We start from the raw sequence: 129916 nt of genomic DNA, 5'->3' as shown, positions 1-129916 counted from the left end.
AAATTACAAAAATAACTAGCTTACTAATCATGACATGACTATGTTAGCTCCGTAAAATTGTTCTAATCAAAATACAGAAGAGAATAAATATGGTATTTTATTGGTCAATCCAGGCTTATATTGTCAAAATACAATTTCTATTCTTTCCTATAGTAGGAAGGAAGACCAAAATCCGGGAAGTGTGGTATCTGTCTAATTTAACACCTCCCACCCCACCCCACCCCAAATACTGGGGCTCAAATCTGAACACTTTTTTTCTGTTCCCACTATCCGTTATTTTTATAAAAATAATTGTGAAAATATTTTTTACAATTTTTTTTTTACTGTTGTGTACCTTATCCATATATATAACGAAAACTAAAACTAATTTCTGATATGTAATCATACATGAAAAAAATAGTTTTCGTCAAAACAACAACATATAAAAAACAAAACTAAACAGAGCTGAAAAGGAAATAATAGAGAAGAAAAAGGAATGTGAGAGGGTGAGGGGAGAGAGAAGCGGAGGGGGTGTGAGGATAAGGATAGTTTAAGTATTGTGTCAATTACTAAATTTCGAAAACAATTAGAAAGAGTGAAAAATATAAAGAGTGCAAATAGTAACCCAAAAAAACCGCGACTTCGACATGAAAAATAAAGGGCCCCAAACTTCACACTACAAATATGCATAGTGTAGCCCAACAGATGATGGTCTAAACGCATTTGAGCCCATTAGTAACTTTCATATTTAAACTATGGATCGGCCTTTATCAAAATAAAAAAAAACATTGGCGTACCTCTTGAAGAGTAAATGTTTTATGTTGAACTGAAGAGTAGAACCATAAGTACTTTAATATGTTTATTCATATTTATTAATTTTAATTTCATTTTCTTTCCAATTTTATAATTATTTAAATTAAAATTAAATTTATATCTTCATATATCACACGTGATATTGAAAAACAAAGTAAAATGTAAACTGTTGAAATCTCAAACTTTTAGGATAACTTTCAACTAAGGCCATTATTTTCATTATTTCTCATATATAAACATAATATAAACTTAATATTTTACATTTTCCCTTCTTCCTTCCTTTTTTTATCCATTAACTTTATTTAATTTATTTAAGTAAAAATAATAATATTTTAATTTCTCATTTTATTTCTAAAGTTACAATTTACATTTTTATAAATGAAAGATAATATTTTTTTAAAATTTCATTTTATTTTCCATCGTGATATGCTTTCCTTTTTCGTAATAGGATAAAATAAGTTGTACATTTTACAAGTCTCCGAGTTTAGATTTGTTGAACGAATGATTGAGTGTGAAAAAAGATTGTTGATCTAAGAAGCTACGAGGTAATCTTTACATTTTGAATAAACTTGTTTCCAATTGGGAGATATTCATGTCTAAGGAATTGATAAAGTACAACGTTAATTTAGGCAAGAAAGAAGTACGTGTTACCCTAACTCAGCCTGACCCTGTAGGGAATCAAAATATCCTACGCTTATCACTCAAGCTTGTCCAGTTAGTTAGCTGCCACTGTGGATTAATTGCTTCTTCCCGTGTCTCCCCAATTTGTTGTGCCTGTATTGACCCTCCTCCTTCACGCTTACTATAACCTCGGGCAATGAAATAATAATAAAAAATATTTTTTTTATCTTTTTCCACAAGAAATTAAAATATAAATGATTGAAAGCGTGTCCGTTTTACTTGGTGCAATTGCTTTTGTATTTTACGTGTAAATTTTGACAATATTACTAAAATAGTGAAAGTCAATTGCCATTTTTAGTTTAATTGGCTGAACAAAATGTGAGTTGTTGTAAATTTTTTTAGTATTTATTTTCAATTTTTACTATTAAGTTTCAGATCGAGAAAGATTAGTCTCATGATCAATTCAAAGGATAAAAGCAGAGTTTTGAAACTCAGACCAATCCAGTCGGTCTGACTAATCGAAGTGTGACCCGGTTTAAATTGGATCAGGTTGAGTCTTATGTTCGATCAAGTGTGCTTTCGATCCTGAGCGACTTGAACTAGGTTCGGTCACTTATCCCTTTCTTCTGGTTATAGCTCAGAACAACGTCGTTTCGATTTCAAACCATTTTAATCTTACAAACTCTATCCTTCCTCCCACAGACTTGCTTTACGTCGCTGCTCCGCTCACTAATTTTTCCTTCCTTCCTCTCATTGGGGCTTCGTGCTGCCGCCACCTTCTACGCCGGCACTTGCAGTCTCCTTCCTTCCTCTTCCTCACAGTCTCGTCCTCGATCTCTCACAACCTCACCTTCTATGCTGCCGCAACCTCACCTTCTACACTGTCGCTTACCAACAAGCAACCTCTCCTTCCTTCCTCTCGTTGTACCAAATATTGGTTTTCTTTCTCTCTTAAGGTTTATAAAATCCCAAGATTTCATATGAACAACCAAAACTTAATAAAAATATACTTCAAATCATGTGTCTTTTTCTTTTTAAACTTTTGTTATTTGAACAAGAATAATATTATTATAATTAAGATTTCTGCACGTATATAACAACTGAAATCATAGGAGAAGTTATCATACATAATTTCTATTAGGGGAAAATGAGGCTAAGATAAATTTTTTATCTACATAAGACAGATTGATATACCAAATATTGGGCAATTGTCAATATAATTAGATTTAGAATTTTTATATTTTAAGATTGGTATAAATTTTTTATATTTTTTTTAAAGACCGGGTCATGCAGGTCAACTAGTGACCCACTGGTTCAACCAGTGACCTAGTACCATGAGCGGGTCAATTACTGGGTTGGTTTTTAAAACTATGAATCATAGTTGTGAAACCTAGTTAGGCTCGACCGGTTAGACCAGTCCAACCTGAATTCAATGACATAACCGAACTGATTCTACTATTGGACCGATCATGCAATTGACCCAAGATGACCCAACCAAATCCAAGTGGTTAAGTACCAGATTCCGATTGGACCGGTCCAACCCGATCGATTTTACAAAAAAAAAAAATAGATCACGTCTATAACATTGTTTTGATGTCTCATTATTATCAATTATTATTTTGGATTGTAGAATATAGATAAATTTTTCTTACTCAAATAATGTTAGTTATATATTTATCTATAATAGATACATATATAATTTTAAATTTTTAATATATACTGAGTCAAACTGAATCAATTACTAGTCCATTAGTTGAACCATTGACCTACTGAGTCATTACCTTGACCAGGTCAATGATTGAGACGGATTTCACAAGATAAAAGCTTGTAGAGATATATTGGGATCCCACCTAAAAACCAAAATTTATGGTAGTTACAAAAATATTCATTTATATATCAAATTTTAAAATGACAAAGAAATACATTAAAAATCATAGTAATTAAAAAAAAGGTATAGATGGATATGTTGAGTCATGATAAAAAAAATAATGAATATAAAAAAAAAGAGGAACTATGATATATATGTTGAACACATCCGTAACTCAGCAAAACAATCGATGGACAAAACCTTCCCCCCATGCATGTATGCTTAAATGTTGCATTGATGCAGCAATGTTTGAAGAGGAAAAATTGTATGGCTTTGGTATATGTATATGAGATAACATAGGGAATTTTGTTGGTGCAAAAATTCAATGGCAACTGGGATATATGTCCGCCAGTTCATGAAGCTGAAGGCTAGCTTGGCACTATACTCAGCTCTATATATCCTGGATTAAAGACATGAGCCTAGCCAATGTAATTCTGGAGGTTGATTGTAAAATTAAAATGATTGTTGATGGTCTTCAAAGCAGCAAACCAAATTTCTGAGTTTGGAAGAATACTTGAAAAATACAGAAATATCCTTCATTCACTTCAAAAGCGAATCAAATTGTTTATTCTCTAGCAAGAGCGTCTAGATTATAAGCTAGTTACCAAGTTTTTAGTTACCCACTACCTATATTCATACTTTACTTATTCATGATATACCTTCGGGAAAAGATCAAATTAATCTTTTTATTGCATATTGTGTGAAGGCTTTGAGGAAAATTAGCGACAGTTTTGAATAAAAAGAATAAAAAGGCCAATAAGATGTTTCTAAACCTAGAATAGAGAGGTATTTAAAACATTTTTCCCGTAGAACAGGCCATGTGACTAGATCATTAATCGAATAAAACTTCAAACACTCTTGGGACATGCCAAGTTACGTGATCGTGCATAAAACCAACGTCAAATTTTGATAAATACGATGGTTTCACAAGATAGTGCACAATTTTGTCATCGAGAAGCCTGTGCAAAATATCCTGCAATATCGGTTATGTTGAGTTGGGAATGCATGCTTTAGCTTACATGGGCATGTTTTAGAATTTAGACTGTGCTTAAGCTTAACCAATAACTTCAAAATTAATCTCGCAGACTCTAACTGAAATTCTTTCTAAAAGCATGTATGTATGTAAGCCAAACTTTCATATCTGCTCCCAAGTCATTAGTTCTAACCATAAATTTACAAATTGAGTGAGGATCAAACTTTAATAAATAAAAAAACCGTAATAATTTTCAATCGAAAGACTAGAGATAAATTAATTAATAGATAGATGCAAATGATAACTTAACGATTAATTTTTAAACCTTTAAAACACAATATGAATTGAGAATAATTTTCAATTAAATAATGGAGAATGTTAATTGGTATTTCTAGTGCATATTGATTTGATTAAATTTTTCAAAAAAAAAAAGAAGAAAGAGACAACTATTAGTTTTTAGTGATTATCTGAAAAATATTTTAAAAGATTAATCTGAAATATACACTAAAAGTATATATATTAAAATATTAAAAATATTTTATAAAAATATAACGTATAATGTTTATAGTATATTTTCTAACGTAATTTTTAATAAAAGGATTTATTTATTAATTAATTATTTTACCAGTGTCACTAGGAAAAAGCAAGAGCATCCATCCACATCTCACGTGGCAGATAGGCACGTGGTTTCACGTTACGGTAGCCTCGTATAGGATATTTCAAATTCAGGGAAGATCATAGGAAAATAAAAGGTTATGGCGTAATAGATTCTTGGCACGTGTCATAGGCCACCGTCAGTTTTGGCTTTTGACACGAGCGGAGCACTCACATGCTCGCTGACAGAGTGACACAGTACCCATCCTTTCTCAATCACGTGCACTTGTGGGCCACACCATTTAAATAATCATATATTCATGTAAAATATAAATACCAACATTATAAATATACCATGATAGTCTGCTAGTAATGCAAGTACCATCTTGGTACATAAACGACAATTTATAATTTTACTCTTGTATATTGAAAGAGTTTTTAATTTTTAAAAATTAAAACTAAATATATATATCAAATCAAATTTATAAATATATAGACTACTACTAACATTGTTTTACTTCAGTTTTGACGCATTTGAAATAAGTTCGCCTCTTATTAATATTTTTTTTTAAAGACACAAGATGCGCCTTATATTAATACTTTCTCTCGTACTAATAAATCATTGATTCAATTCATATTAAACTCAATCATCTTAAATAAAATTTTGGATCATCGTGTGAAAAAAAGAATATGATTAAAAAAAATTATTAAAAATGATTAATCAAATTATTTGACGATAATTTATTATTAATAAAATTGATGAATACTCCACGTCAATGTGAAAGTGATAGAAAATATTACTATCTCAATTTATAATTCTTTTTTATTTTTTATTTTTTACACATGCAAACAACTGGGACTTTTTTTTCCTTGATTACAATCTTTTTTTTTACTGCAAACAATCTCCATCCTTATACTTCAACTTATATGTGATTTTCTTCCAATTTTTAATTGCTTACATTCAATTATATATATATATATATATGAAAAAAAATATTTAAATAAAAATAAAGAAATGCCAAAAGGGCATTTTTATTTTTAATTTATAATTTATACAAATTAATGAAATATCACATTTTTTATATTTTATTAATTATTTAATAAAAAGAAAGATGAACGTGAATAATTAAAAAGATAAAAGTTACACATATACTAAAATGTATGAGAACTAAAAAATACAATTAAATCCTTTTTATTTTAGAAATTTAACTCATAATAAGCCCGTCATTTCTCATGGTGACGTTAGACGTTTGATACAGACTTAGTGTCAATGGTCATGAGTTCTCATACATTTCTTACCTACATTATACAATTTTCCACACTTTTACATTATTTTGTAAATTTCTTATTTAAATTATGAACTTTAAAATGTCTTTTAATTTATGTGAAATGACCGTTTACTGATAATATTGTCGTTAATTATTTGCCTTATTTATTGAAATCTTCATATGTATAATCAAGCAAGATATACACGTGTGAAGAGTTTTTTTTTCATATTCATTTTGAGTGTTATTGTTAATCAAGTAAGTCTTGTCATAAGTTTATTACTCATTACATTTATAAATTTTTAAAATATATTGATTTAAATGTAAGAGAATAAATTTACTTAACACAAAAATTTGTGTTTAATTTTTATTATTTTTATCGAATCAATAATAATCATGTTCATGGATAACATTAATTTATGACTTAATAAACTCGTGATTTCTGACCTACAGGACAAAAATAAATTAAATATAACAATATTTCCCTTTGCATAGCACGAGCCATAGGAAATTAAGCGTTACTTAATAATTTGAGATTAAATCTTCATCCCTTAAGTTCTAAGGTCAAATTTTGTTGGTATAATTTTTTGTGTAACAAAAATAAAATTGTTAGCATAAACATTACATTCTATACTATATATGCTATTAAGATATCAAATGTTAGCATAACATATCCTATTATTAATGTAGACCTACAATATCTATACTAATATATTATCAGAAGCAATACTTATATATATATATATATATATATATATATATATATATATATATATATATATATATATATTAAACTGTTTCTGTCAATTTTTTTAAAAGCTTGGTAATTCTATTTATTATCTTTTGTATGATATGTATTTTTATTTTACTTTTAAGTCGTAGTTAAATTTATAATTTTAAATCATAAAAAATGTTATTTAAAAATGCATTCTAATTACAAATGAGTTGTGAGATACTTAAACGCAAACCAAAAAATATTCAATTTTATTTGACTATGTGGTAACCACTACTGTCTTGATAACATCGAAACAAAAATTTCAATAAAGCTATCAAAAACTATATAAATTAAGTAAGACGCGCTTATTTACAAATGATTCAAAATAAGTTTTGTGCTACCTTTAATTATGGAAAAAATATTAAAGAGAAACAATATTTATAAATAAAGGTTTACTTTTCTAGAACCAATAATTGTAAAAGATGATTATGATAATGATCCACAAAGGTGAATGAATTATTATGTTATTTACTTCATAAAAACAACCTATAGTGTAATTATATTGAACTGAAAAGTTGAAAAGATACACGGAAAGGAACATTAATTGTTAGAATTTTTTTCAAATTACATATATATATATATATGCTAATTCACAATTATATTATTTTTGTTATTTATTGTAATTGATAACATTTTTTTCGTATTTATACTTGAATTTCATCACTTCAAAAAAAAATATATATACAAGGAATGTGCAAGAGATGAAGTGGCGTAGAGGAAATGCAAATACTTTTCCTTCTGAAATGATCACAGGCTTTTCTTAGAATTGAAGCAATAAAGTAATTAAGAGAAACACCTTATCCATTCTTCATTAATTTCTACGAGGATTAGAATCAGTCGCTCGCATAGGGATTGTCATCATGCTACCAAAGAAAGCCACAGTTCTCAGCCTTCCACTTGTGGGTGCGTGCCACGTGGCAGAGTGCACTGAATGGATCCATGCGCTTGTCCACACTCACATCACCATCACATGCATGCCCTGCCCTCTTGTTTTCTTTTTTGTTAGAATCTGACAATTTTTTTGGCATACATTATACTGTTCAACACTTTAGTGCATTTTACGCTTGCTGAAGTTTTGTAACATAAAAATTAGCTGCGTAACACTGTGTTTGGTTCCAGCAGAAGAGAAATGCGTGAAAGTTGAGAGGGACGAAAAGTATTAAAGTAAAACTCGGAAGCATTTTGGTTATTTATTTTTTAAAAGTTGATTCCATTTATCATTTTATGTTTGTGAATGGACCTAAAATGGTCCTTCCATGATCTCTGTGACGTCCTTTGTTTTAAAATAAATCATTTTAACATACTTGGTAAATGACATTATTTTATGTAAGCCTTCTTCTGTAAACCAAACTGAATCTAACATCTTAATTTCTTCCTTATTTCACTTGTCTCCTCACTGAATCGAAGAAGCAATAGACACTAAAAATAAAAACCTCAATCATATAATGTAACTTCGAATTTTGCTTCCCAAAAAAGCCAACCTCTCATGGTACGAACCCTAGAAGGAGGAAAATCTCGCACTCCCAAAGCTCCGTTCTATCGCCAAAACCATTGCAAAACTCGATCGATCCCTCCTTGCCTTTCCTTCGCTGCAAGAATTTTGTGTCAAAGTGAGACACATAGTTTGCTCTCCATTCAACTAGGGGGAGGGTGCAAACCTCTTTTAGAATACGTCGACGAGGGAGAGCCCCTGCAACTAGGCAAGGTTTCAATGCGAGCACGACCATGTGGTGGAGCTGCACTACCTTGGCGTGGTTCTTTTTAGCGAAATCCACGTCAAAATATTCGAGAATCTGACCAAGCTCCACACCTCAGATCTAGCTTCCCATGTTTGAAGATTAGGGATTTCAGATGAGCTTTTTCTTTAATATAAATTGAAATTATTATAGTGATGATTTTTCATCATCATTATCTTAAAGTTAATTATTTTAAAATGAAAAAGTTAATAATGTTTGTGTTAATTATTTTAAAATGAAAAAGTTAATAATGTTTGTGTGGCATTGATGAATATATTATTTTAAGTTTATTTTTAAACATAAATGATGAAAATAAAAAAAATACAAAAATATAATCAACTAAAATGATTTTTTTTACTTCACATAATAAGAAAATTAATTAGTTAATAAACAAGATGATTGAATTAAAAGTGTTTAAGAAGATTGACTAATAAAGTCTATTAAACTTGTAAAATAACATAAAAGAATATATTTAGATATTTGGTTATATATATATATATATATATATATATATATATAAATTATAACTTTTAATATTTGAACTTATTTTATTAGCCTACCATATATCTTAACTTGTATATAAAGGATGGTGAAGATTTCATGATTTTAAGTGATAAAGAATGACTGTAATTGTTTTGGTTTTTGGTTTTTTATGTTTTTTTTCACGAAAAAAATGATAATGTGTTTAAATAGTAGTTTTAGTCGTTTCTATGAATTGATGATTTTATTGTTATTGGAAAAAAATGGTTTTACGAATATAGATTGTTTCTCTCTCATCTCGCACAAAAAGACTATTAATTATTATTTTTATGAATAAAAGGAGAAAAAACTCCGAAAACATTAAAAATTACATGGAAACACGATTGATCTAGCAACTGTCTATCAAAACAAATTATATACAAAAAAGACTATTAAAGTTAGTATTGAACTTAAATTGTATGAATAAATACATGATCTATAAAAAGAATAGGGATGTAAAGAAAAGTACTAGAGAATTGTGACCAAAAAGGTATAGGGATATGTATTATGAGAAAATGAGAAATTACAGAAAGATTAAATATAATTTACTCAAAAACTAACATAATGAAAAAGTAAACAACAACAACAACATAACTTATTGCAAATATAATGGTATAATAATATTATAAAAATTAAATTGAGTGAGAGCACATGTCCCTCTGCACTGTTACAGGTAGCTAGGTTTATATATTGGGATAAATTTTTTTAAGAAAATAAACATGTAAAATATTGTCTCTTCAACGGGAATGCTTAATTAATTACAAGATACGACAACTAATTTGGGGTTGTTAGGACTTAATTAAATGGTTTTTGTGTTTGGCCTATTTTTATCTTATCCCTGTATTTATATAAATAAATTATTTTACGCATCAAAAATACAAATAAATTGTTTTTGCAGCTTTAATACGAAGTTGTTTTCCACAGTAATACCTAGCTAAAACATATTTCTGGACTTGCTGAAATCTCAACAGAAAAACTTTGTTCCAAAATCCAAATTGAAAAACTTGAAAGGTTGAAGAGGGAACTCGCTTATATAATTGGAGAAGGGGGCAACGAAAATATTATATTTAATAAATTTCGATGAAATAGTCATGCACTAGTTAACTTGATTGATACTTTTCCATCTTAGAACCTAGAAAGCAGTCAAATGATTAAAAAGCTGTTTATGGCCCCATTAGGTTTCGTAAATTGTGTTAGTAAACTGATATACTTGACTTTTTAATCACTAAAGCTTGTCAAAGAGAATCATATCGTCATTTGCGTTTTCTTTATTATAATTTTTTCTCCGTGTCTCTTGTGCTCTAGTTTTTATTTTATTTCCTTCTTTTAGGGTTATATATTTTACCTGCGCTATTTGACTTAACATGATCCTCTAAAATGTTTCCTATGCCCACAAATTGATTTATGTTTAACAGCTAACTCGCTCATCAACTCTAGCAACGCAAGGTCAAAAGCATAAACCAAATTATTGACATATATATATGCATCCTAAACAAGAATTACTATATGATATGAAATTAACATGTAATTATGTCCATTTTTATATGATATGTAGTTATGTTTTATTAACTTAATTACTCTCATAAATTAAATAATACGATTACATGTAATTTCTTGCCTTGAAGAGACTGGCACGCTTGCCATATCCTTACATTAACCTCATTGATCAGTCAAGCTATATTCGTCGTCATTAATTTCTATTTGGTGCATGTTTGATTTTAATTATTTTTGTGTTAAAATAAAACTGCTCATCAGTGCCTATAAATATTGTTATCATATCAATATATTAACTAGTTAATTGGCAAAATATAATACTATTAAACAACAAAAGAAACCCGGGTCCCGAGAAGCAAAGGAAAAATCAAAAGAAAAGGCTGAAGAATCGGGTTGTATACTTGTACATTAATGTTCTAGTCTCAGCGATAAACCTGCTAGAGCACTCCCAAATGGGTTGAGTTTGACACAAATTAAAGTAACTATTATATCCCTTTACCATTTAATTAATCAACTACTCGTTGATAGGCAACTAGCTCTCCATTTTGAAAGGTAGCCCTGTGTTTAGAGTTTAACCGTTGTCCTTTATAGTTTATATAATGTCCAGGCTGTCCTCACCAGCAAAACTAATTAATATTTAGGGATATGACAATTAAGATTTAATGGATACCCACAAAAATTAATAATAAGAAAAATACGATTTTTATCTATAAAATATATTTGAATAATTATTCACAAATTTTTGTGAATATAAATATTATAAGGCCCATCTAATCTTTGACTTATACACAGATACATAATTATATATTTATTATATTTTATTTAAAATTGTAAGTTAAATTATCTTTTGATATTTTTTTCATCGATTACATGTTGCACAATATTTAATTAACATTTTTATTTCATAATTAATTTAATACTAAAACAGTACTTCTATTTAATTAATTAGTTTTTAAGAATACAAAAAATATTTATTTAAATAAATTGTAAGTAATACGTTTAACTATATATATGTGTGTATTTATAAAGTTTTGACACAGTACTAAAATTACTATACTTACAAAATAAAGATTCAGGTTATTAGTACGAGTCTTTTTTCTTTACATCTAAAACGGATGCTCTAGTGCTGTCTCCTTCAGCATATATTCCAAGCATTATTTTAAGTACTTAATGAGGTACATCTGAATAACAATTAACAATTAAACAAGCGCCTGCTACATCTCAATTCTCAAGATCATTTATGCCGTTTCTTCATATATATACAACTCGTACGTAATTGATTTTGATATAGAGAAACAAAATTTATCATGCGAATTATCAAAGAATACGAGACTCCATCTGCTCGTTTCTATTATTGAAGCTGACTTATCATCTGTAATCATGTAAAACGGTCACTATTGTATACTAAACCTTGGAACATAATATATACTCCAATATTGTAGCATTTTAAAGCATTCTTACATACTTATACGTTATACCTCGTATACCGAATAAAGTATCTAGTTAAGACAAACAGATACGTGATATGTTCAAATCGAATATATCATTCGATCATTATTCATATACGTCAAACAATACATCTCGACCTTTAACATGTATGAATGAGCACCATTCAATCATGATTATTATCATTAGATTTATTTAAGAATAATCATTCAATTAGAGGTACCAAAGCAAGATTGGGAGAAATATTACTCAACTGGTCATCACGATGTAATAAACCCTTAAACCTTGAACCCAACAAGGTTAATATAAAAAGGAATGAACACCATGCAAGAGGAGTTAATCATTCTTACATACTCATTACATATCATTGATACGAGTTGATTTCTTTCTTAAATATTAGAGTGTCTTTTGTAGATATTTTCTTTTTTTTTCTGTTGAATACTCATGCACCTGAGACATCCAGAAAAAAAACATCAAGCAGTCGATTATTTGATGAAGTAAGAGATTCTTTGAGAGAAAGACGAATACTCATTTCATCTGAACATCTATTCTTTTATTTAGGTTATGTTTGTGTAACGCGAGAAACTTGCAAAACCAAGTACAAAAGAAAAAGAAAAGGAGTACCAAATAATCAAAGTAACTTCACTCACAAATTCTTGCAGTTTCTTTTAACTCAATTAAAGTCTCTTATATATTATTTATATTTTACGCTTTATTATTTTGAGGACAGGAGAGTTTTTATTTTATTTTATCTTGGCCGATAGAAAGAGAGAGAATTATTCAATGCCTTAAAAAAAAAAAAAAGATAGTCCAGTACTCCAATATAGGTGTCCGCTTGTCCCCTTTAAACGTTAATAAACCCTCTTGAGCTTTTCTCTCTCACCACTGAAAACCACAACTTTGTCACACTTTGTGTCTCCAACTCCCTATACTTTCTCGCTTCACCCTCCCCGGTAACGTTTTCGCTTCAGCCCACAACGAGCCATGGAAGCACAAGAGTTTTTCCAGAACACCTTCTGTCCCCAATTCCCCTCAGACAGCAACATCACTCCCTCCAACGCCAACCCCTCCGCCGCCACCACCGACCACTTCCTCGTAGAAGACTTCTTCGACTTCTCCAACGACGACGACGCCACCTTCGACTCCCTCCCCACCGACGTCGACTCCCCCACCGTTACCCCTGTCGACACCACCACCAACTCCAATTTCCCCGCCTCCGCAGACGCCCATTTCCCCGGTGACCTCTCCGTCCCGGTACATACACACGTGTCTCTAATATCTATTCATGTCATGCCTATGTGTAACGTCCACACTCTCCCACCACCAAAATTTTAATTATTAATATTTCCTTCCTCAATTACCATGCCACGTCCAACACATACAAAAACAAATCCCTTGTCCTTTTTCTAACTTTTCTTCTTATGTTTTTTCCAACTGTCCGAATTTCATCTCATTTAGTATGAAGATAATAAATTAATTGTGTGTAATTTGTTGAGCAGTATGATGATCTTGCGGAATTGGAATGGCTGTCGAAATTTGCGGACGAATCGTTTTCGAGCGAGGATTTGCAGAAGCTGCAGCTGATAACGGGTGTGAGAGCGCAAAACGATGCTGCATCGTCTGAAACGCGTGACCCAAACCCGGTTATGTTCAACCCGCAAGTGTCGGTTCGGGGCAAGGCTCGGAGCAAGCGGACACGTGGACCCCCATGCAACTGGACCTCTCGCCTCGTTGTGCTCTCCCCGAACACGAAGTCGTCGTCGTCTTCTCACTCCGGCGCGGAAGGCGGCAGCGAGGGGCGGAAGTGCCTGCATTGCGCAACGGACAAGACCCCACAGTGGCGGACTGGGCCCATGGGCCCAAAAACGCTCTGCAACGCGTGCGGCGTGAGGTACAAGTCTGGGCGGCTGGTGCCAGAGTACAGGCCCGCCGCGAGCCCAACGTTTGTTCTGACGAAGCACTCGAATTCGCACCGCAAGGTGCTGGAGCTGCGGCGGCAGAAGGAAATGGTGAAGGTCCAGCACCAGCAGCATCAGTTTCTCCAATTGCAGCATCAGCAGAACATGATGTTCGATGTCCCATCATCCAACGGTGAGGATTTCCTCATCCATCAGCACGTGGGCCCAAATTTCACGCACCTCATCTAGAGTAGGAAACTTCCGCTACTTAATTTGTAGTTAGCTCAGTTATTTCTTCTCTTCTCTTTTCTTTTCTTGCCTAATTTTGTTAGGAATTTGTTTAATTTCTTTTTCAGTTTATGCTATATGTAGACTGGTCTCATGTTTCTTTCTTCAAGTCATTTTGACCGACTTGAAAACTCACAAACTCTAAATTTTCCTAATGCATTATTCTTTTCTTTTCACTTACTAGTAAATTATGGCATAGTAGTTGGGTAAATCAAGAGTATTGATATTAATTATGGTTGAAGTAACTTCAATATTACGTCATTTTTGTTATATTTAATTCATGAATAGAAGAGATTTTTTAATGACTAAAGTTACGTACAATGTCTATTTTCTATATTGTGGTGGATAAAATCCTTCAAAATTAACTAATTGAAGTGGTTAGTAGTTGTTAATAACAGTTGCTTTTGCATGGACCACTTCCACCAAGTCTTACCAATTTTACGGCACACACTGTTAACATGTTCAAGCAATTAAAGACTTGAGCTACCACACGGTACGGCCAGAAACCTCCTAAATTTGAAACAAACGGAAAAAAAAATGGCTGGAAATTAATATATTTGTATGTGTATATTTCATGTGATAAAAGATAAGCATTAGAACGAGGAAAAAGATTCAATAAAAATAAAAAAGTGAAGCAGAAGATATATCGCGACATTTTTAGTAACAGGTGACGGATAAAAATCGCATGCATAGGCATCCCACATCCATTCATGTCAAAGTATTATTGGTGGAAAATCTAGGTACCAGTCATGTTCCTGAGTAGTCAGCATAAATTTTTCAGTTTTAGGTAAATGTTCCTTTCTCTTCTTTTTCCTTGTCTTCTTTGGAATACACAACCTCAGTAAATTTATCATTGTTGGGAATTACTTTATTGTTTATGTATATATTTCTTCCCCTTTAAGATATGATACTGAAAGTTTTGTTGAGCATTTTATTTATTACTATCTATATTGTATAAAAATTAAATAATTATTTACTAATTCATATCCAATAAGTACTTATATATAACTTAATAAATATACATGTAACTTGAGAACAAGTACTATACCTATCACCACATCATACTAATTCCAAATAAAATTGGATTTTATACAGTGATAATATATTTTACTTGTTTTTACATACCAGATATTTTTAAGAAAATTTATTTTTCTGTATTTATAGATTATGTAAATGTTTCTTTAATTTCTTATGTTTTTTTATTTTCATCTTATATCTTCTTTATAACAAATTGTTTCATAAAAGTTTTATTAGAATTAATTCCATGGATATATATATATATATATATATATATATATATATATATATATATATATATATATATATATAGAATTTGACATGTGTGAAAGATTAAATAGTTTACCAATACTTAGAGTCTGTACCAAATAAGTGACCCTAATCGTCCAAATTCCTTGTCTCTAACCAATGGTTTTAGTGTGCTCACATAACAAGTAAGAATCAATTATGAGTCTATTTGTTTAAAATAAAATAAAAAACTTTAAGAAAAAGTGATTTTTTAAAGAAATAATTTTTTTAAGAAGTAGATAAGATTTATTTCTTAAAAAGTAAAAAATTATTATTTTTAAACAAAAACAGTTTAAACAAATACATAAAAAATAGAAAAATACCTATTTTATTTTTTAAATACTTTTTTCAAAAAATAAATTTAAAGAAACATACCATATATCTCATAAAATCATCGTGATATCGTTAAAAAAAGTATTTAGTGTCTTAAACGTCACCGTGATTTTTTTCTATTTCTCACTTAATCCAAACACACTATTTGTCATCTCCCAGTCAACCTAAATTTTTTATTTAATATCCTTAAACTAAATTTATTTAAACAAACGGAGAGTTGTACTTTTTGTCCATAAGTTTTGGTCTAGGTTATCAACTTACTCCGGCTAAAAATAAGGTGGGAATATGTTAATAATTCTCTAAAATAAAATATATCAAATATTATAGTTCAATAAAATAATTTATCAAGTATTTTCTTATAAACTATATATTTCATAATTGTTAACATTTAAATAAAAAAAATATAAAATATAAAATAATTAAATTAACTCTAAAATCATTAAAGATATAAGTTTAATTTTATAGCACATAAACATAGTAATTATTCTGGGAAAAATCATAATAGTTGTGTGAGTAATTTCACACTTATAAAATTTCTCACTCACATAATCAATATAAAATAAGGGGAAAAAATCATGATCAAACATTTATTTTCATTTTTAAGTTTATTTTTCTTATATGAAAAGTATAAATTCAAAAAGAATCCAAGAATAATAAATCAAACATGAATGTATAATACTATATGATTATTAAAATTTAACTGTTTATTTTATTTATTATTGATATAATATTGATATGTAGTAATTTTTAAATGCACTTATTATCAAGATTAAAATTTATTTAAAATTTGTTGAAATAGTATAATTTTCATTAAATAGATATAGTTCTTAATTATTTTAAAATAATATTTTCAATGATTTTAAATATATTAATTTTAATCATCTGATATTATTGAAGATTTAATTTTATTGCATCATAAATTAAACACTCACATATAGTATAATTAAAATTGTATATCATTATTATAATAATAATTATTATTATTATCATTGTTGTTGGTCAACTAAGTGAGAGAAATAGAACAAAACCAATGAAGAAGTAACAATGAATATTATTTTAGAGTAGTTACATGGTTATCAAACTCGAGAGTTTACACAGACTCGTGAGAGTTTTATAGACTCAACTCGTAGACTCGTAAGAGTCTACTTCATATAAAAATAATAACAAAATATCTATAAATAACATACTAATTAAACATTTCAACAATATAATAAAGTAAAATAGTAAATCATAAAGTTCAGAATATTTAATTAACCAAGCCTAGTAATAATACATCACCACTAAACAATAATTTGTAGAGGTTATAGTAGTGGTAGATTATTCTCATCGAGGATTTGATTTTATTAGAGAACAAGAATTTGATATTATTAAAGGTGAGAATTTTGTATTTGAGAATAACATGTTAAAAGGTATGTTGAATGCTAAACAGATAGAAAATAATAAAAAATGACTTACATTTTTGTCTAATTTTTTTAACTTGCTAACTTGTTAATTCAGTGGTAAACTCGAGAGTCTACCGAGTTTACTTAGAGTTTATAGAGTTTACCTAGAGTCTACTAAAAAAAGAGTTTACTCAAGAGTCAACTCGCAGGACAAGTGGACTCGTAAACTTGTAAGAGTTAACGAGTTAACTCGAGAGTTTGATAATCATGGTTACATTATCTTTTATTTTATTAGTTTTCTTTACTTTAATTTAATATAAATAGTAAATCAAAAGACATTCAATCATAATTATTTTTATAAAAAATATATAAAATATTAAGTTTTAAAAATTAATAAACTTCCATTAATGCTCCTGTTAAAAAAAACATTCCATTAAAATTATATCACATTCAATATATCTACAATTACTTAGATCGGTGATTATTATGAAATTAAATTTTTAATCCAACGACTTTCAAAAGTTGAAATAAAATTTATTTTTTTATATTATTATTATGGTTTTTTTATTTATTTTTTGAAGATTCATTTCAAAACTCAAAAGCTACGAGAGTATATGTGTAAGAGTAAACTTTCTTTGTTTCTTCAGGATAATAGCTTGATTTTTCATGCACGTGAAATAATTTGTTCTTGCTTCCTCCCAACCAAGTTTGCAATGCATGTGACATGAGAAGGAAAAGGGAAACTTCTCAGCCATTTCTCCACCCCATGTGATCCATCATCGATGTAATATTAATTTTGAACTAATTAGATGATTGGGTAAGTAATGCAATCAAGAAAGGGAGAGAGAAAAGGAATTTCATGCATACATATATTTAATATTATTGCGGGTGTGTATGTACGATCTCAGGCAACACAAATCCAGAGGACTATTATATTATACTACTATATCATTACTTAATGAATATAATATAACGTATTCCCAAGTTAATCGTATTATCATGTTATTAAATTACTCATTTGAGTAGCTAAATATGAATCCTCTCTCTTTTCTTCTTTTTCTTTAGCTTGAAATTGTATCTTGCGTGCCTTGCTCAGTCAATATATTATAAAAAGTCTCAAAAGAATATGCAGAGAATAAAGCAAAAAAGAAAAGGGGAGGGGGGTTATTTAATTTAACCAAATCTTATTTATAAACAAATGCTCAAGCATATTAAATTAATAATTAAGCTATGCATTATTAGACTGAGACGAAGCTAGGATTGCGGTGGTCACATGACACTCTTCCATGGCCTCATGCACTTCCCACTAGTGTGAATGTGTGATGAGTATATGAATGATATTGCTTATGTATGTTAACGTTATGTTATACCACCGTCCAATAGTGATAAGTAATTGCTATCATTACTTCACACTGAGCACAGTGTGTACATAAATAGCACATACTCACACGGCTCTACACAAAAAATCTTACAAAGTCATTCTATACTCACACTACCTTCATGCATTTATTTAAGGCCATCACCAATGTTATTTTCTATTATATCCCACTAGCCGGGACTGAATTCAGAATATTTTTTCTCCATGATGCATGCAATCTTGACATGCTTTCTCATGGATTGGTTATGGTGCATTTTAAAATTGAACAAGAGCGAAATTGCAATAACTGGCATAGCCACTTCTTGCCTTCGGGATGAGGGAGAATAAATTTATGAATTGAGATTACCTTATATAATTAATATAAGATAATATCAAGGTCAGCTAAAGATTCTTTGACAAAGCATTTTAATGAAAAATTAAGTCAGCAGTTGACAGGAAAACAATAAAATAACCATCAAAGTTTTTTCCCCCTACTAAACTTTGATTAAGATTTAGATTAGATGCTATGTTTGTTACTATTGTGGGATACTTTTATATTAATCGGCTCCATAAAAATATTTCATGTGTCTGGACCTACCCACAAAGGCCCGAACTAATGAAACTATAGGCCTTTAGTTTGGACCAACCCCAGGTTTAATTACCCTGGCTAATGTCATCAGAATAAAAGCACTAATAATGCTAAAGAAAAGATCCAATCCAAAGTGCACTTGAACTAAAGTTTAGGTTGGGTTCCGTAATTAAAATTGAACTCTTATCTTCCTAAATCCTAACCCTCTTCCTATTACATTTTCTTAATATTTATACTTAATAAATTAGAATACACAACTTATAAAATGATGATGATTTTATGCTCACTTTCTCAATTATGCATTCTTAGTATTATCTTATTTCTTTTTTTAGAGGTGTATTTTACATGCTAATATTAAGATTTATATTGGATAATAAGTCAGACCACATTATCATCAATTCGTTTTTTTCTATTAATTTGAGGGGAAAAAATTTAACAATCAGTTAGTCAAAATCGTGAAACTATTTATATGTTGTTGAATAGAAATGAATTCAAATTGAATCCTTTCTATTTTTCTATGAAGAATATACTTAATAATTTTTTCTAACTTGTTAATTTTCACTAACCTTAGTTACCTGCCCCTACAAAATGAATAAACTCAGGCTTCATAATATATTATTTATATCATCAACTTACATCATCAATTGTTTTCTCTCCCCAAAACAATGAGTTAACTAGTAAAAAGGTTTTGTTTTTATTTATATGAGTAAAGATCAATTTAGTAACTCTTTTAGAGTTATTTACTTTTCTTACTATTTATTTTCTTAAAATCTAATATTTATAATAAATAATTAATTTTAACCATTAAATTTCAAAAAAATAACTCTTTTAATCTTTTAATAAATTCGAGTCACCCCAATAAAACCTAAGATTTTGGTCTAAAAAATTGGTTCAATCAAAATATTAAATTGGGTATAAACCAAATTAAACTTAGTGACAGATGTAATTTTGAGTACATGATTAGCAAGATTCAGAACATAAAAATTACCGTGCTTAAACGTGATAATATAAATAAAGGAGAACGCCATATATGATATATGGAATTAAAAAGTAAGATTAGATATTCATGTCTCCTTAAGTAAGCCATTCACGTCTTTGACCAAGCCGCAGAAACAAGAAGTTGCTTGAACCCATTCCAATTTCCATAAATGAAATCACCAACCCTGTATATTTATAATATTACTGTTATGGCTACATGCCATAAATCGTAATGGTATTTAAATATGCAGGGCTCCACGTCGACGACCTTCTAACAAAATAATACAGTTCAACCGCATGGGGTAAGTGTTTGCCATGTTCATGAAATGTTTATTCTCGCTTTAGTAACCACAAGACCCTCCAAATGAACACAGAAATGCCAGTAATACACCCATATAAACAAATCATTTGCTATTAGCAAAAATTTATTATAAAAAATCGTATAATTCTATGGACCGATTTCATATTTAACGAGACAAACTAACAATTTTTGTAATTTTGAATAAATTTTAATTAATAATATTGTGTTTAAAAAAATATGTTAAAAAGTATATTGTCAACACTTAACAGAAAAAACCTTCGTAAAAGTTAAAATAGTAAAAAATAAATTTAATATCTTACACTAAGACATATTAGGTAACTTTTATGAATTTCAATAAGGAACAAATTATGCTGAACTCCTTTTTTTTTGTTTAGATATTTAGTATAATCTGAGTAATCCATTTAAATCATTTTCATTCCTAAGAATCAAACGTTACACCTTACTTAAAAAGAAATCAAGCTTCTTATAACTTAGACCAAGAAGCATTTACCCAAAAAAATGAAAAGAAAAAAAAACTAAAAAGAAGCTTATAAAAGTATAGATTATTATCATAGACTCAAACAAACTCTTTCAAACACCCATTTGTCTTATTAACAAGAATTCGTCTTCTTATTATAAAAAACTTTAAAGAGTATAGGAAAGCAAAGTGGCAACATTTGGCATCTATTATTAGGCATTTCGACAAAAATAGTAAAGGCTACGAGGTACCAAGGTGTGAGGGTCTCACATGCTCATGTATCGTTATCATGAGACATAGTCTCTTTCGTCAAGGCTGTTAACAGAGAACTTGGTGGAGACAATGTCATTGTTTGTCTTCACCCCACTTTATTTACCTGCACATCATGTCCCCAAAAAAGCATGTTCAACATAATTTGGTAACTACTGGATACTTAGCAAGGTGACCAGATACCTTTCCATTACTGAAGTTGGTTCTCATGTGTGTGTGTATATATATATATATACACATGTCTTACCTAAGGAAAATTCAACCCCAAACTACACTTATCAGATGCCAGAAGCAAATGCACTGATTCTACTGCTAACATATTGAGGAACATGCATCAACAGACATGATAGAGAGGTCAATCAGCAATTTTTTTGTTTTTTATTCACTAAATGATGTTGGCATAGGTTGATCTTTAAAACAATTAATACTGGATTGACCAAGCATTTTATAGGAACCATTGCAACAGACACCAGAAGATCAAAGGATTCTCCCAACTATATACCCGTTACAGTGAACTGTCAAGAAAAAACTTGAAAATAATTAACATTAGAGCGTCCCGGCAAAGCAAAAAAGACTCTAATCTGCCAATGAATGGTCTTCAAAATCTCTTATCGCGGTGTGCTGAGACCCATTTCTGAGGAAAATTGAAAACAGGAAAATTACATAAGCACCGATTTACAACAGGAAAAATTATCCTAAAATTGAATGACTAAGCAAATCAAGTGACATTCAACACAGATAATCAATAGCACAGCAAAACAACAGGGTAACATTTATTAGTGTACATGAAAAATGAGTATGAATATGTAAAAAGGCTAAATAAAATAAACATACAAGCTAGAAACAAGGGGCAATGAATTGAACTGGAATATTATACACTTTAGTGTTGCATCCGTTGGTTTTACTAGGAAATTGAAAAGGAGAGCTATAGATGAGTAATGAGTTTCTTAATCACATGGATGAAACTAATGAATTACAGGCATAATATTGATGTCATATAGGTCGTCTACTCTGAAAATGTGTAGGTAAATTGTGTACTAAAAAGTGTGGCTCATATTTCAATATTCTGAAGCAAAAGTAAATAAAACAAAACAAAAAAGTGAAAAATCACTATTTCTTTCCCCAACATCCCCTTTTTCCTGCATCCTTCTTTCTACTCCTGAAAAATGGATTGCAAAAGTAGTTTTTGATGGGGATTCACATTGACCAGTGATATATCAAAATAGAGCATATAAGCTAAAAGAGTGTATATATGCAGGAGGCAATTCTCATTTCATGAGCCAGCTCTTAGAATTGAGTTAGACCCAAACCCAAATTATAAAATGGTATCAAAGCCTATTCTAGTAGTTATTGTTGAGCCTAATAGGCCACCTGATCGGGAATGTTTAGTCTTGCAAACTTTATACTCTACATAATCCTCGGCATGAGAGGGTGTGCATGTTGAAGATTCCACATTGACTAGTAAAATGGTCAAAATAGTGTATAAAAGTGGGGGACAAGCCTCACCCCATGACCAACTTTCAGTAAGGCTCAAACTCAAATTATAAAACAATTGCATCCCTTATGCTATTCTGTCAGGCTAATAAAACTAGTTTAACCACAAAAATCATGCTGAAAATTGTAATATCAAAAACTTACTGAACCAATCTATCTCTTTATTAAATTTAGTACGTATCACAAGTCTAACAACAATACTACTCATAAGTCATAACCAGAGTAAATAATGGTCAATAGCATGCTATAGTGACACCAGAGCATGCCCTGGTTGGCTACAAGATTTTAATTTACATAGTGGACAGGTTTTTGGTTGCAGCAAAAAAAATCAGATCAGAAACTCATTTACCCCCCCCCCCCCCCCCTTTCAGAACTTCAGGAAAACCCTCAGTGTTCTCTGGCCAGGCCATGATCTCAGTGGCCAACTGTTCTGATCTGTCATCCTTCTTTCAGTCCTCAGTTTCTGTAGTATCTATTTGTTCTCTGACTTCTCTGTAATTTGATCAGCCTTCTATTGCAACAGATTCCACATTCTGAAACAGGTGTTTCAAGTTTCACTTTTCTCTAAAGTGTGTTCTCTTCTACCATTTTTTTAATTCTATAATTTGGGTTTAAATCTTTTAGCTTTTGAACACGTATAATATAATTTTTTATATCATACCTAATCTCAATGTAGCAGTCATCCCACTATGGCATTTTCAGGGCTTGCCTATTCAAGATTGATAACTATATCAGAGTAGTCTTTGTCAATGTATATCATGTAAGTTTTGATGATGCCAAAAGTTTACTTGATGAACACGGATTTAATCAAGTCGAAAAACAAGATCAAAAAGATCTAAGATAAGGACTTAATAAATTTGTTAAAAGAATCTCAATTTGATTGTTATAGTTTGGTCTCAAAATTTTTACTGTCAAAATTCTTTTATTAAAGTTAAATCAGTTCAAAAAAAAATTTTGAACTGGTACTCGATTACCAGGTTTGTGTAATCAATTATCAGAGAGTTTGTGAAAATGACATATTGAAAATTTTAAACTTTTTGAATTTTGATCTGTGTAATCGATTACAAGAGTCATGTAATCAATTACTAGCAAAGAAATTTCAGAAAAATTATTGAAAAATTACAACCCTTCAAAGATATGACTGTGTAATCGATTACCAGAGTCATATAATCGATTACTAGTAAAATAGTTTTAGAAATTTTTTTGAAAAGACACATCTCTTCAAACTGTTCTGAACAGGCAAAATGGGTCTATATATATATGTGTGTGTGTGTGTGTGTCCTTACTTCGAAAAGAAGGAATTTTCAGAAAACTTAACTTTCAAAACCTCTCTAAGCATCTTTGGCCAAACTCCTGCAAATTATTGAGAATTCCTCTAAGATCTTCAAGTTGTATCATATGCTCTAAAAGAGAGAAATCATTATGTTCATCTTATAAAACTCAATTGTAATTAAGAGATTGTTTATCTCTTGATGTGTAAGAAACTCTAACACAAGGGTAAGGGATCCCAAGGTATGTTCAAAGATTGTAAAGGATTTACAAGGATAATGGAAAATCTCAAGTAGGTTACTTGAGAACTGGATATAGGCACGTGAAGTGACTGAACCAGTATAAATCGAGTTTGTAATTCTCTCTTCCCTTGTCTCGTTTATTTTTATTGCAATTTACTTTTTCTTGCACATTTAAAGAACATTGTTAAATTGATTGTTGTTTCTTTTTCTACATTCTAAATCTATCACATATCATTTAAAAGGAAATTAAAAGTCGAAAAAATTTTAAAACTTAATTCACCCCTCTTAAATTATTGAGGTCACTTGTTCAATAATCTTTATATAGTGTGCACAATCAAAAAGTGAAATACATCATAAGTCTTCATAATGGCAGAAAGGCAAACATAGATTAAGATAAGTGCTACTCCTACAGAAGTTCTACCGTAGAATATGGATGATCAAAATATATACATTATTGATTTCTTAGATAGGAAAAATTAAATGCAATAATATTAATTATGGCTCTGATCTTGGTTTAAAAATTAATAATTTATTGCTTCAGATGTAGTCTATTGTGCCTTATCATTTAGGTACAGATCATGTTCTTATGCAAACTAAGTAATCAGTTCCGACTCAAATCTGAGAGCAACAATGAAGGTCTATGGAATGGCAAGTTGGCGGTAAGCACGTGTGAATGTTACAATGGATAAATCATTTAATGATCATGAAAAGGCTATTCGGGTTCCTATGCATGGCCTTCAAAAGCGAGGCACTCACAAGCACACACAAACAACTTAGGGAGTATTAAGTTGCAGGATGTGTTTTGCATTGAAAGTTGAGTGAGTATCATTTAACAAGTTTGGAACCCCTCCAACCTGAAAGCATCATTTTTCTGCTTTTGCATCGAGTAAATGTAAAATCACGGCACGCTTTATATTGATAAAAATATTCTCTTAATTTAATATTATACTGCTATTTTAATAAAATCAAATAAGAAGAGTCATATCGTTTTTAGCAATTATATATCTAAAGTGATTTTGATCAACACTATCCAAAGTCCAAACAACATTCATTATGCCAAAATCACTTTCCAAATAAATGTTTCCAAACATAGTGTGCTTGAATTCACGTTGAATCATCCCAAATCACATTAAATACCAGTTAACATGATTTTAAACAAATGTTTACATGTTTGGTCTCACATCAAAGAATTAATTGAGTCCATAGTTTATTTTTTAGTTGAAACAACTTTAGGTAGCTTTTGTATTAAATTAAAAAAATTATATTGAATTTTATTATTAACTTTCTTTTAGAATAAAAACATTCAAACATAAATCACTTTCACTTCAAAATCAATTTCATTTAAAATAATTTGTGCAAACGCTTCACTGTTTACACATAAATAAATTCACCCAAACCCACATTTTAACCAAAATCAAGTTTGCACACTCTAATCAAACACACACTAAGTGCTTCAACATATTTGGATTATACTGAAAATAATAATAAAAGAATATCACAAAAAATCACATGCCGCTAAATTTCATATTCTTTATTCTCCTCCCATTATCATCTGTTCACAATGGCTATGGATAACATAGTTGACAGGCCACTCCCTAAGCAAAACTATAATCTAAGAAAAGAGGGGGAAGTTGCAATGAATGCTTACGGAGAGTAAAAGGGTAAAAAAGAATTTGGAGAAATCAAACTCCGGAGTTGGCATTGCAGAGCATACCCTGAGACAGCGACCTCGACCTACTCGAATCGATGCCCAGACATGAGGTGAGGCGCGCTGATGAAACCGCCGAGTGCAGGGGAAGCAGCGACTGCAGGCAACCGAGCTCACCGCCCACCCACCTGAACGCAAAAACACAAAACGAAATGAAATTCAATTGGGTCCAAGAAAAGAGATCGCTTTACCCCTGAAGGGGACGAAAGGGACTTGCCTGGCCGTAACGGGAGAACGAGTTTTGAGGAGAAAAGACGACGGGAGGAGCTTCGAGGAAGGTTTGGTGATGGTGGATTTGATTATGGAGAATGCTGGTTGCGAAACAGATCTATAACGAGAAGCCATTGCAGGTTGCAGCTACCCTATTTCCACACAGATAGGGCTTTCACCAGTCGCAGTTGAGTTGAGGAATGGGTTTTGCGGGGGGGTTTTCTTTAAAGGAGTACTTTTTAATGCAGAAGAACAATTATGGAATTACAAGGGAGAAATGAAAAATAATGTGTCTTTAATTTAAATAGTTAAAATTAATAGTTTTATTCGTTTGTTATAAGGATATAATAACTAATTAATTGTTTTTTCAATTTAAATAATCTATTGATCTCTAAAAATCATATTTTTTATTTTAGTTTTTACTTTATATAGATTTTTATTTAATTTTAATTCCTAAAAGTTAAAAAAATTACATTGATAGTCTTTAGTACGAAATCAAAATTTAATGGTTCACTAAAAATGTAAAAACTATAATGGAATAATATTTTGAAGAATGTTAATAATATCTAACAAAGTTTTTTTTCTTTGTCAGAAATCACAGATGACGTAAAAAAATATCTAATATTAATTAAAACTTACCGCAAATCATAAAAGAAACTCATTATATATAAAATGAGACAAAAAAATACATTTTTAATAAATTTGAATCAATAGTAGAGACTTGAGAGTGCTTTACTAGCATTTTTTTTTAAAATAGATTTTATAAAAATAAAAAATGAAAATTTGATATTAAAAATACTAATAATTATTATCAAGCTCCTAAAAAAATACTACTAACATGACGTTGAATAAAATTAGAATTTATTTTCTTAAATAAAATCTAAGGTTCTAGTGACAAAAAAAATACTAATAATTAGACTTTATTTTCTTAAACAAAATCTAAGGTTCTAGTGACAAAAAAATACTAATAATTTGTTTAAATCCTGCTTTCTTTTTCTTGCAAACTAAACAATAAAGGATTATTTCTTTCCTTTTCGTCAAAACTAAGATTGTGAAATCAAGTTTAATCCCTTTAACAAGTAAAAATACATAGAGTAGGTTAATTGAATTGAATTTTAGTTGAGTTTAATTTAACCCAATTTCAAATTTTGCTACCCCAAAAATTTATTATCTTAATTTAAATTTACATATTTGGTTGGGCTTGAGTTTAAGTTTGACTTTAACAAAAAATTGTAAATGAAACAGAGATTCATGCATTAAGATCCTCCTTTGGAGGATTGCCAATCAAACGCTCATGACAAATGCCTCTAGAGTTTGGCACCACTGTGCTACTGATGCTATCTGGCATATGAGAAACAAGCTGGTTTTTCAGCAGGTCCAAACCCAGGCTGGTCTTAGGAGATAGTTGAGCTATATTTTAAGGAGTCTTCCTTGGCTCCTTGTATGACTATGAAGTCCAGTTTTATTATTAAATGGATCATGCCATCGGAGGAAGTGCTCAAACTTAACTGTGATGGTGATGTAACTGATGGAAGGAGAGCCTATTGTGGTGGTGTCCTGAAGGATCACTTTGGCTCGTTCCTTTTAGCTTATGCATGTAATATTGTTTCATGCTCGGTTATTCTGCCCGAGTTATGGGCTGAAACTTGTTCCAGAAATAGGTTAACTTGAATGGATTAAGTCAGTCTACTTTAATAACCATTGTCAAAATCTCTCCCCTTCTCTTATTTTGAATTTGAATCACACAACCAATTGGGACATTGATTAAAAAAAAAAGGATACTGAACTTATAAAGAATGCAGACATGCTTCTTGCGTTACAAGGAAGGATATTTTACTAACAGGCTTTCACCCAACATATCCAAATAAAATAAATAAAAGTTTTTTGTTCATCCCTGCTAGACAGGATGCTGAAATTCATACAATTAGAGGTATAAAAAGGAAAGGGCTCTGATTAAGAATTAGTCATATTGAACACTACGAACTATAAAACCACCATAGCCATGTTGCATATGCCACAGTGAGGATAACTACCGAATCAGCCAACGAATGCTAGATAATGCGTTAGAACACAGACCAAGTGGCAACAAGCTCAGGTGATTTTACCATATTAGCACATGCTTCTTGAATGCTGTCAAAGCAGGGGCAATCTCCCAGTCACCGAATCCACAGAAGATTTTGGTCCTGACATAAATCCAGTAACATGTAAAGCCATTCAATCAGAAAGTAGCATATTATTTGTCAAGGAAAAAGCTGTCAAGATAGGGAGCAACTTTGAAAAACATCAGCATCAAATCCATGAGTCTGTAGCATCCCATTGTTCAATTAATTGCAAAAGTATTTAGATTTTCTTGCTCGTGCTTTTGGTTATACATTACATACAACATACAAGCAACAGGGAAGCATACCAGGTCCAACAGCAAGAACAGTCTTTGATCCTGCCACACTGTTCCCATCTTCTCAAAAGATACCGATCAATGCAAAAGTAGGCAGTGGTGGTGGGGTTTATCACTCCAAAAAGGATACCAAACAAAGAATAATACATTGCCTGAATGAACATTATTTGAGCATGGCTATGGAGTATAGCAAAATCACCTGTATGGGACAATCCTCATTTTAATGCTCAAAATGAAACTTTCTAAAACTGAACATGTAAAGTTCACATTTGTCTTTGCTTTAGAGATAAAGAAAGTTATTTCCTTCTGCATAACCAACTCTACAATATGCATCTAAAACTGTGAACAATGTCTCCCCACCCCCCACCTACCCCCACACCCAATAATGGATTATGTAAAATCATAGCCAAAAAGGCCATCATACAAAGCCTACAAAAATTGGATTGAAACTTGAAAGTTTAACCACATGAAGCAATCTTTTAAACTATTATGTTAAGCTATTTGTGGTCTTGTTTTTTCACAAAGGATATGCTGGTGGGTGGATTAGCAGGAGGTCCACCAATACAGAACTAGAAGATATCTAAATGCTCTGAAATGGACATTTATCAGAACACAAGTACCTTTGCATTAATTCTGCGTAAATGCCAGTGGCAGCATCTGCAACAAAATGTGAATGAAAAGGCATAAACAATTGATAGTTTATAAATACTTATTATCTCCATATATTCATTATGTTGTTGAGCCATACCCAAGGCATTAAGCATTTCAGGATAACTTTGATACAAAATATCTACAGACCATAAGGATAACCCACCAATTGATACCAATTTTCGGCGTTCTGATACACAAGATCCTCCAAAGAGGCGAGTGTAGAGCATACTAGCTGGTGAGAGTTTCAAATGATAACCATTATACAACTCAGAGTTTGGAACTTAACTTAAAAGAGAGTCATTTAATAAGAAGGGAATATTATTCGATACAGTGTCTCTCAACATACAGACTCATCCTCGTCCTCCTCTTTATATCTTTATATAAGAGAGGAATGGAGTATTATCCAGGGAAGGATAAGATTATTACATAGAATCTACTCTGTTACAGATAAGACAAAGCTGAGTAGACTTAAGATAAGACAACCTCTAAACGACTGACACGCGACACACAATGACGAGAATAGGATTAGGGCCTTATCCAGAAGAGATTACTCTCTTTACAGCACACCCATATACAAGATTTCTTCCGCCGTCACTAGTCTAATCTGGTGGATAATGACAAGTTGTAATGTTGTACCTCTGATCGGGTGAGACTTCCGTACCCTGGTGTTGATAAGGATATAAGATATCTCTCTTTTTGTGTAACAATTCCTCCATCAATTCAGCGCATGCCCTTCCGGATAGAAAAGAAAGCCACGAATCATATGTCTTCTTTCAAAGACTACTTGCGGGGAATATCCGTCCGCCACAAGTGCGGCCTCTATGTGCCTGTCGATTGCAAGTTGACTCCGGACGAAGGAGTCGAGGATTCGCTCGTTATAAGCGATCCCCCACCAATTCGCCCTCAATCGAACAGCGAGCTCTGCTCGCCGGGTGTTGTCATCGAGAAGCGGAGGTTCAAGTTCGGGAATCACAGGCTGCTGATTCACGCTCGCTTCGCTGGATTCGTTTGAAGATTCTAACAAAACACCTTCTTCGAAACTTCTCCAGCCCGAGGTCGATGCGCCTGAAGGCACGTTTGAGTATTGTAGTCTTCCCAGTCTTGTTCTAATGCGGAATGGTCATCAACCAAATCTTCCACCTTGCCCATATGGTTGGTTCACACAAATCTCACCCAATTTCACAGAACAGTTCAAATATACCTCCAAAGGATATCTTAAGGTCAAATATTTGTGTTGGGGTATATTTGAATCTCATGGTTTCATGCAGAAAATGGAAGTAATGAGACTTAACATATTCAAGGATATGTGCAGTATGAGTAATCAATCCTGGAGGAAAAACCTTAATAGTTTTGGCTGTTTCAGATAATGGTTTTGCCATGAATATCAATGGAAAGAAGCGAGTGAAAGTTATCACCTTAACGGTCTTGTTGTTGTTTGGTCTGGATAAGAAATCAGAAATCAAATTATTCTTCCATTTTTTATGTGTTTCACAGGAAAATCGTACCTGCAGAACCAATCCTTGAGCCTTAAAATTTGAGGATACGATGACATCTTATTTTTAAATTCCAAAATTGGTTGGAAATGATCAATTGTCCATGTGAACCTGAAACTGGTGTCCTCTCCAATGAAAATCAAATTTCTTGATTCCATTTTTTACCGTCAAGGCCTCTTTGAATGTAGTATGATAATGTTTCTCAGCTTCCTTGAATTATCCACTAGCATGGCCACAGTAATAATTTTTTTTCTCCTTCTCGTTCTATCATGATAGCTCCCCAATAATGATCACTTGGATCAGTTTGTAATATCCTCTCTCGCCTGTTCTAGGAATCTTCAAGGCTAGGATTTTGGGCAATCTTCTCGAGTTCTTTCACTGTTATCGTGTCTGTTCTTCTGACCATGAAGAAGAGTTTTTTTTCAAAAGTTTGGATAATGAACTGGTATATTGGGCTGCTCTGAGAATAAAATCTCTAATATAATTTACAATTCCCAAGGATTTTTGGATCTGTTTGACTATGAGATTTTCATCAGGAAAATCTAACAGCTCTTGAGAGCTATGTGAGACTGAGACGGGTAAGTACCCTGAAAAAAATAATGCATCCCTAAGAAATCAATCTGGGATTGAGCAAGTTGAATCTTTTTTTTGGGATTGAGCAAGTTGAATCTTTTTTTCTGAGGGCATGATCCCATGTTTGTATGAGAGGCAATATGGTTTGAGAAAAGGAGGATGTCATCTATGTAGACAAGAGTGTTCTTTGGAATAGGTTCAAAGATTTTGGTCATGGCTTTCTGAAAGAGAAAGAGTGCTACTTTTAGACCAAAAGGTAGGATCCATTGATACTGAACATTTGGAATACAATAAGCTGTTTTATACCTGTCTTTAGATTTTAGGCCAAATTGCAAAAAACCTGAATTTAAATCAAACTTTAAAAATAAGTTTCATTGTCTGATCAAGGTTGGGAAAGATGAAGCCTTTGTGGGATGAGAAACTTATCATCTCTAAGGAAATGATTGAGAGGCTTATAGTCAATGACTAACCTTTTCTTTCCCCTTAATTTTTAATGCTAGATCAACAAAGTATTCTTTGTTTTTCCATGAAGGATATGAATGGTTGAAATCTTCCTGACTGTCTGCGCATAGGGAGGAAATCTTTTGTTTAAACTCTCCAACTTCTGACGGGTCTCTTCTAAATAGAAGAGCCTTGTAATTTCTAAAAAAGGCTTGAATTCTCTTTTGAATTTGATCCCGGTAGAATGTATTTGGAGTTTATTGGCAGTAGTATAGACATTCATTCCTATGAAGAGGTCTCTACCAGGCAATTTGCTTCCAATGACTTCGATGATCCAGATATAATCAGGGAAAAATTTGATGTCTATCGTGTTAATAAGATAAGTCAGTTCTAAAAAAAAAATTTCCATCAGCTGCTACAAAATAGGCTACTTCATTTTTTCAATATTCTTGTAGAAGAATATATAGATCCATCATTGTACTTTGAGCTCCAGTGTCTATGAAGGCAATAACTTTGATAGGTTTTTCAAACTTTTTTGTCAACACTTGAATTTCAACACATGATTGAGGAATCAATGGCATGATAGATTGTTCTTCTTGTATAGAGAAGATGGGGATTGGAGGAGCTAGAGATTCTTCTTCAGAAGAATCTGTCTGATTTAAGGCAAATACACTCTCATCATCTAGTTCAATTTGTTCAGAGTACAGAGATCCTATATCATCATATTCACCGATTCGAAGATAAGAAATTAGTCTGATGGTCTTTTGTGACTTCTTAGGACAATTTTTTTTTTGCAAAATGTCATGCCTGGTTGCAGATGAAACATCTTTGTCTCCTGTCCTTTCCTCTGGCTTCTCCTGGAAAACTTCAATGGTCTTCTTTTTTCCTTGGTGTCAGCTTGTCGGGCTTTCTTCTTTGGTGAACAATGGCAAGTCTTTTCTCTGCATTTAATCTCCAAGTAAGGCTTTTTGGATGCTCTGCTATACTTGGCTTTTCTGTTCATGATATATGAGAAACAGCGGCCGCTACCATCTTGTTTAATCCATCTTGTTTAATCCTGGTTGTATTGTATTCTTCCTGATAATGAACAGAAAAGCTAACTATAACATAGCATGCAAAAAGGCTTACTTGGAGATCAACTGCAGAGAGTTGCTCACCAAAGAAAAAGAAAGTCTTACAAGCTGACACAAGGTGAAAAAAAGGTCATTGAAGTTTTTTAGGAGAAGTTAGAGGAAAGGAAAATCTAGGGGACAAAGATGTTTCATGTTTCATCTGCAACCAGACAGGACATTTTGCAAAAAATTGTCCTAAGAAGTCACAAAAGGTCATCAGACTAATCTCTCATCTTTAAATCGGTGAATATGATGATATAGAATACTCTGAACAACAGAATGAACTAGATGATGAGACTGAATTTGCCTTAAATCTGACAGATTCTTCTGACGAAGAATCTCCAGCTCCTCCAATTCCCATCTTCCCTATCCAAGAAGAACAGTAGCGATTCCTCAACCATGTAGTGAAAGCCAAGTGTTGGAAAATCAATCAAAGTTATTGTCTTTCATAGACACTGGAGCTCAGAGGACGATGATGGATCTAGATATTCTTCCACAAGAATATTGGAAAAAATGAAGTAGCCTATTTTGTAACAGCTAATGGAAAATTTGTTAGAACTGACTTAGTAACACGTACTCCGGTAGACATCAAGTTCTTCCCTGATTGTATCATCTGGATCGAAGTCATTGGAAGCAAATTGCCTGGTAGAGACCTCTTCATAGGAATGGATATGTCTATACTACCGCCAAAAAACTCTAAATACATTCTACCGGGATCAAATTCAAGAGAGAATGCAAGCCTTTTTCAAAAATGACAAGGCTCTTCTCTTTAGCAGAGGCCCCGCCAAAAAGTTGGAGAGTTTAAACAAAAGATTTCCTCACCTATGCTCAGAAAGTCATGAAGATTTCAACCATCCATATCCTCTATAGAACAACAAAGAATACTTTGTTGATCTACCATTCAGATTAGATGAAGATATCAATCCAACAAAAACAACTCATCCAGGGATGACACCTTCAGATCTACAAGCAATCAGATAAGAATGCCAAGATCTGCTGAGACAAGGATTGATTGAGCCAACCCAGTCAAACTGGGCATGCCAAGCTTTTTATGTAGAAAAAAAAAAAAAGCTGAAAAATGGGGAAAGAAAATGTTAGTCATTGACTATAAGCCTCATTCATTTTTTTTAAAGATGATAAGTTTCCAATCCCAAAGGCCATCTCTCCCAACCTTGACCAGAGAATCAAATTTATTTTTAAAGTTTGATTTAAAATCAGGTTTTTGGCAACTTGACCTAAAACCAAAAGACCAGTATAAAACAGCTTTTTTGTATTCCAAATGCTCCACTATCACTAAACAGGTCCTACCTTTTGGTCTAAACGCAACACCCTCCTTTTGGTCTAAACGCAACACCCTCTCTCTCCCAGAAAGTCATGACCAAAATCTTTGAACCTATTCTAGAGAACACTATTGTTTACATAGATGACATCCTCCTTTTCTCAAAAGATATTGTCTCTCATAAAAAATTGCTGAATCAATTCTTTTAGATAGCCTACCAATGCTCTCAGAACAAAAGATTCAACTTGCTCAATCCTAGATTGATTTTCTCAGGGTACTTACCAGCATCAGCCTCACATAGCTCAAGAGTTGTTAAATTTTCCTGATGAAAATCTCACAATAAAACAGATCCAACAATTCTTAGGAATTGTAAATTATATCAGAGATTTTATCCCGGATCAGCCCAATATACCAGTTCATTATCCAAACTTTTGAAAAAAAATTCTTCTCCATGGTGGTAGAAGAACAGACGATAACAGTGAAAGAACTCAAGAAGATCGCCCAAAACCCCAGCCTTGAAGATTCCTGGAACATGCGAGAAGATATTACAAATGCAAATGATCATTATTGGGGAGCTATCATGATAGAACAAGGAGGAGAAAAGAATTATTACTCTCACCATGCCAGTGGACAATTCAAGGAAGCTGAGAAACGTTATCATACTATATTCAAAGAGACCTTGACAGTAAAAAATGAAATCAAGAAATTTGATTTTCATTTGAGAGGACATCAGTTTCAGGTTCACATGGACAATTCATCATTTCCACAAATTTTGAAATTTAAAAATAAGATGCCACCCGATCCTCAAATTTTAAGGTTCAAGGATTGGTTCTCAAATGTATGATTTTTCTGTGAAACACGTGAAAGGGAAGAATAATCTGATTCCTGATTTCTTATCCAGACCAAACAACAAGATCGTTAAGGTGATAACTTACACTCACTCCTTCCCATTGATATTCATGATAAAACCATTATCTGAAACAGCTAAAACTATTAAGGTTTTTCCTTCCGGATTGATTACTCATATCCCGCACAAATATTTGACCCTGAGATATCCTTTGGAGGTATATTTGAACTGTTCTGAGAAATTGGGTGGAATATGTGTGAACCAATCATATGCACCATTTGGTGTAATACAGTACAATATTCAATCCTCATCGTCATAAAACCTTTGATGACATACAACATGTTGACAGATCCATATAAATATGAATATCTTTAATGGAGTATTAGAGTGGTTTTCTCCTCTAGCATGGTGGTATGAAGCTGAAACAAATTCTAGACATTGAGAGACAAAGAGGAATCTCAGAAGATCACATAGGAAGACTAATTTCTATTGTGATTATTCACCGTCCTTACTTTATGGAGCAAGGACAACTTTGGTCTAGAAACGAAGTTCAAATTTGGGGAACTTTTGAAGCATATCCCTTGGAAGAAAGTTATCGCAACTAGCTGGCGAGACATCTTTGTGAAGTCAACAATTACTCATACCTGTGGATTCAAATCTACCAAGTTCATCTCAAAGTCCAAAAGATAGTTATCCTAATGATAGGATAATACTTCAAGATACTGGTCAAATTCAAACCCAGAACCTGAGTTTTAGAAAGGTGGAAGATTTGGTTGATGACCATTCCGCATCAGAACAAGACTGGGAAGACTACAATACTCAATTGATGGAGGAATTGTTACACAAGAAGAGATATCCTTATCACCACCACCCAGTGTACGAAAGTCTCACTAGATCAGAGGTACAACATTACAACTTGTCATTATCCACCAGATCAGACTAATGACTGCTGCAGAAATCTTGTATATGGGTCTACGATAAAGAGAGTAATATTCAGGCTAAGGATAATCGTAATCCTATTGTGTGCCACGTGTCAGTCGTTTAGAGGTTGTCTTATCTTTAAGTCTACCCAGCCTTATCTTGTAATAAAGTAGATTCTATGTTATATGTTGTTGTAATAATTTTATCCTTCCCCGGACAAGACTTTGTACGTTAGTGTCCATTCCTCTCTTATCTATAGAGGATGAGTCTGTATGTCGAGACACACTGAATTGAATAATACTCTCTTTTTACTAAATGACTCTCTTCTAAATTTCTTCTTCTCTTAAATTTTGAGTTGTATGATGGTTATCATTTGAAACTCTCACAAGCTAGTATGCTCTACACTCGCCTCTTTGAAGGATCTTGTGTATCAGAATGCCGATCATTTGGTGGGTTATCCTTGTGGTATGTAGATATCTTGCATCAAAGTTATCCTGAAATGTTTAATGTCTTGGGTATGGCTCAACAGCCTAATGGATGGATATACGGAGATAATAGGTATTTATACACTATTAAGGAGGCAATCCCAACCGAGTGGTATCAGAGCCTCGTTTTTTCAAAAAGAGGGTATCAAAGGGTAATTATTACATGAGGACGAGGAATAAGAGAACAAATTTGAGATAAAGAACAACTTAAAAATTAACAATAATTGCATATCTTATGAGCACATTGAGATGCAATCTTTCTGGATTTCATCTTTAGGTCTTGCCGAACAACCGGAACCTGACACAAAACACTTAAATATAGAAATCAGAAATTTCAATACATATAATGGAAGATGTTCCTCACAATTAAAATGAATGCATATTATCTATTTACACTGCCAGTAAAATTTTGGAAACAGGAGAGCAGTTCAATTAAACTAATTATTGAATAATTACAAGCAAGATTACAGAAAGTTTTTGTGTATTGACTGCTTCAGATTACTTTTAGAAAAGAAAAAAAATAACAGAAGTTATAAACTCATTCGTGGGTTTTGTTCAGTGATTCCTATTCTAACTTTCTAAGCATCAAATAGCATTTTGTTTCCTTAGCAGTTCATTTGATTAAAACAATGCAGAGAAGACTGTTGAGATGTGTATTGCATAAACTTAATCATCATTCATTAGGAAAACTTTCTTTCTAATTGAGAAATTACAGATTGACAGTAAAAGCACCACTTCTATCCTGTATACCTTCCGTCAAACTAGAATGACTTGTTCACATAGTGCATCTTTAGTTTCACATTGAGTTATCCAAAATCAAGTTGAAATACCAAATATCACGATTTTGAGTAAATGTTCACATGTTGGTCTCGTGCTAAAGAATTTATTTTGAACCCATAATGGATTCTGAGTTTAAACAAATTTAGGCAGCTTTTACATTGGATAAAAATTTGAAACCGAGTTTTAAAACAAAAACACTCAACATAAATCACTTCACTTCAGCATTAAATTTAACTAGAATCAATTTTGCAAAATCAATTTCATTCAAATCACTTTTGCAAACGTTCAACCAAACAATTGTACAAATAGTCAACTACATCAGAATTACAGGCATGGAATAACCATTGACAGGTAAAGCTTCCATTATATGAAAGACTGATAAATATTATGAAATGAACAAACCATTTTAAGTTCTTGATCACCATTGCTTGAGACTGCGAGTTGCTGTTGTTGAGGTTTGGCAGATGAGAACATTTTCTTGGACAAGTGATTTCTACTGGGCTTTGATAAATCCAACAACAGACCAAAAATGAAACCTATAACAAGCCCTGGAATGAAGTTCTCAGCCTTGAAACTTCCTGCTAACCATTCTCCTTTTTGCTTTTGTTGTTGCTGCGTTTACATACAAAGTTACAAACAATACCAATAATACTTGGGTACACAAATAGCGTGTATAAGGGAATTGACATGGCTCCCAATATAAGGGGTTAAAGAGAATAACTTAAAAGATATGAATTTTGGACTACCCCTTTTCTGGGAGAGGTGCTTGGTTATAGGAGAGGATGGTGAAACATTTTGTATATCAAATATGCGTTAAAAAAATGATTTTTTCTAAATATTAAATAATGTGGATATAGTGAAAGAGGGCAATAACTGTTTTGCTTAGTTGTTGGAACAAAAAACACAAAAGAAGAGAGATATGGGAAGTGAAAGACATGAAACCAACCTGGTCGCGAGATTGATTAGTATTTAGGACGGAAAGGAACATTGGGTGTTTGCAGTGAAGGATGAAGGGACATGAATGAGCAAAGGTTGAAAATTTGAGGTTGAAGTGCTGTTTTGTTAGTGGCAGCACAAAAGGGTAAGTGGATATTGAGAAGATAGAACAGGAATCAAGATTACCCGTGGCAGCTTTGGACAGAGCATGCCGCAGTACTTAAATATATATTTTTTTTACATACTGTAATTTAGTGTTTATTATTTTATTTTGTTTTTATAAAAAAAATCTTATAAAAAATATTCATTTTATTTTTTGTCGAAAAGCACTTTAAATAAAAAAAATTACTATTTAAAGTATTTTTTTTATGATTCAAAGCTTTATATAAAATATTTTGAAGATAAAAATAAAACAAACATATTTTAAAAAGTTTAAAATAAAAAAATTACAATGATAAAAATGAAAAAAATACTAAATTAAATAAAAAAATGTATTTAAATCTTTTATTAATTTAGGATTTATTGCACTTTTTTTCCCATTTTTTATAATTTTTTCAAAATTTATCATAAATTATAAATTTTGGATATTTTACTAACTTATTTTTAAATTTTGTGCCTTTTATAAAAAAAATTCCACATTTTGACACCAAACTTTTAATAGTTATCTGTCACTTGATTTTTGAAACAAAAATTCTTAAATAACATAGTAACAAAAATGCACAGAATCTTAAAAATTGGATGACAAAGTATGTGAAAATTTCAAAGTTGGTGGCAAACTACTTGAAATTTCAAAATTGAATGGAAAATGTGAAAATTTCTTTATTTGATGGTAAATTTTACAAAAACATAAAACATATATCACAAAACATTTAAGTAATCCTTCCCTTTATGTGACACTTGAAATTTTTCCATTTAATCACTATTTTTTAACAAATATTTACATGAGTTTAATTTTGGAGACTCGTTAAATTCAAAACAGATTCAAGACTCAAAGAATATTTTATATATTATTTGTCAACTATTTTTAAAAAATATTTAGATGAGTTGAATATTGGAGACTTATTAAATTCAAAACAAATCAAAGATTCAAATAATATTTTATATATTATTGGCCAATAGGATTTAAACTCAAATATTTATGAGATATGAATTTTATCATTAGCAACTGAATTAGTTTTTTAACGATGATTTATTTTTATTTATAGCCTTCAATTTTTTTGTGAAAGTTAAAATTTTCCATATGTATTAGTCTTTATAATTTTCATATTTTTACTATATAATACTATATCACTTGTTGTTGATGGGAGAGGCGGTTAGGGGTGGAAATTCCAAGAAGAAATGAGAAAAATAGAGGAAAAAGAAAAAGAGTTCAAAGGCAAGGGGTCTAAAATAGAGATGTGAAAAAATTAAAATTAAAATTTTTATTTTATTTTAATATGTAATTTAAAACTTAAATATTTGTTTGTATTTATAGATATGTCATTTTTTATTTTAATTCTTATAAATTATTTTAGTTTGATTTATTTTTCTTATAAATTAATGATAATAAGACATTTTATGTTCATGTATGATTTGAATCCCACATGCCTTCCTTCATTTCAGATCAATTATAAGATGAAATTCGCACACCAATTGAGCCAGAAACATATTTTAACTTTTATTGGTTTCTCAACCTACAAAACTCATGGAATGATTCCAAAATGAGATGAAGGAAGACGTTTGGAAATGCAATTTAGGCATAAAAAAATCGAAAAAGGTTAAGTAAGATGAGAGATGTGTAAATAAAAAATTTGGACAAAATTATAAATTAACATGATGAAAATTAAATAAGAAAACAGAAAATGTAAAAGGAAGAATAAGATAGGTGCCACAAAGAATGATGTTTGGTTAGCTTGAGGATCGCCACAATAATTAAACAATTCTTGATAAGATCAAATGGTTCAAAAAAGAATCCTAACAGAGATAATTCTTACACTTTAATGATAAAATGAACAAAAGTCTATGTCCATTTACTTCACAATTGATTTATACAAACAAATTTTCATGTATTCGGTAGAAAATAAAAGAAACATAAAATCTCAACATTATAATATAACTAAAATGCCTTGATGGTTAAGTGTGACATAATTAAATTTGAGATCCAAGTCTCAAAATTAGCTACAAGCACTTTATTATTATTATTTTATTAAATCGTAACATCATTAATATGATGACATGGCATGATGATATATCGTTCTATTAATCACATCATTATATTTGTAATGGAACTAGAATGGAAAAACTAAAAGCAAATGACCTTGAATTTGTAGAGATTAAAAAAAATTGGTAGGATGAAAATAAAAAATGTTAAATTATAAGGAAAAAAATATTTAAGCATATATTTTTTATTTTTTTATGTATTATATTATATAATTCTTCGTTTATTAAATCTTTCTAATTTTAATAATTTATATAAATTTTATGTTTTAGATGACAAAATTCAGTAAAAAATCTGTAAGATGGGTAAAGTAGAGATATATTGATTTCTCAACACCAAAAGAAAATATTTCTATCTAATAAAACAAATAAAAAATCAATTATATAAAAACCATTTAGATTGAATCAATTAATCCAATAAAAATTGATTTTAATATCAAATTATTTAAATGGTAAGATTAAAAAATAGAATAGACGCATAAAAAAATTTCTCTTTAAAATCAAATAAATATTCCCATAAATATTATTAGTTCAACCTACATCATTAGACAATGTTATCATGGACTTTATTGTCATAGGTTGTTGTTTGGCTTCTTCACTTGCATTGGAATTTTCATATGTATGTGTTTGTTTAAGCGGTTTGATTATTAATTAATAGTGTCCAATTTACAGCGAAGGAAAAGTTATACGAGATGCTGTATATATATAAAAAAAGGTTATACGAGATTGTGAGTAAAAGATATACATTTGGAAATACTTGTTAAATTGAGAATTGTTAACATGAAAGTCAACTAATGTAACTTTTATATCTAGAGTTGGGCATCCATGCTTGGACTCTCGGGCTGCCTACATAAAGCAGCCCACAATGTTTGAATTTTAATTTTTTGAACTCATTTAAATAACTAGTTTTTAGTCTGATTCATTTATCCTGTGAATGAAATGAACTTGATAGTTGACTTCACAAATAATGTGAAATTTTTAGGTCTTAATTAAAAAAATACTAATATTTTTCTTGTCATTTATAAAAATAAAATAAAAATATTAAACTGATAGAATAAAAGTATCGTGATCATTTTACTTGAAATTAGATACATTCTAAAATAGCCAACATTAAATTAAAATCTATAAAGAATAATTTTCGGACATCCTGTGATTAATTGGATTATAAAATGATAATAAAATATTTTTTAAAAGTTTTTTAAGTCACTTTTTTAATTAATTTTTTAGATAATTATTTTTAAAATAGTTTAAAATATGGTTAAATTTCCATTTTTTCTTTTAATTTTTAAGGACCAGGCCGGCTGGCATTGTACGGTTGAAGACTCATTAAAACAAAACCCGTTTAAATTAAGGACTTTGTTAGACAAGTTATAAGAATTATGAGTTTTGCATTTACATATCTAAACAGGTAGATTTATCCGTATATTTAACTTTACTTTTATCCCAATACATTTTAATTTATAAACATTCAAAAACTTATTCAACATTTAGAGAAAAAAAAGAAAAAAAAAATACGTAAATGATAAAATTTATAATGTAATAAAAAAAAGCATATATGTGGTATTGTAATGTTTAAAATAAATAGTAATTTAGATATCATCTATATCAATAGATAAAGAAAATATCCTATTTGAAAATTGTTTTTCATCTTCACTTTTATATAAATATTTTTACACTTTAATTATTTTAAAATTTCTTATTATATCTTTCAAAGAACTCACTTTTATGTATAACAATTCATAACTAGATCTTTATTTTGAATTCTTTTCTCTCAAACTGTTTTCTTTATAACTATTATAAAGGGAATTATCCCAGTTAGTGTCATATTTCTTTCTTGAACATTTTTATCCTCAACTATTATAAATCATTATAATATTTTATTTTACTCCTAATCTAACTTTAAAGAACAACAGTAGACATTTAAAAATTTCTATTATTTTTTCTCCACCTTTTTTTGGAAAACTTTTTTTCTCACTTCTATTCACCCTCTCTTTATAGAAGTTATCCAATATTATTTTATTTTATTTTTTGAATTTTTTTTCATGTTTCACGATTTATTTAATCACTCACCCAACTGCTCACATTTCTTTTTGATTATGAACTACCCAAAATTTTGCTACCAATCATAAACACATGTTGTTTTTAACCTTGCACGTGGTTCTCTTTTCTTTTTCATCCATCTTTCACTTTTGTTATTTGTATTTCTCTTTCTTTTATTACATTTTTATGTTTTTACTTTCTTGTATAATAATTATTTTTTTGGTTGTAATAATTTGTTATCATCATTTACACTTTATTTTTTTTATAGGTCATATATATTATAATAACTACGCAATGAACTGCTATCTATAATTTCTCCATTTTTCATATAATATCCCAACCAAACAAAAACTCTCTATGGCGCCATTCCCTTCTACGTCCGAGTGAGTGACTCTGTTAAGCACTCCGTTCTTCCATGGCTACCTGTGAGTCGCTTTCTCAATCTTATTTTTATTTTCCTGTTTTGGTTCTATTGGCCAAGTTCTTCTTCAGTTTGTGGTGTGTGTATATTTTATGCAGTTTTTATAATCCTTTTTTTTCTTTTTCTTTTAATGGCGTGCAACCACTATTCATTTGGTATCGGTTACTCAGGAGGCAAAGTTCTTCATAAGTTAGGTTGCAAGAATACAACTAGGTTTCACGTTCAGCGAATATGAGAAAAATATGCAAAGCCACCTTCTTTGTTGCTGATAATGCTATTCTGTAATGCTTTTTTTTTTCCCTTTTGTTTCGTCTGTGGTCGAATAAAGGGTGTGTTTGATGTCTATTTCCAATGTTGTTTAAACAAGGCAAAAATAGAAGAAGAAAATGTGAAAACATCTCTCATTTGTTGCTCTGCTATTTTGGTTTCAAAACACTTGTTTTAGAACGGCAAAATTGTATTTTTGTCCCTAGTTAGTCTCTAATTTTGATTTTAGTCTTTCTTTAAATTTATTCATGAATTTAGTCCCCCAATTATATCAAATCATGTGAATGTGATCCACAAGTTCTGATTGGATATGAAAAGGTGCGCCGAAGAGTCAACTCTAACATTTTTTTGTTCATCATCTAATTCCTGACACTCAACGATTATTTTTAACGTTTAAATTTGAACTTGGAGACCACATTTACAGGATTTCACATTATTGAGTGACTAAATCCATGAATAAATTTAAAAAAGGACTAAAATCGAAATTGAAAACAACTAAGGGACCAAAAATGCAACTTTGTCTTCTAGAAATAATTTTCAAAACCTATGGATTTTGGATGAGAAATTGATTATTCACTGGTCTAAAATTATTTAGTAGACAGTTTTTAAAACTAAGAATAGAATAATGAAACATGTTCTAAATTATATTTTTATATAATTTTCTTGTTTTGTCCGTTGTTACCGGCTTTGTTTTTCAATTTTCATAGTTATATATATGTATATAAAAGGAGAAGTGCAGTGTTGCAATTTTTGGTAGCAAAGCTGAAGAATTGTTATGTCGAAATAATGTCCCTAGAGTAGGGGATTGGGGAACAAAGGGTCGTGATGATATTCTTGATTTTTGGTATCGGCATCTCGCCGATCCCTTTTATGTGTATTTTCTTTTTACTTGTGTAATTATATGTAATTGTGTTGAAGTTTATGAAACAATGACTGAGCCAGTGGATTGTTTATAAGTAATCTTATTACTTAAGTCTTCTAGAATAGTATTTGATACATGATAGTATCTGAGTAGAATCCAATCTTCGAGCTAAGTCAGAATTGTTAATCTGCAGTCTCGTAGTATTACATTTCGTTAACTGTTCTGCCTCATACTCAAGATGCTTTTGCCTTTTTAGGCTTATTTAAATATCTTGATCACCACTAGCAGCAGATTTGCTTTCGTGATCTTGCAACTTGGCAACTTTTTGCTTAAGATCCATGATATGCTCTCTGTTCTGTTCAGCTTCATGCATAATCTTTTCCTTCCAAAATATTACTGCTGTTTTTACAGTCTCACGCTCAGACAGCACTTGTGCATGATCAGCGACTTGGGCCTCTAATCTACGATTCTCAGACTGTAAGGTCTCAAGCCTTAAGACTGAAAATCTTTGCCTACATTACTTATCTTCAATTTATTTTGATCTCTATTCTTGATATTTGATGTATAATTCATTAAGCAATTTTATATGCTTGAGAACTAATAACTATCATGGTTTGAAATGGGTTCTTTGGTAGCTTTTGCATAAGCTAACTCTTCGATATCATTCATGTCATTTTTATTAGATTATTATGTTAGGATTAAGGAAGACTTCGTCATTGCAGTGATATCCACAAGAGAGTTTAGGGACGAGGAAGGAAAAATATTCTATCGTGAGGATATTAAGACGTTTTACTGTTGTGTTTATTTATTAGTGCGCAAGTATCTCAATCTGTTCGTATACTTTAACCCAAAGTGCATAAGAACTCCTCATAACAAGTCAATATTTATGGTAGAAATTTCCAATTTTAACTCCTAATCTCGAAACTATCCATAATTCCATATATTCATTTTACCATTGCATCCATAACGCATGGTACAGTACTTCCTAGTTTGTCATAAAAATATCTCATCCAAAATTCCTAGTGTATGTAGTATAAAACATAACCAAAAATAGATAATAAAGCCATGATTGGGACAGGATGCAGCAAAAAAGAAGGAAAATACTTAACATATACCTATTTTCTCCTCATTTTTTTTTATCATATCATGTGTCACTACTCACATTATTTTTTCTCTCTATCTCTCTTGTTCCAATTATATTTATCATTACTCAAATAACAAAGTGTGCAATGTAGGAATGACTTACAGGTTTTAGAGTCTATTGCTAAAGCGTGCTGCATGGTTTACCACCATTCCAGGGATAAAAGGGAAGTTGGCAAGTAAAGGTTTGGAATTGTACACCTTACAAAAGTTCCCTGGCCATCATTCATTCTTATTCCTTCACGTGTCCCCCAAAACTACACAAGGAATCACAGCCATATCCCTCAACCATCAACATATTCTCCTTTATCCTAAATTCTTATTCAACTACCAACTACCACCCCAACAACCTTAATTCCCTCCATTTCCATTTGGAACAATGGAATCCCGTGCCTCCAATTCCAATTCTCCATACCATTACCATCACCACCCTCGTTTCAAACCAAGCCAACCCATCTCAGACCGAATAGTTCGCGCCCTCCGCCACCGCCTGCGCCTCCTCCACCGTTCCGGCTCCACCTTCTTCATATTAGGCGCCACCGGAAACGTGTACACGGTGACCCTATCCTCCTCACCCTCATGCACCTGCCCTGACCGTACAACCCCATGCAAGCACATCCTCTTCGTCTTAATTCGAGTTTTAGGCGTGTCCCTCGATGATGTGTGTCTGAGGAGGAGGACCCCTCGTCCCTGCCAGCTCCAACGCCTCCTCGGAACACCCACATTGCCGGAGGCGGTGGCGGGGGCACCCTGAGGCAGAGGTTTCACCAGCTTTTCTTTAGTGGAGGGTCAACAGAGACAAAGATAGAGATGGAGGAGGGTGCCACGTGCCCGGTTTGCCTTGAGGAAATGGGGAAGGAGCAAAACCTGGTGGCATGTGGAACATGCCGTAACCCAATTCATGAAGAGTGCTTGATGAAGTGGAAGAGGACCAAGGGAAGAAGTGCTAGCTGTGTTATTTGTAGAGCAAGGTGGAGGGATAGGGTGGAGCAAGATGAGTATCTGAACCTGTCTGCTTATGTTGGCGAAGATGATGTGGAACAACCTGATGTCTGCACTTGTTAAGTTTCATGTGCTGAAGAATCAAAATCAAAGTTATAACTAAATGTTTCGTGTGTGTGTAAAGAAGGGGTCCAGAAACGGTTTACGTTGCAAATAGTCAGAAGACAATGAACATTTGTGCTGTGTCTGTAGTGGTGGTACTTGTTTTGTTGCCACATTTATTGTGGCATGGTTCCTTAAACCTTTTACTTTTAGCAAGTATAATTATCTCATATCTGCAGCATGAGCGGTGCAACGCAAACTTTGTTGCATCACTTGAATGGGCTATGCTTGAGCTAAATTTTTATAACGTGGATTTAACCGCGCGAATATGCTCATGATTAATCTGCAACAAGCAGAAAAGTTTCATTCGTGTCGTTTTCTACAAACAGAAAAGGTTTCAAAGTTAATTCTATGGCTGTTTCGAGGGAGCCGAAGATTTATACACTTTTTGAATAAATAGAATTGATTGAAAGATTAAGACTTGTAAAAATAAGTGCATATTATTTTAAAAAGGACTTTATTTCATAAATTTCTTTTTACGTTTTTGAACCATTTTTAATCATAAAATAAAATTTAAATATTACTTCTTTTTAAGTAGATCAAAATCTAAATTTTAAAAATAACTAAATGATGGCTTTTATTGAAAAATAAAGTTTATGTATCACAGGAACCAAAAATATCAACAATGTAAACTTACTTGAAATAAAAATATCTTACCAGAATTAATATTAAAAAAACACACATTTATAAAGATTAAAATTAGAAAAATAAACTTACAAGAATCAAAATAAAAATATATATTTAAGCCCTAAAAAATGTCATGTGATGCCAAGATAAAAAAGTATTGACTTTAAATTTTAGAAGTTAAAAATAAAATAAAAAATTCTACAAACATTAATTAAAATTAAAATCTATTCATTTTTGCAAGAACAAAAAAATTAACCAATAATAATAATAATATGTTTTAATTAAGCTCAATTAAACCCATACTTAATGACAAGAAAAAAAATGAAAAGTTTTTTCAAAATGCATTTACATGTTTTTTTTTAATAATTTTTTAATTTTAAAATTTAGATTAATTTTTTTAATTTTAAAATTTAAGTCAAATCATTATTCAATTTGTGAGACAATTTTCTAGTATATAATTTTTCATATATTCAACAAGCATTTGGTAAACTCTATAAGACTAAATGAAAAATAATTTAAATTATAAGATTATACGTGATTAATTTATATAAAGTTTTTTAAAGAGTTTTAGTATTATTTTAGGGTAAATTATAATTTTGATCTTCATAGAATTTCAAATCCACCATCTTAATCGGTCTATAAAAAATATTTAAATAAGCTTTTTAATACCAATTATATAAATCAAGATAATTACATAAATTAATATATAAATTATTTGATCTAATTTATAAAAATTATGTAAGTTTATTTTTATATATAAATAATACAATTTTTTAATTTAAATTATAATAAGTTATAAATTTTTAATATTTAAATATTATATTAAATTTACGTAACATGTACACATTAATTTTTTAAAATAACCTATATATTAGTTTATGTATTTTTTTTTATATTAAAATTACAATAAAATTAAAAAAAATTAGATATAATAATTTATTAATTTATATTAAAATAAAATTTATAATAAAAATAAATATGTATAAAATTAAATATTAAGCAGAGAGCAAGTGGAGTATGACCATTATAAAATTAAGTAATGTCTAGTGATTTATTATTTTTATCTTAAATAAAAAGTCAAGAATACATCAAAGTTAATATTTAATTTTGAATGATTAACCTAAGAAAAGACAAAAATTATTAAAATCGTGAATTTAAGATTTTAGAAAAAAATAAAAATTACAATTTAGTTTTTTTTATTATTATTAAAAACAAATCTTTTTGTTTTTCCCTTGTCTCGTATTGAATTGAATTGGCATCACTTGTGTTGCGATAAACAGAGCGTGTGTTGTGGTCGGGAGCAATGGAAGACGCCGGCGGGAAGATTGTGAAGTCCGGCCAGGTGTCGCGTAAGGTGGTTGACGTGGCTGCGGGGGAAGCACACACTCTCCTTCTTACTGGTAAACCCAATTCAATTTTCTGTGAATGCAAAATTGAATTTGAAATCTCAAATTTCAATTGTTTTTTTTTTGTGGTGTGCAGGGGATGGCAGTGTTTACTGTTGGGGCAAGGGAATGTTTGGACGGCTCGGGACTGGGGCAGAAAAGGACGAGCTTTTACCAGTACAACTCAACTTTGGATACCCAAATCCAAACGGAACAGAAGGCACTTTCAAAATAGTGGGAATTGCTGCCGGTGCTTATCACAGTCTTGCTCTAGCAGGTTATCTAACCCTTCATACTTCACACCTTCCAATTTCCCTTTTTTCAGTAAGCGGGCGTTTGGTAGGGGGAAAGTTTTATCATTTCCGGGAAAGTCGATTTCTGGGAATCATGATTCCTGAGAATGTGTAAAATATGTTTGGTTAGTCTTAATATGTTTTCTGAGAATTAAAGATTCATGTAAAATATGTAACTAAAATTTTTCTTCCACTCCAGAAAGTTGGATTCTTGCCCCCTCCTTGTGAATGATTTTGTGGGAAAGTGAGCTAAAACAGATTCCTGGGAAAGGAAATACTTTCCGTCTACCAAAAGCCCCCCAAATATCCAATGGAAACAAAATTAAGTGCAGTTCTTTGGGTGCTTTTAGTGTTATACTCTCATCAAAATTAGAGTTTCACTTCAATAATCTGTATAATAAATGTTTGCATTAAAGGTCAGTCAACATAAATTACTGAGATAAATTTCCAAGTCTAATTGGGTAACAATACCAAAATTACATATGGAAATGTATCTAAGTTTTGTTCATATCTGAACTTTGTGCTTGATAAATTTAATATACAAAACATTAATTCCTGTTTGGTTTCATGTTCACAAGCAAAAACTTGCTCAATAATAGTATTAGCTTTTACCATCAAATGCAAATTAGACTTGGTTTTTGAACGAAATTGATGCGGATCCAAACATGCAATTATTGTTAACCAAATGTCCTAATTATTGTTAACCTTGTTACTAAACTTTTATAAGAGTCATTAGTATATGCATGCATTTAGATTTGTCAAACAGATATGAAACACCATGAGTATTGGTTACTAATGTAAACTTAGGCTGATTCATCTGATTTGAATTTGAAGGTCATTCCCCCATCTAATTCTTCAGTCTGTGTGTTGACAGAAGACGGAGCTGTTTGGTGTTGGGGTTACAATTTCTGTATCCTTAATATGCTTGGAGTCCCTCGGTGGATCTCAGTTGCAGATATTACTTGTTTTTTCTAGAAGTTTGTTGAATTTATATTATGTACTAGCATCTGTATCCTTGACTACCGTATGGATGGTCAACTTGGTATAAATGGAGAGGAATCACATGACAATGAATATGCTGTTGGAGACAATTCTCTAGTGCCCCGCATACTGAACAAGTTTCTTGAATTGCATCCCCCTGATTCTTCTTCATCGGGTGTGTCTGAAGCAGAAAGTAAAACACCACTTAAGGTATAACAGAATTGCATTATTTTTTTTAATGTAAAACATTAACCAAGGTGACTTCATCATTGATGTTGCTTCACCTGTTCAACTTTCTCAGATATGTGCTGTCAAAGCTGGAGGAATGATGTCTCTAGCTATTGATAACCATGGGACCCTGTGGATGTGGGGAAACTGCCCACGACAAAGCAAAGAAGGTGGGTTAGCACTTGTAAGCAGTTTCACTCCAACTCCAGTTTGGGATTTTCAGGGCCACACTGTTGTCAAGGTTGCATGTGGAAATGAGCATGTTGTAGCTCTGGTTAGTGCTGGAGAGACATACAATGGTGAAGATCTAGTGTGCTACTCTTGGGGTTATAACAGCCGTGGCCAATTAGGCTTGGGGGATCGAGAGAGCAGACTGCATCCGGAAGTTGTTAGAACATTTGACGAGGAGTCCCCTTATGAGGTAGCATGTGGTGCCTTTCACACTGCTTTGCTCACTCGTAAAAAGAAACCTAGTGACACAGTAGAAAGCACATGCTGGACCTTTGGCCTTGGGGATAATGGCCAGCTTGGGCATGGAACTACACAAAGCACATTATTTCCTACACCTGTTAAAGAATTGCCACAAAATGTATCACTTATCTGTGTTGACTGTGGTTTGTTTCATACTAGTGTTGTTTCCTCAGATGGGGATGTGTGGTCATGGGGAATGGAGAAGGGCCTTGGCTTATGCCCTGATGCTAGTCGTGCTGGAACAGATTCGGGCGATGCCCTCTCTCCCCGTCTCATGTCATGCCAGCCCCATCAACTTAAATTTCCAGATCCAGTTAAAGTTGCATGTGGGGCCGCACATACTGTTATTGTTGCACGAAAGGGATATAGAATGTGGTCTTGGGGTAGGGGAAGGAGTGGAGTTCTTGGAGATGGTAAAGGGTTTGATTGTTACACTCCTACAGCTGTGCTATGGCCTTCTACAATGGAGGATTCTGAGGAAGAGGAAGTAAAAAGCTCCGGTGAGCAAGATAAGGCTAGAGAAAAGGAGACTGGATTGACAACAGAAACAGAAGAGAAATTATCTTCAGCATTGAATGAGCTGAAGCTGCTTCAAACAAAGCTATCTATAATGGAAAAATATGCTAGTATACTTCATGGTTCTATTTTTGGAAAACCTTTTGATGAACAAGATATCCCTGTTTCATTGCGGAATTCAGGTTCATTTGACATTGCAAAAGAATGGGAGAGTATGTTGGAGGCAGCAGATCAAAGGAAGCTGATTAGGTTGGAAATGTTTTACCGTGACATGCTTACTGGAGTGAAAGATGAACTAATGAAGAGAAGGATCAAGGAAATTGTACAAGAGTGTCTCCAATCTTCAGAGGTGAAAAAATAGTATGTATAAATAAAAACAAAATGCATCCCATTCCGAACAAAAGGATCTCGGATAAAAACCAACGAGCTATTTGATCATTCCATTTTGCACCATTGGTATGCCCATTTATTTTTTATTTGATCATTTTATTTTGCAATCGTTCAATCCGATAGCACATTGTCAGTATTAGAATTCTCCCATCCAAACCTCACCCTAATTCCTTTACAAAGTACACAGCGCTTATTTGCGTATCAATTTTATTACATTTTTAGTTTCTTAAGTACTTTGTAATAAAACGAAAAGAAAAATGCATTATAGCACATTTCATTTTCACTTTTCTCAAACCAGAAAGGAGTATATAGTGTAAATGAAAAGTGATCTGCAATACATACTTTCACACTATAAAATGTAATATTTTGTTTTCCACTTCTACATTTAACTTATTTGTCACCCACATTTTTTTTAACTGAAATTTTTGTACTAGTGTCTATAAATTCTCAAGAAAATTGTTTATTTTCCTTTACAAAAATTACTCTACCATAGAGGCATTGATGCAACTTTCGCTACTACTTTCATATTTTGATTTTTTTTTCCTCCCTGTATTTAAGAAGACAACAGTCAGCAGATCACAAAGCATGATGGGTCACTAAAATAAAAAATAAAAAAAGTTTGCAACGATTTCAATTATAGGAAGTACAATAAGAGCAATCAATTATTCCGGCCCCACTAAGATAATGTATACTCAGTCTTTGCGTTTTCCAAAATCAAGTAGCTAAAGGTGTTTTAGCTGTCCACACATGGCACAACCCAACAATCCCGACCAGAAACTTCGTTAAGATAAGTCCAAAAGCCAAACATGTCTAACTAAAGAGGGACATGTATAACATAAAAAAGTGCTGAATTAGCATATGTACAATGTTAAATCTCAGCTTACAATCAATGCCGGCCTTTTCATTCATACTAAGAAATAGTTGCAGAAACTTCCAATCAACAAATAGGCTATTATACACCGCCTGCATTTCATACTAGTAAAAGGGACAACCCAATCCAAAGGAATTTAACAAAAGAATAATGAGAACATAGATGCCATTTTCATACTATATATAGAGAGAGAGGGCAGCCTCAGAAGGTAAAAGGAAAACTTAAGCTAAACACAGAATAAACCACCGTGAGATATCTCTAATCATCCAATAATTAATGAATCAGAAAGAATATTCAACTACCTTCGCAAATAAGTCAGCCATAATCATGGCCAAGATTTATGCTGCCTAACTTCGGACTTGGAGAACACGGCGGTAGCACTAAGCCTCTGGCCAATATTCCCGATGTCTTACAGGATGGTCGCATCCTGACGTAAATCTTGCTCAACAATTCACATAAATTACCTGCTGGACAACGTTGTACTATATACCAGCAGAACCAGACAAATTAAACAGAATGCATCTCCCACTCCCAGTACATCACAGTTTGCCATTCCATTAACTGGTTCTCAAGGTTGTTAAAGTTTCTTAGGCAGATCATATGCCTTCTTCAGAAACTTAGAAGCTGATTCATCATTTCTATAGCACAAAACACGTAACAATGTGTTTGGTTCTGATGGATTCCACTGTCCAGAAGTTGGAGGTAATGGGAGTTTGGACCTGGCAGAGGATTTATATGTCTCCATGGTCAACCGTTTGAACTGCTCAATGAGGGTCTCTGTGTCAGTTCTGAAAAGGGGAAGGATAGACCTTGCAGTAGTTGAAAATTTATCTATTAATTCAGAAGGCAAACCATCCCCATTTGCCCAAAACAACTCCTTGAGAAACTTGAAATCATCCTCTATGATCTGAGAGTCCTTCCGGGTAAAAGAACGTGAGGGACCTCCAGCAAGCAATACAAGCAAGAATCCATCAAAGGAAGCTCTCATTATTTCAGTAATAATTCGTGTGCGAATTCTTTCATGAACAGTATCTGAAATGAACATTAACTTCCGCTCAAGTTCCTGAAGAAATGGCTCAATCCTTGAAGATGCTGGATCCCCAACATATAAACCATCCCATAATACCTGGCTTAGATCATGGAAGACAATTCTATATGCTGCAGCTTCACAGAGTTGCTGAATTCCTTCAAGACATGCAGCTGGAGATAGTTCAAACTTCTTTGCTAATCCATTTGAAAAATCTTCTACATGAGCAGATTCAGAGTTCCGTAAAAGGGTAATTATTCTTTTTTCCAGAACATCAAATTCACCCAGGATCCATTGCAAAGTATTTATGCGAACACAGAGTTGGGGTATTCCCGAGGAGCTATCCCCATTTGTTGCAACCTGAGGATTTCTCTTCTGAGGATTTGGAGATTTATCCTTTTTCTTCCCAAAGCCCTGAAACTTTGAACCAATAGTGCATCTGGTCAACGCAGGCATTGTTGGAAGAAATGTGTTCCGTGATCCTGAATATTAGAACAAAGAACAGTTATTACAGATGCAAAATATAAGAGCTCAAGTACTCAACTATAAAATTCCAACATAATTTACCGCAGCCAGATTTTGCTTTGATAACATAGTACTGAAGGCATCTGTCAAGACCATTCATTACTTCAGGAAGCAATGCAGGATGCATCGGTATTGGAAGCTGAAAGAAAGCATCTAAAGTTTCATTTATAATTCGCAAAACTTCAACAGCAGATGGGGCATATCCTTCCTGATTTGCTTGAGCACTCCACAGCTAGGATAGGATATCACAGTAAACTAAGTTAGTTCAAGAAAAGGTACTTAAATAATGCATATAGTCAGAACACATGAAAATTAATCACATGCATAGTTATGAACATGTTATCACTTATCAATTAAGAGAATCTAATGATGTAAAGACACACACACACACATAACTTACAAATGTTCAGCAATGACTTTATGATGCTTGATTAAAGACTATAAACTCCTGAGTTTGAAGGTGTGTTTGGGCGAACAACTTAATTAAGTGCTTATTCAATAAGTTCCTATCGCACGATAGCTTATGTTATAAATTTGGCCATAAAATTATTGAAATAAACTAAAAAGAGCTTATTTTGATAAACTTCACCAAGAAGCTTGTGGCTCTCCTAAGAGAGCTTCTAGGAGTCATAAGTTATTTTCAAAAGCTCATAATGTCCATAAAAGCTCTTCAACACACCTAATTTAATCAAAATACTCATCAGCGACAATCCTTATAGGTAATGAAGTACCAATGAAAATCATTAACTGGTAACAAAAGCAAAGATAACGAATGCAAACCTCTTGCTGCAGATTTCTGTCGACCCATTCCTTCAGTCTGTCTATTCTAGTCTTGATCCATATTTTCACAAGATTGGCAATTGCACCTTCAGCCTCGTAAGGAGGCATCTCACGGATAATTGCCTTACCACCATCTTCACTTTCCACTGAATCCTCAACAGCTATCTGCACAAGGTCTTTCTCCAACTGATCTGCGGCTCTCAAAACTTGAACAGCATCAGGTGTCAATTCTGTGATTCCTGATATGAATTGCTTCAATTCGTTTCCATAGCATGCATGAAGGGTGGCCACAGCAAGACCTGCTGCCAAAGGATGCCATCTCTTAAGTATTGGACTGAACACTTGCTTTTCATTGACTGCCAGGCTACCTACATCCTTTGCAAGGATGACAAGGCCAGGAAGAGCATTTGGCTGATTTTTGGACGCTCTCCTGCTGGAGTCAGCTTTCTCCATTATCTACGCAGCCGCAAAACAATTATATTTCAGCACATGCATATCTATCAAAATATAACAGAGAGGCAGATCGATAAAGAATTTAACATGAAAACTAAACTATCCATTAACTTTATATGAACATCCTAGCTTCCATTCCTTATAAGCCTTGTATATTTAATTAGCATTTTGAATATGATATGTCTAGTTTTCTCACTTACACGCAATCACCTAGAATTGTAGATTGTATGGCAATATATTTTCACATTGATTTAATAAGTAAAAAACGTGCACGCATTATATTGTCAAACACAACCAACCTGTGAGTTATACTTTACACCCCCCCCCAAATGGAATCCAAATCTCCCTCTTCAAGCACTATTGCAACCCCAGTAGATGATAAACCTCAAGTCTATATCACCTTTTACTAAATGGAAAAGCCAATGGAAAACAGAAAGAACTTGCCTGGGCAAAAGCAGTACGCAGTGATGACCTGATGTAAGTTTCAATTCTTTCACGTGCCACATTGACTTCATTTTTTCTCCTCCGGCGATACTCATTGGATATATCTTCAACCAAAATCTTAGCTGCTGCTACCCCTAAAGAGACAATGCCCTGCATGGTTTCAACATTTCCCCGGTCAAAAGTTTCGTGATAAGCAAGGAGCCTTTTCTCAGCCCACCCCATAATTGAAGTCAATGTAGAACTCAAAACTTTGGAATATTCTGCATCTTTTGTTGTCTTTGCATCTTTCGCAACTTCCGCCAGCTGGCCGTCAGCAGCAGACAGCAAGTCCAAGTCCAGCTGGCCAGTCACGACAAACCGGTGAAACAAAACCCAAGTGAAACAGAGATTATGCAGCGTCTGATTCAATCCAAGGATTCCCCAGGTCTTCTTGATTTGTTCCATTAGCTCATCAAATTCCTCAATAATCGATGATTCATCATTAGCATCAAAGCAGGATTGCAGAAGCATTTCATAAAGCCGCAGATTCAGAGGAATCCCATCCGCCCAGTGGCACGAATCAACATAAGACCCGTCATATGACCTATTCGCAAGAGACATAACAGCACTACGAAGAACCTGCATAGACTCAGTATTCTTCCCGGTTTCTATAGGCTTATCCAATGCAGCATGAACAATCTGCCGCAGACGCTGCACAGCGGAATTGGACTTATCCAACGGCATGTGAGGATGCAAAATCAAACCAGCTTCCAGAACCTTCAAGGTCCTCTTCTGCCAGTCATCGTACTCTTGCTGATCAGTAAAATCCGAAGCCTTGAGCTGCTGCAACAACTCAAGCGGAACCACCACAGACTCAATCCTTCTTCCAACCTGCAATAATAAACACTCAATTAAACTTCAATGACACGCACACAATTGAGCAATTCACACACGCAATAATTAACAAGTTAACGAGCACTTCGTGGAGGTTGTTATTTAAACAAGTTGTTAGTTATATTTAGATCAAAGTAACAATCACGTGAGAAATTGAGATAATCCAATAGCAGATCAAAGGATTTTGAACTCTCAGCGACCGCATCCATTGCGGCCGCGTTTATCCGCAATTTCTTGCAATATCAAGGATTCTGACAAAACCTCGAATTTAAAACCTCAGCGAAAAGCGATTAGCAAGTAAAACTCAAAGAAAAAAGCTGGCAGGGCGAGATCAAGCGTCACTCGCAACATGCATTGCAGCACGTGCGAAAAACGTGAGGAGTGGTTTAAGCGAAGAGTGTAACGACCTGGCCAGCGGAAATCCTGAGCAGCGCGCGTCGAACGCGCGAATCCATGGCTTCGGAAACCCTCATCTGGTTGCGCATGAGTTCGCCGACGGTGAGAGGGCGCTTGGGCTTTCCCTGGCCCGAACCGGAGCCAGGGCTCTTTCTGGAGGCCGAACCGGGAGATTTCAGACCGAAGGCCTTCTTGACCTTGCTGGCGGCTGTGGAGGTTATGGATCGCTGGAGCGCGGGCGAGTTCGGAGAGTTCTGACTCGGCGAATTGGTGGAGGAGTGGTTGGCAGCGGAACTGAGAGGCTTGCCGGAGGAGGTGCGGCACGCGGCGACGAAGATCTCGTACGCCGTTAGCGCGAGGTCGGAATCGGAGAGACTGGCGGAGAGTTGGCCGAGCGGAGAGGGAAGGTCGTCGGCGGCGGTGACGGCGGCGGGCTTGGGAGGCATTATCGGCGGTGGCGGCAGCGGCGGCGTGGAGTCTCTCTTGGAGTGGCCCAATGAGAGGTCTCTGAAGAGATGAGCCATTGTTGAGAGAGAGAAAGAAGAGAAGCAAAGAGAAGAAGAGAGAGTCAAGAGGATGGACTACATACATACAGGCTAAAACTGATGTTGAGATCAGATAGGGACACTGCCTCTTCTTTCTTTCTCTTTTTACTTTTCTTGCATTCTTTCTTTTTTATTACTTCCAAATATTACCATAAATTTGAGGATTAATTAAGTTTTAAGTTGTATAAATTAAACAACTCAATATTTAATAAACATTATTAATGAGAGAGATTATTCTTAATAATGATAAATTTTTTAGTGGTCATTTTTCTTTAAAAAATAATTTAGAAATCAATTTTTTTTAAAATATAATTTAGAAACCAAATATTCAAAATCCCATAAATTTAAGTAATAAAAACTTAATTTACCATAAATTAAATTTTCAATTACTCTTCTTTCTCATTGTAAAACTTTACTAATAGTCAATTATTGGGTTTATATATTTTTTATTTTAGATATCTTTTTATCTCTGACTTTTTACAAAATTTCGGCCTATCTCCTCGCGCAGAGACCAAATTTGTTTAGATATTTTTTTTATTCTAATTTGTTCAGATATTTAATTGTATCGTTGCATGTATTAGTGATACACACTAGTCGAACCAATCAATGGGTTGGGAGTTTTGTTTAAAATAATAATAAAAATAATAAACGCATTGAATTGTTGGGAGTAGTTGATGAAAAAAAAAAGCTTGTCATTATTTTTAGTGTAAATATACGAAAAATAGAATTTAATTTTCATAAATTAATATTGGAATCCATAAAAAAATATTAATATTAGAAAGATTTTCATATACTTAATTCATATAAACTACTTTAAATATAAATTTCAAAGTAATTAATATAAATATTAAATAATTTTATCATTTATTGCAGTTTATGATAAAAAATAATATGGAAAAATTGCTTACGTTTTAATTAGATTCTTAAAAATAATATTTTGACATATAATTCCGGCTTACTCTATTATTTGTCTCTACACTACCTAAAGAGAACTTACTATAAACATTGTTACGGCCACAATATATTTTGCACATGGCACATTTAACACATGGATATCTTCGAATATATATTCCGTTATATATTATTTATTTATTTTGTTATGGAAATTCAGCTATATATTATATATGGTATTTTTTTTCTCCTTTTTAATGTGAAAAAATTCTGCTTTTATATATTATTTTATATTTCATATTGAAAATTTTCAATTATTTTATTTCTTCTTTTTTTAATACAAAATTTCATCTTTTTGATAATTTTTATAAGTAAATAGTGTATATACCACTAATAATGTAAAGGATTTTTAAGAAATTAAAATATACACTAATATTATAAAATATTCTTCTACGGTCATTCAATCATAAATAATTAACAAAAAAATCATATTAAAATAATATTTAAGTAATTGATAATGTAAAAAGAAAAAATCATGCTAAACAATTCATACCCATTAAACTTTTTTCATATATCTTCCCTCAGAGTTTCTTCCCATGATTTGAATTGTTCATCCGTGGAACATGCTGTGTTTGCGAATTTACGCTGTAACGCGGGGGCGGAATTGAATTGAATGGTTGTATTAAAGTTGGGTCAATTTTTTAATATAGTCGCAAGTGGGAATATTAATAAGTGGTTGGAGCAAGTAAAAGTATAAACGTCTATTTGAATGACGTCCTACTTGCATCTAAGGTCAATTGCAATTGCATGCTAACAGCCTAATATGGTCAATGTCGAATATATATGTAATATATTTCATTTGGCTTACCCAAAAAAATAAAATTATATGTAATAGGATTTTTAATTTTAATAGTATTTGTTTTCCCAGCCTCCGTTGTGAAACTTTGGGTTTAATTTTATTGTTAAATTAAAATGATGAACGTCAAGATGCAAGAAGCTAAAGGTGGTAAAAGAAATGCATTGAATTAGAAAATGTATGGTTGGGACGTCATTGTTTAACCCACAAATAAACTCTGGTGATTAAAGTTAATTACTTGAGTAGAGATGACACAATTATGAGTTGGATGGACTCTATTTGGCCCCTTTCTGGATTTTCATCACATTTTTCTTGATTTTCATTCTTAAACTCTCCCCATGCCTCCATGTATAAGTTTTATATGGATCCTGAGAGGTGGATAACTGGATATCCTTCAATAATATGTTCCAATTATTGTAAAACAAGATAATCTCCATTAAGATTCTTAAATAACGATAACAATTGTTATCCTTAAAATATTGAAAAATTGCAAGAAAAAGAAAATGACATCTATGACACACAAATCTTATGTTTTTTTTTTTTTTTTAACATAACAAATCTTATGTCTTGTTTTGATATACTTACTAATCTCATTTTTTTTCGTTGTTTATAATATTTTTCTCCGGTTCAAACTTAAAAAAAAATCAATAATAAAAAGCATAAAGAGTAAATTGAGAAAATATATTATAATAGATGAGATAATTTACCCTAAAATAATTAAAACTTAGATACAATACCATATATACTATCTTCACAAAAAAATATCGTAAATATTATCCATATTGTTCTCCAATTAAATTTGGAGTCTCACCTTGATATTATGTGAAATAAATGAATCATTTAAATGTTATTGTGCATTATAAAAATAAAACTGTAAATTTGATTAGAGAATAACATCAACAACAGTACTTATGGTGGAGCTATATTTAAGTTTTTTTCCTTTTAAATAAGATATATGTTAAAACTTTACGGTACATAGCTTCATATGCTGGATAAGCTTAATTTATTAATGTCTTCTTAAAATAAAATCAGATGTGAATGGGATTACGTGTTTTTTTTTTTTTTTTTGTGTCGACTAGTAAGGCAGAGTAACGCGTAATATAATAGAAGTGGAAAGTCAAAAGGAACCATCGCCCTATCAGCCCAGTTATTGCCTTTATTCTTTTCTTCCCTTCTTCTTTACATTTATCATTTATTTATTTATATTTATTAATTATTGTGAGTTACAAATTATAACTTCAAACAACACACAATATGCCAAGTCTAACAACAGTATGAATCATAACTTTTATGATAGCGAATAAGATATAATCGTGACTTTAACTTTCAATGTCTTTTCATTATTATTAATATATTATTTGTTTCAAAATATATGGAGTATCGTCTTAAACACAATTTTTACTTTTAAAAACATAATTCTTATTTACCATTTACTCTATAAAAAGTAATTGTTTTCAAAATAGTAATAGTTTTGTTTTAAAAAATAAGAAAAATTAATAAAATAATAAATTTAAGTATTTAAAAAAATAAAATTTAATAAATATTTATTATTAATCTTTATGTTTAAAATTTAAATGACACATATTTTAAAATAAATTATTACGTGCAACAATTTAATATCATTATGTATAACATTAAAATATTTTAGATGTGTAAGTCCAAACGAGTAAATGTTAAGGTAAAATGAGTTTAAAATTTAAGTTTAAAAATTATTGAATTGTTAAATAGACGAATATACAGTTTTTTTAAAGAACGAATATACTGGTATTTGTCCCTTTTAATTCTTTGAAACTTTTTATGTAGTAATCAAAACGAAGTATTGGTGTATTACATTGCTAAAGATTATTGACAAATGCATAGTGCATATGTAGTAGATAAAATTAAAGGAAGCCTTCGCATATTAATAGAAAAAAATATTCACCACGGACTTAATTTTATTAATATACTTTTATCTAAAAAACTCTTTTAAAATAAATATCATTTGTCTATATTTTGTATTCGTGATAATATATATATATATATATATATATATATATATATATATTAGTTTTCTATATTAACAAATAAATATATAATTACTAACAGATAATTCAATTTATATAAAAAAAAATGGATGCATACGTAATTGTACATCATTAGTGCAATATATCATTATATAAACTTATAATACCTCTAGGTAAATGGATACATGTTCTTTTTAAAAAAATAATACAACTTATGCAAGAAACAAATACGAAGGGCCAAACAATTTTCTCAAAGAGTTTTCTATATAAAGGAGCATGCAGAAGTATATATATAGTTTTCTTTTATGTTGGTGATGTCCTCGTTCTAGCAAGTTCTTATTAATTAACGTTGTTAATAATATTTAATAAACAAGACAATAAGTAATTACAGAACTAAAGTGAAAGTTAAAATGTATTGTAAACGGGATAAAGATATGACACCATATAGTTTGGTTGTATGTTGTCTGTATTTTAAGAACAAACAAGGAAGGAAAGTTACAGGTTATTAACAATGGGACGTGTGAACGAAGAAATACGTGTAATATATAAAAGACAGCCAAGCATCACATGATTATTTTCTTTTTCCTTTCGAAACTACTATGAGAAAGAAAATAAGAAGATATATATTAATTAAAGTCCAAAGTTAAGGGCAAAGACAAAATCACAAGATGTTAAACCATATAATGTGCTGTTTAATTCCCAGAACACGTGGCTGGTGGGACCTTAATTTAAATTTCATGTGGCCATTTCATCTCTATATATCTTTATATATCTATTCTGATGTTTAATCCTTTGTCTGTGTACGAATTTCTGATATTATTATGAATCAACACACCATAGGTGCTGATGGTTATATATGATTAATATGAATAGAAGCAGATGAATATATTATTATTATTGCATAACTGGCACAAAATCTTATTGCCTTTTTTTAACCACTGCATCATTGTTTGCTTCAATCATGCCAACCACCAACTGCCAATCAACTTAAACACTATTCAAAAATATTAATAGTATTTTGTTGTTTGTTGCCCCCATGGACCATGTTATGAATATGAACTGCTTTATTAGCTGATAACTATGTAATAGACAAAACACGCATGCTTATAGGAAACAAGTATGATTTTTTGTACTAAAAGCTGATACTGTAATGGTTTTTCCCCCAACTATATTCGGAAGGGGAAAAGAATAACTTGATGTGAACATTAGTTGAACGAAAATTCTCTCCTGTTAAATGTTTCATTTAAATTAATTAAACAGTGATTTAAAATTTTATTAAATAGAATCGTTATAAAACATACAAATACACTTAATTAAATGATCTTGCGTTAAAATACACAGAATATAAACATTTTGTCAGTTTTGGTATAAAAAAAAAACAAAATAAACATTTCTTGATCTCTTTAATCTATGTAGTGGAGTAATGTTTCATCTAATGATTTGCCAACCCTATAAAATGAAAAACTAAAACTTTATTGTGAAAAAGATTAACACATTTTAAAACCGGGAGTAATCTGTTTTGTAGAAAAGAAAACACGTGGGATAATCTGAGAAAAAAAAATTAATGTAAGGTATATGCTTAGGTTGTTGATGTTGGATTCCCTTTTTTTTTAGATAACTGGATTCCCTTAAAACTGAAGACCAAAAAGTTCAGTGTAAATTTTGTATGGAAAATACTAATTGTTCAACATGTCTAAATTTCAAGGAATAACTTGAGTCAGAATTGTTTTTTTAATCGAAATGGATTTGTGTTTGGTTACTTAAAATTGAAAATTAAATTTTAGATGGATCGTGTAAGTTTTTTGTCATGGCATATAGCTTTGTTTGGAAGACCAAGGTCTTGTTTGGGTCGAGTTCGACCCATGTCTGTTTTAGTACTAACGGGCTGTTATGAAAGCCCAGAAAGGAAACTGTATATATGGAATTTGACAAAGTGGATAATCTTTTGTGTTCATTATTTTATTTAATTAGAATTTTTTATTTTCTAGTAACACCAAGTATCCCACAAACTTGAATATTTTGAGCTGACTATAAGATTAGTTCTTCTTCTAGAACTTAATTAAATTTGAAGTTTTTTGTTTCTGTCTAAGAGTATATATATATTACTCACCAATTATTAAAAGATACATATGTTTTTATAAAGTTAACGGTACGAAGAAGTTTCTAATTTTCAATGAGGAATTCTAGTAAAAATATTGTTTACTATTTTAAGCATTTTTTATTTAATAAATCATGAGTGAATCTCACCGAATAAATCAAGCCTACTCTTTAGTAATTGGGCAACATAGAATTTTACTTATTAAAAAAAAGAATGCTGTAAAAGCATTTAATAAAAAAGATGTTACTAATACTTATTAATTTTAATCCACTCTTATTAACCTATTATTCTTAGAGAATTATATATATATATATATATATATATATATATATATATACTATTCCTAACTTTTGATATTTTATGTTTGTCAAAAAAAAACTTTTGATCTTTTAAATTATGATTTTAGATTATATTTAATTAATTACATGAATATTTCCTATAAGGTCAAATATTTTTATTTGTATATATTTGAATTAAACCCTAATCAATTATGGATATTTTTTAAAACTAATTTATATCAAACATTTTCTTAATTTATATTTTTAAAATTTACCTAAATTTAAATATACTCATACATTCATGATATTTAATAAACAAGAGAGTAAGCCTTGAATTTATAACAGAAAAAAGGAACTAACACCTATCCAATAACAATATTTAAAAACTTGAATTTATTTTGAAATTTTTGTGAAATTAATTTAGCTTATTCTTAAAAGGTAAAAATAAATATACATAGTGTTGAAAAGAGAAATACTTATGTTGAAGAGTTGAAGTTACGTGGCGTCACCCTGCATGCGTGTGGGTTGAATGAGGAATAAAACGACGATGAGAGCAGTGCTTCAGCTTCAGGCTTTGACAGCTCGGCTTTCACTTTCCCCCTCCAACTTCGTTCGCCGCAAAAGCTTATGGTTCGATGCAAATAGGGATAACTCCCAAGTGAGAAGGATATGGCCTTCCACTCCTGTTTGTATGGGTCGCCGTTCCATCAAAATTGCCGGGAGAAAGGTTTATGCATGCTACCTGTTTGATCAAATTCCTGTGCCACTCATTTTCTCTTCCTCCCGGCTTCATTTATTTAAAGGACATACCATTGCTACTCTAGTGTTGTTGGGTTGCTGTTTGGTGCATAGCATTTTCCAATTATTATCATTCCTATTTCTCTCAAAACTTCTATTTACTACAGGGAGCCCAAGATGCAAAGAAAACAAAACTATACTCAAGGATCGGAAAGGAAGTCGTGTCTGCGTAAGTCCTTCATCTGTTACGTCACTTTTATTATGCTACCAAGTTATTTCAGCAAATTGACCCTCCAATTCTCAGGAATTAATGATGTGAAATAGTTAACCAGATAATCCCTTATCTTTTTTTTTTGGTTTTTCTTTACTTTACTGCAAGTGGCACTGATGCCTGATTTTCCTGAATTTGACCCCAATCCATTCTGTAATTCATATTGGTTCAAACTAGAGGAGTTTGTTACTGTCTTATTTATCGTTATTGATTATGTTGAATGACAGTGTAAAGAGAGGTGGTCCAAATGTAACATCCAATTCAGTTTTGGCTGCTGTACTTGGGAAAGCCAAGGAGCTTGATCTCCCTAAAGATATTGTTGACCGCAATATCAAGAGAGCTAATGAGAAAGGACAAGAGGCTTATATCGAGAAAGCCTACAAGGTTGGTAGAGGTATTTTTGGGGAAACAGATAGGTATGGGACAGGTATTTTTGGGTCCAGTTTTGGGGCTAGGTGGTATAGTATGCATCTCACCTTGTAAGTTGTAACCAAATGAGTAATATATATTTCTTAAGCATTATGTTGTTTGCTCAAGGACTTTACTGTTGTTTAACCATTAGGAGCATGTTTGGATAGAATTTCAAGATGGTGCTTGCACTGTAGAACTTCGTCCTGGGCAGTGGGCATATTTGGATCATCTCCTTTTTCTGAAGAACATGACTGTCATTGTTTTGAGAGAGAAGCATAAATATTCTTGTGTAGATACACATCTTTACAAGTAGTTCACTAATCTTACACAGAAGTAGTTTGTTTGTTCTCTTTTGTAAGATGGCACTGTCATGCTCTTAAGGTAAAGGAAAGAAACCAAATCCATTTTGGATAATTGGATATTAAAAATAAATAACATTCAGTTTCCATTGCCATAATTAATTGGGGTTCCTTAACATCTCAAATATCTGTTTGGGCAGAAGCAAATTGTTGTAGAAGCAAGCTTCATGATGATGAATCAAGTATGATTCAAGTAGTTTTGATGATGACAAAAAGTCCAAAAGAATGATGTCAAGATTGAGTCAACAAGTTCAAGATCAAGATTAAAGAAAAGACATCAAGAAGAATCAAGATTCAAGAGAAGAAACTAAGAAGCAACAAGTCAAGACTTCACAAGGGAAGTATTGAAAAAGATTTTTCAAAAACCAAACATAGCACAGTTTTGTTTTATAAGAAAAGTTTTCTCAAATTTTTTTAAGTTACCAGAGTATTTACTCTCTGGTAATCGATTACCAATGATAGAATTTGATTTCAAAAAGTTTTAACTGAATTTGCAACGTTCCAAATGATTTCTAAATGGTGTAATCGATTATAATATATTGGTAATCGATTACCAGTGTATCTGAACGTTGAAATTCAAATTCAATTATGAAGAGTCACATCTTTTCATAAAATACTTTGTGTAATCGATTACATGGTTATGGTAATCGATTACCAATGATAAGTTTTGAATAAAAAGTCAAGAGATGTAACTCTTCCAATGGTTTTCTCAAGATTTTCTCAAGGTTATAACTCTTCCAATGGTTTTCTTGACCAGACATGAAGAGTTTATAAAAGCAAGACCTTGACTTGCATTTTAACAATTTTTTAGAACTTCTTGAACAACTTTTGAGAAATCTTGAAACCTTTACAACTCATCTTTCTTTTTCTTCCTTTGCCAAAAAGCCTTCTAAGTTTTCTATTTTCTAAACCTTGTTCTTCTGCAGAAAACAAAAGTGTGTTATATCTTTTCATTCTCTTCTCCTTTTGCCAAAAAAAATTTGACAAGGACTAATCGTTTGAATTCTTTTTGTGTCTCTTTTCTCCCTTTTCCAAAAGAACAAAGGACTAACCGCCTGAATTCTTTTGTGTCTCCCTTCTCCCTTTTCAAGAGAATTCAAAAGGATTCAGTCTGAGAATTCTTTTTTATTCTTTCCTTTCCCTTAAACAAAAGATTTCAAAGGACTAACCGTGTGAGATATCTTTTGCTTTCCTTTACAAAGATTCAAAGGATTAACCGCTTGAGAATCTTTTGTCTTAACACATTAGAGGGTACATCCTTTGTAGTACAAGTAGAGGGTACATCTACTTGGGTTGTTGTAACTGAGAACAAGAGAGGGTACATCTCTTGTGGATCAGTTCAAGTGGAGGGTACATCCACTTGGTTATTCAAAGAGAACAAGGGAGGGTACATCCCTTGTGGATCTTTGCTTATAAAGGTTTTTACAAGGTTGAAAGAAATCTCAAGGATCGCAGGTTGCTTGGGGATTGGATGTAGGCACGGATTGTTGCCGAACCAGTATAAAATTCTTATGTTTGTCTTCTTCTTCCCTACATTTTTAATGTCTGCTGTGCACTTTTAATTATTGCTTTTACTTTTGGTTAAGTTTCAATTACTATTATTTACTTTCTTAACTTGGTAGTAAAAGCCTAATTGAATCTAGTAGCATTAAGAAAGATAAGTTTTAATTAGTCAAGATACATTAATAATTAATTCAACCCTCCTTTCTTAATTATTCTGAGGCCACTTGATCCAACAATTGTTAATTTTGTCCAAATGGATGTTTGGGCAAAATCAGTTCATAACCCATCCTCACTTTTAATATCTAAAAAATATTATGAAATAAAATCTTTACTTTTATTTATTTTTATTTTTTTAAAAAGCTACTAAAAAGCCGTCTAGGTTCCTAGATGGGGTTGAACTTGGCCCAGCCGTGTGGGAATGGGTGAGTTTTTTGTTTGGACCCATCCTTGGGTACTAAATACCTTCAACTCTACCAATCTTTTGGTGGATTATATTTTTAAAATTTTGTTCCTGGAATATTGTTTTAACTCATATCCTTCTACATTTACCCTTCAGGTTTATGGTTATGGAGGAGTTAGTATGGTAGTTGAGGTATCAACTGATAAGGTACATCGTTCAGTGACAAAGATTAGAGAAGTGATAAGGGACTATGGAGGAAAGATGGCAGATTCTGGATCTGTGACGTTTAAGTTTAAACGTGTTCGGTTAGTAAATATTAAAGACACTAATGCTGATAAAGATCAGCTGCTTGCCATTGCTTTAGATGCTGGAGCTGAGGATGTAATTGAACCTCCAACTTATGAAGATGACACTGAAGAGGATAGGTCAGAAAGGTAATGCTCTCCTATTCATTTTATTGTGTTTCTAAGTTACAATCAAATTTCTGGTCTTCATTGGAAAAAGCGTATGGCCTTTTGTATTCTTGTCTCTATGCTCTGTCTACAAGATAATAGGTCAGGGGCATTTGCTTAGTCTTGGTGGTGGGAAAGAATAATGAAATCATCCATTTGACTCATCAAATCCTTTTTCTTTTACCAATTATAGAAGAATAGATTGGCTAGTCTAAATAAAATCATTACTTTACATAATGTAGCTGACTTTGAGTGGTCGGCGGTACAATCTTAGATTGATAATTGGGGTCAACAATCAACCATTCAAAATCCATGGATGGAACACATTATCCACAACAGAACGCCCCAATGCCAACCCAAGCTGTATGGATAATGGTGGAAATTGATTATCTGCATTAAAACCCAAGCTTCTAATATTTAAAACAAAGACTTCTCTATTGCCTGTGATCATTTTCAGAGTGCCATCTGCAGCAATTCTCGTCTTACAATTATGATGTTGGCCTGGGATAAAGGAAATGCTGGTCTTTCATTTAATATTTAAATAATATGTTTTTGAAATAAAATAAAATGTCAGCTATTCATATAGATATTTATTGTTTCTTCAAATTTTCTCAATTCTGGCAAGCAAAATCCATTTAGAAATAGTTACTTACAACTTAACAGATACATTTATAAAAATCACTTTCTTTAGGAGTTATTGGATATAAGTGTATCAAATCTTACACTGGTGTGAAATTGATTCACTTCCCTGATTTGCTATATATACTGGGTAAGCATTTCTCACACCATTGCGTGATCTGTATTCTGTAATAGGGTTGCTTGATCTTGTAGTCTCTTCTCTCACACTTAAATTAGTCTACTTACTTGGCATCTTTGATAGGTGTATAATGCCTCAAATAAGTTACAATCTTTGCTGTTCTGTTTATTTAGATCTTTACAACAAGGAGAGGAGAGCATAAAATTGTAGCTTGCCTTCTAGAATTCATTTTTTTTTTTCATTTTGTCAGGTATTATAAAATTGTAGGTTCTTCAGAGAACTTTTCATTTATACCATCTAAGCTGCCTGATAATAGTTCTGAGCTTCTTCCAAATACCCTGGTTGTGGTTTGTTTCTAATTTCTATTGGCTACTGTATATGCTATTTCATTTCTTGGATTTTCATTTCTCTTTTCTTCCTTCTCCTTTTGGATTCATATAATACAAATATTGACAAGCAAACAATCCGAAATGTGTAAGTTTAATCTGTGATGTGGCAATATGCAATTTCTTAAATGAGTTTGGGAGTTGCCTTTTCCTGATTCACTGTTCTGTTCTTCTGCCTGTATTGCATTTTTAAAATGTTCCATTTGCAGACAAACTTTTCCTTTTTAGGGAAGCTTTCTTGGAGACTATAAATATTATTTCTAACAGTTGTTTTCCAGATTTACATGTTACAAAATCTCCCCAATTATATTTGGATTTGACTCTTTTAAAGTAAGCCAAGGTAAAGTACGTAATCTCAGTCATCAATGAGAAAATCAACTGTTGATATTTCAACACATGCATGATTTGTTAGGCATCAGCATGTGCACGTAACATGACTGTTGATTTTTTTCATCAATGTTTGAGATTTGTTACTTTACCCTCAAAAGGGTAAAGTTAGAATTAATGTCTCATGTGACATGTATGTGACTTATGTAAGGAATAATAAATAAATAAATAATAATTAAAGACTAAATTATAATTGGGTTAGATAAAATAAGTTTCTAAAGGTAACTGCTACTTGATGGAAGTAGTAAAAGGGGTTAATATCCACTAACGTGAAACAAGGTCATCTTCCTGACAGAAAAGTGTTTTCTCTAACCTCTAGTCATCATGAACGTAGAAAGACAGAAAAAATAGTCAAGGAAGCGAAATCTTGTTTTTCTTTTCTTCCAATGAATCAAAGTACACCGGAGAGAAGTCTCACTATCGAGAAAGGTACGCACTATTTATCTATTATTTGTGAGAATTATATATTTCAAGATCCAATTGATTTTCTATAATTGTTAATCTAGGGAACCCTTAAGTTTTACAAGTCATATCCATTATGTTTATCCTAGGCCTTCGTTTTTAATTTCTTAGGAAAGAGGGAAGAAAATTAAAAAATATCAGTGAAGTAAAAACTAAGGAGGAGATTTTGAATTCTTTACATTCATCTCCCCTACCCCAACTTTTCTTCTCTTCGTTGTTATTTCTTCTGTGTAAGTTTTAGAATTTATTACTTGTATCCTTGAACTCTTGTTGTGAATAGACAAATCTCTAGGCAATTAAATGCAATCTCAAACCCCCTTCATACTTTGTAAGGATGAGACTGTTCATCCCATCAGCTGTTTGAGCATGTCTTTGTGGTATATTGAACTGTATCTATAATTTTTCTATATCAGAAACCTGAGTCCGTTATTCTTGATTTTTCAGGTAGATGATGAGGCTATGGACTTGAACAAGGAACTTATGAGCAAACTACTTGAGCTTGATGATGTTGATGCTGTTTATACAGATCAGAAATAGTAATTTTTATATGTTTAAAAGCTGTTCAGCAGACAACTCAAGGTTATTCTTCGACCCTGGGAGTTCCTATCACATTATGTACGGTCTATTTGCAAAATGAAAATAGGCTCTAAAAATTATTGGGGATGCCTCAGGTGAGAAATTTGTAGATCTGACACATGTATACCTACTATCTAATCTGTTTCCTTTTTTTTTTTTTTTTTTGAGGGTGGCCAGAGGAATGCTTTCTGGGAAGGGAATTTCATTTTGAAATTATTTGATTCAAAACCGAGGATATTTAAATCATGTATCGTCTTATATGACAAACTACAAAGTCCAATAATAATAAAACAGTAAATCTTGATTCCTTCTGGTTGGGTACGATGATCCCGGAGAAATTTCTTTGCAACCATCTTGAATTTTTCTATACTTTAGTATATAATTGGTCTTATTACGTATGAATAAGATAGTCAAGGAACTGGTTTTTTGCTCACATATTATTACAATTTTTGCATGTAAACCAAGAAGCTGAGACTTATATATATGCCGCTTTAGAAATTTTCAAGATTCGTTTTTATACGAGAACAACCAAGGTAACCATTGACTGGTGATGTCAGTTAGAAGAGTTGGTTTTGTAGCTATAAATGTGACGGACTCTGAATATTTATTTGAAATGGCTAAAAAAACTCATTATTGTCAATGCCAAACTGGTGTATGACGGATCTGAGCGTCAAGTTTTGATAGATACCTTATCCGAGTCCAAAATATTCGTTAATTTTCTGACATCATATCTTAACAATATTTTCTAACTGGTTAATGCTCTGACCAATGGAACGTGGCCAGATGATGGTGCATCATTTGTTATTTTTAAGAATTTACCTTTGGATTACGTGAAAGGAAATTATTTTGAATAAGGATTGGTTGTTAGTTGTTACAGAACTGAGAAAAAAAATGAGATTACTCATTGATATAATGATATAATACATGTTGAAGTACGATGTACAAAATGCTGAGTGGAAGACGACGAATTCCATAGTTGCTACTTTATCGTACACATACAATACATACATCATGGATCACTATCGCTTGAATTCTTAGTATAGTTGTATAATAGTATATATATTGCACTAGAATTAAAAAAAAAAAGAGTATATTCTATAGGTGTAGTGCTTCCAAGCAGTGTTGCGTCGTTTTTTCAAAGCAGATTTCATATATATGACAACACAATCTTGAGTGATAGAATAGAGTTCGCTACTCTTTTGGAACCCAGCATCCATGCAACCCATATGGAAGTCCATAGGGGAATTTGGCCCTAGCAATCTCTTCAAAGGTGGAACCATCTAACAGCAACGCATATCCTTCTCCATTTTTCTCACTGACAATGGAGATTACCACGCCTGGCATATGAGAGAAAAAACAGGTTAGAAGCTGTAGGTCAAGTGTATTGAAGAAAAAGAAAGCATAATTAATGCTTGAATTAAAGGATCGAGTTCTAACCATCATCTTCCTCTGTTGCTCCTGGTCGTGCCACAAAGAAGGGTTCTGAGGGCACAGCACCTTCTTCATGCCAGTTCTTAGCCTTCTTCAATTCAAAATCAAGCTGAACATATATTCCATACCAAAGCACGTTCAACTAAATATATATATGTGGGAATCCAAATATATTTCTGACAGAAAGTTTTAAAAAACTAAAATTTAAATCAAACCTTGGTGAGGGTGTTGGGAAAATTACAAGGTCGCTGTGCTCCACAAGCATATGCGTATCTATATTTCTTCCCTAAATAATTAGGGTTTATGCTGCACATGTCCATGCCTCTCCCATGTTCATTTGGCTCCAATGCTGCCTCTAGTGTTCCATATGGACTTCCATCCAGTGGTATTCTGAACCGACCAACCCTGTCAATCAATATAAAGCAAACCCCATGATTTTAGACTATTTTCATTCATACATAGAAGCCAATCGTATTTATTTATATATGATCATTTAGAAAAGACGAAGACATTTATATATCAACATCAATTACCTAGCATCAGGTAGAACATCTTCACCATTAAATGAACGAAGGTTCTGTAACCTAAGCCTATCAAGAATGGTAGTATCGGAATTATGCTCACAACAGTCGGCAATAATCGCCGTCACCCTCCCATCTTCATCTTGCTCCTCATACGCATTTATGAAATGGAAAGTAACAAACAGAGGCACTTCCACACTTGCCACCTTTCCAAATCACACATCCATCATTAATATTAATGTCCATAGCATAAAGCTTAATAAGTGAAACAAACAAACAAACACCATATCAATAATATATTTGTGCAAAAACTTATAGTACGTACGTTACACTCTCAATCGGCAAAATAAATTGCATTAAAACTCAACATATATAGAATACTAAGATAAATGAAATTTCAATTATGATCGAAGAACAATACCAAAGTTTTGTCCTATCAATATACATCATCATATATATTAATTAGAGATAGAGAGAGATGAGTAATTAACTTACAATTTTCCCACTAGTCTTGCACATGGCATGCATAAAAGCTTTGGACTCAGGGTGCCACTCAAACTTGTACAAGGGAGTAGGCTCAGCCTTGAGCAAATTCTGAGCACAATACCTCAACGGCATTTCAGGCACAATAACATAGTGTTCAGTAACAGGAAAAGAATGGACCCAACCAGGTGCAGGACCACCCCTACAGTTGACCCTTCCAATGACCCTTCTCTCATTGGTGCCAGGCTCCATCCTCACCACAAGGTACCCTGCTCTCACCAAATCAGGCAACAACGTCAAAAACTCGTTATCCGTCACAATGGGGTGTGCAGAGTGAATAAGACCCCCCAATGAGTCACTGTACTCAAACTTCCCCACTGTCTCCAGCGTCTCAGGGTTTATCACTATGGACCCTTTCTGAGTCTCCGTCAGGCAAACCACCCTGCCGTCACCGAGCTTCACCACGCCGGTGTTCGCGTTGTCGGTCAACGACGCGCCGGAGAACAGGCTCGCCAGCTCCCCCACGTAGGCCAGGAAATTCGCCGCCTTAGGCACCTCGGAGAACTCTCGGTAACATATTTTCTTGTTCTTCTTCGCCGCCCGGTACGCCTCCGACTCAATCTGCCGGTGCCCGGCGACTAACCGCCCGTTCTGGAAACCGACCCTCACCAGCGTGGCGTAACCATCGAAGAGGTGCCGGAAGTTGTAGTCCTCTATGTGCCACATGCCCGGACCATTCCTTAGGTACGTTCCTTTCTGCATGTAATTATTCATATTTATACATTATTTTTTTTCTATTTTCGTACCATCATATAATATTATAGCAGCGATGCTATACAGTGTGAATTTTTTCTCCCGAAAGAAATACGAATCTACTTGCTTAAATATTATTGGATAGATATTGAATTTTTTAAATAAAAAAATAAAAACTAGGCTCTTAATTGTATAATTAGTTATAATATAGATAAATATAGAAAATTCATGCAGTACGAATTCGAATAAAATAGTATTTTCCATATTATATTTTAATTTATTCATTCTTTCTCGCTCTTAATTGTATAATTAGTTGTATAAATAAAATTTTCCTTTAATTATTATAAATTTGTTTCCACCATGTATGCTGTTCATTTTGCATATCTATACTTATTATTTGTATACGGCTAAAATCATTGTCGAAGTAAACAAACAAACGGAAAAAATAGGTTTGTATACATAATTTTCCTAGTTATATATACTACCGTTATTTTATACTTTATAGTCAACAAAATGATCGACCTGATGACGTTTGCGTATACATGGGGTTGTATGCATCTGGTATCATGGAATATACCCGACGACTAATGATGAGGTTACATATTCAAAGATCCTTTGATGTTGTATATATTAATTATTTATACGAGTTTGAGTGTTTATAGTCAGAGTTGATAAAAACAAATTAAGATATAAAATATTTTTGACACATACTTTATTATTCATCATATATATTTAGTTTCAAGTAATTATAATACACTCTTACTGGTTTTTCATTCTCTGACGTTATACGTGTACGATGACCAACAAACCTATACTACACGGAGGATCAAATCAATAGTTATATTGATTACTATTATTATTTTTGTAATTTATAATGGACGGAGTAGCTCCCGGAGAAAAAAGAATTCCTTTTGTTTTGCGACAAAAAGATTTCTTGTTCCTTTTCACTTTGCTTTTGTACTTTCTATGGTAACTCAAGTAATTAATTTAAGGTTTAATAACTTATTTAATCTTATAATTTTTAAATTTATTTATTTTAGTCTATATAATTAATAAATAAATGTTTTAGTATCTAAGTTTATATTTTAATTTTCAAAAAGTCTCTATCGTTAAAATCATTTAACTAACGGAGTTAAAAATATTTAACGATAATAACTCTTTGAGAATTAAAATGTAAATTTAAAAACTAAAAAATCTAACTAATAAATTCACTTATGAACTAAAATAAATAAGTTTAAGAAATAAAAACTAAATGGATTATTAAAACTTGATTTAATAACGGCAGTAAGATTGTCTTTAAAAATTATGCATAAAGACATCAATGGTAAATATGGGATAATTTGATTTCATGAGCATGAAGTATAAAGATTTACGGTTGGCCAAGTGTGAGTTAAGGAAGAAGAAAAGGGTAGAGAAAATTTTTTTACTAACAAGAAACAACTAAGTCGATAAAAAAATGAAGACTTACCAGCCATAATGGAATTTTTCCTTGAACTTGTAACTCTCCTTCCCACCTCTCTTGCGGGATACTAGTCCATGCAACGTGGTGGTGGTGGTGGTGGCGGTCGTCAGCGGTGGTTTCTTTCCGTTCCTCCGGTGTTGGTGGGGCAATCACAGGTAATGATGGACTTGCAACATTTGCCTTGGTGAAGTCTCGGAGATTAATACCGTGTTGCCCTTTGTAGATGAAGCCTTTATTTCGAAGAGAAATATTGTTATGAGGCATGTCAGGAACAAGCATAGTTGGGCATGAAATGGAGTTTCTGATTGAAGGCAAGGTGGTGAAAGCCATGATCGAAGTGGAATATCTGAGGTGTTGCTAATTAATTATGGAATTGGAGAAAGAGTAGAGAGTTACTAGAAGAAGAAAATGGAAGGTGTGTTTAATTTGCTTTGAAGCCCTTGTCGTTTAGAGTGAGGAGGGGAAGTGATGCATTTATAGGACGGTCTTGGGACATGAATTGATTTGTGAACATGTAATTTGCTTTGTGGGAATCTTGGATTGGTGGAATTCCTTCTCACTACGGGACATGCCTTGTTTTTTCTCCAGCCCTTACTTTGATACGTTAATTTATATGTATTTTTATTCATTTAGCCAAGTATACCAAGACAGCCAAGTTAATATATTATAATTAAACTAGTACTTTTCAATTTTGAAGTACACAGCAAAGGTTTCTTTTTAGAAGAAGTTCACGGCAAAGTTCAAATAGCTAGCAATGAGTTTATTTTTATATTTTTATTAATTTCACTTTTAATTCTTATAGTTTGCATTACGTGTGATATTGGTCCTTTAAGAGTTTTTTATATTAATTAAGTTTCTCTAATTTTAAAATTAAACAATTTTATTTTTTTTATTAATTTTCTTAATAAACCCTCAAACTCTCATTTTATTATTATTTTTTTAAATTAAAGTAATTAAGTTGTTTTACACTTTTTTTACTTAAAACCTCCAAGTTTTCCTCTTTAATTCTAATACGCATCTAACAAAATCATTCAATTCCTCCCCCCCCCCCCCCCCCCCCCCCAAATCTTCACTAAAATTCCAAGTTTTGAACTTTTAAATATTTCACCAACATTAAGATGATACATGCGAGGGATACTAAATTCAAATCTCTTGAATACTATTTCGGATTGTAACATTGTAAGTGAAAAAAAAAATTACTAAAAGGAGAGATTACTTGCTGATCAATTAAATTCTTCTACAAGATTAATTATTAATATAATATTTTAATTTTTTTATTGCTTAAAAATAATACGTCTAAAATATAAAATATGTTTTTATTCTCTATATTTTTTTTATTGAATCTTATAAATTTTTATGTTATGTAATTTAGTCCCCAAACTTTATAAAAAAGTGTTTTTAATCAATGGGTTTACTCCACTTTTCTGCATGTATTTTAACTTCAAGTTATGAGGAGAGATTTAAAACACGATTTTTATAACTTCAAGGATTACATTGTACAATATAAAAATTTGAGTACTAAAAATAAAATTAAACAAAAAATATAGAGACTTAAAATACATTTTATCTTATTTTTAATCTTAACAAAGGAACTAAAAACATATTTTTTTAAAATATAAAAAATAGAAATAAAGAATTAAATAAAGACTAAAATATCATCAATCATGTGGATCAATTAACATGAAATTATTTTAATTTTGTCTAAAATCTCAAGTAAGAACTTTTACACTTATAATTAGGGATGTTTGCGGGTCAGTTCAGGTCGATTTTGATCATATTTAGGATTCAATCCAATCAAAATTTGATTGGTTTGATTCGGTTCGATTTTTAAAAATTTCTTTGAAATCCAACCCATTAGTGAACAATTTGGTTTGATTTGGGCCAACGGGTTACTTATTTAAATTTGTTTTTTTTCTTAGAACTACTATTTTATATCATGATTCATCCAAATATTCAATACAATTAATATAATATTATCATATGTCTGAAAGTAGTAAAATTGATTCATTTAATATCGTTAATATAATATTCTAAAATAGACTAATACAAATTAAAATAAAATATTATTCAGCAAGATTTACTATAATAGTCTGAATCATAATTATTTCCTACAAACTAATATTTTACAATAAGTTTTACTGCAACCAGATTTGTCGTAGTCAACTTTGTTAAAACAAGTAAACAAAATATGATCAATTAATATTACAAACATGACAGAAAAAATAAATATGATAAAAGATGAAAAAATAACAATATTCCTGAAAGTAAAATTCCAAACACTTATAACTCTAATACTTAAAATCTTAATATTAGTAGTATTTACTATGAAATCAAACTCAAATACATTAATAATCCAACCTAAATTATTCAAGTCAGTTTGACTCAATTTGGATTGAAGGTAATTAACACCCTACTTATAATAATGAAGGATACTTATCGTACATACTAAAATAAAAGGTCATATGATTTAAAGATAACGTACACCTATCAAAATTTTGAATAGGAGATCAGAAAATAAACTTTATCCCATCTATGCATATTCGAATAGGAGATCAGAAAATAAACTTTATCCCATTATATGCATGTCTAAGTCGCCTTTAGTCCTTTTTTTAAGATTTGTTCAAAAAGATCCGTCTCCATAAATAAATGTAACTTCAGTTACCTTGAAATTCTCTATAAGCGTTAACATCGATTTCAAATTTATTTTTGGCTACATACTTAGACGAAGGAACTCAACAGCAACAATAAGATTTTTGTGTGCACAAAAAAAAAAAAAAATATATATATATATATATATATATATATATATATATATATATATAAACACATCTTTTTATGATACTTTTTATATTCATTACTTATTAGTTCGACAAGTCATTTGATAAATACTTGTAAAATCAATCGTAATATATTATTGCTTAGATGAATTATTTATTTTAAATTTATAGATTTTATAATATTATATAAATTTAAGAATTTTACATCAAAATTTATTATATTATTAAAGTTGTTAAAGTGAGTATTTAATTTTTTTAAAATTTTCTATGAATTCTTGATCTGAAAAGTACTAATTTATTGTTAAAAAATTGTTATGCAACATTGCTTAACTATCATTAATGGGATTCAAACCCATATTCTTGTGAAATATGATTCTTAGCATTTGGATCAATCTTTGTTGGTTGTTGTTTAATTATATAAGCAAGAGTGCTTTATGTAAAAAAAGCCACAATAAATGCTTCAACGACAAATTCTATTAAATAACATATCTTACTTTTTTTAAGCAATCGCAAATTTTATTAAGATGGATTATCAACTTTCAATTAATAATTCTTTAAAAAACAACTTTCAATTAATAACTTTCAGATATCTTAATTTAATCTTCATCTTTTGTTTAGCTATTGTAACTAAAAAAACTTCAGCTTTTGGCTAATGGGTAAGTTTTTTTCCTTCCAAACATAACCTAAGCCTAAGAAATCAACATCTGAAGCCTAAAATAAGGAAATTATCAGCTAATTGTAAAGTACGGAGTTTCAGTAACTAGTTAAGTAAAATGATTATTTAAATAATAACATGGACCTTATGAATTAAATATTTTGAGATATACTGTTAATCCATCGATTTTTCAATTCGTAGTTAGCTAGTGATTCCTTCTCCATGATCAAATTTATAATGTGTGATCGTAGGATGGCATGTCGCCTCCAGAGGTGCATGTTACTCATAATGCATCGATTCTTTCTTTGACCTTGAAATTTGATCGTACCAAAACCCACCACGTTTGTCTTTATGCATAATTAATATAGAATCTAATCCTCTCAAAATCAAACATGTAATTATGCTTGTGCTGTTGGCAATTAAAGAAAATTTGACATCTTTGAAACTTTAATTACTTTGACCTCAACACGGAGCACTGCAAAATTAACTTAATTATGGTTTCTTTCAATTTTCCTACTGATTTTCATTTAATTCCTGCAAAACATATGAAACAATGACACCTAGTTATGTGTATATTCATAGTAAATTCCATTTGGTCTAGCTGACCACTGCATTTTATCTCAAAAACATTATGAATCAGTAGTGGTTCTCTTAGAGAAGTTAATTAATTTGTACAAAATATTTTTCCATCTTGCTAATGTGATGGATAGAATTGGCTACAATTTGGTCACTATATACAAAAAAAAAAAAAAAAAATTCCCTTAACCTCATTTTGAATTAATTATACAAATATAATTTGACTAGTGTTATTCAAACCAAAATATGAAATCAAATTAAAAACGAGAAAAACAAAGACGAAGCAAATTGTGGCAGCAACATCGATGATGATGAACTGGGAAACGTAATATATATATTGCCGTCCAAAGTGGAGGTGAAATAACTTAAGAGGTGCAGCAGTCGTTGGGGCATTTCAATAGGAGAGCAAATAATGATGTTCTGAAAGAATGAAGTATGATACACATTATCACTTTTTCATTATTTGAGTTATTATTTAATGTACATGATCGATGTTAATTCGTTACATAGTTCATACCCCTTTTGGAAAGTGGGAAACGCTCATTGTGCCACTTGCGATTTAGTACAGAAATATTTTTAGTTTATAGGTTGACCTGCATGGTTGTCCAATCTGGGTCCGCATGTTGGCCACTCAATCTTCTTTCATGTCAGCAATCCTTAAATCCATTAACACTCTGCATCGCACAAACACAAACAAATGTGTTTCTTAATGGTACCAGATTTCTGCAACTCCCTATGTGCTGCCTTAAGCTTAACGTTTTCACAGGCCTTCAAGTAAAGTGCCCAAACCCAACGATGTAGCATGTGTTTGAATTTTCGTTTGAAATCCTATAAACGAAAATTTGCACGTTTCAAAACCATAAATATAGGAGTAACTTTCTTGTTAATTCAGTGAGAATGTAGGTTACGTTGAACGTAACTCTTTGTCAAACACACTCTCGCAGTATTATTGTTCCAGCTTTAAGTCAATTAATTATGAGCAAAATTTCACCATAATGACATAGTTTATGAAAATTTACACCTCAACCATTTCACCATAATCTTATATTAAAATCAAACTGAACCTACTTTATTTAATATTCTGTTGATGGAGGTCAGCCATATTTCTCTATTCCACAGTTACTCTCTTTTTATATAATTCTTTTGATCTCTTTTTTTTTTTTTGAAATATTTGTGTGAACATAAACTTCAATTCACACCTCACCCTTGCATACCATTAATAGAAAATTGACAAATAAAAAAATATTTATCATTTATTAAATTCAACAAAAATAATAATAATAATTTATTGACAGATTTTATTAAAAAAATCATAAAATAAGATTTTTTAAACATTTATTTTTAATTTACTTGCACAGATGTCAAGTTCTCAACTAAAATTTCATCACCTTTACATAACATATATCCGAGAATAAATAAATAAATTACATCACCAATTTACCCACTTTATGTAATGCTCTTTCTTAATTAAACGTCTAAGTTTGCAATTGGTGGAGTTGTTTTAGATAGAGAGAATGTGAAGACCTCTGTAATTGCTTGGGTCTCTTCATGTCCTGTTTGATTCCCACAACAGTCAATCCATAATGTACAATTTCTGCTCCAAGTGTATGTGGCAGACAAAATTAGGTTTTTCCCACAACGAAGAACAGTTAAGTTTTTATTTAGACCACGATTATTATAATCAGTGGGTCAGCCTCCAAAACCAACAATCAAATAATGTGGGCGGTGCTGATGCGCACTGACGCAGCCACCCACGTTCTGCAATCTCAGCTTGTCTTAAGAATATATATATATACATATGGGTTAATTTTCCTAATGATGATTAATTTGTGATGTGCAAGTGCAACTTAATTATTTCTTCTTCTTTTTTTTCTTCATTATTTAGAGTTAGACCTCTAATTGATTTGTGGATATTGCTTTCCCAATTAAACTAGCTAGCTAGATACCATCAATAAAGCAACCCATTTGGCTCGATCATTCCGTTTTTCCAAAACAAATTATTAAGTTGGCAGAGATGAAAATTAATTCTTAAACAAAACAAAAGTGCCGCTATTGGTATACGTAATTCTGTTCAGGTGCGGATATTCCTTTTTTCTTCTTCTAGTTTTTAATTAAAGAACACGTACCTAATCAAGGAGGAGATGCCACGCTTCCACAGTCTCTATGTACACTGGGATGCTTTTAAACATTTTTCTGGTTTAACATCTTGTGGATTCGATAATGACCCCTTGAACTTGATCAAATATACTTGCATGAAGAACACTTTCACCATTCATTATTGACTAATTCCCTAGTAATGTTGCCCATTTGCTTTGAAATTTGAATTGTCATAATTACTTTTTTTTAAAAATTTAATTCCATTCACAGGTGGTGTTGTTTTTTTTTTTTTTTGTCCGGCAAATATTTTATTTTGCTTTTATCAACAAGTATTAATTATTAATTTATATATCTGACGTTAATGGTGTTGCTGTTTGAGTAGTATATAGTACTAGTACGTACTCGCTAATAGAATTAGATTAATTTCTTTTAGAGATCGAGAACTTGTTCAGTTTATTGATTTTCACATGTTATTATTTAATTGATTTGATTCACATATAATCAAATAATTATTTCAATACAATTATGATCTAAATCATTTGAGATGGAGTTAATTTTTCAGATTAAACAAATACGCAAACGTTTCATATCTCATTAAAATATAATTTTGTTTTTAAAAAAAGTCCAAGAATAAAAAACAAAAGTATAAATTTTAAATGTAAGGCTAATCTAATTACAAATCCTATCCTATAACATATGTCTAAAGTTAATATCCATATAACAGAACGTGAAGTAATTATGTCACTGTATTTTTTGGTTATAAAGTCAATTTTTTTTATTATATATATAGCATTATACATATGATGATATTTGATTACTCATTGAAAAGTCGTTGTATGCATGAGCGAGAATACATGAAATGTTCAGCACCAGTTAGAAAGGAGAGGAATTCGGGCGAAATTTTTGCAAGTCGCACAAGCTAAATTTTGGTAGTGTATACGTAAAGATTCATGCTCAAGTAGTCAAGTTAGTGTTGGTTAAAAGTTTAGAAGTTAAAAAATATATTTGAGGCATCAATATGGCTTATTGTATCATTTGTCGACAAGTTATGATAGCGATTCTTAAGGACTTGTTGTTTAATGATGCTAGAGGAATTTGTTTTCCTCATGTAGTTGCTTTGTAGCTCTCTTTCCTATAGGCTTTTTTGCCTCGTATGTCTTAAAAAAAATTAAGTATAGAAATTATAAGTAATTTGTAGTGCCACAAATTATTAATTAAATAAATTGAGAAAGTCGCTAAGTGAAACACAACTTCAATGTGATATGAAGTCAAGCTTTGAAACACAATTTGTTCATTCTTCATAATAAATTTTAAAAAATACTCAGTGTTTTCCTTTTAAAAAAAATTTCCCCATTACTGTAAAAAAAAGCCGCGACCTCACCAACATAAAAAGGTTATAATCTGAACAGTTCCATCCAAACCTGTTCAATCCATATCTTCTGAGCTACACAATTTAATTTGCAACCATAACTTTATTTTCTAGCTAATTCTTTACGTAATTTAAATATAGGAAATTATGATTCTGGTTCAATTTTAGATTTAGCAAAATTAAATGCCTAATTATATACCATAATTATAAAATTATCAGATCCATGTTAAGTGGCTATTCAATCTCGTATAAGAAGTGGGTTATGGCGTTGAGTTTTGACAAATTTTTTTCTTTTATTTTCTAAAAGAGCTATTAAAAACAAACCTTTTTTTTAAAATATGTGTATGACTAAACAAGGGCTTAAATGAACGAGATTTTAAAAATTTTACTTCAAATAAAAAATAGAATGCATGATTGCATGTAACCCCAGTCGTTATTTTACATGCTTATACCAAACAAGAAGTAGTTTTATAAATTTTGAAAGTAGTGAGTGTCCAGCATCAATGCATCATATATTTGTCTCTTTGAAAACCTTGTGGTCTTGTGGTTTTATCCTGTTTGTCTCTTCTGACCAAAATAAAACTCTTCTTTTGGACATGATGACGAAACACAATCCTGCACCCCTTTTGGACACCATGAAATGCAAAAATGGGCTTCTTCACCAATGAATATGGACATTTGAATGCACCTTTCATTTTGAATCTTGCACCTGTTAATGGAATTGAATGGACAAAAATGCCCCCATCCTCTTTCTTCTATCTTCTTCCTTGTGCACCAACCCTCCACCCCTACATAGACTTCCACCCCGCCCTCTAACATCCTATAGTAAAACCATCACCCACCATGCCACTCACCATTGCACCCATCAACCATCGTCACAAAAACCACAAAACAAAATAGCACCACTGCACCACACACCTAGCCACGTGCGATTGAGGTTGGGGGATCTATTGCCTATTTTAGAACAATTATTCCAGAATATGATACTTTTTCAGAATAGTTATTTCAGAATATAATTTTTTGTATTCTAAAATACTCATTACAGAGTAGATTTTTAGAATGCTTACCCTATTTTGGAATATTTATTCTGGAACACAAAAGTCATATTCTGAAATAGATATTTCGGAATAGGATAAATATTCTAGAAACCTACTCCATAATATGTATTCTAGAATAAGAAAACCTATATTCCAAAATGACTATGTGGGAAAAGTATCCTATTCTGAAATAGCAACTCCGGAATGGAGGTGTCAAGTAAAGGGGTATTTTTGTCCGCTTGAGTATTTTGGGAGGTGCAGGATGCGAAATGGGAGAGGTGCAGTATATAAATGCCACCAATCTGCTCTCAGTTTTTCGGCCCCATCTGCTGATTCTCGAGACTAAGAGAAAGTTGGGCCCATTTTCTCGGGCTTCAGTTCTTTTCCTTGATGCTATTTCTTTTCTCTTTCGACCAAAAGCATTGAAGATAGGGTGAATAACGTTTATCCAGTCACTTTTTATGTTAGAGCCTTATTTTATTTATTCATATTGATATTAATATCGGTCCGTGTGAATAAATTTAAAAAATGTAAATTTTCATGATAAACGTTATTCTCTATCTGTTTTCCAAGCTGCTTTTTTCTTTTGAAAATGGAACAAATATAATGGTTTCCTCCAAAATGGTGAGGCTAATAAAAAACAAACCAATATTAGATGCTAATGAAGGTTTATATTCCACAGTTATATAGCCCTTAGTTCTCACCCAAACGCCCGAATGATGCATAGTTTTGCGCTTGTTGCACGGCTAGCTCCTAAGCTCATTCTTTTGTTTAACTAAGTAAAAGCGACAAAAACATGGAACGAAAATAAAAAGGGACGAAAACAAAAGGTTTAAATGTAATTTTAATTCATTTATTTTATTCAATCTATAATTTTGATCTCTCTTTTTTTTAAATTGAAACATTTGGTCATTCTATTTTTAAAAAAAATCATAATTTTAGTCTCCTTATTACAAAATACAAACATTTGGTTCCTATATTTGAAAAAATATGTAATTTTGATCCTTTATTTTAAAAAATTTATAATTTTGATTTAATATTTTATTTCTTTTATTTTTTACTTTGTAATTAATTAAATCATTTTTTGAAGATATTTTAAATGAATATGTTAGGTTTAATATTTAATTAGAAAAAATATTTAATTAGAAAAAAATATAAACAAAATTAAAAATTTGATCAAAATTTTAGTTATACAAAATAAAAATTTGTCCAGTAGTTATTATTGAAATCCCGGACTCTCTGACTATGGACTTCTAGACTATTAATCTGAAAACGGTCTGTGCATAAGTTTAAACAATAAACAGCAATAAAAAATAATTATTTTAATAAAATATCGTTTTTAAAATATTGTTATTAATTTTAAAAATGCCTTACCTTGAAAGATAGGGAGCTTATATATATGAAGGGCATGAAAACTTGTGAACTTTTTTTGGCCCAGTTACATGATTACTTCTCAGTAAATATGACATTATGATTATGGTAAAGCATCGAATCCTTAATTATACCATGATTATGGTACTGTAAATGAAAAGAACAAGAAAAGAATGGGACACGGGATAATCTCGGAAATTGACTGTAATATCATGTTAGATTTCATCTTAAAATTAAAATTATAAAAATTACACTTTAAGGAGTGAGACAGTCGATGTGAGATTTAGGTATTTTTTAACAAATAAAATATTAAATTTAAGTTTTATAAATAAAAATATATAATTAAGGATTAAAATTTCACTAAAAATGATTTTCCGATAAATAACACTATATTATACACACTAATCTCATGATAATCCAAAATAATAATATATGGACGCATAAATTCTCTAAGACGTGAACAAATTATTCTTAATATAAATGTATTTTCTGTTTCGAACTTCAACTAGAAGAATTTTGTATCAAATGATACCAAAACCTTTATTAAATTATTCATTTTTCTTAACTGCTTAAATATTTAAACCAACTGAATTGAAGATTGAGTTGTTTCATCAGTACTAACATCCCATACCTTTTTCGGTGAAGGCGTGAAATAAATCCAAGAGAATGTGTACGAAAACTGTCATACCTTAAGAATACAACTGCGTTTAATGAAAAACAATACCTTAACTATCCAGTCATATCAGTGTATTGAAAATTAAGTCACTCGTCATTTTTTAAATATAAATTTATCATTCTGACTTATCATCATATTTGGAATCACAACAAATAGAAAATATATACATTATTGTCACCTAAACGCTATATATTTTTAAAAGAATATATGATTGCAAAATATTGATTTGGTGATTAAATTGAAAGTACAAAGAATTGTCTTTAATCTACATACGAGATACTTTAATAAGCATCTATCACAATTTCATCAAAACTATACAATCACAGGAAGTTTCAAATTAATTTGTACACTTTAAAATATTAACACACAGTGATGGATTCAAGACGTTAAGTTAGTAGAAGTAAATTATAAAAAATAAATTAAGTGAATTCAATTATATAAATATAATTAAATAAAATATAAAAATAAAATTTTATTTACAAATTTAATAAATTTTAAAAAATAAAAAATACAAATACACACACTCAGAATAATGTAGATCCGTCACTGTTAACACACCAACCGAAGAAAAAAATAACATGTCTGTCCAATTTTGATGTGAACCATGAACAAGATTTAATCTTAATATCCAGCAACCTAACCAAATTAAATTACTTGTACTTGAATATGATAACATTAATTTCTCATCAGTTATAAGGACAAAATAACTGCATGCCTGAATGATTATCCTACCTTTTTGACTATTTTCCCCGAAAGCAAAATGGTCATTGGAATTTTAAAGGAGAACTGTGTGAACACCTCATCATGCGTATATAGAATAAGCAAAGCTGGAGGGCATACTTGCAATTAAACAACAAGAGATGAAATGTATGTTCAGCTTGATTAGGAAAAAAAACAAAAATATGCAAGACTAATCTTGTTGGACAACAAACACCGTCTTATAGGAGTAATTTAGCCTTGTCACGGAATCTGGCTCAACAACCCCTGTCATAAGAACACTAATTAACATTTTTGAAAGAAGGTACGCATTTCCAAAAATTCTTAGAAATATAACTAATGTCTTAGGATGATAAGTTCCCAACAATCAGAGAGAATTGTCCTCACACTATTATTGTTGGGAAGAAGACCCTTAAGACTATTAATCTATTATTTCCTGCCCAACAACACTGTTTTCACACCTAATCCTTTTCTTTGAACTACAATGAAACCAATCAACATTTAATTATAACTTCATGCAAAAATCCCTTCACCATGATGAACACTTTTTTGTCATTCAATCCAGCATGAGATTCAAGTAAGGAGTCTAGAAAGACCTTCAGCAGATATCAATTTAAAGATCGACTATATATGCTTGGTCCATTGAAGTTTTGTCTATTCTTTTAGTAGTAATAGGTTAATATCCTGATTCTAGACACTTACCTCATTGACGTGGGGTTCAGGGAGTGTCCCTCTATAAAGTGATGTGCATACCTCCTACTTATGCATGAACTTCATTGCTAATTTGTCCTGAAATCGAACATATATATTAAAACATTATGTCGGACATATATTGATCTAGAAAATATATCCTTATAAACCTAAATTCGTGACTTAACCGGAAGGGTACAGTACTGACATTCAACCTTCCATATCTAAATCTTAAGACTCTTACCACAATGTATTTCTTGTCATAAACAGCATCCATCTTCATTTAGCTAACTTGTTAAAGATTAAACACTTCAAACTTTTAACATGTACATTTTTTTGTTTGTCTTGCAAACAATATCCTAACTATAATTTGTGTTATCTTTTTATTATCTGCATCTTGCTCCCATATAAACTCTTTAAATCCCAATCATGAATTTTAAAATTTTACCTAAAATTTAAGTCAAGTAAGCCCTTTAGAAATTGGCTTGAAGATCAATTATGTTTGATTCATTCAGTTCAATGCATGTCTTGTTTTACTAAGCAAATGCAAAGTTAATAATGAGATATCAAGATGATTAATTACTCCTATGGTGAGTTACATTTATTCAATTTCTTAGTGTTTTCTTTCCAAGTGAGCGTTGTAACTTGTTGAAATTAATTAATTAGCTGGCAGTTATGTATATTAAACTTATGTTTGAAACATTAAGTTTAAGGGAGGCTGTTGAAATTAATTAGCTGACAGTTATGTATTTGTTTTATTTGATTAATTTTAGATATTAATTGAGTTTACCAAGTCTTTAGGAGGTTGTTGTAGCACTCTGCACGTTGCACTTATTTTCTCTAGTTTGTAGCTTTGCAGTTTTGATGTATCTTGCCTATTTATTGGCTGATTGATTATTGAATAAAATGAGTTAATTTTCAATGCATGTCTTGTCTTACTAAGCAAATGCAAAGTTAATAATGAGATATCAAGATGATTAATTACTCCTATGGTGAGTTACATTTATTCAATTTCTTAGTGTTTTCTTTCTAAGTGAGCGTTGTAACTTGTTGAAATTAATTAATTAGCTGGCAGTTATGTATATTAAACTTATGTTTGAAACATTAAGTTTAAGGGAGGCTGTTGAAATTAATTAGCTGACAATTATGTATTTGTTTTATTTGATTAGTTTTAGATATTAATTGAGTTTAGAAAACAAAGTTTGAAGCTCGAAAGCTGAAGGACCTAAAAGCAAAAAATTACCTCTTTCAGGCAATTGATCGTGCAATCTTGGAAACTATTATTTGCAAAGAAACTTCCTAGGATATTTGGGAATCCATGAAGAGAAAATATGAAGACTCTATCAGAGTGAAGCGTGCACAGCTTCAAGCCTTGAGGAGAGATTTTGAGACACTGGCTATGAAGGATGGAGAATCTGTGACCAACTATTTTGCAAGAACAATGGAGATTAGTAACAAGATGCGGTTCCATGGCGAAAAGATGACAGATGCCACTATTGTTGAGAAGATTTTGCGCTCCCTAACAACAAATTTCAATTATGTTGTTTGCTCAATTGAAGAATCAAAAGACATAGATGTGCTGTCTATTGATGAATTGCAAAGCTCCTTGTTGGTTCATGAGCAGAAAATGAATAAAAGCTCTACCACAGAGGAGCGAGCACTGAAGGCTTCTACCGCTACAATATTCATTCCTCCGATTTCAGAGGAAGGGGAAGTGGGAGAGGTAGAGGTAGGGGTAAAGGAAGAGGAGAACGTGGAAACATAGAAGATAACAAGAATCCCAGAGCTAATACTACAAGCAAAGGCAGAGGACAATACTCTGACAGATCCAAGCTAGAGTGCTTTAGATGTCACAAATTTGGCCACTATGCTTCTGAATGCTATTCTAGGCTGCCTAATGATAGAGAAAAGGGGGAGAGTTCAAGTTTTACTGAAAATAAGGAAGCTGAAAATAAGAAAGTTGAAACTCTACTGATGGCTATTCAAGAAGGAGGAAAAATTGAGTCAGATATATGGTATGTGGATACAGGTTGCAGTAACCACATGAGTGGATGTAAGTCTTATTTTTCTTATTTAAATGAAGATTTTCATTCTACTGTGAGTTTTGGTGATTGTTCTTCTATAAAAGTAATGGGAAAAGGTGATGTCAAGATAAAAACCAAGAATGGCTTTGTGGAAACAATCTCAAATGTGTTGTATGCTCCGAATTTAAAAAGCAATTTATTAAGCGCGGGTCAATTACAAGAGAAAGGTTATGTCATTACAATTCATAAGGGAGCATGTGAAATTTATGATCCTGTTAGAGGTGCCATTGCAATTGTTCGAATGAGTTCAAACAGATTGTTCCCATTGAAAATTGAAAGTATTCAGACTTGCTTCAAGGCTGACATGGAAGATCCATCATGGTTGTGGCACTTTCGTTATGGTCACTTGAATTTTAGTGGACTAAAGACCCTGCAACAGAAAAACATGGTGACAGACCTTCCTCAAATTACTATTCCTTCCCAAGTTTGTGAAGAATGTGTTGTTGGTAAACAACATCGATCTCAATTTCCCAAAGGAAAGTCATGGAGAGTAAAAGATGTCTTGGAACTGGTGCATTCTGATATTTGTGGTCCAATAAACCTATCTTCTAATGGAGGTAAAAGATACTTAATTTGCTTCATTGATGATTTTTCAAGAAAATCTTGGGGTTATTTTTTACAGGAAAAATCAGAAGTGTTTTCTACATTTAAAGGCTTCAAAGCAAGTGTTGAAAATGAAGCAGGAAAGTCTATAAAGACTCTTTGCACAGATCGAGGTGGTGAATATTGCTCCAAAGAATTTGAAATTTTTTGTGCAGAACATGGCATTCAAAAAGAGCTTACAACTGCATATACACCACAACAAAATGGTGTCTCAGAGAGAAAAAACAGGACCATTTTCAACATGGTGAGAAGCTTGCTAGCAAGAGGAAATGTCCCAAAATCATTTTGGCCGGAAGCAGTAAATTGGAGCATTCATGTTTTGAATAGAAGTCCAACCTTTTATGTTCAAAATATGACACCAGAAGAAGCTTGGAAAAGGAGGAGGCCAGCAGTAGATCATTTCAGAATCTTTGGATGCATAGCATATGCTCATGTACCAGAGGTAAAAAGAAAGAAACTGCAAAACTACAAACTAGGAAAAATAAGTGTAACATGCATAGTGCTACAACAACCTCCTAAAGACTTGGTAAACTCAATTAATATCTAAAACTAATCAAATAAAACAAATACATAACTGTCAACTAATTAATTTCAACAGTCTCCCTTAAACTTAATGTTTCAAACATAAGTTTAATATGCATAACTACCAGCTAATTAATTAATTTCAACAGCCTCCCTTAAACTTAATGTTTCAAACATAAGTTTAATGAACTCAAATCTAAAACACATTCAAGTCCTTTGTTAGTTCACCCAAGAAATAGTATCTCACGTCAATATGCTTGCTCCTTAAGGGACTTGAATGTGTTTTAGATTTGAGTTCATTAAACTTATGTTTGAAACATTAAGTTTAAGGGAGGCTGTTGAGATTAATTAATTAGCTGGCAGTTATGTATATTAAAGTTATGTTTGAAACATTAAGTTTAAGGGAGGCTGTTGAAATTAATTAGTTGGCAATTATGTATTTGTTTTATTTGATTAGTTTTAGATATTAATTGAGTTTACCAAGTCTTTAGGAGGTTGTTGCAACACTCTCCATGTTGCACTTATTTTCCCTAGTTTGTAAGTTTCTTTACAATTTTGATGTATCTTGCCTATTTATTGACTGGTTGATTATTGAATAAAATGAGTTAATTTTTTACTCATCTTCTGGTAACATAACTGTCAAGCATTCTGAGGAGATATAAATGTATTTAAAAAAATGTGTCAAAATACGGTTCCTAACATTTCTCATTCAAAGCTATAAGATTGGACCTTAGGTTAGCTTAATTTTCAAAAGGTACAAAGTAATTTAATTACTTCTTTATAGTTATATAAATTCACATTTTAATCTACCTTTATTCTTAAAAATCATTCGTTTTAGTGCTTACACATACTATTTTGTAAAATTATTGAGACTAACGGAGTAATTAAAACTTCCATAATTAAATAAATATGATTAAGAAAATTTAAATGGAATCATGTTCGAATATTATATCCACCTCAATTTATATTTTAGAACGAATCATTCAATCTCAAATTAGAATTCGGAAATATTTTATGTTGTTTAAAAAAAACAACATCACTTCACTTGATCATAGCCAAATAATTAGGGTTTTGTCTTCAAATTGAAATATTCAATTCCGAATCAAATCAAATTAGTACTATTTTTGTTTTCTTGGAATTGGAAACCTCAATTTTCTTTCCCGTCGTACTCGTACCAACAAAACATTCAATCCCATCAAGACCAAGCAATCAAAAGGGCCACTACTTGACTCACTTGCTTCCTCTTATTATTTTCATGATCCAACGGATAAGAACTGTTGGATTATTTCAAGATGCTGCATCTGGTTATTGATATGCACCATCACAATCATGAACTGTGACCCACCATGCATTCTCATCATATAGTGGAACCCAGTTGGAGTCTGCGCCCTACATTGCCTTCCAAGTCTCTTTCACAAAAAAGTTTAAAATAAATGTCCCTCCTTCATTCAATACTATGCTGACACTCGTCCTAATATCTATAAAAATAAATATTTACATAAATACATAATTAAATAATTCCTTTTATAGTTTTTTCAAAGTACTTAGTAGATTGTGAATAAATTTAAATTACAGACATTATCAGCTCTCTCTCTACAAGTATATTTTTTGGGTGTTCATAAGTTCTCTAACGCTTTTAGCACATTTTTGGAAATAGTGAGGTGAGTTGGAGAAGAAATCATAAGAATGGTTAATAAGATTCATAAATGAATTTGTCTTTTGCTTCCAGAGACTTGTCTAAGTGAGTAGGAGTAATTCAAAGGTGAGCCAGGCTGGCATGTGCATTTACTCCTGGATCAAGATTCTTTACCCAGTCTGGGACTGGGGCCCATTGGGCTTCGAAGCCCATAAAACAAGGCACGGTTAATTTATCACAAGTCAATTTGACTTCTTGGACTAAAAAAAAACTTTATGTAGCCGTAATGGATAAGCTGTCACTGTCAAATACCATAAATTGCTTGATAAGTACTTGTGTGGTTCTATTTGTAGTAATCGCCATATCTTTATCTAACTTTCAGATTACAAGCTACTCCGAATAATATATTGTGCTGATCCGAATAAGAGAATTAGATAATTTTCTCTTCGTATATATTCATAAGTTTGTTGTTCCTTTAATTTCCAAGAGATTAATAGAGACAATTTAAATTTACTAGGATTGGCCTAGTGATGAATACGTACAAGGCCATAGATTTCAACCTCAGTATAACTATTATCTGTTATACACTAAAAAAATTACGACAAAACTTTGTATGCAATTATTAATTTATCATGACTGTAATGTGGAATACTAATAAATGCTCAAAGAGAATCTCCAGAAAGTAAAAAATGCCTCACTTTTTTTTTGTTGGGGATTTAACTATTAGTATGTTGCAAGAGTCTTATAAACGAGTGTTAAAAATAATCATTGAGAAATTAATAAATGACTTTTTATTGAAAATTATTATAAGATAACTTTAAAAATTACGATGATAATAGAGTGTTGTAATATTTTTCTTAAATCTTTTTATATTCTTAACTATTTTCTTCGAATAGACTAATAGCATTATCCTTTTTTCAAACATGAACATAAACAAATATATATTTATATAATTATTTAAATGAAAATAAACTTAATTTATGTATAAACAAGCACTAACTAATGTTCTTATTTTAATTAAGGAATTTAAAGTAAAAATATTTTTATTAAAAGACAAAAAATTATTTTATTTATGATTTTTTTAATGTTTTCTTATGACTTATATAATAAATATTTTTAATTTTAATTTTTTAATCACTATCTTATATATATATATATATTAATTTTAATTTTTGTTGGAAAGCATGTACTCCTATAGACTATAGTCAAGAGATTTTCATATGGAATGACCTAAAGGATAACCAATAATTGCTCCTCCGGGACTAGTTTTCTGCAGCATTAATTACCCAATGTCATATAGTGGCATTAATTGTCTTCCAAAAGACCGAGAGAGTTTTGGCAAGGAAAAGTGGCAAAGCAAGCAAAATTATAACAATTGTACATTTTCTTGACACCTAACTCTATATTCTCCACTATATCTAGCAGAGTAGCAAATCCAATTCAATGCAACGTATTTAATATGCCTTGCCCTCATTATGGTACAAACGCAAGTGGGTTTTGATGGTGATAGATGGATGTATAAGGTAGACAATATGGGCACGGATTATAAATTTGCAGCTATATTAATGACTGTATGTATAAACCCTATCTAGGCATGTAGGGTGACTTTATTGTTTCCGTTTTAGCCAATGCATTATTGAGTGTAAAAGTTTTTTTTTCTGGTGTACGTACAATGGTAAAATACCAATAGAATTTAAGAAATTGTGTAAACTATCTAAACAACATTAAGTCAATCTTATTGAGTGTAAAGTTGTCGACTTAAGTTAACATTTGATCTTTAAGTTTAATTTAGGAAAAAAAAAATATTATTTCAGTGCATAAGTTAATTTTATTTTATGAAAAAAAAAATCAATTAATTTTATTCCTGATTTTCTTCTTTTATGAGAAACTAGATTTTGACTTGTCACAGGATAAACAATATATTTAAGATTTTTTATTTAAATTTTGTATAGTATATAATTTATTAATTTTTTTCTTTATACTTTTTAAAAAATATTCATCCCCATTTATTATTTTTTTCTTACTTTCTATATTAGTAAAATAGAATATTCAATAAATTATTTAAATCAAAAAAGAAAAAATCATACAAATTATGTTCAAATTAAAATTATTATAATAAAAAATATAAAACTCGCCATAATAATTTAAATATTAATGTGATTACCGACAAATTGTTCATCCTATGAATTAAGTGGAAAAATTTTACTTGCTTTATATAAAAAATAATCATGACTATGTGTTATATTTTATATGTAAATTTTATTTTAATATATTGGCATGTGCATATCAATGTCTAAAAGAAAATTAAATTTTTTTTCGAGGTAGAATAAAATCATGATTAACTTATTTTCTTAAAAAATAATTTAGACACTAATTTTGTGTGAAGAAAAGCATATTGATTATGTTGATTTCATTTGATTTTTGTCATATGATTAAAATATATATTAATTATGTAAAAGAAATTTCAACTTTTATTGGACCAAAAATTTTAATAAATTTTTTTATCCCCTTGAATTTAGTATTATAATTTATATATTTTATATGATAAGTTAAGTGTAAATTTTTCTAGATACTTTCATGGAATTAAACTATTCAGTTAAGTAAAAATTTCTCTTGATACTTTCATGAAAATTTATCATCATTCGTTATATTTTTTTAAATATTTTCCATGTTTGTAAAACAAAATATTCAATAGAGTATTTAAGTTAAGAAATAAACGGCCATAAAAAAATACTTTTAAATGAAAATTATTATAAAAAAATGAACATATTAATTTAAATATTAATGTGACTTTTAGTAAATTGTTCTTCTTGTGCATTAAGTAGAAATTTCTACTTGCTTTTATAAAATAAAATAAAAACTTAACTATGTGTTAAATTTTATATACAAATTTTATTTTAATATATTGACATATACATGTCAATGTCTAAAAGAAAATTAAAGTTTGTCCGAGTAGAAAAAAATCTTGAATAATTAATTTTTGTCAGAAGATAATAAATAAACAAATAAATTTGCATGGAAACAAAAATCACAACAATTAACAGGTTATGTTGATTTAATTTGTTTGTTTTTTTTTCATTCATTATATATTAATTATGTAAAATAAATTTTAACTTTAATTGAATAAAAAAGATTTAGTTAAAAATTTTATTCCTGTGAATTTAGTATAAATTTTTGCACTTGCTGATTTTATAAAAAAAAAAATACCCGTGCATTTTTGTTTATATATAACTTTTTATTTTAATACATTGGTATATACATATCGATTTATGAAAGAAATTTAAAATCTGTTAAGGTGAAAGAAAATATTGAATAATTTATTTAGGTAAAAAAAGAATAAATTAAAAATGAATAATTATTTACATAAATATTAATTTTAAACACTAAATTTGCAGGGGGAGAAATAAAAGTGATTAATTTGATTTAATTTGATCTTTGTTACGTGTATTTAAATATATATTAATTATGTAAAGAAATTTAAATTTTGATTGAATAAAAATCTTTAGTAAATTTTTTTTTCCTATGAATTGACTCAATTGAATATAAATTTTATTACTTATTTTTTTATAAAAAATGTTCATCCATGTGTGTTATATTTTATATGGTAAGTTAAGTCTAAAATTTTTGTTGATACTTTCATAAAAAATATTCATCCCCATTTGTTTCATGAAAAAAATGTGATTAATGAATTTTTTTTCAATGTAATTGATAGATTGACAAATTGACATACATAACAAAATTATTAAAACACGTATGTTTTATGTGAGAAAAACTTTCCTTATTGAGATCCCGACACACACACACATATATATATAATTTCTATATTTTTATATTAATAGGTTAATAAATTGACATACAACATCAATATGACAATATATAAGAGAAAATCTAAACTAATGAAGGTAAAAGTAAATCTTCAATAATTTAGAAGGCACTACAATATTGAAAAATATATTTTTTGTTATTTTAAACTTTTTTTTCTTTTTTCGTATCATAGGAATTGAGTAATCAATTAAAAATTATCTAAAAATTTAAAATAATTAATTGAGTTTTTATTTAAGAAAAAAAACATACTTTAAATTAAAATTCATATTTTTAATATAATTATATTATTTGGCGGTTATGAACATGAAAAAATATGTTTATATTATTATTATTATTATTATTATTATTATTATTATTATGTGTGGATCATCATTGTTTTAATTAATAATATATTAAACAAATACTTTAAATAAATTAAATTCATATGAACTTTACTAACCGAATTTAATTTATGAATTCATTTGAACATCTCAATAATTATATGAATTAAGTTAAAAACATTTTTAAAACTGCTAAGAAATCTATTTGAATTTAATTCACATTTTGTTATCAGAGAAATTAAATTATGAACAGAACTTTGAATTATATAAAATACATAATTATTTTACAAGAATTATTTATTTCTGTTATATGATTTTTTTCAGACTTCTTTTTAAATACTCATATTTATGTCTTAGGTAAAAAAGAGAGAGACTTAATACTATATTAGAAAATATAAATAAATATATACATTTATATATTATTTATATACATAATATATAGACATAGACTATATATATACATATGCATTTATATGAGATTTTTAAACCTATCATGGATTTATTCCAGAAAAAAGCAAATTAATTTTCTTCCAAGATTACTCCCACCTATCTCCTTTTAAAATCCTAAAAATAGGTTTATGAAAATTATTTAATTAATAATCTATTTTTTGGTTGTTTAATAGGATGTGGAAACCAAACCACTTTGAGTTTTTAATGATGGGGTTTTCAAATTCAAACTTATTCAAAATAAAAAAACTTAAAAGTAAATCAGGCGAATTTTTTTGGATAATTTTTTTCTCAAACCAATTCCTTTGCTTCAATTTACCGTTTGTATTTTTGAGATCGATCTAAACCATATCAAATTGTAGCATTTATGCTAAAATTTATATTATTTTATTATTATGTATTTTATATGTGTACCACTTGAGTTTTATAATATTTTATAGTATTATGTATACGAAACTTATATAATATATATTACTTTTTTTTCATACAACTTTTTTAAAATATGTTTGGTTTAAAATAAACAAAAATTTGTAAATTTTTATTGGAGAAGATTTAACATATTAATAAGTTTAATAAATTATTATCAATAATTTTATTAATGTAATTTTATTTAAAATATGAAAAAGTATATAAATTTTAATGAAATAATATTTAATAAAAATCACAAAAAATTGAATCGAACCAAACTGTAAAATATTGATTTGGTTTTATTCAAATTTTATTTTAAATAAAAATCAAGTTATATGCATTTTTTAAGTTTAATTTAAATGATTTTCGAAAAATAAAAAAAAATCAAACAAAACCAAACCAAACACTCTTATCTAACACAATATATATCTCCAACGCAATGTCTCCCAAACCTCCAATGTAATTTAGTATCCAACTACTGAGTGAATATATACAAATCTCGTCTTTACGTGCCTTTACCCAATTTTATGGCAATAAAAATGTTCATTTATTTCTATTTAATGATTTTAATTATATCAACAGTTAAAAAAAGCACTAAAATATTGAAAATATTTCTTTTTTATTTTTTTCTTTTTTCGTATGATAGGATTGAAGTCATCAATTAAAAATTGTCTAAAAATTTAAAATAATTAGTTGAGTTTCTATTTAAGAAAAAACATACTTTAAATAAAAATTCATATTTTTAATATAATTACATTATTTGCCTGTTATGAAAATGAAAAATGTGTTTATATTTTAGGTAAATAGTCATTTTTATCCTTCAATATGTAATTCGTTGACAAATGTGTCCCTGAAAGATGAAAACACAAAATTTAGTCACTGAAAATGTAAAAAGTGCGACAAATATATCATGTCATTAACTTCCGTCCGTCATCATTAATAAAGTCGCCTACGTGTCACAGAAGGATAAATTTGTTACTGAAATGATTGTCAACATGAATTGTTAGTATAAGGATATATCTGTCATAATATTTTTTTGACTTTTCGTCTTCCGACTTTGCTGACAAATGCGTCCCTAAAAGATGAAAATACAAAATTTAGTCCATAAAAATATAAAAAGTATGATAAATATATCTGAACGTTAACAATAAATTGTAACTTATTATTATTATTATTATTATTTTGTTGTGTGGATCATCATTGTTTAATTAATAATACAATAAACCAATATCATAAATAAATTAAATTCATTTGGACATCTCATTAATTAGATGAATTAAATTAAAAATGTTTTTAGAAATTACTAAGAAGTATATTTTAATTTAATTCACTTTCCGTCATCAAAGAAATTAAATCATGAACGGAACTTTGAATTATAAAAAATACATAATTATTTTACAAAAAATATTTAATTTTTGTTAAATAATTTTTCTAGATTTATTTTTAAAAATACTCGTATTTATGTCTTATATATAAAAAAGAGAGGAACCTAATACAATATATTTGTGTTTATAACAATGTTTTTTTTTTCAAAACTAGTATGTTATTATGATTATTTAAATTAATATTACTATAATTTATAAAGTAAATAATTTATATCACCAGGAAAAGGGCCAAGCAAATATAAATAAATATATGCATTTATATGTTATTTATATACATAAAATATATAGGCATATACTAAATATATACATATGCATTTATATGTGATGTTTAAATCTATCGCATAAATTTATTCCAAAAAAAAAATCTTCTAAGACTACTTCCACCCACCCATGCCTTTTATTACTATTTTTTTCTTCCAAGACTACCCCACCTATTTACTTTTATATATATATATATATATATATATATATATATATATATATATAAATTCAAACAGGTCAATTAATGTTGTTTTAATTATAAGGTGACAAACTGCTAAGAAAAGAAAATGTGACAAATGCTGGATATCATTGCCACTGATCCCAACTACTCACAACCTAGTAGAATAATTAAGCAGAATGAACAACCCGTCTAAGGGTGTCTTTCAGTAAAAAAAAAAAAACCCTATTATAAAATAATAATAATAATAATAATAATAATAATAATAATAAGCATGCAAACAATAATAAACTAAACATCATGATTGAAGAATCATCCACAAGATCTATCATAAATGTCAAAAAATTCCAAGAGGAATAAACATAGGATATATATCACCAATAGATCACAGGTATACCACCAAAGTTAATCTAATATTATACCTCAATAAGATTTTAGAAGTTGCTCTCGAAATTTTAGAGTCAAAATTCTAACTACAGTAAATTAAAAAAAAATATCAACTATAGTTTTATTAATTTTAATATTACATTAGCCACGCTAGGATTATTTAAATTATTGACATGATTAATATTTTAACTTTATTTTTTATTTTAATTTGGTCTTCTATTTTTTATATTTCTTTTTTGTCCTTGAAATTTTGTTATTGAATTTAGGGCATGCTTATTATCATCTCAAGATAGACATTGTCACTCTATTCAACAATTTTTTATCTGAAATATTTTTTTTGCTTTTATTAATCAAATTAATAAAAACAACATTTTATATAAAATTCATAAATAGAAGTCACATTTTTATAAAGAAAAATTGACCTTTTAGTTCGATCAAATAAAATAACAAAAATGTCATACATGGTTTACATGACTTATATGTCATTAATAACATTAATTCGTGCAAAATAGAAATTCATTAGTATATTAGATATAAGTTAGTAAATAAAATTAGGGATTATACACTATTAACAAATTCAAAACTTAGGTCCCATCTGAGAGGTCGTAAATGTTTAGTTTTTTTTATAGAAATAAACTTAATTTTGAAAATAGAACTACTTTAAATAAAAGGAGGCTTAAATATTTCTTAATTTAATTTTAAGTTCATTTTAAATAAAAAAATAGTTCTAGTGTTAAACTTGTAGAAGTTGTTTTTATTTCTTTTGATACTTTTCTCCATCATTTTTCATCACTTACCTAATTTTCTCTACCTCTTGTTTAGCTTTCACTAGATGTAACAAAATTGGTTAGTTGATCAACTCAACTTAAATTCGCCCAATACAATGTTAGACTTGGCCTTTAAGTTTTGATCACAAATAAAATCTAACCCTTTTTTTTTAACTTGATATGAGTTTAACCTGAAAACAAAAAAAATATTTCCATTTTTGAGAGAAAAAAGAAGATAAGAAAAAATACTACTTAAAAAATATAATTGAAAATTTGATCGATCAACTATTTAATGGGCATATTTTTCTTTTTAAAGGCTCAAATTAAGTATTTTTTTACCTGACCCTCAAAAATTAAGATTCATATCGCTTCTATTGGCTGTCTTAGACTCATTCAATGAAATATAGCACTTAAACTTTAAATTTTAAGTATAAATTAAACTTTAGTCTCTTTAGCATAATGTTCCCATTTAAGCTTAACTCGTATAAAGCCTGACAAACTAATATTTCATCGAGTTTGTGCCTTATTTTTTCCGGGCCTTACAAATCATACATTAATTTTGCTAATCGTTACTTTAAGGAAATAAAAAATGAGTGAATTATTTTTTATTTTAAATTAAGATAAAAATATATCAATATTATTAAATATTGTATATGTCAATAAAAATATTTTAGTTTCTTAACTATTATTTTTAGGATAATGATTAAAAATCAGTATTTTCTTTTTAGTTCAAGAGGAAATAAAAAAACGAGAATTCAAGCTTGTTAGTTGAGACATGTAATGTTAAGATCACGAGCTAACAATTTATTATGTCACAATAACTTTGAATCAAACCTAACCTAAAATTAATTTCCTTTGTAACAATTTAAATTAATACAAATTAACAATTTCTTTTATATATAAATCTAATCAATGACAAACAAAAATTGTGGATTTTTAAAATAATTTTGTATAAATCTAATCAATGACAAACAATAATTTTTAAAAATTGTGGATTTTTAAAATAATTTTATAATAATCTAATCAATGACAAACAATAGTTTTATATAAATCTAATCAATGACTGAATGTATTTAATGTTGGGAAACACCAACACTATTTTTCTCTCTATAGACTCAAAATAGGCACTTAAGTGGAACGAAAAAACAAGAATAGAGAGTAGAAAAATAATACCAAGAATTTTTAAGGTAAAAAACTCTTTTAATGTGAAAAGTAAAAATCACGAGATCAAGCCATTAAATATCTCCACTATTTAAAAGTAGGATTACAATAACTCTCAGAGTACAAGAGAACACCTCTCAACCTCATCCAACAAGGATGGTTTACAATTTCTCTCAACTCTCACAAAGTGTGGTGGAAACTAAAACTCTCTTTCTCTCAAAGAAGAATACAAGAACTATTTTTTCTCACTCTTATTCTTATTTTGCTTCTCTTTGGATGAGATGTTCCAACAATCAACATATCATCAACATACAATAAGAGTATGATGGAATCACCATTCTTGTAGTTCTTCACAAACACATAGTGGTCTGCGGAGGTCTTTCTGAAATCATGTTGGGCCATAAAGAGATCAAATTTCTTATACCATTATCTTGGAGCTTGTTTTAAACCATAGAGACTTTTCTTCAGGCGACACACTAAGTGTTCTTTCTCTAGTTCTACAAAACCTTCTAGTTGCTCCATATAAATTTCTTCCTCTAAGTCTCCATGTAAGAATTCCGTTTTGACATCAAGCTGCTCAACCTCCAAGTCTTGTTTTGTAGCTAGACCAAGAATTGCTCTAATGGATGTCATCTTCACCACCGATGAGAAGATTTCTTCAAAATCTATGTCTTTCTTCTGGTTACATCCTTTCATCACAATGCGAGTTTTATACCTTGAGTTTGAGTTGTTATCTTCATTTTTGAGTTTGAACACCCACTTGTTTCTTAATGTTTTCCTTCCTTTTGGTAACTCCACTAGATCATATGTTTGATTTTCAATCAGGGACTACATTTCTCTTTCATGGCTTGCATCCATTTCTCCTTATCATTTACCTCAATGGCCTCCTGGAAACTCTGAGGTTCCCCATCATCAGTGAGATTGACATATTCATCAGAGAAATACCTCTTTGATGGTTGTCTAACTCTTGTTGATCGGCTCACTTGGGATTCATCTTTCGTCTGGACAGTCTCCATTGTTGATTCTTCCATCATCTGAGTTGGATGCTCCATCTGGTCATGGTGTTTTATCTAAGGAGGTTGCTCTGTCTGATTGGTTTCTATCATCTGAGTGGGTTCTGCTTCTTTTAGAAGAGTCTCTCCCCTTGAGTTTCTCACTATGGGCTATGACTTCTTAAATCGTTAGATATCATGTATTGTCTGATCTTTAAATAACACTACATCTCTACTTCAAACAATCTTCTTATATATAGGATCCCATAATCTGAATCCAAGTTCATCTCTTGGTGAACCAAGGTATATGCACTCCTTCGCCTTAGCATCAAGCTTTGCTCCTTCATATTTTGGAATATGGACAAAAGCCTTGCACCCGAAGACTCTCAAGTGACCATAGGAGGATTTCTTTCCAAACAAAATTTCTTCTGGTATCTCTCCATTTAAAGGTCTTGAAGGAGACAAATTGATCAAATCAACTGCAGTCTTTACTGCTTCACCCCAGAATGTCTTGGGGAGTTTTGAATGGGAAAACATACGTCTGAATATCTCTACAATTGTTTTATTCATCCTTTTAGCTAATCCATTCAATTGAGGAGTTTTGGGAGGTACCTTGTCATGTCGTATCCCATGAGCCTTGCAGTCTATATTCTCCACCATTGTCTAATATCAAGCATTTGAGCTTTCTTCCAGTCTCCTGTTCTACTGAGGCATGAAACTCCTTGAAAATTTGAACAACTTTATCTTTCGTCTTCAACGGATACACCCATACCTTTCTTGAGTGATCATGAATGAAGGTAACATAGTATTAGGCACCACCAAGGGATTTTTCAGACGTTGAGAAAACATCTGAGTGGACAAGATCCAGGATTTGTTTTCTCCTTCTGGCCTCATCCGATCTTTGAAAAGACACTATGCGCTATTTACCTGCAAGACAATCTTCGCAGGATTCAAGTGGTTGTGCCATAATTCTTTGGTTGTATCTTGAGCAACATTTATCTCCCATTTGCATATTTTTCCCTGCATGATGTACAAGGAGCCTTCCTTCTTACCTCGAGCAATGACCATGCTTCCTCTACTAAGCTTCCATCTGCTGGCACCAAACTAGTTTATCATCCCAACTTCATCAAAGTTTCTTGTTGAGATAAAGTTTAAACGCATCTTAGGCACATGTCTTGCTTCCTTCAACACAACCTTGCTTCCATTTTTAGTCATCAAAGTCACCTCTCCTATGCCAACAATCTTGCTTGTGACATGGTTGCCCATCTTCACCATACCAAAATCCCCTTTTTGATATGACAAAAAAATCCTTCATGAGGAGTAGCATGGAAATAGGCTCCAGAGTCGATTATCCATATACAATCATCATATGCAATATTTAAATAATTTTCATTATCGATAAGAAAAACATTATCATCGTCTGATGCCACAGCAGTAGTGGTTTTATCTTCATTCTTCTTCTTTGGGTCAATTTGATTAGCATGGATTGTTCCAGCCTTCTGATCACTCTTCAAGAATTTGCACTCATACTTCTTATGGCTCGACTTTCCGCAATAGTAGCAACTCAAGCCTTTAGGGCAAGACTTGGATCTTCCTCGTGATTTCCTATGGCATCCTTTACCACAGTGCTCGCTCCTCCCTCTATTTTCAACAACATTTGCTTCGAAGTGACACCTCAAGCCTTTCTCCTTTCGTCTGGACTCTTCATTTAGTAAACTATCTATGACATTATCCATGCTAAGCTTTCCATCTGGTGCAGAGTTGTTGAGAGTGACAACCAATATGTCCCAACTTTTAGGAAAAGAAATGAGGAGTAGAAGAGTTTGTAATTCATCATCTATATTCATATCTACCTTCTTTAATTGATTAACAATACCTTTGAAGGTGTTTAGATGTTCAATCATGTTCTGATCGTCCATATACTTCAGCTTGACCAAGCATATAACAAGATGAGCTTTATTCCTTAGCATCTTCTTTTGAATCAAAGATTCAATCTTTGTCCATAACTCGTACACATTGGTATAAGTTGATATATGCTCGAACAAGCTTCGGTCAATATACTTATGAATCATAGCTACAACCTTTTGATTAAGGAGCTCCCATTCATTGTCCTTCTTCTCCTCCGGCTTATTCTCGTAGGTGATTGGCTCGTGCAAATCTTTGCAGTACAGATGGTCTTCCATCATCGGCTTCCAATTGAAATAATTTTCTACGGTTAGCTTGAACATATCTCCATCATGAGTGACAACTCCTTCCATCTTGAATTACACAGGATAATAGCTCCCTTCGAACTAGGCGAGCTCTGATACCACTGTTGGAAAACACCAGCACTATTTCCTTTTTTGTAGACTCAACCTAGGCACTTAGCAGAAACGAAAAAACAAGAATAAAGAATAGAAAAATGACATCGAGAATTTTTAACGTGGAAAACCCTTTCAATGTGAAAGGTAAAAACCACGGAACCAAGCCAATAAATATCTCCACTATTTAAAAGTAGGATTATAATGACTCTCAGTACAAGAGAATACATCTCAACCTCACCCAACAAGGATGATTTACAATTCCTCTCAACTCTCACCAAGTGTGGTGGAAATTAGAACTCTTTTTCTCTCAGAAAAATATAATAACTCTTTTTCTCACTCTCACTCTTGCTTTGTTTCTCTTTGGATGGGATGGGAGATGCTCCAACTTTTTACAAGTCTACCTATTTATAGGAGAGGGGTGTGACTTCCTTTAAGAGTGAGTGGTGGATGCCAATAAATGAGCTACATTCACAAAGCTCCTTATAACTCTAATATTCAATTTTTTAAGTGGAGTGTGTCAGTCTCAAGGTCAAAGGAACTAATTTTAAACCCTTGGAAAGTGCTCAATAACTTCTTATGCATATATTAGAATGTGCTTTTCAATTTCCCATATATTTAAATTTAGATGTTTACTTAAATGTGAATCAACTTTAATTATGGAGGAATTTCTAACATTTAATAACATAATTTGAGGCAACAATGTTGGCTACATTTAATACACTAAAATTTCAATTAACTTTTAATAAACGATCATGAGTTTATTTGTTTCTTAATGTTAATAAGTACATGCTGTAATATATATTTAAAGAATATGGTTATAGAAGCAGATATGTGAAGATTAACCAAATAAACTCGGGATACTTTTTCAACTTTCCTTTGACTTTAGTGACTCCCCCTAGTTAGTACTTAAGATTCTTCCTCCAATAGTGTTTTAATACATTAAATGTTATAATTGAAAATATGCTTGATTGAGGCAAAGAACATTAGAAGTAGACTTTTTAATACATTTTTAATCTATTCTTTATTATTCAGTTAATATAAACATTTATGAAGTTATATTTGATATTCATCAATAAAAAATAATATCTACTATCATTTCAAAAACTTTAATAAATTTAAATAAACGATAAGCATGTATTAAAAATGCGTCATTAAACTTTCAGGCAATTACTTTATCTCTTCAGATTAGCTCAATTATATATATATATATATATATAATTTTTTTTTTCTATAATCCTTTTTTCATTCTCTTATTTTCTGCCCTTTTTCCAGGTAACCAGGCTATTAAATTGTACGGGTAACCGGCTTAGTGGGTTGATGAGAAACATGTGTTGCTTTAGGAGGATGCCGACAGTCGCTATCAAAGTGAAATGTGGCCACAGAGACAAAGACTGTGACCCGATGCCAATTTCTTCTTGCACACTACTATTCGTTATCTAGTTTTGACTTAATTATTAATTTAATTTTTAAATTATTTTAAATAATTTAACTTAGTTTTAATTTTTTTAAAGGTTTAATTTAATCTTTAAGCTTTTAAAAATAAATTAATTTAATTTTTAAATTATTTTAAATGATTTAATTTATTCGTTAAATTCTTAAAAATTTGATAATCAAATTGATTTATTTTTAAGAATTTAAGTATTAAATTAGTTTAGTTTTAAAATTTTTATAAGTAAATTAAACCTTTTAAAAATTTAAGATTAAATTGATTTATTTTTAAAAATTTAAAAGAAAAATATATTTTTTAAAAAAAATTTTAAGAATCAAAATGAATTATTTAAAATAATTTAAAGATTAAATTGATAATGAAAGGCTTTCGTTTTCATCGAAGGAAATTGATAGGGTGTCCATTTCTTGATGTTGGGCATAGGCTTTTAGTTTCCATCACGCAGACAACAAAACCTTAGATTGACCGATCTATCTCTCCAGACATTATCACAACTAGTTGTTTTCTTATACCACAGTCTTATAGTTAATGTAATAAAAGAAAGTGTCTTATAGTTTTTAAATAAAAACTAGGTTACATGATTAATATGGGAAGAAATACAATAAAACGATAAAAAAAAACAATTCATTCACTAATTATTTCTAGTTTCAAGAAATTACACAAATTAACTATTCAATTTTATCTATTTTTACACTAATAATTTTCTTAATTATTTAAAAATATTACATTGTGCTCCTTAATAAGAGAGACTATTAATTATACGGTAAATGTTAAAAATAACAGGAAAAAATTGTGCATATAATTTTACGAAACTTTAATTAGGACGGATTAAATATAATTTACTCTTTGTATATACACGTTCACGATCAATTTGATAGAACCAATCCACAAAAAACTACTTTTAAATAATAATAAATCCAGTTATTGAACTCACACACTAACATTTAGATATCTTACACTATATAGCCTAAGTAAAAAATCAAAATAAATGTATGATACATTTTATCTAGGAGGTGATAGTTGTTTCATTTACATATCTTACACTATCATAGACAAATTAAGTTATAAATCAAACTAAATGTATGATAGATTTTACTAAGGAGGTGATGGTTGTTATGAACTTGCCAAACGATTCTTCACCAAATTAATTTCCGCAATAGATCGAAGGAATCTAAATTGTCAAATATCTACAATTTCACAAACATGATTCGAAAAGTATAACACATGATTCAAAAGTTAAGATATGAGAAAGAAATCTATCTCAAAGGATTGATCGATCGATCAACAATGCTTGCATGGATGATATTTAACGTATGTTTCATGACAAAATAACTACACCCATGGTTATCTCTTTATTTATGACACTATAAGTGGACACAAAATTAATCAGATTAAAAAAAAGCATAACAAACAAAAAATCAAAGAAAAGTATATAACTAAAAACTTACCCGTCACCATCAGTTGATACATATTCATAACAATATGATGAAATACATGTAAGAATATGCCACAGTCAAATATATTTAACAAAGTAAAAGTTTTATAAATATTTCTAACAAATTCCTTATATAATTTATCTCAGTTGTTTCTAATTAACAACCCTCCTTTTATCTTTAACATACTTAATTTTCTTAGTTACATATTTCTTTCGTATCTCTAATTTAATTTGTAATAGATTTTTTAAAAGAAATTATCATTAGTTTAAAATAATACTATATTTTATTATTATAAATTTAAAATATTTTAACAAATTTTAGTCCGTCATATAAAATTATTAAAAATAGAGCGTCAAAAGATAGTGACGCAGGATTCTTGTTATGTTTATCATATATGATCTGTGTACGTATATGAAACCTTAATCATTGTTACAAAGGAAATTATTGTTTAAGTTGCATAAGTACAATTTCACTTCTCTTTCATTTTCTTTATGCCGTATGCGAACCATTTTTCAGCTCCAATGATTAGCCGACACATTCAACTGTTCCTCTGGCGTCTGTCTTAGAGATGATGGAAAGCAAAATATTGATTTTTGGTTTTTGAGGCTCTGCCCCAAATAACAAGTTCAAATAAAAGAAGAGCCATCCTATTTACACGCTAAACTTATATAATAAACTTGCACAAAAAAACACTTTTATAATAAATCATGCATGACAAAGAGAGAAATAAAAAATTGAGATGAATACAAAGTACAAAACTTTTTAGCTTGATTGGATTCTAATATATCTATAATGGTTTGTTTATTTTTTTTTCCTTTTACGCAATTATTATTGAATATTCAAAACCAGGTCTGAATAAAACTATAATTTTAAAAAGAGTTATTATTATTATTATTATATTCAAACTATTACTTTTTAAAATTAAATAATAACCTACAAATTATATTAATTTAATCAAATAAGAATGACAATAATATTATTAATATGATAATAAGTACTGTAATCATTTTTATCAAATATATCTTCTAGATGAAATTCACTTTATATGTTAATAAGTAAGGTTTGAATATATGAATTTATATATATATATATATATATATATATATATATATATATATATATATATATATATAAACTGAGTGCGTAAATAAATTAACATGGAATTATATTAGATTGATTAATTTTATTGATTGAATTCAAATTTTGAGTATACAATTAAATTAAATAGTAAAAACCTTGTCATGAACGAGTAAGATTATCATTCACAAAAGATAAATGTAGTCTTAGACGAAAAAATATATGTAAATTATAAATTTAATTTTGATATACTATTTGCATAAAGATTTTTTCATTATCTATAGAAAATATTTTAAATATTATTTTAGATTAATTATTACAAAAATAAAAAATTCAACTATATAACAATTTTTGCTTGAATAATTAAATATGTATAATATCATTATTTAATTAGTGTATTTCTTATAACGATTTAAACAAATATAATATTCACAAATTTAGCTTCTAGTATTGAATTAATTTATTTCTAACTATTTTTTCATTGGTTACTCCTAAGCTTTGATAAGTGAGACACAATCAATTTTAGTGTGTAATTGGCTCATTTTATTTTAGAAAAATAATGCCTTTTTATCAATATTTTTACTTTTTTAAAAATGAATAATTATTTTCTATATTTAAAGGCGAGTTAAACATACCCACGATCGTGAGAATAACTATCACTTCCTACATTGTCAATATTTGCCGATAGTTTCGATATTTCCAGAATGTACAAATAATCAAGGTCTAGTTTGAGCTAGGTGTGAGTTTTGGATTTTTCTTTTCAAATATGATTTTCAATCCTAAATGTACTTGAATAAAATATCATTTATTCAATTGATCTAGTTTTAAATAGAGTTGTCATTGTTATCATTCTCACTAATGACCACTATTTTATATCATTATTGTTAGGATTGATAATGAATTTGAGCTAAAAATTGAAGTTATTAAATAAGTAAATCAAACCTAAGTTATGTATACTTCTATTCGTTTTGATTCACGAAGTGATTTTATATATTATAAGAGTAAATTTTAATTGATTAAATATTACGTGTCAATTATTATAAACTTTATAATACCCGAATTTAATTTCTATAAATAAAAAAATAAATTGACTTTATATATATATATATATATATATATATATATATATATATATATATATATATAACACATTCCATATGATATAATTATTATAATTTTCTAAGCCAATAAATCAACAAAGTTAATGAGAGCTTTTTGCAAACTTAAATTAAATTGAGTTTAAGTTAAAATAAAATATCAAATTCAAGTCAAGTTTTGAACTAAATCAATTCTTATTTTTTCTTCTTAATAGTCAATTCTTATCTAATCTTGTTGAACTAAACTAAATTAAATCAATTTTTAATCCTAATTGTCGTCATTCTCACCCTCATTACATTTCGTGACCAACATTAAGGCTACTATTGATGTTTGTTATTCCATCAACTTAATAGAAATAACTTTTGTTTTTTGAAGCGAGGGTGTGATTGATGTGGTTTGAATATAAAATTTGGAAATTAAAAACTAATTTTAATTTTTAAAATTTAAAACAAACTTAAACTAACAAGACTTTAAATACCTGTTTTTATGCCACCCCTCGTTACAAAATTTGAATACCAATTTTATAAAAATATAGGAAGAAATACTGCAAAACTAGCTACACGCACGCCCCCAAAATCCAACAAATATTATAAATGAATAATAATTGTACATGAAAATAATTAATTAGTGCATAATTTGAAAACTAAAACATTAATAAAATTCTGAATATTGTTAAACATCAGTTACTTTAAAAAAAAATTACATAAAGTATATCTGTATCATTTATGTCAACTCAAGATTTTATAAAGAACGCATAATGAATTCTAACGCTTTAGGTAGTAACAATGTAGACATTCACGAATAAGTTACTAAAAAACACAAGAAATGGGCTCCATGGCTCATAAGTGTATGGACTAACTAAGGATGTCTTCAGGGAAAGAAAGTGAGAATTGCTACTTTGATTGATGTATACTTGTTAAAACTTCAAAAGAGCTTTGAGAAATGTAAAGCCATCATGATGAAGCATTTTCCTTGATAATGACTTGGTAACTAATTTCCCCCTATATAGCATTACTCTTCCTTTGCGTCTTTGCAATTTGCTTATCCTTCAACAATAGCTACTGGTCCAAAATATACTCTCTTGTTTCTTTCTCCCTTTTATTTTGACTTTTTAAGATTTGGTTGGATATATGGTGGTACAAAAGTAATATTTTTTTATTTCATCTAAGCATACATGCATTCACCAAGCATCTTATTGTAATTAATTGTTATTACCTTTTTGTTTTGGTAATATATATGTAAATCATAATTTTTTTTTCTATATAACTATTATCAAATATGAACACAGTGACACACAGATAGCTTTTAGGTCACTAATTAATATTTAAAACAAATTTTATGATGAAACAAATGCATTTAAGTATTACAAACATTATATTAATGGAAATAACACTTATAATTAATGAGGAATTAATTACCATTAATATATGGCAATTTTTTTTATTGTAACATTATACTTATTATATATTTTTTTGGTAAAGAAACGTATTATATTTGAATTTGAGACATGGTGAAATAACTTTACATATTTACAAGATTAACCATTATATAATTAAGAGTTCAATTTTCATGGATTAACCTGTCCAAATATTAGAAATCATCCTTAATTTAATTTTTTAAAAAATTATTACAAAATTAATAATCTTATATTATTTTATATCAAATTAATATTTTAAATATATTTAATTTAAATAACCCTAAAAAGGTTATTTAAATAAAGTTCCCAACACATGCATAGCCGACCCAAGTCTCCAACATGTGACTATCTCTCATCTCACAGTAGGTGTACAGAAGCAGTAACGAGATTTGAACTTAATATTTTATGTAAATTATATAAATCTTTCCAACATTAGACTAATTCTATTGAATTATCTCTCTAATTAAGTAGGTAAACCATATACATGTGACCATCAAAATTGACGCAGGTATAATGCAGCGCATACGTCATGTTCTCACTAGAGAAATAGAATTGACAGTAAGGACAAAGATCCACCAGTTTTTAAACAATTGCAACCCTGATCCTCACGCAAGCTATAAAGCTCGGTGATTGTAAAGATTCTTTTTAATATTTTTTTCAAAAGCACTAACAAGTGCTCTTAGCAATGATCGTTACGATTTTTCTTTTTTTCTTTTATGGGTAGTGTTAAAGTAATTTTGCATTATTGTTAATTGAGTTTAATAAGTATCTCGCTCCGGTGATCCTCTTTTTAAAGACACATTTTGATGTCCCCCTTTTCTGTTGCATTCCCATATCCCTCTTTAATTTAATGAAACCAACTAAAACATAAATTATAAAAAATGCTAAATATGATCATTTGATCAGTCTGCAGCTCACAGTAGTGTGTAAAGATTTAGTTTAGGATGGGTTAATGTTCGGCTTGCGTGGTGTTTTTTATTATTATTATTGTTTTATTCTCTCAAGGTTGCAGCCTATGTATGATTCTGTTATGGATATTAAGATATATATAAAAAATATTTATGTCTGTATATATAAAAAATATTTATTAAGAAATTTTATTTCTTTAAATAAATTTTAATACTTGAAAAATTAGTCTTAGCTTCCAAATAAAAGACCATAGCTTAAATAATAATAATAATATATGAACCATCATTTTATTATAAACATTCCATTAACACTTCTCAAATCTTTTTTTTTCCTATAACATCATAAATTTTATTATATTTATATTTTTTTTTACTTTTTTTTCTCTCTAAGTGTTTAATAGATTTTGGTGTTATAATGGATATATATAGTTGATTAAAGGGGGTCTAGCTTGGGAGACATTATTGTCTCAGTTTTTACAGAATATTGAGGACTGTTGTGCAGGATTTGTATTATTGGAAAAATCACTTAATAATCAGAACATACAGAGGTTGAATATATAATAGAGAGGTGCAAACGCAGCCACTTAACGGCGTTAAGGTGCAGTTAGGGGATTAATAAATTTAAATTAATTGGTAACGCGAAACTCATTATCCTAGCTAGTTAACAAGATTGAAGTGGGGGACAAAAAAGATGACAAGGAATGAGAACAGGAAATTTAAATTATTAAATTCTTTATACATATTCTAAATGTTACACCATAGGTGAATCGTCAGGGTAAGAAGCATGTATACTTTCTTAACCACTTGCCCAACCAAATTTAGGTGCTTATATACAGTAACAATTTTATGCACACAAACTACGTTTGTATGGAGATTGAATTTGATAAATTATATTTGTAGGTACCTAGCTATTTTCTTAATTTATATGTTAAGAGCTGGGAATGGCTCATGGCTGTCTATTTGAGGATATTGGTAGACAGCGTGAAATTAGCTAGATGGAAACCCACAACCACAAGAACAAAGAAAACATGCTGTTGCACTCTTATTACGTTCAATCATCATAGACTGCGTATAACATTATTCATCCTTGTTTGTTGTTGGTCGGTCATGCATGTAGCAAATATGTCAACGTGAATAGGAGAAGGGATTCTCTTTCATTCCCCAAACGATTCCTGTCTATGAAACAGTAGTGATTTTCCCAACAAAGCAAACAAAAATGGAAAGGCTCTTGCCCTAAAGTAATTTCGCTTTCAATTATTGAGGCTGTGGCTGTTCTTTCTTAAGCCATATATATAATATATAGTTTTCTTTTTCTGACAAGGTATATGTGCTTGTGTAAGTTTGTCGAGACAACAACAAGTGAAAAATGTTGACCAATGAGCGTAAATGAAGACGAACTTAGGGGAAAATTATATTTAAATAATATCAAGGGGTAGGGTACTCATTCATTAAATTTATTAACGTTAGGGGACCATTACAAGACCTTTATATATTCAATATGATAAAATTGAACGACGAAGTTGTGGCAGACACTGATTGTGATATATATTGACCTCTCTGCAGCATGGTTTGAAGCTCGGCGAACCAAGTCTGAAGGACTGATACTACTTGCCACAGGTACAAATTAACACCAGAGAAAATTTCTGCGACGAGGATGGGTAAAATATACAAATTTCAAATAAAAAAGTATAATTAATATTCACACTATTAGATTATTTAATCAATTGATCATAATGAGTTTGCAAAACAAAACAAAAAAGAATTTTCTGTGTGTACACGTCGTGTATTATTATGGGGAAAATGTAAAGTATCGATCAAGAGTTGTAGGCAAAAAAAAAAAAAAAAAAGTTTAATGTACACCCAAAATCTCAATGCAACACTTAAGAAAAACAATAAAAAATATAAGTATGGTAAAAAAAATTATATGATAAAAAAGAGATAAAAAAATACGAGATATTGATATGATACTTAAAATAATAAAATGCCTATTATTATTATTCAATCAAAGACTGACAATGTTAGTGACATCTTCAAGGTCATCACAATAATGTTTGTGTCAATCAAAAAGAAGTTTTTGTATAATATATAGCATTTTTTTATGATAAAGATAAATTTCATTGGCGTTGCGTAATAGTGTTGATTAAGCTGACGATTACGCAAACACTAAATGATGAAAAAATGCAAAAAAATAAAAAATGAAAACCGCCAATGGAGGTAATGCGTCTTCATTCCCATCGCCAACAATGTATAGAAATGAACAGAATCCTTAACCTAGCAATGAATACATCATCAACCCAGCAGTGCAATCACACTATAGCAAACAAACCCACACTGCAACAAATAGAAACCCAATCAAAATAGAAAAGTTACACAATGTCCAAACGTGCATTGGCCATAACAAAACGCACCGTTGTTCACAAATCGGTAAGCGCACCAATCGTAATGTATTACTTTAATTAATAAAGTGTCACATCTCAAAGGACTCGTGTAATATTCTGTAATTGATACTAAAATCACTAATTAAAACTGTAATAACAACCATTTAAGATGAATCATAGCAAAATTGAAATATAAAATCACTAAAACTTGTTTGTAGAATTTTATGGAGCAATTAGAGTGCGTAGGAAAATTGAAGTAAACTAAGAAAGGAAATGCTGTTTGAATTGAACCACATAAGAATCTCATGTAATTAAAATCTTAGATCATATCTCTAATTCAACACACGTTCGATTTTCATAGAGTTCTCAAATTCTAATTCCTCAGGTAATTTAGACTTAATTTTTACATTAAATCTCTAATTCCTTAATAAATCTAATCTAGAAAATAGGTTAAGAGAAGAGGATTGCAAGCATTGATGAACCGAAATCCTATCCCTAATATCAAATTCATCGTAATTCTGCTTCATATATGGAATCAGAACATGTTTTCCAATATAAAATAATTCAGAGAATCAAGGTTGATCAAAGCCAAGACAGAGATTAATTAATTAAGGCACAAAAGGAGAAAATTGAATGCATTGAATAGGAAATATATTGAAGATTTACAAAAATTGCATTACTACTACTACTATTTCACATGTGATGTATTTTCTTGGACATTTTTAATACTCGATCGGTGGGTCTTATCTGTATATAATGAAAAAAAGAGAGTGCGAGATATAAAGTGGTTTGCCTAATGTGACTCTTAAATAGGATTAAGAGTGAACTTCTATTATGATTTCTTTTTGAAGGAGAATAGAGGAAAATGAATGATAAGGATGATTTTTTTTTATTCTACCTCATTTGATTAATTTTTTTGAAGAAAATTAGATGAAAAATGAGGAGGGTTAAAACCCGTCCTTGCTCTTTTTACCTCCCCTCTAATATTAAAGGAATTTTAAACATGTGAGAGAGTAATTTATAATTTTTGAACTATGCTAATTAAATTTTCTTAAAATCTATTGTTATATGAATAAGATAGTATATATTATAATAAAAAAGATAGTATATATTATCCAAATTATCCGTTCCCTTCTCTTGTGAAGTAAATTAAAGGACCTACCTTCCCTTTCTTTACTTTACTTCCCTTCTCTTGAAATAAATAAGAAAATTTTCTCTTTTCCTCTTTCTCCTTTAACAGGAAGACATGCATATCAATTCAGGACAATGGAAATAATTAAAATTTATACATAAAAAATCACATTATAAATTTTAAAATAATGACATAAAATAACATATATTAAAGTTCAATAATATTTTTAAATAGACAAACTAAAAATATTAAAATCTTAAGATATGAATATCATTTTACTTGCAGACAAATAAAACCAAGACAGGCAACCACATAAAAAGTATTTACACATAATAATTTAATTCTTTTAAAAAATAAAATAAGAATTTAATTGAGGGTGATTTTATTGTTAGTGTAATTTTTTTACAATATTAATTAATCATAACTAATGCTTAGTATGACTTTGATAATAATTATTCTACAAGTCAATAAAATTATAGTATAATAATTGTAATTGCATAATAATGTAAAAACTATTTACAATATCACTCTATAGACTGTTTACTATTTATTCAATTTTTGATTAATGGTAAATAAAACACCACTATTTATTCTATTTAAGTTTTTCCCTAAACCCTAATTTAAAACTTTCAGATGAACCATTAAACCCTAAAAAAACCTTTCTAATGTAATGGATAATCGAACACGTACAAGCAGACCCCACCTCTGTATCGCGTTATGATAACGAACGAACGGCACGTTACGTATATCGTACGTAAATGATAAGTGTAAACATGTGGTGGATCAAAAGACAACAGAGCTCCATTTTCACCCTTCCATCAAACTGTAGTAATTCATTCATTGATTATTTGATTTATTTATCATAGTTTTATCGATTGCTTACTTCTCTGGTCCATAAGTTTTAACCTCTTTCGAAAATATATATATATATATATATATATATATATATATATATATATATATATATATATATATATATATATATTCTTTGTTCATACTGTTTATTATAATAAGGGTAGAAAACAATGATGGTTCGCATACTAGACAATTAATTATAACTAGCTAGCAACCTTGCTTAAATAAGCAAACACCAAACTCCATAATAACATATGCAAGGCCACTGAACACATTGCCCTTTATAGTAAATTGATTATTGAATTATTGATAATAGTTTATCATTTCCATACTTCTGGTCGATCAATAACTTTTAACGTCTCTTCTGATTAAAAAAAAAAAAAGAAATATATATGCTCTGTTCATAATGTTTATTATAATAAAGGTAGAAAACAATGGTGGTTGGCATACCTGACAATTAATTATAAGTAGCAACCTGGATTAAATAAACAAACACCAAACTGCATAATAACAGATGCAGAGGTACTGAACTTATTGCCATTTATGGTATACTGATCTCGCTATATTAGTTGATATGATGAAGCAGAATCAGCTAAATTGTCGAAAGGACAACGTCCACGATCCCTTCCATGTTATGTTGATTTTTAATTAATTATTTTTCTTTTTATGTAATGACACTATGACTGTCATGGCTGTTGCTGATGTTTATTATTAATTTATGCTGTAAAATTTATAATTAATATGCAATTTACACTAATAATTTTAATTCATAATTATAATTAAATAGTTTTCATTTTATTATAATTAATAATTATTTTTTATCTAATATTCTTATATATAAAATAGACAGGTGTAGCTTGTTAATGAACTTTTCTAAAATATAAGTGGATAATGTGTGAATAAATATTTGAAGAGTTTGCTAACTTCTTTTTTTTTAGAGTAAGTACATTAGAAAATTATAACTACAATTTTCTCTCTCTATATAAAAGTAGTAACTTACTAATTAATATATTCTTTTCTAAAAATATGAGAGTGTATGTTGACAAATATATTCTTGTCTATATTTTTTTTATAAATTTTTAAAACTGTTTTATACTTTATTAAATAATTTCAATTTAACATATAATATATTTTTTTAGAAGAAAACTATAATATACCTTTTAAGAATATAAGTAAGTGTTAATTATAAGATTATATAACTACAAATGAAGAATTTACCTAAAATTTGTTGTGTATGATCGTTGATTAAATTAAAAAAATTTAATGGCTAAATTAATAAAATTTAATGTGTATTAAGAATTATTGAATGAACTGGGTTTATCAAAAGTTACTTATTGAGTAACTTGATGTCTGCTTTACCTCAAAAAAAAACTGAACAACAAAAATAGGAAAACAAAATATTCATATATATATATATATATATATATATATATATATATAAAATCAATTTTTGATGTACAAAAATTAGGTACCAATTAATTTTGATTAAAATTAAAGAATGTTTTAAAGATAAAATCTATGTGAAATAACTTTTAATTAAATGATTGATTTAGAATTAAAAGTATCTATTAAAAATTAATGAATGGTATAATAATTTATGTAAGTTATATTGAGATAATTTGACACGATAATTTGGATGAATAAATAAAGAGTTAAGAGCACCAGAAGTTTTACATTTATGCTTTGTACATGTTTTTTGATTTTTTTTAAATCATTTCTGAAATTTTTGAAATTATTTTTTACATTAAGACAATAATTCATGTACTACGAGAAAATACATGTGATCATTATTGTCCTTTAAAATTGAACTTATTAATGAATGCAAAATAATAATAATAATAATAATAATAATAATAATAATAATAATAATAATAATAATAATAATAATATAGCAAGAAAAATCAATTTTTAATCATCATGCATGTTGAGTTGTAAATTTTTTTCTATTTTTATACATGTATGAAAACTAGTATGGAACAATGTTTCGTCCCTATTGGTTCTCACCAAATTTCATTATCACCCAAAAAATAAAGCACTCGGTTGGCCGTTGTCATATTAATAAGCAGAATCACTAATGTAATGCGGGCTAGGAGAGCTGTTCAGATGTCGACGTACTGCATGTAGCACCCTTACCGTACTCATGCTAATACTATATTTATTTTATGCTGAATATATAATTTTAATATTTTCTTATAATTATTATACACTAAAACAGTAAAACACTCATATATTTTTTATAGTAATAAGCAGAATCACATCTATATCTATTTCCCATATTGTGTAAAAATGATTTGAAATGCACATTATCAATTTGTAATGTGACACAAAATTAATATGAAAAATATTATATAATAAATCACCCAAAGAGGCAATTAATATTTGCATTTACTCATTTTTTAAAATTTTAAATATTTCTGTTATATATTTTTTTATTTTGAATATATTTTTGTCCTTAAAATTTATTTTAGTTCTGATTTTTGTTCCTATATTTTAAATGTTTAATTTTTATTTCTTATAGTTTTATGTCTTGGTTCTAAATAGTTTTGTTCTATTTTAGTTTCTATAGTGTATTAGCAATTGATCTCAATGGTTTTCTTTTTCTTTTTATTTTTTATGAAGCCACAAACATATTTTATAATAATTAATTTTGTTTAAGTCAAGTAAGACACCATGAGTGAAAAAATTATCTTTTTAAGTATTTAACATAATTACATACTTAAAATTTAAACTAAAATAATTTTATATTTATGTTTTTTTAAACACAATATTTATCTTTTAAACAATACTAATGGTGTTATATTACTAGAAGTAGGATTAAAATAAAATAAAAAATTCCTCTCTCTCACTGTCTCCCTCCTCCTTAAATTAAATGACACTTGCTATCTTATTTTAAAATACATAGTCCACTTTTATGAGATATGAATATAGCTTTATCTTTTTTTTTTATGACTTTTAATATCACCATTCACCCACAACTATTTTATAACTTGCATATTTTCTATAGCTTTATTATTGATTTTAAAACTCCATCTAAAATCATCATTTCATTTTTTAAGATCACAGGTACTAGTAAATTTTTAAAACTAGTTGTTAATTTTTTTAATAGGTAGAAATTAAAGATGATATTAAGAGATATTCGTGTATCATATTTAATCAATAGAATTAAATTTCACATTATTTATTAGTCATGAAATATCGGAAGAGAATAATATCTTAAAAGTTTATTTACTTTAAAATGAACTAAAATTTAATTTATATTTAATTTTATACGAGGGAAAGGTAAAGGACATTGAGTTTGATATTGTTAAGACTGAAAACATTGAACTATATTTTCTGGTCATAAAACTGCTGACGTTGCCCTTCTGACTTTTTGTTTTGTTAGGAGAAATGGCTAATCATTACTATCGTTGATCCTTTTTACAGGGAAATCCTCCATCTTCAAACCATAGGACATTTTCGTTGGTGCTATTCGTGGTCACAGTGGCATGTAAAGTCTAACCAAAATAGATTTTTGAATCTTTTTGATAGCTCACAATACATTGCATTGCCCACGATTTGGAGAACACTCCCTCAAGAAACTTTCTTATTTTGATAATGGGATAACAAATTGCATTTTAGTTTTACGCAATTCCCGGGGAGTCTTCTTATCGTATCTATCAATTTACATATGGTACTATCTTCTATATATTCCATTTACACTCTGGTTGGAGCAGCAAAAAGAGTAATGTAGGAGGAAGGAAAGGTTAGAAAAAAAGAATTATATATTTCCTTTGTTTGATTGTTTTTTTTTACTAGATTTTTTTATTGTTTTAAAAGTGAAAAGAAAGAACTAAAAAAACATGTGAGACCACGTATTTTATTTTCTTCTAAAAAATAAGAAGAAAAAGAAGATGAAAAATTATATTAAATGACTAAAATAACCTTATTTTTTTGTATATTTCTTTTTTAGTATGGATATTTGTGTTCCTATTTAACTTTTTCTTCTTTTCTAACAAAATTATCTCATTTTTTTTATTCATTTTTCTAATTTTCTTTTCCTTTCTTTTCTTTCACTTTCATTCTTAAAACAAACATACCCTTAATGTAAGAATAATGATAACTACGTTTTAAATACATCCTAGCTAGTGGGGTGCATTGAAGTAAAAAGAAGAAAGATAAAAAGATAAAAAGAAAATTATCGATGTGATAAAAAGAAATAAAGAAAAAATGATAAAATTAAATAGAAGAAGAAATAAATATAGTTTAAATATTTTCTTAATTTAAAATAGTATTCTTATAACGATTTTATTGATTTTTATTACTTGTATGGGCATTCTTTTATTACATATCATTTGGATTTAAAATTTTATTTCATTAAATAAAAAGATGAAGATGTATAAACATTCTATACTATTCGAAAAATTAAGAGAGAAAAAGAGGAAATTTTTAATATAAATATAATATATGATATAAACATTAATATAGAGAAATAAATGATATTAAATGCATGCTTATGATATAGGTTAAACTAATTTCTAGATTTCTAAACTATTTGATAATTTTTAATTAAGTCTTTGTTTTTTTTAATTGACTACTTGAGTTTGTATTTATTTTTTAATTGAGTACTTCTATTTATATCTTATTACAAAAAAATTAAACGTAAAGACCTAATTAATTTATGAACCCAATACTGTGAGGATTCTCACCTTTTCATTTTTTCATTTTAGGCTAGTATTCTTACATATGCAAGTCTAGAAATCACTATTCTCAACTAAATTCCTAAATTAGTATTCCCACACCTGCTTGTTCACTTAACTCAAATATTTATTCACAAAAGTCTTCGGGTTTTATCTTACAATAACTTTGCTACAAACTCACACAAGTGATTTAGATAACTATTTTTTGGAACAAATAGACGTAAGAATCCAACTAAAAAAATATACAGTTTCAAGAATCCATTTGAAAAAAAATAAAATAATTTAATAACATAATTAAATTTTTTCAAAATTATCAAGAATCTCGACTTAATTTAACCTGTAATATATACAAGTGACACTATAACTTTTTGATAAAAATGATTAAGTTTTTTTCTATAAAATAGAATTTTATTTGAGTTGATTAGGATAACATTGAGTAACAAAACATTGTTATGTTATTTAACAACTTTGCACCGATTAATTTACAGGATGGTTGACACTAGTGTCCATATATAATCTAGTTTAAAAACTTGTCAGATCCAAGTGACAGTTAACTCGTACACGTGAAGTGATGAAGGTGAAGAATGAAGATGCAAAACCAATCGTTCTAGCAAAAGCAAAAGTTAGAAGGAAGAGAGACATTGCACGTTTGCACTGAAGTGAATAAGGTTCCTTGAAACCAAATCCTTTTGCATCTTGAATTCAGGAGAGAGACCCAAGTTCAAATTCAGAAGGGAAAATGAGAGAGGTAGGGGTATGGAAAGATGTGGCTATAACGTGACATGTTTGGCTTTTGTATTTACAATAAGTGCGTGTCCTTTTTTTATGAAAATGAAATTGTCACTGTCATATATCAATATATCAATCTCTTACTCCCTCTTGCGCCAATCACAGTATTCCATTTGCCCAAAGAAAACCAGAAACCTTTATGGGTCACCCACCTCTCTCAGACTAATAGAGCGACAGCAAGAGAAAGGTACACACAGTGTTGACACACAGACAGCCACTGATCCTTTAACATTATAGGAAAGAATCTCTCTGCCAAGGAAGGAGCTAGAAACCACGATTGAAACAAGCAAAGATATACAATTACAACACTAAGTGTGGTGTGGTCAAATAACAGCATCATCAATATTCCCATTTTCCCTTTCCATCTCTTTTCGTACGGCTCTTTCCACCAAAAGACTCGAATAACAACACAAATATTAGTACTTCCCATCTCAAACTCCATTTCATGGATTACGCAATCTTAAGAAGAGTAAAACATTTTGTACCAAAACAAGTTACAGAAAATTTCTCCTCTTACTTTATTCATCTAGCCATTTACAATTAAAATCAGAGGAATTAAGAAAAAGACACAGAGACATGATGATGAATACGAGAGTGATCAGTAGCACTGGCAGCCCCCGAAAGAAAAACCACAAGTGGCTGCTTACTGCTTATAGACACACACAAACCAAAACATAAAAGAGATCGATATAAATTTATACAAACACAAGACATAGAATAGAAACTTGGATCGAACCTAGTAATTCCACATCAAACCCTCGAAACCAGTGTCTTGTTCGGTGTCAAAACCAAAGGGTGGCTGATACATCCAAGCATCAAGGGAATCAACAAAAACAAACTCCTTCTTTAAGTCAACAGAGCCATCATCGGTGCTTTCCAAAGAAGGAAGCTCTATGATTTGGCTCAACTCGTCAGAGGCAGAGGACAAGTCCATTGCGGAGACCAAGGAGGAGAGGGAGGAAGGGTCCATGTGCGCCGCCTTCGCCGCCGCGGCTTGAACGTCGCGCGGCGCCAGCGAAGCCGGGCGGGGGAGCGAGTTGGCCAAGTGAGGGAAGTTGAGAATGGCGGCGGGGCCTTTGATGCTGAGAGCGGCGACGTCGTGCGCTCTCGCCGCCATTTCCGGCGTGGGGAATGTGCCTAGCCATATCCGCGATTTCTTCCTCGGCTCGCGGATTTCCGACACCCACTTCCCCCAGTTCCGCATCCGCACGCCGCGGTACAAAGGGTGCTTGCTCGAGTCCCCGCCGCCGCGAATGCGTTTTATCTTTTTAGTCTCCGGCTCTGTCTCTGTTGAAACTCTCATTGTTATGGGTGTTGTGAAATCGAGGGAGTTAAATACCGACAAGATTCTGGGAAGAGGTTGTTTTCATTTGGCATGCAAGTGAAGTGAAGTGAAATTCAATAGCTGTGAGTTTCTTTTCTTTTCTTTTTCCCGGGGTCATTTCTCAATGACTCATATAACACTTATAAAGGTTCACAGAGGAGAAGAGGATGGACCCACCAGAGACAAAAAAAATGACTCACTCACCCGGCATAGCTTCTTCACTCGCACAGAGTTACAAGTTGGGTGAAATGATTTAGGAAGAAAAAAATAAAGAAAAGATCTGCAAGTTCGATTTTTTATAACAAAATTAATATCCTAACCAGCTAATATTTATTCACAAAAAAACTTCTTCACTGGCCTCGCCACTGCCACGAAACATCTTGTTATGTTTGCTGCTGCAGTGTATATATCGTATTTACTTCATTCTTATCTTTTTAACCACACCCTCCAATTTTCACCATTGTTGCACTGTTCATCTAACCCTTATCCTTTTCTCTTGAAAGTTCCTTCCTTACTGCAATGCTCTTCTCTTCTGTTTCATTATCGTCATTTCCTTCAACTACCACCAATAATTTGCCATTTTGTTTTTGTACAATTTAGTATTTTACATTTTTAAAAAAGTACTACTGCTGGCTGCTACAGGTTTGGTTAGTCAAATATAATAAGGTTGACCGCGAGTACCAAGGACGCTCTCCAGCTCCACTTGACCACTTGTGTACTTTTATATATTTGTTTCTCAATCTAGTTGAGGTTTTGCCTATGATAATTTTTTGCTTGTGATTTTCACTCTTTTTTTGGGGATGGGGAGAAGGATGGGTGAAATTGTGTGTTAGTTTGGCTTTGCATGTAGGTATATCATACGGCTAGTTTTATTATTAATTCAATGTCAATACCTTATTTTATATATATATATATATATATATATATATATATATATATATATATATATATATATATATATATATATATATGTATTTCTCTTCTCTCTCCATATCATATCAAAAGCTAAAAAGAGTGGAGAAACCATATGGTGTCCTCGGCCCAGGGAGATGTCAAAACACCATTTTTTTTCTTCATAATAATAAGGTTATCACTTCCAAGAGTTTGATTTGAGGCTCTCAATTCTTGCGTGTACGTCCAAGTCTCTAGTTGAAAGCAATTGTGTGGCATTTATACATGTTACAACTCATTAATTCATGCGTGTTGTTAATTAACACTTAATGATTACTTGATTAGAAATACTGTACGTAATTTGTTGGGGAATGCTGAATTAGTATATGTAATTCAGTAATCAGTACTCCCCGATCGGTCGGGTTTGTTAAGCTATTCTACTACTGATCGTGTAGCCAACCAATGCATGTGAGTGTTTTTAAGACTAGATAGTCAGGGCCAGTAATGATTTAGGTTTTTGGACCCTTCTTTTGAATATTTTTTTTCTTTCCTTTTTACCATATATTTATTTGCCACTACTCGTAGAAGATGCAATGATTTCTTTCTACTTGTTCCTACTCCTTTTCGGTTTATTGCTATGCGATTAGATCCCTCTTAAATTGATGGGGCCTGCCAGTATTCCTAGGCAATATTGTCCAATTCATGGTCTGTAATTGTCTCCATCTCATCATCACTCACATCTTAGACACCACAGACGGTAATCTTATCGTACTTTATTTTTTCCCTCTCATTCATTGGCAAAAAGTAGTTTTCAAAATAGTGAAAATACTACCGAAAGCTGTGCTATGAAAAAACATAAAAATGATATTATTCATATATATAAAAAAAAAACTCAATTTTATTGTACTTATATTGTCCTATGGGAATGAGACTATTTTGTTCCTTGTGCGTCCCAACCGCGTAACGCCTGTGTTGGCATGGCACTCATATGGTGCGCTATAGGTATTTCCATCTTGCCACGTGCAATTTGTCAACAGTGATTTAACTCTAATAAATGAATGGATCAACCCCACACACTAGCTTCAAAGTGACATTGCTTTGTCAAACATAGTATTAAAGGCCTCATTTTCCTATTAGTAAGATTAGACGCGTAACAAATAATCCTAGTAATTTACAGCGCCATAATTGTATTATTGATCAAGTGGTGAAAATAACAATAACCCACAAAGTCTATGTCCAAAAGATGACAACTTAACTTTATACTTTATAGCATCTGGCACTACTAGGGGTTGTACATTTTATGCTTTACTAACGACGAAATAGTTCGTCCATGGTGTTATTGTTTTATGCGTGTGCGTTTCCATATTTTCCCAAGTTTTGAGTACCAAACGATGCTATTGTACCTCCAAAATGAGCTGTTGCCTTTTGTGGTGTACCTGCCAACTTGTTTTGGACTTGGACCCATGAAATGAGCTTCTTTTTTTTTTTTTTTCAATCACATATAGGTCTGGTAACACATAAGACTTTTCTGCACAGTGTACAAGTACAAAAGAAAAACTCTAAGCACCGAACCGCAGCCACAAATGTCTTTTTTTCCCCCATTAAATAAGAAAAACGATTAAAAGAACCTTAAATGAGACATCTGGGGCACATTAAAGCATGGATCAGCGTGAGATCCGACAATAAGGCCACCCAAGATAAGATCTTTGAGTTGGTGAATGCATTGGACTTCTGTTTCAGGATTCCTGTGGTTGTATTGAGAGGTGAACAAGAACAGTGGACAGGTTATTGTTTTGACTTTTGTGTTCGATCACAACTAATTTGATTGATTAAGAGGACACATTATATACAGAACCTGATGTTCAGTCTGTGATCCGACTTAGGGAGGCAATTAGCAAAGTTTCGATCGAGATTGATGAATCTTATTAGCCTATAATTAATTTTGTACTCTTTAATCTCCAACCCATCTCCATCACTCTAGCCAGCCACACCCACGTGGCCTAGATCGAGAGAATCCTGAGAGTGAGTCTTCAAACATACATAGAATACTCCTTTAACATTATCAAGGAATTGATCATGACGTGCATTTACTGAGAGCTTATAGTTAACACTCAAGCCACAAATTTCGATGGTGGTGATATTTATTTGTATTCAGAAGCTGCTGAATAGAACATGAACACATGTAATATATATATATATAGTCAGCGGCGGATCTACAATATCCTCTAGGTACTAACAAAAACTAATAATATCAATAATTAATATCTATCGATAAAAAAAAATAATATCAGCGTCAGATATACAATAAAGTGACGAGGAGATTATGAGAAGCTACATCAACATTGCTACACGTATACTTTATGGGTTAATTTAACATCTCGTTTCTATACGGTATTGTATATTTAACATATCTGTTGTTTTTGGTGGGACTTGGGCAGAAATCAGTATCAATGGGGTGGGAGCATATCTTTGTAATAGGCACTATGTTTAGGCCTTGTCTCGTTTGATTGGGGTGCTGGTTATTGAACTGTTTATTTGTTAAGTCTACTGTCTCTGTACCCTTTTCCCTTAGGGTCGATTGCCACATCTTGTGTCGTTTGATCCTGGGGTGCTTTTTTTTTTTTTTTTTTCCATTGAAACGGGCCCAAGGCCTAAGAAAAGGATTACACAAGAATAGTTCTAGAGGATTTAATCCCTAGAATATCAGCAGTTAACAGATGCCTCAAAAAATGAGGTTGTAGCTGGAAAATCACAATCACAATCATAGACCAACACTTCGTATTGCACGCATAATCAGCTAATCTATCTGCACATTTGTTGGCTTCTCTGAAGATGTTATAATTAATATATTCGTTTTTTGCCGTGCTAAAAAAAACTTTTTGGGTTAATTTATTACCCGTGGGAAATAAGATTAAATGGTATAGGTTATAGGGCTATGAGGTTCCCTTTTTCTCCCCCAGCCCATCAACAAATTGATTGTGTTCACCATGGCCACCTTGTTCCGAAATTGCGGAGGTGAGAATGCTGAAGTTGCATGATAATAATGTTTGAACCTTTTCATTTAATTTTATTGCTGAAGTCAAATTTAAATTTATGAATAGAATATAAGTTTTCAAGTTTAATTTTTGTATATAGTATCAAGTTATTAAACACAATGATGTTTACGAAAGACTCTTATCAACTGAACTCAAACCGGGAAGGGTTTTGAGCCAAGGTAAATCCATGAGAAGTAAAGGATGAATTGAAGACTTGACTACTTAGATGCCGATCCTCTTGTTAAGATTTAACTTCCACTTAACCCCATATATTTAACAAAATCATAAGACGTCTTTATGATGTAAGCAAGGTTGGGGGGAAATATCGAACTTTTCGACTGTGTTTATTTAAGCACATGGCTATAAAGTACTAATAAATAATTGTATAAATATAGATATTTTAAAAATACTAAAGATACTTAAAATTTATATATATATATATATATATATATATATATATATATATATATATATATATATATATATTTGAGAGAACAGTTCAAATTTCTAAACAAATGTAATACAAAAATATTTTTGGGACAATTTAAATTTACTCGTGTTATAAATCTGAACCATCATCTTAGATGAGAATATTTTAAGAATTATTCTTAAATAAGAGTGTTTTTAGGATTTATTCTTAAATGAAAGCAATTTTAAAATTTCCACTCTCATTAAGCCATATGGTTTATCATAATCTTATAGATTGACCAGTTTGTCTTTTTTCTTTCTAATTTTGTATTCATTTTAAATATATTTTTAATTTTAATTTAATTTAATAATTAGGCAATCTTATTTTTCAACAATCTTAATCACTCTTCTCTTATCTTTATACTATTGCCAATATCATTTTTTAATGGAGATAACATTGCAAGAGTACAAATATGTTAGTTTAAAGTGAGGTTGTAAAGTGTACAAGAAGACATATTTAATGTTGCAAAAGAAAGAAAAAAAGAAAAGAACATTACTACTTAGAAAGACAAACTTTAAGAAGGGAAAATGATTTTAAAGCAAAATTGAGAAGAAGATAAAGTTTTTTAATGAAGTGGTAATTCGGAATTTTTAATTGAGAGGAATTGCTGGAAGAACAATTCAAATTTCCAAATAAAATGCAAGTAGGTCAAGATTTAAAAGGTATATTTTAAGAGATAGTAGGATGTATATCGACTCTTGAACTACATTATTGTAATTGATAGGTTAAGTAAAAAGGTGGGTCAAATAACATATACTAATTCTATCTATAATAAAACATTGAACCTTTTCTGTATATAAAGGAGTCATGTGAAAAAAGATGTAGCACCCCAACTTATACGTCACCACAAGTGTGTAGTGTTGCTGATAATGTTGAGTAATAATTTATCTTTTTTTCATTGCGGCCACATGTTTGATTTAGTGATTTATCACTAAATCAATAAAAATTAATAGTGAAAAAAATAAGGAATAATTTTAGATTTAGAAAGATCGGTTTAAAAGAGGAAAATTGAATTAATGGTAAAGGCAATAGTCCCAAGTTGATAAAATTTAGGATTATTAAGGAAAACTTGTAGGATTGGGAGATTCACACCAAGACTTTCAATGCACTTAATTTTCTTATCTCAATGTTTATTTATTTATTTATTCTCTTTGAAGAATAATTAACTTAAAGCATTCTCGTCTCATTTTTCCGGGTGTGGAGGTGCATATAATTGAGTTAACCCTTATTTTTATAGTAGTGAAAATAAATATTTGAAGAGTAAAATAAGAATAAATAAGAAGAAAAGCTTGCACAATTATATATCTTCAACATCTGGGTAAACATTTTCGTTTGCATTTAATTTGCTTTCACAAATTCCACAACTTGGATGTAACTTAGATTGATGACGAATTTCCCTTAGAATATAATGAGAACCTGAATATAGTTTGCATCCTGAAAATTAAAATTACAAAAATAATGATGTATGTAAGTTATAATGATATTATTGTGAAATATTTATTAATTTTATTAATGATTAATTTTTGTCAAAAAATTTGATTGATCATCCTTTGTGAAATTTCTCTTACCAACTACATTTTTTCATCTACAAAATTCAAATATCAAATCTTATTTAAGTGATTTGAGTTTATCACTCAAACTAACAAAATGTGGATAAAAGATTACTAAATAACATTTTTTTTATCTCGTGTAACAAAGGAAAAGATAAATAAATTTCAGAATATATTGAGAGGATGAAATAGAAATTAATTATAAATAAAGTGTACCTTATGCATGGAAACATACCTTTCTATTTCTAGATCCTTTGTATTTTTTCAAAAGTGTCGCATTAATTAAATTCAATGTATTTCATGACAACTTACAGCATAGCACTTGGTGCATTATAAAAAAAAACTTTTATTCTAATTTATATTTTGATGATACTTCAACTCTAATCTGGATTTTTATAAATAGACACAATTTCTATTGATGTCTACTTATGAATAAACAAACACAATCTTTATTTATGTAAACACATTCTCTTTCCTCTACATGTTTATAACCAACTCCTATGAAGTGTTATATTTATTGGATCGAACCAAAACAGCTCTCCAATTTGATGAAAACAACTCTTTAAATTGAATGAATCAACACAACTCTTTATTTTAAATGAAACAATATAACTCATTAATTTAAATAAAACAGCACAACTCTTTATGTTTTAAAATTTTCTCACAAATTCCTCCAGGATAATAATGTAATGGTACATGGGAGAAGGAAAACAAAGACCACCAAAGACCTCAAATTGAAGGGTAATGTTATATATTTATATGTGAGAAGAAAAAGGTAGTCAAATTGTTAGGCAGAATATGTTTATCAATTTCAAGACACTTAGGTAACAGAGGGAATTAATTTCCATTGTCAAAATATAGATTCCGAGAGACACGTAAATTGCTTGTCCCTTATTGTATCGGTAAGCTAGAAACATGAAGAATTTTTTATCCAACAATTTTTCCGAGAGTACAACATTTCTTCTTTTTTATTTTTATTAAATAAACATTATGAGAGGCTTTCCTTCTTCTTACCATTTTCTTCTTTTATGACTTAAAATGAAATCGTCATCATCATCATCACTCTCATTGACAATTCTTTTCTTGGCTTTTATGTCACCGTTCTTTGATACCTGTTGTTGTTTCTGTGATGTTGCAGTCTTAGTTGGCGGCTTTGATAACTTAACAGGAGTTCCTGTTCGAAGCTCTTTTTGCTTCCTCTGCCTTTTCTCAAATGCTTTCTTAGCTTTTTCAGGAGATAGCAACCCATGTTCCATTAACCTGCACATTGAGGTATATATAATTCAATTTGTAATTTCTGAGCAAGATTTAATCCACATAAACTTCAGTAAACTACAGCACAAGACTCCAACTGAATACAAAACATCATCAGTTCAAGAGTCATGCACAGATTCAATCGCTTAAATCTATAATGCTGAAGGAATCAAACTGGCCCCCTCCAACTAATACTATGGAAAACAACTGAACAAACACTATACCTTCCAATATAATACAAGAAGCATTGAGATCATAAAATCTATTTTTCCCTCAAATTTTGGAAGAACAAATTAAAATATCAACAAGCAATTGAGGTTTGTTAAAATATTTTTACTTGCCTTTCAGAAGGAATATTATCAACTATTTATAAATTTTTATTTGTTAAAAATTAAAATTTTCTCAAAGATATTACTTGCTAAAACACTCTTCAGAAGCTTTTCTAGCTTGTATCCAAACAGGCAATAAAGATGACTGTCGATTGCTTCTTAACAGGGTTGCTCCTAAGTCCTAACCCGTTAAGGTT

The 129916-nt window shown here is 30.5% G+C and overlaps 8 protein-coding genes, 1 long non-coding RNA gene and 1 pseudogene across 11 annotated transcripts in view; 5 read left to right on the top strand and 5 right to left on the bottom strand.

The window, feature by feature from the left end:
• The first annotated feature begins 12927 nt into the window (after positions 1-12927).
• Positions 12928-14456, top strand: LOC114409130 (GATA transcription factor 12-like). The gene is made up of 2 exons (XM_028372450.1): positions 12928-13336; positions 13582-14456. Exons 1-2 carry the CDS (start codon positions 13067-13069, stop codon positions 14227-14229), a joined length of 918 nt encoding a protein of 305 aa, XP_028228251.1. The 5' UTR covers positions 12928-13066; the 3' UTR covers positions 14230-14456.
• A 7152-nt stretch (positions 14457-21608) lies between these two features.
• On the bottom strand, positions 21609-26448 carry LOC114409129. The gene is made up of 3 exons (XR_003665993.1): positions 26192-26448; positions 25981-26102; positions 21609-21895 (listed from the first exon to the last, which is right to left on the bottom strand). It is a non-coding gene; the product is annotated as an uncharacterized LOC114409129 (long non-coding RNA).
• Positions 26449-45177: 18729 nt separating this feature from the next.
• Positions 45178-46299, top strand: LOC114409128 (annotated as a pseudogene).
• A 1682-nt stretch (positions 46300-47981) lies between these two features.
• LOC114409126 (ultraviolet-B receptor UVR8) lies at positions 47982-51081 on the top strand. Its single transcript, XM_028372448.1, has 5 exons — positions 47982-48154; positions 48237-48416; positions 49307-49342; positions 49463-49623; positions 49715-51081. The coding sequence occupies exons 1-5, from the start codon at positions 48058-48060 to the stop codon at positions 50987-50989; spliced, it is 1749 nt and encodes a 582-aa protein (XP_028228249.1). The 5' UTR covers positions 47982-48057; the 3' UTR covers positions 50990-51081.
• A 746-nt stretch (positions 51082-51827) lies between these two features.
• On the bottom strand, positions 51828-57152 carry LOC114409125 (protein unc-13 homolog). Its single transcript, XM_028372447.1, has 5 exons — positions 56399-57152; positions 55119-55988; positions 54222-54677; positions 53484-53673; positions 51828-53398 (listed from the first exon to the last, which is right to left on the bottom strand). Exons 1-5 carry the CDS (start codon positions 56909-56911, stop codon positions 52467-52469), a joined length of 2961 nt encoding a protein of 986 aa, XP_028228248.1. The 5' UTR covers positions 56912-57152; the 3' UTR covers positions 51828-52466.
• Positions 57153-63551: 6399 nt separating this feature from the next.
• On the top strand, positions 63552-70069 carry LOC114409124 (probable transcriptional regulatory protein At2g25830). 3 transcript variants are annotated; one of them, XR_003665992.1, is made up of 6 exons: positions 63552-63785; positions 63964-64025; positions 64295-64451; positions 66897-67174; positions 68200-69151; positions 69629-70069. XR_003665992.1 is itself a non-coding variant. In XM_028372446.1 (5 exons), the coding sequence occupies exons 1-5, from the start codon at positions 63588-63590 to the stop codon at positions 69630-69632; spliced, it is 699 nt and encodes a 232-aa protein (XP_028228247.1). In that variant the 5' UTR covers positions 63552-63587; the 3' UTR covers positions 69633-70069. The 3 variants fall into 3 exon arrangements, 2 of the variants coding, with proteins under 2 accessions (XP_028228247.1, XP_028228246.1); XM_028372446.1 differs by lacking the exon at positions 68200-69151; XM_028372445.1 differs by having other exon boundaries at positions 68200-70069.
• Positions 70070-70652: 583 nt separating this feature from the next.
• On the bottom strand, positions 70653-74870 carry LOC114409123 (carotenoid cleavage dioxygenase 8 homolog B, chloroplastic-like). Its single transcript, XM_028372444.1, has 6 exons — positions 74417-74870; positions 72208-72951; positions 71725-71918; positions 71407-71596; positions 71198-71300; positions 70653-71097 (listed from the first exon to the last, which is right to left on the bottom strand). Exons 1-6 carry the CDS (start codon positions 74738-74740, stop codon positions 70952-70954), a joined length of 1701 nt encoding a protein of 566 aa, XP_028228245.1. The 5' UTR covers positions 74741-74870; the 3' UTR covers positions 70653-70951.
• A 12823-nt stretch (positions 74871-87693) lies between these two features.
• LOC114408342 lies at positions 87694-88140 on the top strand. Its single transcript, XM_028371363.1, has one exon. It carries the CDS (start codon positions 87694-87696, stop codon positions 88138-88140), a length of 447 nt encoding a protein of 148 aa, XP_028227164.1.
• Positions 88141-121283: 33143 nt separating this feature from the next.
• Positions 121284-122459, bottom strand: LOC114409122 (dehydration-responsive element-binding protein 3-like). The gene has a single exon (XM_028372443.1). It carries the CDS (start codon positions 122168-122170, stop codon positions 121604-121606), a length of 567 nt encoding a protein of 188 aa, XP_028228244.1. The 5' UTR covers positions 122171-122459; the 3' UTR covers positions 121284-121603.
• A 6461-nt stretch (positions 122460-128920) lies between these two features.
• The window catches only part of LOC114409121, a 3312-nt gene continuing 2316 nt past the window's right edge, over positions 128921-129916 (bottom strand). The window contains exon 4 of the mRNA XM_028372442.1: positions 128921-129396. Coding sequence (XP_028228243.1) covers positions 129147-129396 — 250 coding nt within the window. The 3' untranslated portion in view covers positions 128921-129146. The remainder of the gene's footprint in view (positions 129397-129916) is intronic.

The sequence above is a fragment of the Glycine soja genome, chromosome 4 (assembly GCF_004193775.1).
Source record: "Glycine soja cultivar W05 chromosome 4, ASM419377v2, whole genome shotgun sequence".
Taxonomy (NCBI): Eukaryota; Viridiplantae; Streptophyta; class Magnoliopsida; order Fabales; family Fabaceae; genus Glycine; species Glycine soja.
Note: the sequence above shows the minus strand (reverse complement) of the source record. Positions and strands in the feature narration are given on the sequence as shown.

Coding starts and splice junctions, on each gene's coding strand:
- LOC114409130 (XM_028372450.1), top strand. CDS start 13,067: ATGGAAGCACAAGAGTTTTTCCAGAACACCTTCTGTCCCCAATTCCCC. Junction 13,337..13,581: donor CCGGTGACCTCTCCGTCCCG/GTACATACACAC, acceptor TTTGTTGAGCAG/TATGATGATCTTGCGGAATT.
- LOC114409126 (XM_028372448.1), top strand. CDS start 48,058: ATGGAAGACGCCGGCGGGAAGATTGTGAAGTCCGGCCAGGTGTCGCGT. Junction 48,155..48,236: donor ACACACTCTCCTTCTTACTG/GTAAACCCAATT, acceptor TGTGGTGTGCAG/GGGATGGCAGTGTTTACTGT. Junction 49,343..49,462: donor GTGTTGGGGTTACAATTTCT/GTATCCTTAATA, acceptor ACTACCGTATGG/ATGGTCAACTTGGTATAAAT.
- LOC114409125 (XM_028372447.1), bottom strand. CDS start 56,911: ATGGCTCATCTCTTCAGAGACCTCTCATTGGGCCACTCCAAGAGAGAC. Junction 53,674..54,221: donor ACAGAAATCTGCAGCAAGAG/GTTTGCATTCGT, acceptor ATCCTATCCTAG/CTGTGGAGTGCTCAAGCAAA. Junction 53,399..53,483: donor CAAAGCAAAATCTGGCTGCG/GTAAATTATGTT, acceptor TCTAATATTCAG/GATCACGGAACACATTTCTT.
- LOC114409124 (XM_028372445.1), top strand. CDS start 63,588: ATGAGGAATAAAACGACGATGAGAGCAGTGCTTCAGCTTCAGGCTTTG. Junction 63,786..63,963: donor TCAAAATTGCCGGGAGAAAG/GTTTATGCATGC, acceptor TATTTACTACAG/GGAGCCCAAGATGCAAAGAA. Junction 64,026..64,294: donor GGAAAGGAAGTCGTGTCTGC/GTAAGTCCTTCA, acceptor GTTGAATGACAG/TGTAAAGAGAGGTGGTCCAA.
- LOC114409123 (XM_028372444.1), bottom strand. CDS start 74,740: ATGGCTTTCACCACCTTGCCTTCAATCAGAAACTCCATTTCATGCCCA. Junction 71,301..71,406: donor TTCCCAACACCCTCACCAAG/GTTTGATTTAAA, acceptor ATATATGTTCAG/CTTGATTTTGAATTGAAGAA. Junction 71,098..71,197: donor AGCAACAGAGGAAGATGATG/GTTAGAACTCGA, acceptor CTCATATGCCAG/GCGTGGTAATCTCCATTGTC.
- LOC114408342 (XM_028371363.1), top strand. CDS start 87,694: ATGAAGAGAAAATATGAAGACTCTATCAGAGTGAAGCGTGCACAGCTT.
- LOC114409122 (XM_028372443.1), bottom strand. CDS start 122,170: ATGAGAGTTTCAACAGAGACAGAGCCGGAGACTAAAAAGATAAAACGC.